The following is a 144,179-nucleotide window of genomic DNA, read 5'->3' as shown; positions in this document are numbered from 1 at the left end:
TTAAAGCCATCTCATCTGTGCAATCATAAGAGAGAAGCCGTCTTTCACCCCGAAGCTCTATAAATACCAAAGGCAACCTTCAGAAAAGGAATTCGGATACTTAGATAATTTTCTCCATAGTTAAAATAGCCTTGTTCTTAGATTTTCTTTTGTTTTAAAGTGGAAGCGAGAGAAGCAAGATTGTGCCGATAGATTGTTCCAGTTAACTTGGGAGAGTGCCGGAAGCATCAGGATCAGAGAGAGGGTTAACTCCTACGGAAGCAGGAATATCTTTTGAACAGAATAGATTTGATAGTGTAAAAGCCTTGGGAAGCAAGAGATTACTACCAGACTCTCTATCCTTATCTTCAATTGTCATTTTGTACTTAAACTCATCTATAGAAATGGAATTTACTTTTTTATATATGTTCACTCTCTATTTATTACGCATGAGTAGCTAAATCTGTCGAATGGGTTGGGAAGCACTTAGCTAGCATAACTGGGGATCTTCATTCTATGCGATTATCTTGTATTATGTATGCTTCATTCGTCCATTAGAGATACTCGGGAGGGTAGTCTAAGGACAGAATCTAGACTTGAAAAATTCAGGTTAGAATCTATGCTCGTGAGAGTCAACTTAAAACGCATAATCAAAAGATAGGAGCTTAGGAATAAGCACTGTTTGCTATTAACACAACACATGCATCTTAGAGATAGGATATGATTGTGTGCAGTCACCTTGTCTTTGTGTGCATCTTGCATCATCGTATACGAAAATAGTAGAGACTGAATAAGCTCTATGACATTGTTTTATTCAACATATGCATCCTAGAACAAGGAGCACCGCATTTGCATTGGAAAATAATCTGCTGTCGCATGAGTGTAGCATGATCGCATAGTTTGACGCATTCCCAGGAAACGCTAGTGAAAGACCTTCTCAACCCGTTCCTCTTCATACTCAATGTATCTACCGCATAATCGAACTTTTCTCAAATTCGCCGCATTCGTTTATTTTATTACCGCAAACAACAACCTAAAACAACTATTTGATTTCTTGGTTACCGCAAAGTCTTCTTAAAAATTACCACCGCATACCGTTTTCCCTCGTCCCTGAGTTCGACCCTGGACTTACCAGGAAACTCAGTGGGTTTATACTTGGATTCCCTGAGAAAACTTATTGCTCAACGTATTTCCATCACCGCATCTCATTCCATAATTTTATCACATAAAATAACGCATCAAGTTTTTGGCGTCATTGTCGGGGACTTCAGCAATTCAGTGTGCTAATGGTAATTTTTCTAATTTCTTTGCAGCTCTCAATCTCTGGCAAATTAAGACCCTGAGATTGAGAGGATGTTCAGATGGAGATTAAGAGACAACCGCTAACCAAAACAACTAGATAAAGAAGATATAGCAGAGCAGCCTGGAAATGGAGCACCAAACGAAAAAAATGTCATGGCAAATCCAATCCTACTGGCAAACGATCGTAATAGGCCCATTCGGGACTACGGATCACCAAACCTCTACGATTTCTCTTCAGGAATCATGAGGCCTTCCCTTGATGGATCTCGATTTGAAATGAAACCGGTGATGCTGCAGATGATCCAGACTGCAGGACAATTCGAAGGAAGGCATGGCGAGGACCCGCACACTCACCTCTAGAGCTTCATAGAAATCTGTAACACTTTTGTGTTCCTGAACATCTCTACCGAAGAAGTTTGACGAACTTTATTTCCATTTTCTCTGTGTGATCAGACACGAAAATAGGCGTATTCTCTCGAGCCGGGAGAGATCACTTCATGGGAATAGGTCGTAGAGAAGTTTATGAAGAAATATTTCCCACCTACTGAGAATGCTAGAAGAAGGAAACTAATAACCAATTTTGAACAAGACATGGACGAATCATTCAGCGATGCCTGGGCGAGGTTTAAGAGGCTGGTCAGGGACTATCCACACAATGGATTATCAGCTGCTTGCAAATGGAAATCTTTTATCATGGTTTAAATCCCGCTTCGCAGACCACTGCCAATGCGGCAGCCGCTGGTGGTCTGCTAGACAAAACGTATGATGAGGCTAAAAACATCCTGGATCGCATCTCTAAAAATCACGAGGACTGGAGAGAGAACGATTAGAGACTGAGAATAAAGATAACAACGCAAACAATGGTTCTATCACATCACTTCAGAGTCAGATGAATGCGATGATGAACCTAATTCAGGGAATCGCCATCAACAGCCGAACACCGTATAGTAGGCAAGTGAACATAATTAATTAGACTACCGCAAGGTGTGCAACTTGCAGTGAAGGACACACAATAGAAGAATGGCCGCAGAACCCACAGTCTATCTATTTTGTGAAAAATAATCCATTCTTTAACACTTATAACCCCGGGTGGAGAAACCACCCCAACTTTACGTGGAAAAATCAGCAGCAAAATTTACAATCTGTGGCGCAAAAAGAAGGGCCACCCGGATTCTTCCCGTGAAATAACGGTCAGACGAGCAGTCAAGCTAGTAGTTCGCAACCGTTCCAATCTTCCTCCTTGGAAAGCCTGTTGAAGTAGTATATCGAGAAGAATGAAACTGTGCTTCAAAACCAGGCAACGTCCATCCGTAACTTGGAATTACAAATGAGCCATATTGCGAGCGAGCTAAAGAACAGACCGGAAGGGGCCTACTAAGTTCAACAGAACTTCCACGCAACCCGGAGGATTAGGTAAAGAGTAATGTCAAGTCGTGACATTGCGGAGTGGAAAGACTGTGGTGGGGGAGAAGAAGGAGCCTAGCTGGACGGCTTCAATTGCGCTGGAATCTGAAATTGCGGTGACTCGAGAAGAAGAAGGAGAAAAAAAAGCGATAGAATCAGAAGTTGCGTCCACCTCAGAGCCAAAATAAAAAGGGACCATGAGAGTACAGTTGCCACCTTTCCCGCAAAGACTCAGAAAGAAGAAGAATGAAAAGGTACAGTACCAACACTTTATGACTATGTTAAAATAATTACATATTAATATTCCATTCAGTGAAGCGATTGAGGAGATGCCTGCATATGCAAAGTTTCTGAAGGATATGGTAACCAAGAAGAGAGGCATTGGTAAGTTTGCCATGGTGGCTTTGACGCAGAGCTCGAAATCAATAATCCCACCGAAGATGAGCGATCCTGGGAGCTTTACTATACCTTGTTCCATTGGAGGATTGTACATCGGACAAGAATTGTGTGACCTTGGAGCCAGTAGCAACTTGATGCCTCTGTCAATCTTTAAGCAGCTGAATATGGGGAAACTTGCACCCACGACGTGACTCTCCAACTAGCAGATAGATCTCTGGTGTATCCAGAAGGGAAGGTAAAGGACGTGCTGATTACCATTGAAAAATTTATATTACCTGTTGACTTCATCGTCTTAGATTACGAAGCTGACAAAGATGTGCCCATCATACTAGGGCGACAATTTTTATCAACAGGACATGCCTAGATTGATATGCACAAAGGAGAGATCACCTTGAGCTTGAATGGACAGAAGCTCAAGTTCAACATCATCCGTGCCATGAGATTTTATGACGACGAAGACCTGAATGAATCTGACGATGACCAGAATTTGAATGAAGAGGGAGAGCCTGACGATGAAAATGAAGATAAGGATGCAAGTGCATCCATTATTACATGTAATGCGATCATAGGAAAAATAAACAAGGAAGATGAGATGATCACAACCCAAGAAGAAGAGCCAAAAGAAAATGAAGAAAGAAAAACAATGCAACCGTCCTTGAAAGAACCACCAATAATAGAATTGAAGACCCTGCCGAATCACCTAAAGTATGCATTTTTGGGGAAGAATGAAAAAATGCCAGTCATTATTTCCTCGAAACTTAATGAAGACCAGAAGAATGCGTTGATAGGCATTATGGGAAAATATGTGCGAGCGATTGGCTGGATGCTCGCAGACATTCGAGGAATTAGCCCTGCATATTGTATACACCGAATTCGTCTCGAAGAAAACCACAAGGGATCGATCGAACATCAGTGCAGACTTAACCTTGCGATGAAAAAGGTCGTTAAGAAGGAAATAATCAAATGGTTAGATGCGGGCATCATTTATCCAATAGCAGACAGCATGTGGGTCAGCCCTGTGCAGTGCGTGCCAAAAAAAGGTGGGATGACGGTAGTCCCCAACGCAAATAATGAGCTGATACTGCAAAGGACCGTCACCAGGTGGCATATTTGCATGGACTACCACAAGCTGAATGTGACAACGAATAAATATCATTTCCCTTTACCGTTTATTGAACAAATGCTAGATCGTCTAGCCGAAAATGACTTTTACTACTTTCTGGATGGGTATGCCGGCTATAATCAGATTATGATAGCTTCTAAAGATCAGGAAAAGACCACATTCACCTGCCCATGTGGAAATTTTGCTTTTCGCCGCATGCCGTTCGGCCTCTGCAATGCGTCGAGCACGTTCCAAAGGTGCATGATGGCCATCTTTTTAGAATATCTTGAGAACACTGTTGAAATATTCATGGACGACTTCTCTGTCTGTGGGCACACATATGAAGTCTGTCTTGCCAACCTGGAGAAGATATTGAAAAGATGTGAGGAGACCAATCTCGTACTTAACTGGGAAAAATGCCATTTTATGGTGAAGGAGAGCATTATGCTGGGGCACAAGATATCTCGGGATGGGTTGGAGGTGAAAAAGGCAAAAATAGAAGCAATTAAAAAGCTCCCACCCCCAACAAGTGTAAAGGCTATAAGGAGTTCCTTGGGGCATGCCAGATTTTACAAACATTTTTCAAGGATTTCTCAAAAATAGCACGATCGTTGAGTGCGTTGTTGGAAGCGGATAGAAAATTTGACTTTTATGATAATTTCCGCAATGCATTCATGATTTTAAAGAACGCATTGACGACTGTGCCCATATTGATCGCGCCAGATTGGAAACTTCCTTTTGAAATAATGTGCGATGCGAGCGAGTATGCGATGGGAGCAGTACTAGCACAGAAGAGAAAAACAATATTGCATCCCATCGCATATGCAAGTAAGACTTTAAACCCTACTCATACTAACTACACCACCACAGAAAAAGAGCTGCTTGCGGTAATATTTGCATTAGAAAAGTTCAGAGCATATCTGCTGGAACAAAAGTACTCATCCATACTGACCACTCGGTGATAAAATATCTAATGACAAAGAAGGATGCGAAGCCGAGGCTGATTAGATGGGTTCTTCTCCTCCAACAATTTGATATGGAAATAATTGACTGCAAGGGGACGGAGAACCAAGAGACGGATCATTTATCCAGATTGGAAAATCCTGAGGTTGACCGCAATGAGTCAGAGGTGAGTGTAGTGTTTCTAGATGAGCAGCTATTCTAGATCGAAGAATTGCCATGGTACGTAGACATAGTCAACTATCTGGTTTGCGAGCAATTTCCAGAAGAGTATACCTACCACCAACGGAAGAAGCTCAAACATGAATGCAAATATTATTATTAGGATGAGCTGAATCTGTATAAGAGGAGGTCAGACCAGATTATGTGACTATGTGTATCGGAGGCTACTCATCAACGCATATTATCGCAATGTCATGATTCACCATATGGTGGACACTTTAGAGGGCAACGCACCGCAACAAAAGTCTTATAAAGTGGGTTCTATTGGCTAACATTATTTAAGGATGCCAGAGACTACGCAATGAAGTGTGACCGGTGCCAACGCATGGGTAACATTTCATGGAAACATGCGATGCCCATGAACATAATTCTAGAACTGGAGTTGTTCGACGTCTGGGGCATTGATTTCATGGGACCATTCCCACCTTCGAATGGTCACAAGTATATTCTGCTAGCCGTCGACTATGTGTCCAAGTGGGTAGAAGCAGTAGCATGTGCCGCAAGTGATGTGGCAATAGTCTCCAAATTCTTGAAGAAAAATATTTTCATGCATTTTGGCACTCCACGTGCCATAATAAGTGTTGAAGGCTCCCACTTTGTCAATTACTCTGTCAAAAATCTGTTATTGAAATATAATATCCTCCATAAAATGGCCACCTCCGCAGACGAATGGTCAGGCCGAAGTGTCCAACCAAGAGATCAAGTTAATACTGGAGAAGGTGGTAAAGCCTTCGCAAAAGGATTGGGCAACAAAGCTAGACGATGCATTGTGTGGGCATACTGGATTGCCTATAAGACACCCATAGGCATGTCTTCATATGTGTTGGTATTTGGTAAAGCATGTCATTTGCCGTTGAAGCTGGAACATAAAGCACTGTGGGCAGTGAAGAAGCTTAACTTTGATTTAAAAGTAGCAGGGGGAGCAAGAAAGCTACAACTGGTCGAGCTTGATGAGTGGAGAATGCAAGCTTATGAAAATGCCAAAATATACAAAGAACGAGCAAAACGGTGGCATGACAGCAGGCTATGTAGTAAAAATCTCCATGTTGGACAAAAGGTCTTACTCTTCAATTCATGGCTACTGCTCTTCCTAGCAAATTAAAGTTGTGCTGGTTCGGACCCTTTATCATTAAAGAAATATTCCAGCATGGTGCGATTGAGCTGATTACTGAGGACAGGACCCGTATGTTGGGATATTTTAGGAACGCGTTTTGTTTTATTTTAATTATTAAGGATGGACGGGTTTGAACATGAAATCATGCGTTAGACATAACTGATGCGTTTGCTCCCATGCGTTTGAGGTCTTGCGTCGGAATGATGATGCGTTAATCTTAGCATGCAATGACCACGCATTCCTATCACAAGTTTTCTTACGCTTGCGCCAAGTATAACACAAATGCAAGTTTCTCGGGTAATCCGAGGTCGAACACGGGGACTTGTCACTCAATAATATTTGTGAAGTGATGCGTTTGAGGCGAGGAATAAGAATAAAAATAAAGCAAAGAAAGTTTAAATGACACTACTCCTACTCTTAGCTAAACAGATTGAGCACTAGGAGGTTTACAATGAGAATAGGTAGAAACACAATAACCAGTAACGCATAGTAATGTTTACTATCTTAAATCGCCCGAGTAATCCTAGCTCGTTGCACTAACGCATCATACCTCTCGGTGGTCAACCGCATGACTATATCTCTATTGTGCATGGTTGCGTTGAGCATAAGATTGTGCCTATGTCTAGGAACAATGCGAACCTTGCTTAGTGTGTTCCATCTCTTACCTTCTCAGGCAGTTAGACGCAGCTATTTAACTTATAGACAAGTAATGCAACATCCCATAGACAAGCGTTGCTACAGCCTTTCTCCAAGCAAAGAGGATTAATTCAATACTCGCACAACGCACACCTCTCGGTGGGTTGCATCATACGTCCTATCTCTAGGCTACACGATTGAGCATGCGATTGACTTTGATAAATAAATGCTGAAAACAAAATATGACAGAGATGAAGATGATGAAGAAGACGGTAATGAAGGAATTAAGACTTGCATTGATCACAAAATATCTTAATATTTCAAGCTATAATATAATATAATACAGAGATTAGAAGGGAGATGAAGGAATCTACGTCAAGGTTGCCGGTGGTGCCATGGTTAAATGGTGGATATGTCTCTCTCAAGCTCTATCTCAAGTGAATGCTCCGATCGTTACTTGGTTTGGGTTGTGGAGATGAAGAATTGTCACTGGAAATCTCTTTCAGGCTCTCATCTATGATCACAAACTTTTGCTTTGAGGCAGAAGCTCAGATGTCTTAAAATGAAGGTCTCAAGGGCTATTTATAGAGTTTGGACGTCGACAGCTGTAATAATGAAGGTATGGCTCACTGTTGCTTTTGTTGCGGTATGGGCATTGTCACATCGCCTTATCTTGTTGATACTCCCAAGGTATGCATTCGAGCAGAATTCAGCTAAAGTTATCAACGCGTTCTACCCATCTTGCGATCTTCTATTATGGTTGTCAATCCGTGGCCACATTCTTTATTTGTTCACTTCTTTCTCCATGCATTAGACGCATATGTTTACCGCAACTTCCATGCGTTAGACGCATGTGATTTTCGTCTGCATCATCTTTGCGGTAGACTGGCTTCAACACATGCGTTTGTTTGTAATTGTTAGCTTCAAAACACATGCATGTGATTTTTGTGATAGCTACAAATATAGACACTTTGGCACGGAATAACACATAATATTGCGTTAGTGAGGATTTAGGTGCTAATCGACACAAAACTTAAATTTTCACAAATTCCAAGTATTATCACTGCGTTTTCTACCTGTTAGCTCTCATAATTCTAAATAAAAGACTTATAATAACTGGCATTTCTTCTAGTTATCACCATACATTTAAGGTTAATGGGTAACGAGTCAAGGCATATTGCAGGGGTGATTTTCAGCGAGAAAAGACCTCTGTAGACCTGAGAAACCCGGAATAAAGGAAAATGGAGTGGTCCCTGCGCTGGCATGCAATATCATTTGGGGCACAAGTCTTCTGGAGTATCCTTTTGCTTACTTATGATTCATGAACTCTCATCACTACAATGCTTCAGTTATCCGTTATCTATCTGCATTTTACTTCTTTTTTTAAAAAAAAAAAAGCGAGAAAAATTTTGTTAACTTCTTTTATCATTTGACCCTCTCAATGTTTTCTTTGCAAACGATCAAGGTACACGATTGCGGAGGCGTTGCACGAAGATGCAACTACTTTATTTCGTCACTGCAATCCAAAGGAAGTAGATCGCCACAAAGCAGGATGCGTCAACAAACAATGCGGTTTACAACGCAAATTTGGGGGTTGTATTTTTCCTTCACTTTATTCCAAATTCTGCACTATCACATCGCATTTTAATTTTGAAATGTTATCACTGCATCCTCTTTGATTACCGCAATCATTTAACATTGATAAATTTAGTAAGTCACCACATGCTTTCTCTTTGCCAATTATGATTTCAATGATGAACACATGCTTCTATTTTTTTCGTATATACTAGAGTCAACTTAATTTTAGGACAGTCACCTCATGAAATATTTCTAGAAGTTAGTGGTCTGATAGCTTTCTTTCAAACTGACTCTTTACGTAGCTTCCTAAGAACATCGCATGACTTTTTTTCACTCTATTGGCAATGAGGACATTGCCACATTTTAAATTTAGGGGTGAGGTATTTATTTTCGACCTTCCTATTTTTAGCTCTATAAAAAAAAAGGGGAAAATTTTGAGAATAACAACTCTAGTGTCAACGCAATAGGGAAACCCATGTTGATAAGAGTTAAGTTGTGAAGGGCACTTACCCGTAGTTGGATGTCCGCATGATACATGTGGGGGCAAGCCAAAACGAAAGTAAGTCGCCAAAATCAGCGCATAAATAAATGACTGCAACTCTGCTACCAAGTAGGTATGAGTCTAGTCTGAGAAAGAACGCCTAGCTCGTAGTTGAATGTTCGCATGACACACGTGGGGGAAAGCCAAAATGAACGCGAGGCACTTGGATCAACGTAAGGTCAGAAAAAAATAACACTGTAAAAAATATGCAAGGATAAAAATCAGTTAACACCGCAGGAAAAAAAAGTTTTTCTTTTTTGAAATAAATCATGTGATGTCCTGGAATCTAGTAAAGTTCTTTTGAAGGTAAAACTTGCGGTCCCTAGATATTAGAAATATTTTAAGAGGAGACTCGAATAAGAATTAAGGAAATTTTAGCGTATAGGATTTGAATGAAGTATCTCTGAGGAAAAGAGATTGTAGTCGACTCTCTAAAGAAAATCTTTAGCTTATGCTTGAGGACAAGCATTGTTTAAATTTGGGGGTGTGATAACGGGCAGAAATGCACGTTATTACAGTGCTAAGTTATTAAACAATGCAGGTTTGCGTTGATAAAATATATAAAATTGCGTCCAAAAAGCATTAAGTTTCTAACATTGCGGTCGCATACGTCCATCGCATAAAAACAGTTAACTTTTGTATTTTTATGCAGAATATGCGTTGACGCAAGGCAGAAAGCACGATCACAAGAAACCAACGGACGAGCGCAGTGTTACTGCAAGGCTTTGCGGTAATTTGTGCTCGTAAACATTTGCTCAAGAAGGATTGTTGCATAGAGCTAGCGCAACTTGGTGGGCGCATCTTCTTGAAAAGCATAATTAATCACGATAGGACAGAAAACTAATGATGGTCGAGTCTGAATTAAGTTGTCAAGCCGCTAACGGTCTACTGTAGCAAGTACACTCAGCTTTTCGATGACAAATATTCGGCGCATCAATCAGAGAATTAAAGCCATCTCATCTGTGCAACCATAAGAGAGAAGTCGCCTATCACCCCGAAGCTCTATAAATATCGAAGGCAACCTTCAGAAAAGGAGTTCAGATACTTGGATAATTTTCTCCATAGTTAGAATAGCCTTGTTCTTAGAGTTTCTTTTATTTTAAGATGGAAGCGAGAGAAGCAAGATTGTGCTGATAGATCATTCTGGTGAACTTGGGAGAGTGCCAGAAGCATCAGGATCAGAGAGAGGGCCAGCTTCTACGGAAGCAAGAATATCTTTTGAACAAAATAGAGTTGATAGTGTAAAAGCCTTGGGAAGCAAAGGATTGCTACCAGGCTCTCTATCCTTATCTTCCATTTTCATTTTGTACTTAAACTCATCTATAGAAATGGAATTTACTTCTTTATATCTGTTCACTCTCTGTTTATTATGCATGAGTAGCTAAATTTGTCGAATGGGTTGAGAAGCACTTAGCTAGCATAACTGGGGATCTTCATTCTATGCGATTATCTTGTATTATGTATGCTTTATTCATCCATTAGAGATACTCGAGAGGGTAGTCTAAGGACAGGATCTAGGCTTGGAAAAGTCAGGTTAGAATCTAGGCTCAGGAGAGTCAGATTAGAACGCATAATCAAGAGATAGTAGCTTAGGAATAAGCACTGTTTGCTATTAACGCATCGCATGCATCCTAGAGATAGGATATGATTGTGTACAGTCAAGGATATGATTGTGTACAGTCACCTTGTCTTTATGTGCATCTTTTATCATCGCATAGGAAAAGAGTAGAGACTTAGGAATAAGCTCTATGGACATTGTTGCATTCAACACATGCGTCCTAGAACTTAGAGCACTACATTTGCATTGGAAAATGATCTGTTGTCGCATGAGTGTAGCATGATCGCATAGTTTGATGCATTCCCAGGAAACGCTAGTGAAAGACCTTCTCAACCCGTTCCTCTGCATACTCAATGTATCTACCGTATAATTGAACTTTTCTCAAATCTGCCGCATTCGTTTATTTTATTGCCACAAACAACAACCCAAAATAACTATTTGATTTCTTGGTTGCCGCAAAGTCTTCTCTAAATTACCACCGCATACCATTTTTCCTAGTCCCTGAGTTCGACCTTGGACTTACCAGGAAACTCAGTGGGGTTTATACTTGGATTCTGCTGAGAAAACTTGTTGCTTAATTCATTTCCATCACCGCATCTCATTCCATAATTTCATCACATAAAATAATGCATCATGTATGCATGTCATCCAAGAATGAATAGAAATTCAACTATGAGAATGCATCTTGAACATTACTGTAAAAAAATCCTTATCAGATAAAAGATGGTAAGTTAGATATAACTCAAACGAAGTTGGTATTTAAGAATAAGGATAATGATGTACGCAGTAATACAAACATAGTGAACTATAAGATGTTTACTATTGAAAATGCTCGAAGACTAATTGCTGAGATGATCATAATTGATGAGTTGTCCTTTAAATTTATGAAGAACGAGGGATTTAGAGGTTTGTGGAAGGCACCTTGATATTAGTAGAACCATATTTTGTTATTCCTTCTCAAACTATAATTGCTAGAGATATTTTAGGAATATATGATAGCTTGAGAGAACAGTTGAGAGATATTTTTGTGGAGGAAGGATATAGAATCTCACTTACAACTGATATTTGGACATCGATTCAAAATATTAATTACATGATTTTGACTGTAGACTTTATTGATGGAAAATGAAAGCTACATAAGAGAATTATTAGTTTATCTTAGATTGAGAATCATAGAAGGGAGACAATAGGAAAAGAGGTGGAGAAATGTTTGAAACAGTGGGGTATTGACAAGGTTTTGACATTAACTGTTGATAATGCTTTATCAAATCATACAGTCGGTTCTTATCTAAAGAAGCGTTTTAAACATGGGTTTGTGTTGAATGAGGACTTCTTGCATGTTAGGTGTTGTGCACATATATTGAACTTGATTGTCTGTGATGGTCTGAAAGATGTGAATGATATATTGATTCAAATTTCAAATGTCGTGAGGTTTGTTAGATCTTCTCTTGCTAGACTTGCTAAATGTAAGAAGTGTATTGAAGAGGAGAACATATTTTCTAAGAGTATGTTGTGTCTTGATGTTCAAACTAGATGGAATTCTACATACTTGATGCTTGATGTAGATGAAAAGTTTGAAAAAGCATTTGATAGGTTAGAAGACTACGACACGGTTTACATGAATGAAGAGAGTAAACCAACCACCAAAGATTGGAAAATTGCTAGAATTTTTACTAAATTCTTGTTTGTATTCTATGAAGTAACTTTTAGGCTTTCAGGGTCTCTTTATGTTACTTCCAACACAGTCTTCCATAAGATTAGTATTATTCATAATTGCATAAATAAATATTCAAGAATAGTTGGTCCTGATAATTTACTTTTGTGTGACATGGCTTTGAAAAAACAAGAGAAGTATGATAAGTATTGGCAGAAAAGTGAGAAAAAAATTTCTTTTTGTATGTTGCTTTTGTTTTGGACCCAAGTTACAAGATGAAATCTCTTATGTATTGTCTGAATCAATTATTTGATATGGATACAACAAAAGAAGTGGGAAATAAGGTGCAGTCTAGTTTGAGAAAACTATTTGCTGAATATACTTTGTCATTGCTTACCCATGCTTCATCTTTATGTTCAATTTCATCATCTCAAGTGTTCAAGGATTGTGCAAGTATGAGTCAACCTTCAGTTTGTAGTGATAGTAGTAGTACTACATCTTCATCTAGAACTACTATTTCTACTGTTAGTACTGCTTCAGATATTTTTTTGTTTTGATTTTTGAAGATATGGAGGAAGAGGATACACTAAGTGTGGATACAAAAGTTGATATTTACTTATTGAAGCCTCGTATTAAATGTGAGGAGAAATTTGATATCTTAGATTGGTGGAAAGGAAATTCTTCTAGATATAAGGTTTTTAGCCAAATTGCATGAGATCTTTTAGCAATTCTAGTATCCACAGTTGCTTCTGAGTTTACATTTAGTACTAGTGGGAGAGAAATTGATCCTTTTCGATCCACGTTAGCTCCAACCACAGTTAAGGAACTTGTATGTGCATAAAATTGGTTACGTTCAAAAGCAATTAGCGTTGAACTTCAAAGATATTTAGAGAATATTGTAATTGTTGAAGAAGGTTCATGTCTTTAAAACATTCTTTCTATACGTCAAATATATTTATATAATTAGTATTTTAATAAGAATCATTTTTGTAGACTTCAAAATAGGAACGAGAAGGAAAAGAACTTGAAGGAGAAGAATGTAAAGGAGAAGGTGGCTTAAACAAGTTTGTAACTTTTGTGTTTGTTGGAGTTTGGAACTTTAATGTTTGTAGTAATTTTATTTATGTTTGATGAACTTTGGAACTTGTATTGTAGTACTTGTATTTATGTTTGATGGACTTTAGAACTTTTATATTTGTAGGACTTGTATTGAAGGAACTCTTATACAAGAGTACCTCTAAGTGGAAACGAATCGTTCCAAATACATTGTGATAGAATTTCCACATTTACATTTAAATAGAATAGATATGCAACATACTACAAATTATCGACATGCTTTCAAACTAAAAAACAAGAGAACAAGAAACACGTACGAGTTGAAGAACCTTTCTTCATCGAAATCTTGCTCTCTCCAGAGGGACTGCTCTCATCACTCTCGCTGGAACGTCCACACAATCGTTCACCAAAACTACCAATCGTCTACTCACGAACAGCATCCATACGAATAGAAAAATGGGGATGACACCACCACTTAGAACCCTCAATATTTTCGGTGTGAGAATCCAAAGTGTGGGCTCTGTTAGAATTTGGTAGAAGGAAGGAGGAAAGAATATCATATACAACGATGAAACAAGTGGGAGAAGGCGGAGTCTATCGTATAGACAATGCTTGATGGGTTAGAAGAAAGTACACGATCGCGTAGGAAATAGGCTGCGATCATATAGAGATCGTTTAGTAAATGCTCGAGCGCTAGACGATCGTTTAGAAAAAGGCATGCATGTATACGATCGTGTAGCAACGATGAGCTAATGTGTAGGCTCTTGGTTTGCTAAGCAATAGGCTTATACACTTTATTTGAGCGAATTGCCGATCTCTTTGCAAAATGCAAACGATTTTCGTTTTATTCTTCAGTTACGAAAACTGAATCTAACTCCCACTAACACACGGTGATGGAGAAAACGCCGGCTCAATTATCCCATAATTGTCCAATTAAAAATAGTAAATATAATCATATTATATTCATTAACCTATAGTTTAATATCACATCTAAACCATAATGTTTTCTCCTCCACTAGATATAAATCATATTTATATCCATTTTCCTCCAATTAATGTATCTCATACATAAAGTCAATCATATCATATATAATTAACCAATTCAATCATATCATATATAATCGAACTCCCTCTTGCCAATTTGAACATTTCAATTGACCCAAAAACTGATTCTCAACTTGAATCCATTGAGCTACCAAGGGGACCTTATGGACCTATGGTTTGAATCTCCAACGGTACGTGAATAGCTGACTAAACTCTTTAGCCACGAGATCCACCATCCCTTAACTGCCAGGCATTCCACTAAAGACCGATAGCTGAACTCTTCTTACCACAGATATATTTGTGTCCATCGGATATAACCAATCAACAGTACGATAACCATTCACAAATGCTCGTAAGTACAGTTGGGCCAATTTATCGTTTTGCCCCTATAGTTACATCTAACTCCTTAAGTACCACTGATCCCTCTAATGAACAATACAACATAGTCCTACTATGTGTGGACACCTCTCGAGCCATGAAAAGATGTGTGACGCCACATTGTTCAAGTCCCGAGATCAGCCCTTAAGGGAGCAATCTATCTACTTACCCCTGCTTCAGGGAAGTAGTGAATTCCATCTTGTGTAGCTGAGTTCCCAGCTCCCAAATCAGAAAAATCCCCAAAGTGATACATTTGAGTCGACGACCTAGCCACTCGCACCCAAGCAAATCAAAGGATCACCCTCAAAGACAGGAGTTCCCAAGTCACTTGGGATTAAGGTCATGTTACCTATGGTCATCCTAGTGAAGTGAAGTCTTTGTTATGAAGGGCGTTATATAATGAGACGTTAACACTTCGTGGTCCAGTCTTATACAAACTCCTTGTATAGGACGCCCCCGCTTGCATGTCCCCACATGAATGATCAGAATCAGACCATCTGTAGCAAGTCACAACACTTGTAACTATTCTACAAAGTGGGCCGCATTCGTAGTATTACCAGGATAAGCTTTCCCTCCTATATCCATATACTACAGACCATTTTGGTTATCACTTAAGACATGATCCACTTGTATGTCTCCACATACATGCTAAAGTTACATAATGACAACCAGATATTTTAGTTTATTGGTTTGTGGTAAAGCATATAAAACATCCAATGTTCAAAGATAATAAGTGAAGAAAATATCATATATATTATACATCACAAGCGTTTGTTCAAAACTGTGTTTACAAACTATAGGACACGAGAGTTTAGGGCATCATCCCCAATAGTATTTACTATTTATTGTGGTGGACTTTCAAACTTTTATATTTGTATGACTTGTATTTATATATAGTGATGTGCACTTTGGAACTTTTATGTCATTGTTTGTGGAACAAGAACTTTTTATGTTTGTAATACTTATACTTTTAGACTTTGAAATAATTTTTAAATTTATTGTTGAACTTGTAGTGTTATTAGTAATCTAGACTATAATACCAAACAATGACTTTATTTTTAAATTTGTTGTTGAACTTGTAGTGTTATTGTCAAACTATATTTTAAAATACATTGTGATCAAATTATAGAAATTTAAAAGACATGAAAAATCAGGAAAAACCTTAAAAAAAATTGTGAAACCGAACCGCGGTTTAAAAAAAAACAATTTCTAAAAATTGCGGTTCGGTTCGGTTCGGTTTGAGTGTTAACCGAACCAAATCGAATTGAACCGTGAACATTCCTAATACATATACATTAAATAAGTTTTAATTTGATGCTTTATATTGTAATATTTTTCATTTTAGTCCTCACCATTAAAAACAAGAGCCTAAAAATGAGTTGATATGAATAGTCACAAAATAATCCCTCGACAGACTTTATATTATATTTCCAAAATGTGACGTGAATATGAATGATTTTTCATTGCACTGTATAATACATTAGCCCCACGGCTACGCTATCTTAATTTTTCCAAACGTTTCTCGAAATTCTCCATCATATTTCAAGCAAAATCGTTGACTCTTTCAAAATGCCCCCCAAAAGTTCGTAATATTAATTATTCCTCCCACAATCATACAAAATTTACAAACTAGTCTCTGTCTCTTTCTCATTGTCTATTCTTGGCCCTTATATCACTTCAAACTTTTTCTTTTTCTTCTTTCATTTTCCTTTTTTTTTTTTTTTTTTTTTTTTTTTTGTAGGTAGAGTTGAATTATTCCTATTTTAAGGAAAAAATAACTTTTTTTCAAATAATAATAATAATAGAAGTTGAAAAACTAATTTTGGTTACTGAGTTTAGTTCTTAAACTTCGATAACAATCCAATCTCGTTATTTTTAATTTTGTGATAATTTAACCATTAAACTTTGACATGTAATAATATTCAATTTCTATATATACTTTAAAATTTATAACAATTTAGTTTTTAAACTTTTGAATTTGTTAAAAAGATAATTTTAACTATGAATAATTTTATCAAAATTAATTGTTAAAAATAATCTCGACCGTTGATTTATTTATCAATCTACGTGAATAGGAAGTTTCATTAAATGTTTTAATAGTACTTTTCATAGTTAGGGAATGAATTGCTACAAATTGTAAGTATAAGAACTAAATTGATACTTATTAAAATTTAGGAACTAAATCGTTATCAATTTAGAAGTAATATAGATTAAATTATGTTACGAAATTGAAATTAAGAAACTAAATTATTATTTCCATGAAAATTTAGAAACTAAAAAGGTCAATTTATAATAGGCTAAATCCAAAGGTTTAGTTCTAATATTTTGATTTTTGACCATTTAAAAATCCAATTATTTAAGATGTTTCAGTTTGGTTCCTATAAGTTATAATATTTTTCAATAAATTCTTTCCCGTCCTAGTCTCTGCCCTTAGCTCCATATTATTCCCTATCCCTATCCCGTTAGTCTCTTAATTTTGATTTTTTTTTGTATAATAATTGCAAAGTTGCAGATTGAACCTTCGATTTTTAAGGAGAAAGACTATGCAAGTTACATAAGTCAACTCACTTTGGCTCTTAATGACAAAGATAAAGAATATGTTTGAATTTAAAATTTAAATTTAGATTATATATATGAATAATTTTATTGATAATTATTTTCTTTTACTAGAAAATTTGAGTAATTTTCTTCGACTTCAAATTATTATACATGTGAGATTTTATATAAAAAATTAGTGAAAAATATAAATTTTATGTGATGAGCCTAATCCCCACAAATCCACATAGGAAATCCCACCCAATCCATACGAAATTAAATCTGGAAGTCATTCCAGTCGGGAAATTTGTACGAATGAGTAAAAAAATTGTCCCAAAATTTCAAATGACCCAAATTTTCAAAAAAAAAAAAAAAAAGTCATGAGCTCACGTCAAATTTAAATAAAATTTTACCAAAATAAAATCGCGCACGCGAAAAAGCTCATTTCGCTCTCGTTGACAATCCATTTACAAACATTCATGGAACAATGGATTATCTTCTTCCCCTCTCTCGCTCAGCTCTGTCGCGCAATGTTGGTCGGAGCTGTAGGGTCACAGAGAAACTCTCGCTCTCTTTTGTTCTGTCGCACATCATTGGTCAGAATTGGCTACGTGTCGTTTCTCAGAGATGTAAGGTGAGGAATCACTGGCCAAAGCTACATGGTCATAGAGAAGAAAAAAAATTGTGTCGGAGTTTTTCCAGAAGTTGGGTCTGTGAAGAAAGAAGGAAACTGTGTACTCGGAAGGAGAAAAAAAGAAAGGGCAAATATGTAACTTCACGTATCTATAATATGAGTTGAGGATCATTTCACATTTTTCTCAAAAGCTAAGTCATTGACTTTAAAATTATTAATTTTTTTTTGGGTGCAATTTTCCATCCCAGCCTCTGCCATGTCCCAACATCTCTATCGGCCAATTTTAAGATGTATTGAGAAATCGAGTGTAACGAAGTCAAAACAAAAGAACTAATTATCTCAAATACATTATTGGCTAAATTAAACATATATAAATTGGAAAAGAGAAACATTATTGTCTAAATAATATATATATTTGAAATTATTTATATATAGTTTCATTACCCTTCGTCTTCCTTATTCTCTCAAAACCAAAAGGAGATTTCAAATCATAGAGAGAGAAATTCCAGAAAAGAGAAAACACAAAAATGGGTGGCTGTATTTCCCGCCGATCGTCTTCCACGGTCGCCGCCGCCGCCGTCACCAACAGAATCCAAGTTGTCCACCTGAATGGCCATGTCCAACACTTCCACAGCCCCATCACCGCCCGTCAGGTTGCCGGAAAGCCGCCCCCGCCGGCGGAGTACTTCATCTGCACGGCAGCGCAGCTGGTCTCTCCCGCCGCCAGCCCAGCGCTGAACCCCGACGAGATCCTGCAGCCGGGTAAAGTATACTTTATTCTCCCCTTCTCCACTCTTCATCCCGACGTTTCTCTGGCCGACTTGGCCTCCATAGCCAGAAGGCTCACCGCCGCCGCCAAGTCCGCCGTGAAGGCCGGCGCTCTGCCGCCATGTGAGGCCGCCGATGGTGGTGATGATTGGAAGTGTCCGGCAGCGGCGAAGTCGAGGCAGTGGAGGCCGGTGTTGGACACAATAAAGGAAAAGCCGGCGAATAATTACCATATGATGGAATCAGATTTGGGAAGATGAGCATATAGTATAATCGTTTTTGTAATTAGACTTAAATTTTATGAGTAATTAATGAAATTTCCCATTATGTCGGCCTCTCTCATTTGATTCATGCACACAGTTTTGATTTCGTCAAATCGACATAGTTTAATTGTTTTACGAACTTCAAATATACTCTAAAAAGTAAGTTTGATTTATATTTTGTCATATTGAAAAACACTCCACTCCGTATTAATATAAATCACGTTATTAAATGAATTTTGAAAGGACTAAAATCTTGTTTATAGTACCATTATAACGATTTCAAAATCTCTTTAAAGTATTTTTTCTAAATAAAAAAAAAACTCATGCATCTTTGGTAATATTTATTTTTTGCATTTTATCAAATTCAATCATAATTAGTAATGTAAAATATTTTAACTTTTCTTTTTATGTGTATTGAGAATGTGATGCATCTAAATATTACTCTTTATGAAATAATTGGTTGACTTTCTAATTGTCTTTTTATTTTAAATGTAAAAGTACCGTTAGTTCTTGAACTTTGATGGAAATATTAATGGCTCTAAATTAATTTGAGTTTATGGCTATTTAGTTCTTATACTTTGAATTATGTTAGAATTTAATCTATGAACTATAGTAGGCAAAAAAATTAGTGTCTATAATTTAAATGTTGTAGCAAATTATGCCCAATTGATAACCATTTGATTTTTTATTTTTAAAAATTAAGTTTATAAACACTAACTTCTACTCATAAATGTTTTATGTTTTATTTTCTCTTTTTTTTTTTCTACAAACGTCCTCAACAACCAAATTTAAAAAACTAGAAAAATCATGTTTGAAAAAATAGCTTTTGTTTTCCGAATTTATTATAATGAAATTCAAGTCTTTCTTCAACTAATGTGAAAACTATAATCTAAAAATTGAGAGAACACACGTAACATAATTTATCGTCTTAATTGTTTCGTGCACTTTTCATTGGCATCTCTCATGATCTGTTTCTTATCGAGCTTTGATCTATTTGGGATGAGGCAACTTACCCTCTGATTGAACTTCCTCTTTTAGACTTTCTCACAAGGTCCGTAAATCACCCATAACAAAATTTACCGTCTTAAAACCTAGTGGAATTGTGGCAAGCAAACCATTGTCATTTCTTCTTTGAGACAAACTATTAGAGATTAAATGATCAATTTTTTGGAAATGGACAAACATACCTTGTTATTGCAACTTTATTAGCTGTGTTGTGTTTGTTTTAGTTTAATTGCATTTGGTGCAAGTTTTTGAACTATCACAATGAGACTATAACAATACGATTTATTACGATGATTTATGAAGTTAAATTTAAAGTTTCATAAGTTACGTGGTTGAACATTTTTTGAAAAGTGAAAGTACGAGGATTTAAATATTTATTCTAAAAAACGTAATACATGTCAATCACTACCACTATAACAATGTTCACAATTTACAAATGGTTTGAAAGAAAAAAAAAAAGAAAACAAATGGTGCTTGACGTGGCATGTCACATTACAATTTCATTTATGTGATCAAAATCAATAGACAAATAAAAGCACAATAAAGTCAACACAAGCAATACAATTTAGTGAAGTGACAACTTTGTTTTATTATTGAGTTTAATAATGGTAAAGTTCGAAATTGAAACCATCAACATTTAGAATAATAATAAACACAAATGACCATTGGTTAATTGACATCAATTTTAGGCTCTAGCAAGCAATAAAAGTTAATTTCGTTTAGTTGAATATCGTTAACATTTTTGGAGAGGTGTGTGACATGTTAGTCGAATTTTTTGTAAGTTTTCTAACTCTGAAAAACTGAAAAATTGTGAGAGAAAAAAAAAAAAGAAAGGAAGAAGTAAAAGAAAAAAGAGAGACAAAAGAGAACCAAACAAAGCAACTACGAGAAAAAGAAGAAAGGAAATTGAAAAAAGAAATTTGAGCTTCGACAACTTTTAAATGTCATGGAATCTCAATTTTCTTACCGTGATCAAAGAAAATAAAGAATGGAAGAAGAAAGAACAAAAGAGAATAAATAAACTAGATTCTTGGAAAGAATATGACCATGGTTGTCGTGAGGTTCAATTGACACAATAAATTTCAATAAACATGTCACTTTTTTTCTCTCTCTAAACTTTTGGTTAGTTAGTTTTGCTATCGATCGGATATAGGTCGTAGACTAATTAATTGAAGTTGTATCAATCAATTTTTTGGTCTATTAGCTCCATTTTTCCGTTTTATCGATCATGAGGACATCTTTAGACCAGTTATCATCGTGCCTAAATGACTCCTCAATGTATTTCGTTTGGTCATTCAAAAAAGAAAAAACAGCTTGTTGGTATCGATACAATTCTTTGTTATATCTGGATGCCGAGATAATTCCATCTTGATTGAATTATTTTGATCAGGTTTTAATAATAGATGTCTTATCTAATAAGTTATGCTTATATTTGGCAATGACTACACTTATGCATTCCGATAAAATCAATAGTTTAAATATGATCCTCACATTTGTTGCACTAAAAAATAGTAATAAAACATTGAAAAAAAAAATCTACTTAAAACTCTAAACTATTAATTGTATTAATCTCAAAACTTTCGAAGTAAATCAATTTAAACGTAAGACACTTAACTAAATTTGTTGGACTAGGATACTTGCATGTGAACCTCTTTGGACTTCTCTAGCTTTCAATCCTCTAGCCCAGACACATTGCTGGAGCTGACAAGTGCAAGAGTACTCACACCAATGTGGTACCAAGGCGAGTACATTTTTTATTCTTAAGTTAGTACAAAAAGTATTTAATCCAGTTAAGCATAGAGCTAATATTGTTTACCCTTTGAGGTTGTTGGTGTGATGCTATTTATAAGGTTGATCCTCTAATCTCGCTTGGGGATTAGATATGTGCAATATTGGTGGTATCAAAATAGGTGTGACCCTCGAAGTTGCAAGATGTCAGCAACGAACATGACTCGATCATTTTCCATTTGATGAAACTCCATGAGCTCGACTAACCGACCCCAAAATCGAGGGTTTGACTTTCTCTTTTTGGATTCACAAAATCCAATGCAGACTTCTGAGCTTATGCTCGTCCGTGGACTTGGGTCTTACCTTGAACAACCCTCAACAAAACTTAACTTAATTCATAATCGATTTTTTAAAAGTATTCAACTAAATGGATACACTTCTAAGAATTCATAAACACTGCATTTTAATCTCATAGTGCAATCTGGTGAAAATATGCAGTATAGTGAAAACTATTTGGAGCCCCTAAAAAAAGGGGAAAAAAAAGAGCTAAGGTTTAAATTTATATTTATTTATTTTTATATGTTGAAAATGCCTAATCCAAAATACTACTCTTATAATAATCCAAAATTTCTTGATGTAAGCAACATTATAATAATAAATATATCTCAACGTATGTCAATTAAACTGGAGCAAAAGTCTAGATATTTCTGGAAAATTATTGTCTCCAAAGTCTCCGATAAGAACGTGTCTTGAAAACTTCTATTGGGTATCGTTTTCAAAATTTATGGGAGGCAATTTAAATATTATTCAGATTAGATTTTGCTATGTCAACAAATTTTCTTTACTTTCTTTCTTATTTTTTTTTCTTTTTTCCTTTTTTAATATTAGTGTGAAGACTTAATATAATGATGGCAATATATATTCATGAATCAACACATATACACTTTTTTTTGCAAAAAAAAAAAAAAAAAAAAAAAAAAAACACCTCATTACACTTTTGAAGTGTTTGAGGTAAGGAGATGAGATGATTAGTTGAGATATGAACTCGTCTCATTGTTAGGAGGCTAACTTCATATGTCACCGATATTTTACACCATGTCCACCTATAGTGCACTCAACTCTCATCACCATAGATGTCTCGTTGTTCAACTCCAACGACCATCTCCAGCGACTATCTCCAATGGCCAACTCCGACAATTACTGCCTGTAGCTAACCTTGGCAACATCCAACTGCCAGCTTTGACGGCCCTCCGGCGACCTTCAGGAGCGGTCGCTCCACTAACTTTGACGACTATTAATTTAAATTATGTCTACAAAAAATTTGGGCTTTGTTGACACGTGAGTTTTTTGTTTTGTTGATGCTCGTGACATAAAACCATCAATCAAATCTAAATTTAAAGTTTAAACATAACTATTAATTTAAAAATATATATAAAACATTAATAAATGCTTATATTTAAGTTGGAGTACAAAATTGTCAATAAAAACACCTTCGTTGACACAAAAGTACATAAATTACGTCAAAATCTTGAATTCCCGATTTTTTTATTAGTTCATAGTATTTTATAGTACTTTTTTATTGTAATTTAACATTAATAAAACAACATTTTGTCAGGGTCAGTACCTTAAATCTCGTGGTTCTCGTACTTTGTAATCTATATACGAATTATTTATTTAATAAAATAATGAGTTATTTTATTCGACATTTAGATTGCATTAACTCAATCCAATAAACTAAGATCCGAGTTTATTTTATGTAACTTAAACATATATGTGGTTGACATACATGTGAATCATGTTTAAGTAATAACTTAAATGATCTGTAATATATGGATAAGGTTGGGTGTCTTATCCTGGTGACAATATAGATATAACCCACTTTATAATTGTTACAAGAGTTGTAAAGTATTACAAACAATTTGATCCTAATCGTTCATGTGAAGACATGCAAATGGGGGTATCCTATACAAAGAATTTGTATAAGATCGGACCGTGAAATGACTAATCTCTCTTTATAACATTATTAATTGAATAGATTAACATTTCATAATGTTGGGGTTGGTGCCCTAAATCTCGTGGTTCTAGTAGTTCGTAAATTTGTATACGAATTATTTAATTAATAAAATAAGGAGTTATTTTATTCAAAAATTAGTTTGCACTAACTCAATCTAATAAACTAAGATCGGAGGTTATTTTATGTAACTTAAATATATGTGTGTGTTTGACATACAAGTGGATCATGTTTAAGTAATAACCTAAAAAGTCTGTAGTATATGAATAAGGTTGGGTGTCTTATCCTAGTGACACTGTAGATACATCCCACTTTATAATTGTTACAATAGTTGTAAAGTGTTACAAACGATGTGATTCTAATCGTTCATATGGAGACATGTGAGTGAGAGTATTCTATACGAAGAGTTTGTAAAAATCAGACCACGAAATGATTAGTCTCCCTTTATAATATCGTTAATTATAGAGATTAACATTACAATAGGATGATCATAGGTGACTCGACCTTAATCCGGAGTGAGATGTGAACTCCTGTCTATAAGGGCAATTATTTGATGTGTATGGATGAGAGTGGTCAGGTTCATCAGCTTAATAAGTCTACTATTTTGGAAATTTGTCCGAGTAGGGAGCTGGGAACATAGCTATACAAGATGGAATTTCGCTCCTTCTCGTCTTTAGGGTAAGTAGATAAATTGCTCCCTTAAGGGCTCATTCAAGGTCTTAAGCCTCACTCTTTCACTGGCTCGAGACAAATTAGTTTATAGTTAGATTATAAACTGATTATTCATTAGACGGATCTGTTGGGGTTGATGTCTTAAATCTCATGGGTCTTGTAGTTGTAATTGTATTATACAAACAATTTATTTATCTAATAAAATAAAGAGGTATTTTATTTATCATTTAGTTTAATTTAATCACAAAAATCAATAAACTAATATCCAGAGTTATTTTCTGGAACTTAAAAATGTATGTTGAGACATACAGGCAAATCATGTTTAAGTGATAACTTAAACTGTTTGTAGTAGATGCATAGAGCTAGGTACCTTATCTTGGTGCACTATGAACATGACCTGCTTTGTAGTTGTTACAATTGTTGTAAAGTACTACAAATGATATGATCCTGATCATTATGTATAGATATGTGAGTAGGGATGTTCTATGCAAAGAGTTTGTATAAGACCAAACCACGAAATGTATAGTCTCTTTATATAACACTGTTGATAGATGAGACTTCCATTTCATCAGGATGACCATATGTGACTTGACCTGAATCCTGAGTGAATTGTGAACTTCTGCCTATGAAAGTGCTCCTTTAATTTGTATGGGTGAGAGTGGCCAATTTTCCCAACTCAATATGCCTACCATTTTGGGGATTCGTTCGAATAGGAAGCTAGGAACACAGCTATATAAGAAGAAGTTCACTTCTCCTATATAGTTAGAAACTATAGATAAATTGCTCCCTTAAGAGTTGATTCCTGGGCTTCAATAATGTGGCGCCACACCATCTCCTTGCCCGAAAGGGGTTTGGTCATAGTTGCACTATGAAATTGTTCATTAGAGGAATCAGTGATACTTAAAGAGTTAGATGTAACTACAGGGGCAAAACGATATTTTGGCCTAGCTATACATACGAGTAATTGATTACTTGTAGAAATACAAGTTATTGTAGCCTTTTTCTTAGAATAATGAAGGAAGGAAAGAAGATTATGCACCAATCATGCTTAGAATTCATGCTAAATATCAAACTTGCACTAAAGTATCTCAAAAGCACCCACTGACCACATATCATGAGCATATTGCGCCAAAAGTATTTATTTTATAGATGACCGTAGGGGACATCGCATGCCTTGATCTTCTAAAGAATAAACAGACGATCGTATGCCTTGAGATATTTGAAACTATACCTAAGGATTTTCTGTCAAGCTTTCAGAATGTTGACCATGATTGTAGTGTTGACATTTGCGCCTACCGCATCAGACGATGACGACTTATCAGAGTGGGAATCCCAACAAGGAACAACGTGTGGCTCTATAAATAGAATCTTGACGCCAAGAAGAGGGAATCAATAGATCATTAGACAATTTACGATCCAGAGATTTTGTGAATTACGAGAGAGAAATCCAACTCCATCATTCTCACCCTGATTCATCATTGGACACTCACTGGAGCAAGAGTCTAAGAGGGCCTTTTCCATCCCGCTCAACCATATCAACACCAGTAACCTAGACAATCACCTGTTGAGAGCAAGAAATTACTACCAACTACCTCTTCACCTTATTCTTTTATCATTTTGTTATAGTACTGCACTATACTTTAAGAAATTAATCATTTGTATTCAACAACTCTATCTCTATCTTAATATCATTATGTCTTCATTCATCACTTTCTCTACTTTTATTTTCATTCTAACCTTTGCCATGAGTCACTAATTCAACGGGGTAAGGGGAAAGCTTAATATCATGAGCTAAGTAGAATATGAGGAAGTTGTCCTATTTGCTTAATGCATAATCATTTAAATGTTGGTCTATGAACACTCATAGAGACAAGTAGCTATAACTAGCCTCCTGAGAAGGAAAACAATTGTTGAACTCGTTAAGCCAAGCAAGATGTATTTCTAGAGATAGAAACAACCTTGCGCTCATAGAAACTTCATTCACGCATCATATAGATATGATAAGTGTGGTTGGCCACCATAAGGTGTTCGATAATTGGAAGTTGTGAGCCAAGGTAAGTTCCTGAGATAATGCTTAGTGACGCGGTATTAATATTTTCACAGACCCAAACTTCTTCATACATTTTACCTTCATGTTAAGCTATTATTTTTATAATCTCTCACGAGCATTTCTGCCAATTTAGAACTGAGATGATCGCATGTTTTCAACCTCATTTTTATAAATTTGTAACTCTGCTGCATATTCACACTTATTTATCTCGATTGGTACAAACTCCCGTGTTCGACCTTAGGACACCCTGAGAAACTCGTAATTAGGTTACACTTGGCTTAAGAATGAGAAAACTTATGATCGACACATACTCACTACACTTAGATGCAGAATATTAATAATGCAAATACACCTTAATGTAGATCAAAATCAACAATTTATGAAGGGTCAATGCAGCGTCGATTAGTTATATTCAATGGACATAGAAATATATATGTAGTGCGAAGAGTGCATCAGTCTTTAGTGTTAGGACTGGTGTCCTAAATCTCTCTTGTATTCTTGTAATTTGTAAACTTGTATAAATAAATTGTTATTAATAAAATAATTGTTATTTTATGAACAGACACTCAATCCAACAAACAAAGATTCTAGATTATTTTATGTAATTTAATCATGTATGTAGAGACATACAGGTGGATCATGTTTAAATGATAACCTAAACGGTTTGTAGTAGATGGATAAAGTTGGGTACCTTATCCTGGTGACACTACGGATATGGCCTACTTTTAGATGTTACAAGTGTTGTAAAGTGCTACAAATTATCTGATTCTGATCATTCATGTGGAGACATGTGAGCGGGGATATCCTATACAAAGAGTTTGTATAAGATCAGACCACGAAATGACTAGTCTCATATATAATGCCGTTAATAGTAGAGACTTACATTTCACCAGGATGACCATAGGTGACATGATCTGAATCCTAAGTGAGTTGTGAACTCAGGTCTATAAAGACGGTCCTTTGATTTGCACGGGTAAGAGTGGTCAGGTCGACGACTCAATATGCCTATCATTTTAGGGATTTGTCTGATTGGGGAGTTGGGAACATAACTACACAAGATGAAATTCGCTCATTCCCTAATGTCAGGGTAAATAGATAAATTGTTCCTTTAAGGACTGCTTTCAAGGCTTGAACAATGTGGCCATACCCTCTCTTGGCTCGAGAGAGATTTGGTCATAGTTTGGATTATGACTTATTGTTCATTAGAGGGATCAGTGGTATTTAAGAAGTTAGATGTAACTATAGCGGCAAAAACAATAATTTTGGCACAACTATACTTACGAGCAATTTGTGAAGGATCGTTGCACTGTTGACTAGTTATATCCAATTGAAAAAGAAATATATTTGTAGTGAGAAGAGTGCAATTGTCGGTCTTTAGTGAAGTGACCGATAGTTAATGGATGTTGGGTAATTTAATTAAAGAGTTTAATTAATTATCCAAGTACCATTTTAGCTTCAATCAATAGGTCCATAAGGTCTTCTCTGTAGCTCAACAACGATTATTAAGAATTAATTTTAGATTAATTTGAATTGTTGGAATTAATTGAGAAAATTAGTTATTTTATTTTGAAAGGAATTAAATATTTGAATATGATTCAAATATTAATTATATGGATAAGATTCATATAATTAAATTTTAGTATAAATGTGATTTATACTAACACCATGCATTGTTGACAGAAATTAAAACTATAGATTATATTGTATTTGATACAATATAAAAACTATAGATTATGTATTATATTTGATATAACATATAATATATATACATACATACATATATATATATATATATATATATATATATATATATATATATATATATATGTAATAAAGTAGTTCTTACATAATTATATATATTTTAATAATTAAATTAATTGTTTCATTTAATAAATGAGGGAGTTATAACTCTTTCCCCTACTTTTTCTCTCTATATAGAACGTGAGAAGGGGGTTGTTCAGTTTTTTAAATTAATCTTCTTCTCGAAAAAGAATACATGATAGTTCTCCGTATTTGTTCTTTTCATCCTAAGAACAAAGAGAAGAAATCTTCTTCATCCTCTCAAATTATTCACTCTTCCAAAAAGATTTCAGAGCCCACACCTCCAAAAATTCTCAACCCTACAGAGAATACAAGAGGCTCTCTTTTGGCAATGTCCTCGTTGGAGATTATATGGTTTGTGATTGATCATGACTAGAGAGAATAAGAAATTCATGAAAACTGTGAATTCTTCAAGGGTAAGTCCTATTTTTCTCCTTCTTTCTTCTTGAATTAAGCATGCTGTAAATTTCTTTTAATGCATAATATGTTTCTTGTTCTGTAAAATTGGGATTCTGAGAAAAAAATTGAAAATTGGGAGGATCCCCTTCTGCTGCGAACTTTCACTAGTTCTTTCATTTAGTGAAGTGACTGATAGTTAATGAAAGTTGATTAATTTAATAAAATAATTTGATTAATTAATTCAGTACCATTGGAGCTTCAAACTATAGGTCCATAAAGTCCCCTCGTTAACTGAATTGGGATAAAATGAGAATCGAATTAATTTATATTAATTTGAATTGTTAAAATTAATAAAGGAAATTATTTATATAAAACTATATGAGATATAATTTAAGAGGGAAAAAAAGCAACCTTAATATGAATTTGATTCAATATTTAAGAGAATTTGTTATATATATATATATATATATCTTTGTACGTACGTAGGTATGTATAATATTAAATTTAAGTATATATATAAAGTAAATAAAAATTAGTCTTATTTAAGTACATGTAAGTTTTTTAATTACATAGAATAGGTTGTTGATTAAAGTACATATCAATTAAATGAAAATTAGTTTTATTTAATTATATATATTTTTAATTATATAAACATTTCATTTTCTTCAAATAATTTATAAACCTTTCATTTTCTTCAAAAAATTCTCTCATTATTATTTGGATGATGAAAAGAAAGGTTCCTTCATCTTCCACTTGTACTATTATAAATATCCAGAATGTGTTGGAGTTGTAAGGTGTCGAAGGTTTTGGAAAAAAGTTTTTTCTCAAAACAAAATCATTCCCTCTCCAAATTATTCAAATAAGCCCACAAACTCTCTACGATTCTCTATCCTGAGAATACCGAGGTCTCCACGTGGTGGTGTCTGTTGGTTTTGAACACTTGTTTCTGTGTTTTTTATTGTTCGTGTTCGAAGTTTTTGGAGAGAAAATCGCGAAGAGACTAGTTTTCAAGGGTACGTTTTACGAATATTTTTTTCTTCTTAATTTCTATGTATATATATGTATGCTTAATTGATCGTGTATTCTGTTCGTTACATATATTCTTTGCGCATTATGTAAAATTAAAATTAGGATGCGATCTTTTCTGTGATGGGTACTCGTGTATCCTTACAATTGGTATCAGAGCATGCGTTTCCGTCCTAATTTTAATTTTCAAATGTATACAGAATAATGGTGGGATTATTAATTTTACATAATTGTATATGGAATGAGGTTTTCTCATTTGGATGTTTTTGGGACTATTTTTAGATCTATACTATTCGTTGAAGATTGGATATGTAAAGGACCCGTTGTAATGGGCAATTTTTTTATAAGCTATCGAGTCCTTATTTGATGTCTGTGTCGATCGTTATCAAGTTTCGACTTTGATTTGGTGGAAAACCGAGTAAGGATGGAGTAGTGCGGATGAACGGGCATAGGAACTGTGCGGAGTGTCATGACACTACAAACATCATTGCAACATTACACTGTTTGACGGTTTGGCTTTTGATGGTTCAGATTCCAACTATTTTTCTTCATTATTAATTGTAATAATTTATTTTTATTTAATTAAATTAATATTTTTTGTATTAATTTAATTAGAAGTTTAGAAAATCAATCCCAATCCAAATTGAAACTTTTATTTTATGTATTTGATATATGATATTTTTTTTATATGTCATAATGTATGTCATATAGCATAATCCCACCATAGGATATCAATATGTTTATGCATATTTTTTAACGTAAATGTTATCATATAAAATTGCATGATAAATTAAGCATGTTCATGCAACATTTATATTATAATTGTTATATTATATAGATTAGATTGAATTTTAATGTGAATAAAGCATTTATTTACAAAAATATTGTTGAGATTCTGCAAAGTTAGAGAGTAATATTTACTTGCTAACACTATTACTCAAAACAAAAGACAAAAGGTTTCTCCTAAAGAAAATGTTCATCTTTGGTCACATTATTCTTAATAAGATTGAGAGATTGGTTAAGAACGGACTTCTAAGTGAGCTAGAAAACGATTCATTACAAGTATGTGAGTCATGCCTTGAAGGCAAAATGACTAAGAGATCTTTTACTGGAAAATTTCATAGAGCCAAAGAACCCTTAGAGCTTGTACATTTGGATCTCTATTGTTCTATGAATGTTAAAGCAAGAGGATGGATTGAATATTTCATCACCTATACATATGATTATTCAAGGTATGAATATGTTTACTTATTTCAAAATAAGTCTGGAACTTTTGAAAAGTTCAAAGAGTACAAGGTTGAACTTGAAAATGCACTAAGCAAAACAATAAAAACACATCGATATGATAGAAGTGGATAGTATATGGATTTAAAATTCCAAGACTATTTGATAGAATATAGAATTGCATTCCAACTCTCAGCACCTGGTACACCTCAGCAAAATGATGTAATAGAAAGGAGAAACCGAATCTGGCTGGACATGGTTTGGTGCATGATGAGTTACGCTTCCTTACCTGATTTGTTCTAGAGATATGCAGTATAGATTGCAGCTTATATTTTGAATTATGTTCCATCCAAGATTGTTTCTAAAACACCTTTAAAATTATAGAATGATCATAAAGGTAGTTTAAATCATTTGAGAATCTAGGGTTGCTTAGCATATATGCTTAAAGCTCATCCTAAGAAATTGGAACCTTGTTCAAAATTCTGTCGATTTTTAGGCTACTTCAAAGGAACGAGAGGTGATTACTTCTACAATCCAAATGATAATAAAGTGTTTGTGTCAACGAGTGCTACATTCTTAGAAGAGGACCATATAAGAGAGCACAAATCATGTAGTAAAATAGTATTGAATGAGCTTTCTAGCAAAACTACTAAACTTTCAACAAGAGTTGTTGAAGAGCAAGTATATCGACAAGAGTTGTTGATGTCGGTTCATCTAGAAAGTCACATCCACCTCAAACGTTGAGGGAACCTCGACATAGTGGGAGGGTTTCGAACCCGCCTGTTTGTTATATGGGTTTAATAGAAGCCCTAGCCATCAAAACTAATGGTGAAGTTGAGAATCCATTGTCATATAAGAAAACGATGGAATATGTTGACAAGGATCAATGGATCAGAGCTAAGAATCTCGAAATGAAGTTTATGTACTTCAATTCAGTTTGGGATCTTGTAGATCAACCTGATGAGGTAAAACCTATAAGTTGCAAATGAAAATCTTCAAGATTAGACTACTGGCAAAGGGCTATACCTAGGTTGAGGGAGTTGACTATAAGGAGACTTCTCACCTGTTACAATGTTAAAGTCTATCTGGATTCTCCTATCCGTTGCTACATATTATGACTATGAGATATGAAAAATTGACGTTAAGATTGTTTTTCTGAATGTCAATCTTGAGGAGACCATTTATATGTAGCAGCTAGAGGGATTCATAACCCAAGGTCAACAGCAAAAGGGTTACAAGTTTAATCGGTCCATTTATGGACTAAAACAAGCTTCTCGATCTTGGAACATAAGATTTGATTCTATGATCAAGTCTTATGGTTTTGATAAAAATGTTAATGCACCTTGTGTTTACAAGAAAATCATCAACAGTTCAATACCTTTCTTAGTGTTATATGTCAATGATATCCTACTCATTGGGAATGATGTAGGACTACTAACTGACATAAAACAGTGATTGGTGGCCCTCCAAATAAGAGATTTGGGAGAGGCATAATTTGTTATGAGCATTAAGATCTTTAGAGATCGTAAGACCAAATTGCTAACTTTGTCTCAAGTATCATTTATTGACAAAATACTTGTCAAGTATTCGATGAAAAACTCCAAGAGAGGCTTACTACCTTTCAGGCATAGAGTTGCTTTGTCTAAGGAATAGTGTCCTAAAACACCTCAAGAAGTTGGGGAAATGAGACGGATCCTATATGCATCGGTTGTTGGTAATCTGATGTTTGTGATATTATATACTAGACCTGACATTTGTTATGCAGTGGGGATAATCAATAGATATCAATCTAATCTAGAATTAGATCATTGGACTGTCGTTAAAGCCATGATCAAGTATTTTAGAGAACGAGGGACTACATACTTGTGTTGGGGTTTATATCCTAAATCTCGTAGGGTTCTATAGTTTGTAAAAACTTGTATGAATAAATGCTTGTGATATAATAATATGAGATATTTTCTTCATTATTGTCTATGAAATATGAGATATTTTACATGCATTAACCACAAATCAATACACTAAGATCCCTGGTTGCCGTTGTAACTTAAGCATGTATGTGGAGACATACAAGTGAATCATGCCTTAAGTGATAACCTAAATGGTCTGTAGTATATGGATAGAGGAGGGAAACCTTATCCTGGTGACACTACAGATACAACCCGCTTTGTAGATGTTACAAGTGTTGTAAATGGCTACAGATGGTCTGATCCTGATCATTCATGTAGATACACTATAATGGACAGAAATGCACGTAATTCCAGTGCTAAGTTATTAAACAATGTAGGTTTGAATTGATAAAAATATACAAGATTGCGTCTAAAAGCATTAAGTTCACAATATTACGGTCATATGCGTCAATCGCATTAAAATAGTTAACTTAGGTATTTTTGTGCAGAATATGCGTTGACGCAAGGTAGAAAATGCGATCTAAAGAAATCAACGGCCGAGCGCATCAAGAAATTGTGTTAACGCAAGGCTAAACGAGCGCATCAAGAGATTGCGTTAACGCAAGGCCGCATCAAAAGATTGCGTCACCGCAAGGTTATGTGGTGATTTGCGCTCGTAAATATCTGCTGAAGAAGGTTGTCGTATAGGGACGGCACAACTTGGTGGGCACATCTGGGTGTAAAGCGTAATAAATCACGATGGAGCAGAAAGCTGATGACGGTCGATTCTGAATTAAGTTGACAAGCCGTTAACGAATTACTGTAGCAAGTACACTCAACTTTTCGATGACAAATATTCAGCGCTTCAGACAAAGAATTAATGTCATCCCATCAATGCAATCATAAGAGAGAAGAAGCCTTTCACCCCAAACCTCTATAATTACCAGAGGCCACCTTCAGTAAAGAAGTTCAGCTAGTTAGACAGTTAAAGAGTTAGACAGTAGATAATTTTCTTAGCCTTGTTCACAGTTTTTATTTTACTTAGAAGGCAAAGCGAGAGAAGGGAAGAGACAACAAAAGATCGCTCTGGTTAGCTCGAGAGAGAACCCAGGAGGCATGGAAAAACAGAGAGAGGGTCAACTCTCGCGAGAGCGAGATTATCTTTTGAGCAGAGTAGAGAAAACAGTGTAAAAGCCTTTGGGAAGCAAGAGATTGCTATCAGGCTCTTTATTCTTATTCTGCATTGTTATTCTGTATTTCAATTCTATATCTATAAAATGGAACTTGCTTATCTACATCTATTCACTCTCTTAAGAACATGCATGTGTAGCTAAATTTATCGAATGGGTTGAGAAGAACTTAGCTAACATGACCTAGGATTTTCATTGCATGCGATCATCTTGTCTTATGTTGTGCCCAACACCCCTTTAGAGCTACTCGAGTGAGAATCTAAAGAAAGAACCTAAGACTTGAGAGAGCTAGGTTAGAATCTAGACTTGAGAGAGCAAGATTAGATCTACATAAGCAAGAGATAGGGACTTAGAGATAAGCTTTGTTTTCCAACATGCATCGCATGCACCCTAGAGATAGGTTATGGTATTATGCAGTCACCTTGTATGTGTGTGTGTCATTCGTCATCACATAGACAAGAATAGAGGTTTATGTGTAGGCTCTATAGACTTATCGCATATATCGCATGCGTTTTAAAACTAGAAGCCGTAGCATTTGCGTTGAGAGATGATTTGCTATTGTATGTATGTTGCATGATCACATAAAATGAATGCAATCCTAGGAAGTGTTAGCTGAACCCCTTCTCAACCCGTTCCCTGTATATTCATCGCATTTTCCATAGTATTAACTCTTTTCTTAACTCCACCGCATACATTTTCTTTACCGAAAATAACAACCCAACAACTCTTTGATTTATTGGTTACCGCAAAGTCATCTTAAAAATTATTACTGCATATTGTTTTCCTTAGTCCTTGAGTTCGACCCTGGATTTACCATGAAACTCAGCAGAATTTATACTTGGATTCTGCTGAGAAAATTTGTTGCACAACGCATTTCCCATCACTGCAATTCCTTTCATTTTCTATCACTGCAATTTCCTTTTACTTTATCACTGCATAAAATAACGCATCAATTTTTTGGCGCCGTTGCCGGGGACTTCGGCAATTCAATGTGCTAACGGTAATTTTTCTGATTTCTTTGTAGCTTTCGATCTCTGGTGAATTACGATCCAGAGATTGAGAGGATGTTTGGACGGAGACTGAGAGATAGCTGCCAACAACAACCACTAAATAAAGATAACATGGCGGAGCAGCCTAAAAATGGAGCACCAAATGAAAACAATGTCATGGCGAATCCAATCCTAATGGCAAACGATCGCAATAGGCTCATTCGGGACTATACATCGCCCAACCTCTATGATTTCTCCCCCAGGAATCACGAGGTCTGCTCTTGATGGATCTCAATTCGAAATGAAACCGATAATGTTGCAGATGATCCAAACCGCTAAACAGTTTGGAGGAAGGCGTGGCGAGGATCTGCACGCCCACCTATGGAGCTTCATAGAAATTTGCAACACCTTTTGGTTCCCAAATATTTCCAAGGAAGAAATTCGACTAATTTTGTTTCCATTTTCTTTGTGTGATCAGGCACGAAAATGGGCGTATTCTCTCGAAACGGAGGAGATTACTTCTTAGGAACAAGTGGTGGAGAAGTTTATGAAGAAATACTTCCCACCAATTGAGAATGCCAGGAGAAGGAAATTAATAACAAATTTTGAATAAGAAACTGATGAATCGCTCAGTGATACTTGGGCGAGGTTTAAGAGGTTGGTAAGAGACTGCCCACATAACGGCTTACAAGACTGTTTACAGATGGAGATCTTTTACCAAAGACTGAACCCTACTTCGTAGACTGCTACCAATGCGGGAGTAGCTAGAGGTCTGGTGGACAAAACGTACAAGGAGGCCAAGAATATCCTTGATCGCATTTCAAAATATCACAAAGACTGGAGAGAAAGCGATCAAAGATTAAGAATTGGAAACAATGACACAAACAACGGGGCCATCGCATCCCTTCAGAACCAAATGACTGTGATGATGAGTTTGATACAAGGCATCGCAATTAACAGCACGGGAGCGAACTAGGTCAACGCAATTGCTCAAACGAGCGCAAGTTATGTCATCTATGGAGACGCGTATCCAATGGAAGAATGCCCAGGATATCCGCAGTCAGTATGCTTCATAAAGAATAATCCTTATTCCGACATGTACAACCCCGGGTGGAGAAACCACCCTAATTTCTCATGAAAAAATCAACAACAAAGCTTTCAACCAGTGGCGTAAAAAAAGGGCCACCGGGATTTTTTCGCGAACCAACGGTCCAACGCACAACCAAGCCAGTAGTTCGCAGACACCGCAATCTTCATCCTTAGAAAGCTTGTTGAAGCAGTACATTGAGAAAAATGAATCAATGCTTCAGAATCAAGCAACATCCTTCCAAAATCTCGAAATTTAGCTCGGACAGATTGCGGGCGAACTTAAAAATAGACCGCAAGGAGCTTTGCCAAGCTCAACTGAGCTCCCTCGCAACGCTGTGGGTATGGGGAAGGAATAATGCTTAGCAGTCTCCTTGCTAAGCGAAAAAATGACTGCAGAAGTAGAGGAGGAACCCATCACAACCAACTTGAATGTGATAACAACCAAGGACCCATTGACTTATAATTCAGAAGAGCCCAAGCAAATGAAACCAGAAGTTGCATCCATCCTCAAGCCTCTAGATCATGAGATAGAAAAAAGTCCAACTACCACCATCTCCACAAAGATTGAAAAAGAAACATAATGATGAAGAAAAGATCGCGACAGTGGCAGTAACGCAAAATGCTATGATGCCACCAAAATGTGCGACCTAGGAATCTTCACGATACCATGCTCCATTGGAGGGTTCTATAGTGGCCAAGCACTATGCGATCTTGGGGCGAGTATAAACGTAATGCCGCTATCAATCTTCAAACGATTGAATATGGGAAACCTCACGTCCACTACGGAGACTCTCCTACTTGGGAACAGATCCCGAATACATCCTGAGGGAGAGTTGAAAGATGTCACAATCGCAATTGATAAGTTCATCTTGCCGGCAGACTTCATCATTTTGGATTATAAAGCAGACGAAGATGCGCCCGTCATATTAGGACGACCATTCCTCTCGACCCTGGACTTACCATGAAACTCAGTAGGATTTATACTTGGATTCTGCTGAGAAAACTTATTACACAATGTATTTTCCATCACCGCAATTCCTTTCATTTTAAATCACCGCAATTTCCTTTTACTTTATCACCGCATAAAACAACGCATCAATACATGTGAGCGAGGGTATCCTATACAAACGAATTTGTATAAGACCGGACCATGAATTGTTTAGTCTCGTTATATAACGCCGTTCATGACAGAGACATTCATTTTACTAGGATGACCATAGGTAACATGACCTTGATCCTGAGTGAGTTGGGAACTCCTGCCTATGAGGGCGGTCTTTTGATTTGCATGAGTGCGAGTGGCCAGATTGCCGACTCAAACCAACCACTTTGGGGATTTGTCTGATTGGGGAGCTGGGAACTCAACTACATAAGATGGAATTCACTCCTTCCCCAAAGTAGGGGTAAGTAGATAGATTGCTCCTTTAAGGGTTGATTCCGAGGCTTGAACGATGTGGCGCCACACACTTTCTCATGGCCCGAGAGGTGTTCACTCATAGTTGGACTATGATGTATTGTTCATTGAAAGAATCAGTGGTACTTAAGGAGTTAGATGTAACTACAGGGAAAAAATGGTAAATAGGCCCAGTTGTACTGACGATCGATTTATGAAGGGTTATCATACTGTTGATTGGTTATATCCAATGGACACAAAAATATATCTATACTGAGAAGAGTGAAGTTGTCTTTCTTTAGTGGAGTGTATGGTAGTTAACGAATGGTAGATCTCGTGATTAAAGAGTTTAGTCAGTTATTAACGTACCGTTGGAGCTTAAGCTACAGGTCCATAAGGTCCCCTTGGTAGCTCAATGGATTCAAGTTGAGAATAAGTTTTTGGGTTAGTTTGAAGTGTTCAAATTAACAAGAGGGAGTTTGATTATATATGATATGATTAAACTGGTTCAATTATATGTGATATAATTGATATGATGTATGAGATACATTAATTAGAGGCATTTGATACAAATATGATTTATATTGGATAAAGGAGAAAAGAAATATGGTTTAAATATTACATATGATGTGATATTAAAACTATAGTTTATAAATATAATATGCTAAGTTAGTTATTATATTTATTTATAATTAAAACAATTATGAGATAATTGTGGTTGGTTATTTTCTCCATTAACCGTGAAAGTGGGAGGTTATTTTCAGTTTTGAGTAACTGAAGGATAAAATAAAAAGTGTTTCTCGCTTCATTAAGAGCCTTTACTAATCATTTAGTTGACGAGAGACTACATGATAGCCTTCTAAGTGAGATCCCAAATGATCGTGTAAAACGCCTTTTACTAAACGATCGTGTAAAGTGATTTACTAAATGATCGCGTGCTAAGCAAGAGTTACTATACAACCATGTAAACGATCTAGAGTTTTTTTTACTAAACGATCATGTACTAACCAAGATTTACTAAGCGATCAAGCATCACAGTCTATGTGATAGACAGTGCCTTCTCCCACTTGCTTGTTCATATAGTTCGATCGTTACCTTCCTCCATCCCTCTACCAAATTCAAAACAGAGTCCACACCTCCTGGATTCTCACTCCAAGAATATCAAAGTTGTCGAGTGGTGGTATCAAAGGGTGCTTATTCGAGGAGAAGACTGTTCGTAATTATTGGGCGATTGGCTAGGCGGTTTGAACGAGAGGTTGTTCTCCAAGTCTTCACGAGAGCGAGAGATTCACAAAAGAAGAGTTCGTCTCTCATTCCTTTTGTTATTAATTTCTAAAGCATGCTGTAATTTGTTCTAAGATGCATAATTGTTCTGTATGTTTGTGAATGCCTTTAATTTTTCACAATAAGCTTGGAAAGATCTTGCTTCCACTTATAGGTTCACTTGAATAAGAGTTCCTTCAACTTGTGCATGGATCTAAGGATTTGATCCTTACAGGATACACTGACTCTGATTTTCAGATCGATAGAGATTCTAAGAGATCCATTTCAAGCTCAGTGTTTACTTTTAATTGAGAAGCTGTAGTCTGGCGAAGCACCAAGCAGGAGAGCATTGCTGACTCCACCATGGAGGCAAAATATGTAATGACTTATGAATCTACGAAGGAGGCTATTTGGCTTAGGAATTTCTTGACTTAATTGGTAGTAGTTCCAGGTATGTGAAGACTTATCACCCTTTACTGTGATAATAGTGGTGTTGTGGCTAATTCCAAAATGCCCATGAATCACAAGCGTGGTAAACATATTGAGTGCAAGTTTCACTTGATTCGAGATATTGTGCATTAAGGAGACGTGATCGTCATGCAAATAGCTTTGACATGTAATGTTGCTAATCTATTTACAAAACTCCCTATGGCTAAGTGTTTGAGGGTCACTTGGGGACTCTAGGTTTACGAAACATGCCTCATTTTTTCTAGGGCAACTAGAAGATAGGTGTGTATTGTATGCTCTGTTAGCTTATTGTATTTATACTTTTTTTTATTCTCTCATTGTAATCAACATTATATATATTTATCTACTGGAGTTTTAGTCTAAGTGGGAGTATTGTTGGGTTGTATGTCCTAAAATTTACAGTTTGTATAGTTAAACATATTCTATTATCAATAAAGATGTTATTCAATATTACTTCAATAAAGTTGTAATTGAATGTATAAATTGCACTTATAAAGTCTAAATCCAATAAACTAAGATCCATGGCTATTATATGAATATTAATTTTGGTAAAGATGGATGGATCAAGTTCGAGTAAATAACCAAAACGGTCTATAGTATACGAATAAAGTTCAGTACCTTATTCTGGTAACACTATTAGATGCGACACACTTTGTAATTAATAATTGTAAAGTTACTACAAATGAAGTGATCCTGATTCGTTCATTTATTGACATGAGAAGTGGGGGCGTCCTATGCAATGAGTTTGCATAAAATCGGACCAAGAAATAAGTCACTCTTACTTTATAATGCTGTTTATAGTCTAAGACTGACTATTTCACTTAGGTGACTTAGATAACTCGATCTTAATCTTGAGCTAACTATGAACTCTTGTTTATTCGAAATTATCTTTAGATTTTCATAGGTGAGGGTTGACTCAACAGCGCCAGCTCAATAAGCCTCCCATTTCAAGGGAAGGACCAGGTAGATAAATCTAGGTCTTGAACAAGGGGTCCCACTCTCTCATTGGCCCGAGAGGGATCTAGTTTAGTGATTGGATCACAAACTTGTTGTTCATTAGAGGATCAGTGGAACTTAAAGAGCAAGATGTAATATCGGGGGTAAAACAATATATTGACCCAACTGTTATTACGAACAATCTATGAAGGATCGACTTGTTGATTATGGTTAAATCAAGTGGATACAAATATATCTACAGTAAGGAGAGTACAATTATCGAGCTATAGTAGTGTGACTAATAGTTAACGAATACTAATTAATTTGGTCTAAAGGTTTTAGCTAATTAATCTTAAATCGTTAAAGCTCATGATCTGTAGGTCCATAAGGTCTCTCTATTAGCTCATAAAACATGTATTGTACTAGGCGTGTTATGTCCTAATTTATTATTTGTATTGAAGGAACTCTGGTGAGGAGAACCTTAAGTGGAAACGAATCGACCAAATTTCATTAATTATCGAATACTAAATTTACAGTAAATATACAAATAGATATGCATTTAAAATTAAATTACAACATGTTATTCAAGAAAAAAGGTTTCAAGAATTTCACCTTTGAAGACCTTTTTCCTCTCCTCCCTCGAACAGACACGAACCTTTTTTAAGACCTTCTTCAAAATAACCTCGAACAGAAACCTGAACACAACCACAGTGGAGTCCTCGATATTCTCAGGGTGAGAACCCAGGAGTGGTGGGCTCTGATTATTTTTGTTAAGAAGGAAAGTTTAGTGGAGGAAGAAGATTGAGAAGTATCACACAAGAACTCATTGAATTTTTCGGTAACTCTCTCAATCGTTTAACCCAGTTGCAAAAACGTGAAGGAAGAAGAAAAATATTTTTTCTTTTATTCCTTTTTGTGATAAAAAACATAACCACCCCACTAAAGTGGGTGGAGAGAAAAGATGGGAAAGGGAGTTGTAACTTCCTTCCTTATTATTCAAATAATAATAATAAAATAATATAAATAAATATGATAACTAATTATCAAATATAATATATAACCTATAGTTTTAATATTGTATCACATACAATATAAACTATAGTTCCTTTTCTCTTTTAAATGACATTTAATATAAATCTCATTTATATTAAATTTAACAACTATGAATCACATTCATAGAAAATCTATTTGAATCTCATTCAAATATTTATTTCCTTTCATTAAACTATAATGTATCAAATATATTATGACAACTATATCATATATAATTGAAACAATTTATATAATTAAATCTCTCTATTAATTTGAACAATTCAAATTAATCCAAAAATTGATTCTCAACTAAATCCTTTTGAACTATAGGGGTCCTCATGGACATATAGCTTCAAGCAACAATGGTACATGAGTAATTAATTAAACTTTTTAATTACATTATTCACCATTCGTTAACTGTTGGACACTCCATTAAAGACCGACAGCTGCACTCTTTGCACTACAAATATACTTCTGTGTCCATTGGATATAACCAATCAATAGTACGATGACCCTTCACAAATTGCTCGTAAGTACAATTGGGCCAAATTACTGTTTTGCCTCTATGGTTACATCGAACTCCTTAAGTACCACTGGTCCCTTTAATGAACAATAGATCATAGTCCTACTATGACTAAACCCCTCTCGAGCCAGGAGAGGGTGTGGGGTCACATTGTTCAAGAGCCGGAATCAGCCCTTAAGGGAGCAAGTTATCTACTTACCCTACCTTGGGGAAGGAGTAAATTTCATCTTGTGTAGTTATGTTTCCAGCTCCCTAATCAGACGAATAAGCTCAAAATGGTTGGCTTGTTGAGGCGATGATCTGGCCACTCTCACCCATACAATCAAAGGACCACCCTCATAGGCAGAAGTTCACAACTCACTCATGATTAAGGTCATGTTACCTATGGTCATCCTGGTGAAATGTAAGTCTCTATTATGAACGATGTTATATAATAAGACTAAACATTTCGTGGTCCGGTCTTATACAAACTCCTTTGTATGAATATCCTTGCTCGCATGTCTAATACATGAATGATAAGGATCAGATCATTTGAAGTACTTTACAACAATTGTAACACCTACAAAGCGGGTCATACTTGTAGTGTTACTAGGATAAGGTACTCAGCCTTATCCATCTACTACGAACCATTTAAGTTATCACTTAAACATGATCCACCCTTATGTCTCCACATACATGTTTAAGTTACAAAGATAACCTTGGATGTTAGTTTATTAGTTTGTGGTTAATGTAACTAAAATATCACATATTTTATAGACAAAGTGAATAAAATATCATATATTTTATTAATCACATAAAGAGTTTGTTCATACAATGTTTACAAACTATAGGACCCTACGAGATCTAGGCATCAACCCCAACAACATTAACACATTGAATTAATGAATTGAGTGAATTTGGAATGATATCAATTTGAATTGTATAAATTGTATTTCAATTTGGAAATGTTCAAATTGAAATTAAGATTTGAATTTGAATAAGTTCAAATTCAAAAATTAGGGTTTGCATAATTATATTCGATATAATTATTTAACGTTTAATTTATCGAAATTAAATGAAATTGGAGGGTCAATAATATTTAAATATTAATTACATGAATAGGATTCATGTTTAAAATTAGGCGTGTGATTAATTTAATATTTGATATTAAATTATTATTTAATTAATTAAATATGTTTAATTAATTAAAAATTAAATTAATTTTCAATTTCAATTCAATTTCATACATTGGTTTTTGAAAATTTTGGATCAAATTGTGAATTAATTAAATTAAGTTTTAATTAATTGTAGAATTAATTAAATTTAACTGAAATGGAAATTGATTTTTAGTGGGATCTTCCCATATTTAAAGAAGTTGCAGGTGTTCCTTCTCTATACACACATATTTCCCACTTAAATTATGCAATTGAAGCTGACATAATCTTGGTTCAGTGGTGCTTGCATGAAGAAAGTTCATAAAACTCTTCAATTTCAGAGTTTGATAGAAAATTGTTTTCTATTTGAAGAACATTATCTTCCCCAAAAATCCTTTGATTTCCTTCACTAGATTCACTTCAATTTCGAGTTCTACCACTCAAATTCAAGGTTGAGAATAGTAAAGAAGATCTCTTGGTGGTTCACTGAAGAATTGGAGTTGAAAGCGTGTGAAGAGCAGCTAAGAAATTGGGATAATTCATCAAAGGTATGTTATTGAGAAACCCTCTTCTTAAATTTCTATTTAAATGTAATGTAATTATAGTTCTTATTGATTCTATTTGATTCCATTGCATGTCAGTTTATCCTATCAATTGGTATCGGAGCGTGATTTAAGCACTCAATTAGCGTTAATTTGAATTTTGGTGGGTGTTTTTCATAAGTTGTATGAAAATGATGAACTGATATGATTTTTCTAAGTTTTGGCATTGTTTTCTCTTCAATTATGTTGTAATTGTTGTAATTGACTCTGGTTTGATGGACCTTAATGTGTGTAGACAGTAAATTTTTACTATATTTACAAATATTTTGGTTCATTTTTCTATATTTTAAAACCTTTAATATATACAATCTAATTTGTAATTTATGATTGATTTATCTCTTTATTTCATAATCCTCATTTAAAAAAAAAATAAAAATAAAGGCTTTCCAACGACGAATTCTAGAAATATTTGGGAGTCCGATTTCTAGAATCTTGAGATTAGGAGTTGAATTTTTTGGAGTCCGAGATTGATTCTATCATGTAAATATTATTATTTGTTCATTTATTGCTTAAATGCATTATTAAATTGTATGCTTTTTTCACGTAAATTTACGTATTAAATTGATGTTAATTTTTTATTACTATTTCTCTAATAGTTTCAAATTAAGGTAATTTTCAAATCTTTAAAATTAATTCCATTTAAGTTTTGTATAAATAAGTTTTAAAAATTAAAATTTGTTTTTAGATGATGATTTTAAAATTTTCTACTATGGAATATAGAAGTATTTGAGAGTTCGAACTTCTATATTCTTGATGTAAAGGTTCATGATCTTTGGGAGTCCAAGAATTTGATAAATGAATTTAATTAAAATATTTTTTAAAAAACTTTTATTAGAAGGTTATCCTATGATCGATTTGAGGAATTATTATATTTTCTCACTTTCTTGAGGTAAAGAATTGTTCCCGAATTTTAATATAGCCAAATTGATGAATTTTTTCCACTTATTTTATGGGATCATTACTTCAAATATTGGAATAATAAGGGATAAAATAAGACATTGTTTAAAAATAATTTAAGAATATTTTCAACTCAAGATTTAAATTTGATTACCGTTTTCTAAACGGGTGTTATGAGGTGTTAATATCTTCTTTGCACACAAATAACTCCCAAACATAACTCTAGTTTTCATAGCCCATTTTTTAATTAAACTTGTTTACCATATTTTGGTGTCAAATCACATCGTAAAAAATGTTGGTGACGACTCCTTTTTATTTTCTTTTTAAAATTTAACCTTTTTTAACAATGTTAGCCACTCCATGTCATCTTGGGTACGTGGCGACAAGTTGGTGACTCCACTAGGGACATGAGATTCTACTTCAAGAGTTTGGTCATTTTTTCCCTTTATGTTCTTAATTTATTGTGTGTATTTCTTGTATATTTTATTATTTCACACCCAATCACATGCACGCTACCCAAGCTTTACCTAATAAGATAGAATTGAGGAAGAAGTATTGTTCACCTTCGAAGAGCTTATGCTCCCGTGCAGACACATGAAAAATCCTCACTCAATTTGATCATTCTGTCAATTATGACTTTGATCAATTACATGGCCTTGTTAAATATAGGACCTTAGACCAAACCTCACTTTGATTAGAGTCTTTATGTTGATTTTATCGTTTTATTACTTTGCTTCACACACTAACGCAAGCCTTAGAATTAACCTCACTTGTCTATAGCTTTCATATCAGTTATCTTATTACTATGTTTATTTTGCTATGCTTTTACGACTTTGTTTTTACATTTTTATTTTATTTTATTTTTATTTGTGCCATTCCTCCATATCCTTTCATTTTGCATGTAATTAGTTTATCATTGAATATTCATTTCACACACATTCATTCGAATTAACGTATCATATGAATAAGAGTGACACATTTTTACTTGTTAATAGTGTAAAATATATATATTTTTTACTTGTTAATAGTATAAAATACATTTTTTCCTCTCTTCTTGATCATACATTAATTTTTTTTAAAAAAGATAAGGGTAATTCACTTAGATTTATTTTCCTTTACCGACAAGTTGATGATTCAAATCATGTTTTAAAAAAATTGGTGAAGTCTTTGTCTGTGAAAAGATTGAATAAAAAGCAAGAAAAGGTAATAAAAAAAAGAAAAAGAAAAAATCAATGCAAAAAATAAAAAATAAGAAAAAAATAAGTGAATGTTATCATTTGAAAATTTGAACACTCTCATATGTGTGTTTCGTATCAAGCTTTCTTTGCCACATTTTATTACATATTCTACCATCCTATCCATTATCCAACATTTTCAATCTACCTTTACTCCTAAAATGTGACCCCACATTTTTCTTGACAATCAGAATTGATCTTTATGCTAAATAAGAACCTACGTCCTACACCATAATATTATAGTGGGGCAGTTGACCAACCTGTGACACTACTATAGTGGGACAATTTTTATTTCTATCTATTGATCTACACCATAAGTCTACTAAGTTGCGACTATTTATCCTTACCCATACATTTGTCTACCTTACAAAGCCATGACCCATATACTAGGAGGTGGCTTTTAAAGTGATAAGTGACACTCATCTTTTATTGACACTAATTTGTTAATCTCAAGTTTCTTAATGACAAGCGTAGTTTTTTACACTTTCGTTGTGCCTTCAAAATTCACATTTTTTTCACCTTTCTTGACCAAATATCTATATTATTCTAATTTTATTTACATCCTCTCTCAAATTATGTGAATCATTTTCTAAAGATAATGATTCAAGAATTAAATGTACTAGCAATCTCAAGATGGATCTCATTAAGGAACCAATTTCGAAAGGTCAAAATAAAAAAGTATGCAGTCGAAGAACTTCATTTTTATTTTTAGATCCAAACCGTAGCTTGTTCATGTAAAGTACTAAAGCGTTAGAGTTTTGTGATTAAAAAAAAAAAAAAAAAAAAAAAAAAAAAGTGCCCAAAAGAAGAAAACAAAAGAAATGCAAAAAAAAAAAAAATGCAAAGAAAAAGAGAATTAAATTGAAAGAAAATCAAAGACTAGTGAGTACAAAATGACATTTTTGGAATTTGTTCACTAGATTTTCTTTTAATATTAAAGCAAAGGAACTACCCAAGAGGGCATGCATATAGCTAGGGCATTTATATTATTTGAGAAAAACTTGTAAGTCTAGCTAATCATCTTTGAATAAAGTTGAAAAATATCTACTGGGGCAACTTTCAACAAATAGCATAACAATTACAAGATGCATGACGAATTAAGAGGAGATAAAATTGTCATATTGTGCTCGAGAAGAAGTTGTTTACTTGCTAGCACACACGGTCAATCCATGACGTCATATGAGAAAAATCTTGGGAAACTATGCCATCAAGTCTAGAGGAGTTGTCTAAAGGAATGATTTCACTCTCACTCTTTTTAATTCTCATCACTTAATCTCCAACATCTTTTCTTCAAGCGTATATTCTTGTTATTCCTCCATTCCTATCTACATTCTTGTCCTCAATTGTTACATTTTGTTTGTGTCACACTTCTTTTGTTCAAATATTCTTTCGAGAAATGACAATTTTGTTGGGTTATATGTCTTAAAATTCGTAGTTTGTAAATAGTAAACATATATGAAATTTATTCAGACAAGTGTTGTTGATTGTTTAATAACTCTAAATCCAATAAACTGCGAACCATTGGCTATTGTTATGAATACATGTGGAGACATAAACTTAATCAAGTTCGAGTAAAATAGCCTAAAAAATCTATAGTACTTGGATTAGGTTAGGTACCTATTTATAGAGATACTATTGAATACGGCCCACTTTATGATTGTTACAAATGTTGTAAAGTGTCATAAATGATGTGATCAGTTCGTTCATGTATAGACATGTAAGCAGGGATGTTCTACACGATGAGATTGTGTAAGACAGGCCACGAAATAATCACTGTAACATATTAACACCGTTTACTGTTAACACTGATTAATTTCACTTATTGATGACCTAGATAATTTGATCTGAATCCTGAGCTGTCTATGAATTCCTGTTTATTCGTTATTGTCCCTTGATCTGCATAGGTAAGGGTAAGCTCAACATCGCTTCTCAAAATGCCTCCCATTTCAGGGATAAGACTGAGTAGATGGCTGGGGACATAGAATTTGCAACATAGAATTCACTCCTACCCATTTTAAGGATAGTAGAAAGGTTGTTCCTGTTGGGATTGGTGTCCTAATTCTCCTAGTATTCTCGTAGTTTGTAAACACTTTGTACACATTATTATTAATAAAATAAGTGTTATTTTATATACATTTACTCAAATCCAATAAACTAAGATCCTTGGTTATTTCATGTAACTTAAGCATATATGTGAGACATACAAGTGGATCATGAAAGATGCTTGAACAAGAGTACCTATAAGCAGAAGCGGATCTTTCCAATTCATTGTGACAAAATTTTCACATATTTCACACAAACAAATATGCATTCAAACTACTAAATTACCGACATGCTTAAAAAATAAATGACAAGAGAATGAGTAAACATACCAGTTGAAGACTTTCTTCTTGGCAAGACTCACTCTCTTTGCGAACGAACTCGTCTTGCTTTTGCTAGACCAGCAAGCAATCGTTCAACACCTTCAATCGTCTACCACAAACGATTTCGCATGAACACTAGGAAACGGAGACGACACCACCACTCAGAGCCCTCAGTATTCTCGATGTGAGAATCCAAAAGGTGGGCTTTGTTCAAATTCAATAGAGGTGAGGAGGAAAGGCTATCGTGTACAAAAGATCGAGCAAGTGGGAGAAGTGAAGGACTATCATATAGTCGGATTCTCGATCGTTTAGGTGAGATACACGATCGTGTAAGAAAAGCTAAGCGATCGTCTATACGATCGTTTAGTTAAGTTCAAGCGCTACGTGATCGTCTAGAAAAAGGTAAGCGATCGTTTAAAGAAAGGACACGCGGGTGAATGCGGTCGTTTAGTAAGCTGGCTCTATCGTATAATCTCTGCAAATACTAAGCTATGGAAAACTAATCACGCCATGACCAAATTATGCGTTTCACTTTCAAAATGAACAGTTACAAAACTGAGTTGAACTTCCCCTTTTCACATGATTTCGGAGAAAATGCCGGGCAATTATCTCATAATTGTCCAATTAATAAAATAATAAATATAATCATATTATATTCATAACCTATAGTTTGATATCATATATCAACCATAGTTCTTTCTCCTCTACTTGATATAAATCATATTTACATCCAATTTCCTCCAAATTAATATATCTCATACATTTAGTCAATCATATCATATATAATTAACCAGTTCAATTATATCATATATAATCGAACTCCCTCTCGTCAATTTGAACATTTCAAAACTGACCTAAAAACTAATTCTCAACTTATATCCAAGCTACCAAGGGGACCTTATGAACCTATGACTTGAAGCTCCAACGGTACGTGAATAACTGACTAAACTCTTTAGCCAGGAGATCCACCATCCGTTAATTGCCAGACATTCCACTAAAAACTGACAACTGAACTCTTCTTACCATAGATATATTTTTGTGTCCATCGGATATAACCAATCATGAGTACGATAACCCTTCACAGATGCTCGTAAGTACAACTGGGCCAATTTACCACTTTACCCCTGTAGTTACATTTCACTCCTTAAGTACCACTAATCCCTCTAATGAACAATACAACATAGTCCAACTATGTGTGAACACCTCTCGAGCCATGAGAAAGTGTGTGGCGCCACATCGTTCAAGCCCCGGGATCAACCCTTAAGGGAGCTATCTATCTACTTATACCTACTTTGGGAAGGAGTGAATTCCATCTTATATAACTGAGTTTCCATCTCTCAAATCAGACGAATCCCCAAAGTGGTAGGTTTGAGTCAGCGGTCTGGCTGCTCGCACCCATGCAAATCAAAGGACCGCCTTCAATGGCAAGAGTTCCCAACTCACTCAGGATTCAGGTCATGTTACCTATGGTCATCCTAGTCTAATGAAGTCTCTGTCATGAACGATGTTATATAATGAGACGTTAACACTTTGTGAGGTCATATACAAACTCTTTGTATAGGACGCCCCCATTCGCATGTCCCCTACACAAATGGTCAGGATCAGACCATCTGTGACAGATCACAACACTTGTAACTATTCCACAATGCGGGCCGCATCTGTACCATTACCAGAATAAGGTTTCCCTCCTATATTCATATACTACAGACCATTTTGGTTATCACTTAAGACATGATCCACTTGTATGTCACCACATGCATGCTTGAGTTACATAAAGACAATCAGGGATTTGAGTTTATTGGTTTGTGGTAAAGCAAATAAAACATCCAAATATGCAAAGTCAATAAGTGAAGTAAATATCATATATTATACATCATAAGCGTTCACACAAACTGTTTACAAACTACAGAACACGAGACATTAGGGCATCATCCCCAATAGATCATGCCTTAAGTAATAACCTAACTGGTCTGTAGTATAAGGATAAAAGAGGGATACCCTGTCCTGGTGACCCTACGGATGTGACTCGCTTTGTAGATGTTACAAGTGTTGTAAAGTGCTACAAATTGTTTGATCCTGGCCATTCATGTGGAGACATGCAAGCGAGGATGTCCTATAAAAAGAGTTTGTATAAGACCGGACCACGATATGATTAGTCTTTTTATATAACGTCATTGATAATTGAGACTTACATTTCACCAAAATGACCATAGGTGACATGTAATCTTGAGTGAGTTGGGAACTTTTGCCTATGAGGGCGGTCCTTTGATTAGTATGGTAGCTATATTACCAATTAAACAAGTCTACTTTTTTGGGGATTCGTCTGATTGAGGAGCTGGGAACTCAAATACACAAGAAGGAATTCACTCCTTCCCCGAAGTAAGAGTAAGTAGATAAATTACTCCCTTAAAGGCTGATTACAAGCCTAGAACATAGTGGTCATACTCTCTCTTTAGAAGAGAGGACTCAGTCATAGTAGAACTATGACTTATTGTTCATTAGAGGAATTAGTGTTACTTTTAGATGTAACTACAGGGAAAAAATGATAAATTGGCCTAGCTGTACTTACGAGCGATTTATGAAGGGTCGTCTCAATATTGATTGGTTATATAGATACAGAAATATATCCATAGTGCAAAAAGTTCAGCTATCGGTCTTTAATGAAGTGACCAACAGTTAACGGATGGTTGATCTCGTGACTAAAGAATTTAGTCAGTTATTTACATATCGTTGGAGCTTCAAGCTACAGGTCCATGAGGTCGCCTTGGTAGCTCAATGGGTTTAAGTTGAGAATCAGATTTTGGGTTGATTTGAAGTATTCAAATTAACAACAGGAAATTCAATTATATGTGATATAATTGAGATGATGTATTAGATACATTAATTAGAAGAATTAATATAAATATGATTTATACTAAATACCATAAAATAGAAAAAGAACTACGGTTTTTATGTTTTATATGATGAAATATTAAAACTATATGTTATAAATATAATATGATAAGTTGGTTATCATATTTATTTATAATATATTAATTATATGATAATTAATTATTTTTATCTAATAACCGATTTGAGTGGGAGGTTATTGGAACTTTTATGGTAACTGTGAGATAAAAAAAAAATTGTTTTCCAAAATTAGTAGTTGACTCATTCGAGAAAATCTCACGAAAAAGGCAATCAAGTAAAAAGTTTTTTTACAAAGCGATAGCGTTGAGAGCATACATGATTGAGCTAAGAGTTGACTATACGATAGTTGCTCGTTTGATCGTTGCTACACGATCAAGTAGCAAAAGTCTATACGATAGGCTTCATCTCCTAAACGATCAAGTACATCGTCTAGATGATAGACAAACTTCATTATCTCCCACTTACTCGATCGTATACCTCTTGTCTTCATCAATCCAAGAACATACAGAGCCCACAACTCCTAGATTATCACACCGAGAATACTAAGGTAACACTTGTGGTAATGTTCTAAATCCGTTCGTGAATCGAGTTGGACTCGATTGGGTTCGAGGTGCATCCAATTTTTCATGTTGTTGGCTGTTCCGTTCGTTGCTTTTGAGTGCATCGTTAGATGCATTGGAAATAAATCGAGGGATACTTAAAGAAGAGTTCTTCAAAGGTACGCATATTTATCCTTTATATCTTCTTGTAGCATGCTGTAATTTCTGTTCATGCATAATCTATTCATTTTCGTTTAAGACTGTAATTGTTGTGTTCATTCTGAATGGGATTTGGAATGATCCACTTCCGCTGCTCATGGAGAACTCTATATTGATTTCATTCAGTTCCCTTAAGGGTTAATCCCAAGTCTTGAATAAGGGGCCCCATCCTCTCGTTGGCCTGAGAGGGAATTGATTTAGTGATTATGATCCTAAATCAAACGTTTATTAGCGAGACAGTGGTACTTAAGGAGAAAAGATGTAACTCAAGGGTATTTCGGTATTTTACCTAGCTAAGGTTACGAACAACCTATGAAGGATCAACTTATTGATGATGGTTATATCAAATGGACACATAATATATCTACAGTGAGGGGAGTGCAACTATAGGCTATAATGAACAGTCTTGTTAACAAATATTGATTAACTAAGTTAAAGAGTTTGACCTGTTAGTCTTTGATCGTTGGAGCCCATGATCTGTAGGTCCATTGGGTCTCCTTGCTAGCTCACTATAGAAAAAATTAAAGAACTAGATGAAGTAAGAATTTGAAATTTTCAAATTCGGGCTCTAGGGAAAATTATATTTTATATGAGATATAATTTACAATTATATAATTAATTTATTAATTATTTATTTTTCAAAGTATACTTGATCATTAGCATGAAAGTGTTTTTTAAACTTGATTAATGTGACTAATCAAAGCTAGGTGTCAAAGACAATTTAATATGTGATATTAAATTAGACTATTTTATTTAATTGAAATTGTTTTGATTAAATAATTTCTAAAATTTGAAAGTTGTATTTCACGTTTTTTTTTAAAAAATTAGTTAATGGAAAAATCCAATTGTTGGATTTTTCCACTAACTAAGTGGACTTTGAAGTGACACTTCCAAAGCATGACACCTAAGTTTACATGCTAGTGGAGTTTGAGATGGAAGATATGCAAGATAGGATTTTGCATGTATTTTTTCTACAAATAGTTTGGTTTTTGAATTTTTAAAAATCTAATGCTTCTTTGACCTTTGACCTAAACTCTTTCACCAAAATCTCTTTACTCTCCTTTTACTAAAGTGATTTTCCCTTGTCTTCACTAACAAAATGGTTTCACAACAATGTTCTTCAACTGGAGAATAGCGAGGATTTGCCATTGGTGGTGTCGATCAAGCTCGGGAGAGGAAGATTATGATGGATTCTACAAATGTTGTAATTTCTAACCCTTATGCTTGCTTATTCTTGTTTTTATGTAATTAGAACGTTATCGATCCTTACTTCCATTGTGCATGTGTTCTTTATATTCTAACATATTGGTATCAGAGCATGCTTATAACGTTCTATTGCATATTGGTGGGTTTTTTTTTCATTTATTGAATTTTTAGTTGACTAAAGTTAATGCATTGCAGTTTTGGCATTAGTTTTCATTTAATTTCTTGTTGAAATTTGTAATTGCTCACATTTATATGAGCTCTAATGTGTGGCAAAGTGTTTGTAATTTTGCTAGAGTCATTAGAGTCTTTATTAGGTTGTAATTGCTCGGTTCTGGGAAAGAGGACAACTTTAATTTGGAGAAATTAAGCTTGCAGACCTAAGAGAGCCTCCCGAACCCAGTCCAGACCCGAAAACCCGACAGCCCGACCTATCTGGATGGTCCGACCCATCTGCGTGCCGACCTCGACCTGGTTTGGTGGAGTCCCTCATGCGTGCCAGCTGTCACCAGCATCCGACACATCAGAAACCCCGAACCACGTCCGATCTGGTTCGTCCTCGTTCCTCGCTTGTCATTTCCTCATTCCTCGTGCACGCTTACTTCCTTGTCCAACCCGGCTCGACTCGCGCACCCGCCTCCGACCTGCACGCCTCCTCTAGTGACTAGCTCCAACGCATTGACTCAGCCGATCCAAACTAACGTCTAAGTCAATAACCTTAGTTTTATGAGCATGCATGAATGGTGTAAAGTAATAAAATTGGTTTATCACCTAGACATCGTAGGTTAATCTCGATATAAGAGTTATACTAGGAAAATTCACCTAAACCTTAGGTTGTTTAATATTAGCCAGTTAATAACCAAGTAATTACCCAATCTTTTATAAAATAGAACACTTCAGTGGGAGACTAATAGTATATGAGATATATTATTTCTAGCTCTTACATCCCTAAGAGTTCACACCGTGAGATCCATGCTCGGCTTCGATTTGCTATTAGCGGTAACCTCCCTTCGAAAAGTGTTTGCATGGGTCAATAACAAGATGAATAGGGGAAGTAGTTCAAAGTAAGTGGATGAAGGGTGTGTGTCAACACGTCCTACGGTCTCTTCCATTAGGTCACACTGTGAGATTCCTATGTTGTATCTGCTAGTTGGCTTTATGCGACCCTTTACTAGTCGTTTAGCAACGACTATCCCTTCGGAGGGTTGTAACATAAGATTTGAACACTCTAAACTCCAGAAATGGATAGGGTTACTTAGGTCCGTTTTCAAACAATTGTTTCTCCTTCAGGGGCTTGTTTGATTCCAATCTCTGTAATTCAAAAGTGGCGGGCATACACTTACAAGACGTACGAAGTGTTAGTAAAAATCTTAACCAAATAAACGGTAACTAAGTACTATAAGAATAAGAGTTATTTTGGTATTAGTATTTAGTCAAGAATGTCTTGATTCAGTAAAGGAGCAGTCGACTGCCCTTTGGTGGGGGCTATTCTGACTCACTAAAGTATCGTAGTAAAAGAATAATGAGAATGGGTACATTATTTTTGCTAAATAAGTTGGATTAAAAAGAGTTACATCTTTTGTCTAATAATTTGTTTACTTTTTCAACAATTTCAACATTCATTATACAACTGCTAGCTTCTTAAAAACTTAACAGCGATAATTACGAAACTTGGAAATCGAATATAAACACGATAGTAATAAATGATCTTCGATTCGTTTTAATGGAGTGTCCTCCATCACCTGGTCTCGATGCAAATCGAACAGTTCGAGATGTGTATGAAAAATGGGTCAAAGCTAATAAGAAGGCTTGGGTTGATATTTTAGCCAGTATATCTGATGTATATTTTAACAAGAGGTGAGCTACAGCAAGAGAGATCATGGACTCTTTGCAGGGCCTGTTTGGATAACTGTCTACATCTACCATGCATGATGCAATTAAATTCGTTTACAACTGCAGAATGAAGGAAAGGAACCTGTGTAAGGGATCATGTTTTGAACATGATGGTTCACTTCAATATTGTAGAAGTGAACAGAGTCGTCATGAATGAGAAAAGTTAAGTTGGATTCATCATGCAGTCTCTTCCAAAGAGCTTTTTTCAATTCGAAATGAATGCCATGATGAGTAAGATAGCGTATAACTTGGCGACTCTTCTCAATGAACTCCAGATTTACAATGAGCTAGGTAAATGAGCATAGCTCATCATAGAAAGAACCATGTTCAACAAGGTTCTATGTCTCCTTTTTTATACATCATTCTATTGAAGTGTACCAAGTCCCAAGAGTTGGGATGTGATTCCATGTTCTATCATATAGTTGGTGATGGGAAATTAGAAGTCACATTATTCAACAACTAAAATCCCTTGGACGCGGTATGCGATGCATATTCCTAAGATATGCGTTAATAGTCATGTGTCGATGGTCATGCGTTAGAATGATAATGCGTTAACGGATGTATGAGATGACCATCCGTCCTGTCATAAGTTTTCTTATGTTCATGCCAAGTATAACGCGAACGCAAGTTTCTCAAGTGATCCGACGTCGAACTCAGGGACTTGTAGCAAAATGAATGTGGTGACTGTGCATGCGGCGGTTTAAATAAAAGAATGTTGGAGGGGTTGCTAAACTAATCCTACTCCTACTCCTATCTAACAGACAACGCAATGAGAATATATATGAGAGATTGAGACACGAAAACTTTTGACATGAAACAAATGAATGGGGAAATAGATAAAATGCGGAGATGATTTCATTGCAACCCTTAAGAGTGACCGCAAGGGCAACCTTAGTCAACGCAAGTCATGCGATCATGCTACACACACTAAAAGCCTAAATCTAGGATGTATGCGGTAGGTATGCATAAGTGTCGATATGACTGCATACAACCACCATATCCTACTTCCTGTATACATGCAATATCCCATCAGTAGGGTGCATATGCTGTGTGAAAGCAAACAGAGCTTATCTCTAAGATCCCCATTCTTCCCTATGCGTTCAAATCTGCTCTCCCGAGTCTTAGATTTGAGTTTTAGACTACTCTCCCAAGTAAGCCTAAATGATGAATAAAGCGCACATAAGACAAGGTAACCGCATGAACTTTGCTGATCTAAGATTGTTCCTATCCCTAGTGAACAATGACTTACATTGTTTAATGTGACCAACCACTTACCCTCCCAAGCAGTTGGTTGTTGCTGACTTTACTCATAGACAAGTAATGCGTTAGCTTATAGACAGGCATTGCCGCAGCTACAGACTAAGCAAATGAGGTTTCCTCACATACTCGCACAACGCACACCTTTCGGTGGTTTGCTACAAGCTTCATATCCCTAATCCACATGACTAAGTATGCGATACTCAAGCAATCTCACTAAGTGATGCAATGAATTTAAAGATGCTAAGTAAAGAAGATGGAGATGGAATCGAAGGAATCATAGAAATGTATTAAACACAAAATGTATTAATTCCTTAATCACAAAATGTATACAATACAATATAAGAAAAGAAAGGAAAATGAAATGACCAGTTGGAAGCAAAGACTTGTTTCCAGCGGATGTGCATCAAGGCTGCCGGTGGTGCCATGGATGGGCGGTAAAGCTGACTCTCCCGAGATCTAGCTCCAGTCGAAGGCTTCGGTCGTCACTCGGAATGGATAAAGGAAGTGAAGAACTCTCAAGCGTCTTCTCACGCATTTTGTCTGGATCACAAGGATCTGCACTAGGCGAACCTCGGGTGAAAACTTTGGATGATTTGAATTTCTGCTCATTGGCTTCTATTATAGAGCTTGGATCGCCGACATCATTAATGGACTGAGTCTGACATTCGGCGCGTTAGTCGTTTTCTGAACCTCTGCCACTAACGGTGTGGTAGGTGGAATGTCAGCATTAACTTATGATTTTCTTGAGGTAGATGCGTTGATGCATTCATTCCACCAACCTTGCGTTGGTCCCATTAGTATGTGTTATCGCGTAGCCGCTATCATTCCATGACCACATTCGCTTAATACTACAACTCTACACAATCGCTTGATGAGTGCAACTCCCCTACGATGGACACATACGGCTGATTACCACAATATCCATGCATTGATCGACGCATTTGCTTTTTCGATGGAGAGTTTCTCCGTATGCGGTCGTCTATGCGATGGTCCAATTTCCGCGTTTGCGTCCACTTTCTGTATTAGCTACAAAAATAGAACATTGAACGCATAATAACGCATAATAACGGGTTAGTCGAGATTTATCATGTTGATCGACACAAACACATTTTCTTGTGAATTCCTAGCACAATTGCCGCATACTCTGCTTAACAACCTTCATAATTCTAAGTAAAAGGCCTAAGTGGACATGCATTTCTGCATGTCATCAAGAGTCCTGGAATCTCAAGTTCATATACTCTCCACCACAATCAGATCAAAGTGTTTTAATAGTTTTACCTAACAAGTTTTCCACTTTAGTCTTATATTCTTTGAACTTTTCAAGCTTCAGACTTATGTTGAATTAGGAAAAGATACTCAAATCTTGAATAATCATCTATGGAATAGATGAAATATTCATATGCTTCTCTTGCCTTAACATTCAGAAGACCACATAGGCCTAAATGTACAAGTTCCAAGGGCTCTTTGGCTCTATGACCTTTTCCAATAAAAGTTTTTTAGCCATTTTGCCTTCAAAGCATGACTTACATACTTGTAAATAGTTTTCTTCTAACTCATTTAGAAGTCCATTCTTAATCAATTTCTCAATTCTATTGAGATTTATGTGACTTAATCTTAAATGCCAAAGATGGGCATTTTCTTTAGGAGAAATATTTTGTCTTTTGTTTTTAGTCGTTGTTATTTTGAACAATTCAGTATTAAGGTGCATTTTAGATGCTAAAGTCTCAAATATATAGATTACTTTCTAAAGTTGTTGAAATATCAATTCCATTATTGAAAATAAACGATTTATTCACTAAGAAAGTAATTGCATAACATTGTTCTAATAAGCAAGCAACTGAAATTAAGTTCCTTTTAACATTAGAAACTATAGAAACATTGTCCAACAATAAAACAGATTTCCTAAAAAGTAATCTAATGCTCCTAATTGCAATGGCTGAGATGACTTCACCATTTCTGACCTTCATGGTCATCTTGTCCTCGTCCAGCTGCATCCAAGAACTAGTTCCCTGTAAAGAAGAACAACGTGGTCAGTGGCTCGTGAATCAACTATCTAGGCCGAATCATCATTCTCCATTAAATAGGTTTTTAAGATAAGTGAATTAGATTTACCTTCTTTGACTTTCTTCTTCTCAGTCAAGTACTTGGGGTAATTCCTCTTCCAGTGCCCGTCTTAGTTGCAATGGAAACAAGTTCCCTTTGTAGCCTTAGCCTTTTTCCCTTTCTTCTGGGAGGCAACAGAGGCAGCTTTATTCCCCTTACCACTCTTCTTATTCGTGAAATTCTTAGAACTAAAAGAAGAAAATCCATTCTTACTCCCAGAGGTTGGACCCTTTTGGAAGTTTCTTGAGGCAACGTTTGCCTTTCCTACCTGTCCTTTATTTTACATTAAGGACCGATAAGTTTGCAGTTCAATGAGAAGAGTTGTAAGGTTGTAGTTTATCTTGTTCATCACACCGTTACTACAAAAATGTAGGAAACTCTTTGGAAGAGATTCCAAAATAAATCTAACCGAACTAGACTCATCAATGAAAGCCCTATTCATCTCAGCAACGTTAAGTTGAACCATCATATTGATAACGGGCAGAAATGTAGGTTATTTTAAGTCTTTTATTTAGAATTATGAGGGCTGTTACGTAGAATATGCGGTGATTATACTAAGGATTCATGAGAAAATGAGCTTACGTCGATCGGCATTAAGAATCTCGGCTAACCCACTTTTATGCATTATTATGCATTCAACTGTTTATTTTTGTAGCAAACGTAGAAATCAATCACATGCGTGGAAGCAAGGCTATCGCGAAGACGATCGCATGTGGTGATCGCATGCGTCTGTCATATGGACATTGCGGCGACCAAGCGAATGCGGTCATTGCAGGGAGATTGCGGCTACAGAGTAATAACCATAATAGAGGGATGAACGCAAGGGTGGTGGAATGCGTTAACACTTTGGAAACCAAGCATGAACGCATACCTCGGGAGTTTCAAAATGTGATGTTGATATTTCACCTACCACGCCGTTAGTAGCAAAGATTTAGAAAACGACCATCGCACTGCGAGTGTCAGATTCAGAGCAGGTTCATAAATGTTGTCGGCAATCAAGCTCTATAAATAGAAGCCTTAGAGCACAATTTCAAATCATCCAAGGTTTTCTGCCTGAAGGCATCCGGGGTTTTCTGCCTGAGGACAAATCCTTGTGATCCAGCCAAAGCATGAGAAGATAGTCTTAAGAGTTCTTCATTCCCTCAACCATTCTGAGTGAGGATTGGAGCCTTCACTGGATTAGAGCTCAAAAGAGTCTACTCCACCGCCCATCCATGGCACCACTGGCAGCCTTGACACACATCTGATAGAAGCAAGACATTGCTTCCATCTGGCCCTCCATTTCTCTTCTATCCTTGTATTGTATTACATTGTGACTTAAGAGATTAATATATTTTGTGACCAATGCATTTCTATATTTTCCTTCGATTCCATCTCCCTCTTCATTTACTTAGTATCCTTCACTTTCATTGCATTACTAAGTAAGACTGCTAGAGTATCGCATACTTAATCATGCGGCATAGACATATGAAGCATGTAACAAACCATCGAGAGGTCTGCATTGCGTGAGTATTGTGAGAAAATCCTATTTTCTTAGTGTGAAGTTGTAGCAACACTTGTCTATAAGCAGACACAATGCTTTCTATGAGTAGAGTCAGCAGCAACCAGCTACCCGGGAGGGTAAGTAGTTGATCGTATTAAGCAATGTAAGCAAGTGTTCGCTAGAGATAAGAATAATCTTACGTCAACCATGTTTTATGTGATTACCTTGTCTTATGATCGCATCATTCATCATTTAGGCATACTTGGGAGAGTAGTCTAAAATCCAAATCTAGACTCGGGAGAGCAGATTGGATCGCATAAGCAAGAATGGGGACTTAGGAATAAGCTCTGTTTGCTACTCCACAGCGTATGCACCCTTTAAGTAGGATATGGTGGTATGCGATCATCTTGCCTATGTGTGAGAGCACATGAGCGGGAATAGAGATTTAAAAATAAGGCATCTAAACACTATCGCATATACATCGCATGCGTCTACATCAAGTGTGTATAGCATGATCGCATAGCATGCATTGGTTGGGGTTACCCTTGCAGTCAAGCTTACTATTGCGATGAAGACATCATCACTATTTTATCTATTTTTCCACGCATTTTACTACGCGTTAATAGTTGTTATGTCTCTATCTCTCACAGTCATACTTCCACTGCTTAATCTGTTAGTTTGGAGTAGGAGTAGCGCATAGATCCTCAACATTCTTTTATTATTCTCCGCAAACACATTACTTCATGACATTTAGCTACAAGTCCTTGAGTTCGACCTCGGATCTCCCGAGAAACTTGTGATCTCGTTATACTTGGCGAGAGCGCAAGAAAACTTGTGATAGGAATGCATGGTCATTGCATACGAGATTAACGCGTACTTTTCATTCAAACGCATGACCACCGACACATAGCTTAAGACATGCATCATATATGCGCTTCCAAAATTTTTATCACCACATATCAAGAACATGTCCCGAACTGTGGTTCCTTCTTTCATACATGCGTTGAAGATTTTTTTTAAAGCTTCATGCTTGAGTTGAGTTGATTTTAGTCCAAACATCTCTCGCAGTGAACCCATGATCTCATAAGTAGAGACCGCTGTATTTCTTGGCCAAGACTTCAGAAAAGCTTCCTAAAATGTATACTTTAGCCTTATCATTGGCCTTAATCGATCTATCATAGGAATTACGAACGTTTCGTGATGCATGAGGACATTTCTCAATAAGGACAAAACATAAGTCGCCAATAACCAGTATAATATTGATTATGTTTTTCGAAGTAGCATAGCTTTCATAGGTTAATTTCTCAACAGAGAGTATCATCATAACAGCACTAGACATATTTAATTGTTGAAATAAATAAATTTTAAATTAATTAAAAATTTTCATAACTCTTTGAAAATACCCAATCAAATTTAGAAAAGGAAATAATGAAACCCTTACATTCATTAATATTTGCAATGATACTTCAGTGATTTAGAATTAAAAGTATCAAAGGGTAGTCAATTATTCCTTCACTAAATTGAGACGTTCTCAACCAAAAGTCTTTATTTTGTAAGTATAACCCTTTATTTTGTTGGGGTTCATGCCCTAAAGTCTCGTGTCCTGTAGTTTGTAAACAGTTTGTACGAACACTTGTGTTGTATAATATATGATATTTACTTCACATTTTGATTTTACTCAGTTGGATGTTTTATTTGCTTTACCACAAACCAATAAACATAAAATCCCTAGTTATCTGTATGTAACTCAAGCATGTATGTGGTGACATACAAGTGGATCATGTCTTGAGTGATAATCAAAATGGACTGTAGTGTATGGATATAGGAGGGAAACCTTATCCTAGTAATGCTACGAATGTGGCCCGCCTTGTGGAATGGTCACAAGTGTTGTGACTTGTCACAAATGGTCTGATCCTGATCATTCGTGTAGGGGACATGCGAGCGGGGACGTTCTATACAAAAAGCTTGTATAGGACCTGACCACGAAGTGTTAACGTCTCGTTATATAACACCATTCATGACAGAGACTTCACTTCACTAGGATGACCATAAGTAACATGACCTCAATTCTGAGTGAGTTGGGAACTCCTACCATTGAGGATGGTTCTTTGATTTGTATGGGTGCGAGTGGCAAGGTCACCGATTCAAACCTACCATTTTAGGGATTCGTCTGATTTAGGAGCTAGGAACTTAGCTACACAAAATGGAATTCACTCCTCCCCCAAAGCAAGGGCAAGTAGGTAGATAGCTCCCTTAAGAGCTGATTCCAAAGCTTGAACGATGTGATGCCACACACCTTCTCTTGGCCCGAGAGAAGTTCACACATAGTTGGACTATGTTGTATTGTTCATTAGAGGAATTAGTGGTACTTAAGGAGTGAGATGTAACTACAAGGGCAAAACGATAAATTGGCCTAGTTGTACTTACGAGTATCTGTAAAGGGTCATCGTACTCATGATTGGTTATATCCAATGAACACAAAATATATCTGTGGTAGGAAGAGTTCAGTTGTTGGTCTTTAGTGGAATGCCTGATAGTTAACGGATGGTGGATCTCGTGGCTAAAGAGTTTAGTCAGCTATTCACGTACCATTGGAGCTTCGAGCCACAGGTCCATTAGGTCCCCTGGGTATCTTGGATAAAGTAGAGAATTTGTGTTTGGGTCAGTTTGAAATGTTCAAATTGACAAGAGAGAGTTCAATTATATATGATATTATTGGACTGGTTAATTATATATGATATAATTGGCTAAATGTATGAGATACATTATTTTGGAGGAAATTAGATATAAATATGATTTATATCAAGTGGAGGAGAAATTACTATAGTAGATATGTGATATCAAACTATAGGGTAAGAATGTAATATGATTATATTCATTAATTATTAAATTAGTTAATTATATGATAATTGGTTGAAAACTTCTCTTGGTTATGCGTTAGTGGGAGAATCCGAAGTTGGTTATTGTAACTGAAGAATAAAATGAAAATTTGTTTCATTTTTCAATAGTTTGAAAAAATTTGCAATCGGTGTGAAAACGTTATGATCGTATAGTTTGAGAGCATATACGATAGTCTCTCATCGTCAAAACGATCGCACACCTCACACCTAAACGATCGCACACTCATCCCTAAACGATCCCTTAGGTTTCCTAAACGATTGCATAGTGTGCCACATATTCTAAACGATCGTCTTCCATTTACTAAACGATCGCTTAGTAAAACCTACACAATCATGTAGCTTCTTCTAAACGATAATCACATAGCTATACGATAGCTCCTTTTCTCTCCCATTTGCTTATCTTTACACGATTTGTTCTTTCTCCAACCTCTACCAAATTCACCAAAGACCATGCTTTGGATTCTCACTCCGAGAATACTAAAGGCTCCAACTGGTGTTTGTTGTCCCCATTGTTTACTCTCACTCCGAGAATACCAAGGGCATTAAACATAGTATTGAAATATGGACCAAAAATTGCATTGTCATAAGTGATCGCAATCCACATTTCCACAGGCGATCAGACTTGCCTACTCAATGTCTTAAGGACATTGCTCCTTTCCTGTAGATCCCGGGGCTTCTGAATTGCTGAGCAATGTTCTTGGTGTTCCACTTCTTAGCTCAAAGGCCAGCTGGCCCACCTGGATCTCCAAATTCCTTATTGAAGACGTTTGTGCTTGTATCACAGCATCGTTTTTATCCATATATTGCTTCAGCGGCGTCTCTAACGAGCTTCCCGAGGTGTTAGATGATGATGGTTGCTAGTTGTGCGGTCTTGATTGCCCTTGATTGTGATGAAAAGGCAGATTCCCTCTACTACCCCTTTGATGGTTAACTGGCCCCCCTAGGTTGGGATTGCCTCCTCAACCGAAGTTAGGATGGCTCCTCCAGCCCGGATTATAGGTGTTGTTGAAGGGGTTGTTCTGGATAGCATATACTTGCTGAAGGTTCAATGGGCACATGTCAACTCCGTGAGCCCCTCCACAATTGACGCAACTGATTAAGGCCACTTGAGCCGATGCAGTGGGTTGCACTGATTGTGGAGCAATGGCTCCTTGGTTGATTTCCAATGACTAGAGGAACGAGGTCACTGTGGCCATTTGCACGGCCAACGTGGTCATTGTCTCCGCAGGGACAATGGTTATTTCACTTTTCTTCTCTCGGCGCCTCGGCCTCCATATCCATCGCCAATCCAGTCATCCATATTCCACGAGATGCAGTCGAGGATGACTTTAGCCTCTGTGTATGTCTTATCCATAAAACCTCCTGCCGCAGAGGCATCAGCGACAGCCTCCGTTGCTTTATTCAGGCCATTATAAAACGTTTCCAGCTTTTCACCAGTCTCTTAAATCGCACCCAGGTGGTGCTTAGGGTCTCATTCTCCATCTATTCGAAGTTTAATACATCCTTTTGTCGCCTTGCGTTGACGGCAGGTGGGAAGAACTTCTTCATGAATCGCTCTACCAGTTGATCCCATGAAGTGATTTCATTTGGCTCAAGTGAGTAAGCCCACCTCTTAGCCTCGTCCCTCAAGGTGTAAGGGAACAGATACAGTCTTATATTCTCCGGGGTCACGCTAGGTAAGGAAAAATTGATGCACATCTCGCAAAGCTGGTCAGATGGGTATGTGAGTCTTCACCTTGCAGACCCCCAAACTGTCCGCCGTTTTGAATCATCTGTAGCATGACTGGCTTAATCTCAAAACATGCATTCTCTTCCATAGTCGGCCTCGAGATTCCAGGCAAAAAATCATACAAATTGGGTGTCGCATAATTATGCATTAGGATGTTGCGATCAGCCGCCAGGAAGACAGGATCCTGAGCCGGTCCAACATCCCTTTGGTTTGCAATCGGTACCGCATTATCATTGTTGTCCGCCATGCTGGCTGCCTTCTTTCACCTAATTCGGTTCTGACGTGCCCTTGCACGGAAAGTATGCTCGATCTCAGGGACAGCTTCGAATTCCGGTTCAGCACTAGGACTCATAAACGGTCAGACTTCTCTCCACGTTGAACAACCAATACAATGAGATCTATCCTGCAACATACCAAAAACACACTCAAACAATAAATCGTTAACCAGTCCCTGACAACAGCGCCATAAACTTGTTGAAGAATCGCTGATAGGTATGATTGATGATCTTCTATGCTAGAAATGATGCGATACGCTTGCTAGATATGCGTTAATTATGGATGTTCATGTAGTATGCTATGCATTGTCATAAGTTTCCTTACGATGGAACCAAGTGTAATTCCACTGCAAGTTTCTCGGTGTGATCCGAGGTAGAACTCAGGGACTGTTTTAGGTTATTGTGATATGTACATGATATATGCGACCAGGTTTTCAATCTTTAAAATGTGTTTGTACAGGTATATAAATTGCGATAAAATTAAGTAAAGCAGTAAAGTTACGATAATAAAATAAAATACAATAAACCTAAGTTAGATGATACAAGATACAGGCTTCATGTTACAAGATGCTGGGGTCAAGGTTGGTTGTGAAAATGCAAAGACGTGGAATGTGGCGACAAGTCTTATAAACAGAATAGAAAGAGAAAGATAAATAATATAAACAGCGCAAGTTCTCAATTACATTGAAGCTACAAATATTGTTCCGCTCTTCTCTTGCCGTACACCTTTTAGTGATCGGCCACGCTTCCACATGTCTATGGTGAAACAGAGACTAACGTAATGAATGTAAGTTTACTTCCATGTCTGGAAGTTCCACTCGCTTTAGTTAACGCATTCTTTTAACCCTCTCTTGATAGATCAGAATGACATCTTCACTTCTGCTCTCACAGGTGAAGATGTCGTCTAGTGGTCCCCACTGATTGTTATGGTAATTCCGAAGATGGAGGGATATTATTCCTTCTGTTATGCAATCAGATCATCAATTCTGCATAACCGTTAGTTTTACACGTGTCTCAATCCTACGCTTTTGCGTTGCTTAACTGCATCTTTCGATCGTGAGTTCGCATACGGTATTGTTTTTATTTCCGCGTGCAGTTGAAAGTCAGCTTTAGATCGACTGTCGCATTGCGCCGTCATTGCGGTAATCATTTCTTCATTGTTGATTGATGGGCGCAATGTGACAGAGATGCGTTGATCAGTTTCTCGTGAGCCTTGAGCACAAGCGATGACTTGGTTTCCTGCAAAACAGAGTAAAACTCGACTTATCTTCCATCTTTGTGGCGTTAGTGGGTGTAATTGCGATCATTTATAATTATTGTAATTCTAAGTTAATCTTCATACAATCGGCACCGCAATATCTAGATAAGGTGGAATAAATAACTTGTATTTTTACAAGTTATCATCATGAACAGGTCCAGATTCCACAGGTGGGACAGACGGCTGATCAAGGTCAACAAAGATAGGCACAGACTGTTCAAACTCAGAACTATCAGAAGATGCAGAAGAAGGAAAAAGATCAAACGAAACGTTAGAATCATAGAGAAGAGGACTCGAGAGAGAATTATGAAAGGTTGAGAGACTATAGACATAGTGTGCTCCCAAAAAGTGACATGGCAAGAGATGCACAATCTATTAGAGAGAGGGTCCCAACAATGGAAACCTTTATGTTTAGTTCCATAGCCAAGAAAACAACAGAGACAGGTATGTGGTTCTAATTTGTTATGTTCATGAAGAACTACAAAACATGCACAACCAAAGACCTTGAGTTTAGATTAATCAAGAGAAGTACCATATAAGCATTCAAACGGAGAAGCATTTTGAAGAACAGATGAAGGAAGATGATTGATTGTGTAAATAGAGGTGAGAGTGATGGAACATGAGACATACGCAGCAGAATTAGGACCTAATTACACTCTAATTGCTTTTAATTTAAAGGAAAAAAATGCATGCAATTGAAGGAACAACAGTAATTAAAAATTACCTTTGACGCTCCTGAAACCCACTTTTCCTTGCTGAATCTCGACCCAACACTTCCGAACCACCACTAGAGTTGACCTACTATCCTCTGGACTCAAAACCGGGTTGTGGGACCCGATGGATGAAGAAAATCGAGAGAGAGAAAGAGATGGAAAAAGAAATGGATTTTCCTTTTTGGTTTTTGGGTTTTCCTTTTTTCAGCCCAAATTTTAGAAAACAATTTTGTAAAATGTCAAAAGTTTCTTCATTCAAAATGAAAGCCCAATTTATAGAAAAATGTCATGCAACAATTGCATGAAATCAATTCATAAAAACCCAACACCTAGAATCCACTATCTAAGTGGGCTTAATGTCTCCACTATAAGCCAACACCTAGCCCACTATTTCGTTAGTGGAATTATCCAACAAAAGTTTGGATTTTCCCACTAACTTTAGTCAAAGGGCAAAATAGTCATTTGGTCAAAGTCGAACTTTGACCAAAAAGTCAACATTTTGACTTTTTATGATTTTTCCCGTGTTGACTAATTTTGACCTCCCGAGCATGAATCCGCATTCATTTTCTCGAAATTCAAATCACATTTGAATATAAGGTCGGTCAAAGTTTGATTTTTCAAAGTCGAAAGTCAACTCTTTGACTTTTTACATCTTTGACTATTTCCATTATTTTCAAGCTTCCGAATATGAACGTATTCATATTCTTGATATTTAAACCACATTTAAATATTAGAGTTGTATCTCTAAGCTGAAAACCCCACCACTATATCATATCTACTTGTCGGTTTCTCTCTCTTCACCTATTTCGAACAATTTGAATCATTCTATCATACTATTCTAAGTTTATTCCATATGAGCTAGTAGGGGAACCTAATGGACCTATAGATCATGGGCTCCAACGATCCGAGATTAGGTGGCTAACTCTTTAGACGAAGCTAATCAACATTCGTTAACTAACGGGTCATTCCACTATAGTCCCGTAGTTGCACTCCCCTCATTATAGATATATTTGTGTCCATTTGATATAACCATGATTAGTAAGTTAATCCTTCACTGGTTGTTCGTAATCTCGGTTGGGTCATAAAAACCGTTTTACCCCCAAGACTACATCTTATTCCTTAAGTTCCACTGATCCTCTAATGAACAATTGGTTTAAGGTACAACCTATAAACCAAATCCCTCTCGGGGAAAGGAGAGGGTGGGGCCCCTTGTTCAAGACCTGGATTTAGTACTAAAGGGAACAACCTATCTACTATCCCTATAATGGGTAGGAGTGAATTTCGTCTTGCACCCTATGTTCCCAGCTAGCCACCTGATCTTACCCCTGAAATGGGAGGTTTATTGGGCCAGCGATATTGAGTCGCCCTCACCTATGCAGATCTAAGGATAATTCTGAGTGAATAAGAGTTCATAGTTAGCTCAGGATTAAGATTAAGTTACCTAGGTCATCAATTAACGAAATAGTCAGTTTTATACATAAAATGGCATTTAAAACGTAAAAAGTGACTATTTCATGGTTCAGTCTTATGCAAAATTATTGCACAGGATGCCCCACTCACATATCTCTATATGAACGATTTAGGATCACATCGTTTGTACTAACTACAAAGTGGGTTGCATCCATAATGTCCCCAGAATAAGGCGTCCAACCTTATTCATATACTATACACCATTTTGGCTATATATTTGAACTTGATCCACATTTATGTCACTACATAAAGTTCAAGCTACATTAAATAGCCTCAAGACCTTAGTTTATTAGATTCAAGATTACAATTTCAATAACAATTTTATCGAAAAACAAAACAGAATATGTTTATTAATTTACAAACTACGAGTTTTAGGACATAAAATCCAACAGAGAGTGGCTTCACCTCAAAACTTTGCAGGACAGAAGGCAGACAGAAGTTGGGCCCAAACAAAGTCTATGATGTGACAATGTTTCTGCTTCGCTCGCCCATTCTGTTGAGAGGTATGAGGACAAAAGCATTGTACAAGAAATCCTTACTGGGTGAGAAAGGAAAGGAGCCTGGAGTCCTTATATTCCAAAGCGTTATCTATATTCAAAACTTTGATTGGGCGAGAAAATTGAGTGTGAACCATGTTAGCAAAATCAATATATATTTGAGACAGGGAAGAGCAGTGTTTAAGGAAATATATCTAGGTAAACTGAGAGTAATCATCAATGAATAAAATAAAGTAACGATACCTATTGATAGTGGAAATAGGAGCGGGTCCCCAAATATCAGAGTGAATTAAGTCAAAAGGACAATCGCTTATAGAACAAGACTGAGAAAAACACAATGCAGGTTGCTTTGCAAGTTTGCAATTCAAACAGCCAAAAGATACAAATTTGGAGACATTATTCAAATTAAGACTAGAGATTAAATGATAAAGTTTTTCGAAAGAAGCATGACTGAGACGGTGGTGCCACTAATAGATAGCAGAGTCGGTGACAGGGGCAGAAAGAAAACAAACAGGAAGCCGAAGAGATGTGAGCTCAAACAATCTTCCCACTTTGCGGTCGGTACCAATCGTCTGTCTCGATCGCAGATCTTGAACCTAACACCCAGTAGAAGAAAAGGACACAGTTAAACCAAGGTCACACAATTGCCCGATGGAGACAAGATTAAAGGAATGATTTGGAACACAATAAGTATTAGAAAGCTATAACAAGGAAGTGTTAATGGAGCCAACATGGGATATGGTCAATTACCATCAGCAGCATAAATGGGAGGAAGAGATTTGGCAGGAGTAAGAGAAAAATAAAATGTCATATGGTTGCAACAAGCAGAATCAAGAAGCCATCTATTACATAGGGAAACTGCAAACGAGAGGGAATTGGATGAAATCACTTGTTTAAGCAAGTCTTGTAAGTTACTCATTTGAAAAGTAGACAGGGGAGGTTTAGAGGCAGTATAAGAGGCAGCCGTAGCAGCAGAGGCAGAGCTAAGATTAGGTGTAAAAGATCGAGACTTGGAAGTATGTCCCGATGGTCACGGTGGTCTTATAGGATAGTTGTTCAGAATATGACCTCTTTTATGATAGTATTTTCACTCAACTTTTGAACAGTCAGCAAACTTATTCTCAGTGAGCTTACAGTTTTTACAAAAGAGAGCTCCATAAGTACTAGGCATATGAGTGCTGGCGAGTACAACCTCCGATTGTCGGGAAGAAGTGATACCAAGACACTTTTCTTCAAACAGGATTTCCTGAATTGTTGCATCTAGAGACACAAATGGGCTACGATGGAGCAAAGTAGCACGGATTGACTCATATTATGGACAAATCCTATCAAAATCTTAATAAGGTGAATGTGATCAGGACTAATTTTAGCTTGATCCAATTGTGTCCAGACTGGCTGAAGTGTAGCCAAGTAGTCATTAACAGATTGCCCCGTCTCCTGAGTAAGATTAATTAGAGTGTTGTGAAGATTAATTAGAGTGTTGTGCAGTTGATAGAAGTAAGCTAAGCCAATGAACTGAAACCAGGTAGACGGGAAATCCCATAAACTCTTGGCATCATCATGTTAGGATTAGTGTTCTAATTCTCCCGGAGTCTCATTGTTTTGTAAAGATACACATTGTTTGATGAATAAAATAAGTGTTATTTAATTCTGACATTTACTCATATCCAATAAACAAAGCTTCATGGTTATCTTATGTGAACTTAAGCATGTATAGTGATATACAAGTGGATCATGCCTTAAGTGATAACCTAATCCTGGTGACACTATGGATACGGCCCGCTTTGTAGAGGTTTGCAAGTGTTGTAAACTACTACAGATGGTAGATCCTGACCATTCATGTGGAGAAGTGCGAGCAGGGGTGTCCAATACGAAGAGTTTGTATAAGACATGGACCACGAGATGACTAGACTCTATATATAACGTCGTTAATACTAGAGACTTACATCTCACCTAAACGACCATAGGTAACACGACCTCAATCTTAAGTGTTTTGGAAACTTCTGCCTTTGAGGGCGGTTTTTTGATTAGTATGGGTGAGAGTGGCTAGATTACCAACTCAATATGCCTACCTTTTTAGGGACTTGTCTGATCTGGGAGCTGGAAACTCAATCCACAAGATGGAATTTACTTTTTTCCCGAAGCAGGGATAAGTAGAGAGATTGCACCCTTAAGGACTAATTTTGGGGCTTGAACATAGTGGCCACAACTTCTCTTTGGAAGAGAGGACTCAGTCATAGCAGGACTATGACTTATGTTCATTAGAGGGATTAGTGGTACTTAAGGAGTTAGATGTAACTATAGGGGCATAACGGTCATTGGCCCAATTGTACTTACGAGCGATCTATAAAGGGTTGTCGCACTTCTGATTGGTTAAGATGGACACATAATATATCTGTGGTAAGGAGAGTTCAGTTGTCGATCTCTAGTGGAGTGCCTCGCAGTTAACGGATGGTGGATCCCATGACTAAAGAGTTTAGTTAATTATTCACGTACCTTTGGAGCTTCAAGCTACAGGTCCATAAGGTCCCCTTGGTAGCTCAATGGATTTAGTTGAGGATCAGTTCTTGGTGTTGATTTGAAATGTTCAAATTGACAAGAGGTATTTTGATTATATTTAATATGATCGATATGATGTATGAGATACATCTAGTGGAGGATTAATGTAAATGAGATTTACATTAAGTACCATGGAATAGAAAAAGAACTATGGTTTATATGTTTCATGAGATGAAATATTAAAACTATAGGTTATAAATATAGCATGATAAGTTGGTTATCATTTATATTTATAATAATATTAATTATTGGATAATTAAATCTTTTTATCTAATAACCAATTGAGTGGGAGGTTATTGGTGGTTCATGGTAACCGTAAGACAAAAGAAAAATGGTTTTCCTAATTTTAGTTAGTTTTTGAAAAATTTGTTTTGAGATTTCTCTCTCAGAAAAACATCTCGCGGAGCTTGTCAAGTAAATATAGATTTACTAAGCGACAGCTTGATTTAGTAAACGATCGTATAGTATTTTGTAAACAACAGACATTGAGCTAAACGATCACTTCGCTTTTGCTAGACAATTGTATAGCTTTTGCTAAACGATTGGGCATCGACCTATATGGTAGGTTCAGTCATCTCCCACTTGCCCAATCGTGTACATGATTGTTGAATCCTCCTTCGTCTGCCTCATTCCAAGTCCACACAGAGCCCACCCTCTGGATTCTCACACCAAGAATACCAAGGTAACCTTCTTGGTGGTGTCTTACTCAACTCGACACCGTCAAAGATTTGTGGAGGCCGTTCGTGTTATTGTTGGAGTGTTCGTGATCGAGGCGATCGTGGAGTTCCAGTGCACGGTGTCGTGCTGTGTTGCGGTCGTGTAGATCGAGCATTCGAGGTTGTTGTGTTCAAGCGTTCGTGAGCAAGGAGCGTCGAGACGAGTCGACAAATGTTTGTAGCATTCTCCTTGTTTCTTGTTGTATCATGCTGTAATTTCTATATTGATTGCATAACTGTATGTTGTGTTGATGACTGTAATTGTAATGTTCATACATGATTGTAATTTGGAATTATCTATTTTTCGCTGCTCATGGAAATCCTTGTGTACGATTTCCTTCACATCAAACACATCAAACTGAACATGAATGGTTGGTATAGATGTATTTTCGATCCAAGTGATGATTTGATTGTTTTTGTTGTCTCAGTCCTCTAATTGTACAATAAATCTAGCATCTTTCTCAGTGGATATCTTGACTGGCTGAGAAGTATCACAAGTGATGATTCGCCATAATTTACGCTCGATTAGGAAATCTTCATTCGATGGGCCCAAGTAATGTAATTTATCCCATCAAGAATAGTACTAATGGGACTAAATACATGATCCTTTTCCATGTGGCTTAGCGGCTTGAAAGGAGAAGAAAACTAGGGACAACAAGGGAGGCTTGACGGCTTAGTAGGTTGGTGGCTTGGCTGAAGGGATCAAGGGTCGAGTTCTAGGGAGTCGGGGATCGAGTTCAATTGGCTTGGCTAAAGAGATTAAGGATCGAGTTCTAGGAAATTAGGGATTGAGTTCGATCGAGGATCGAGTTCTAGACCAGGAGTTGGGGATCGAGTTTGATTGAGGATCGAGTTCTAGATCGGGGATCGGGGGTCAAGTTCTGGACCGAGAATCGAGAATCGAGTTCGATCGAGGATTGAGTTTTGGACCGGATCGAGTTCTAGACCGAGAATCAGGGATCGAGTTCGATCGAGTTTTGGACTAGGGATCAAGGATCGAGTTCGATCGAGTTTTTGACCAAGGATCAGGGGGTCGAGTTCTACACAGTGGGGGTTGAGGATCGAGTATTTCACAGAGGCTACAGGATCGAGGATCAAGTTTTTCATAGTAGGGATTAAGGATCGAGTTTTCACAGTGACTTTGGATAGAGGATCTTAGTGGTTCTTCTTCACGTCGGAGAGGGGTTCTGGGTGGTCGGTCGATGACCGGACGACAGTGATGACAAAGAACAAGAGGAAGAAACCAGCTAGCAAGGCTCAGATACCATGTGAAAGATGTATTTATCAAGTGTGTATTTACAAGGAACTGTACAGGGGTATAAATACTGTATTAACACCCTAAGAATAGAGCCTAACTAAATTAACTAAAGCCTAAAGACACTCTAAAGGAGACTTAGTATTCACATGGCTTAGTATTCTCATGACTTAGTATACATTCATATCAAGTGGTTTGTTATTCCCTTTCTAGATCTTTTCACTTCTGTTACCCGAGAAATTATTCAATATGAGTGTAGGGCAAGAGTTTTTCATTCTAGGGTTTTCTATATATGGCTGGTCTTTTTTCATCCTAAAATATATAATAAAAGCATAGGATTTCTCTTACAATCATTTCTCTCTTCTCTTCTTTTCTCTTTAAATAATGGTAGCTTATAAACTTTTAGCCAAATGATTAAGAATACCATCATCAAATTTAGGATGTGAAAATTAATGACTATGCAAATAAAAATAACTAGAAACTTTAGGAGAGAGAACCAAGGAAATTGACTTCACAAATTGAACTACAGTATTAATACCTCAAGAATTAATTTAATGTTCATGCATAACCATGAATTTAAGAATTTAAACGTAACGACAACTAACTTTCCCAACCCAGTTGAATCTCATGCAAAATTATATGTAAACACAAAAATTCTGTCTAGATTTTAATAACATTAGACTTATAAAAGTCTCTTAATACCTCTAAAGGAGCCTTTTTTATGTTCGTACAAATTTCTTAGTCGCCAACGGATCTGTATATCAATTATGCTATGTTTGTTTTGGCCTAATTATTTTCATGTTAAGACGAGACCTTTAGTTATGCAATTTATATTTCTAGTCTAAATCATGTTTTATCAAACTATAATCTAAACCAATAAAACAAGTAAACTATGGCCAAAAGATTACAAGCATTGGGAGCAAAACAAAGGTTAGGAACCCAAGTCCAAAGATGATAGCTAGCTTCATACTATTTAAAGAGAATAAACAAACAAAGGTTTTCAACATTTTACAATTGGGATTTACTACATTGTCAACCATAGCATTTCTTAAACTTTTATTTTTTTTCCACCATGTGGAAGTTATAGGATAGATAGATATGAACTTTATAGTAAAGCAAAGATATTAATCAATTGGGACAACAATGGGGGCTGGTGGGACAGTGGGTTGAATAGGAGAGCAATCCCAACCATTTTCTTTGGAGTAAGAGAGCTTGAAATGCTTAGGAACCCAAGTCTCTTTTCTTGACTCCCTCTCTTTTGCAAGCTCCCTTTGCCTTTCTTCCACTGCCATCTTTGCTTTCTTTGCTTTTTTCCAATCTTTGCTCAATATCCCTTGGCTCACTTCCCCCCACACCTTGGCTGATTCTGTTGCTTTAACACCCTGATAATGCATGATCATGTATTAAATTTTTTATTTGGGCCTTTTTTTTAGACAATTGATTAATATCTTAACTTCATAATCATGATTCATATGAAATAAATAGGTAAAGGATTTGATACTTTCAATTTCATCATCTTAAATGTAGAGAAAAAATAAACTACAAGTTTAGTCCCTAAACTTTGAGATTTTTGTCTATTTAGTACCTTGATAAATTTAACCGCACACTTACTAGATGATCTCTAAACTTGCAATTTCGTATCTAACATATCACTAAACGTTTAATTTTGTATTTAATAGGTCTGTAAAATTTTAGAGGTTATTTTAAAATTTTTTGATCTATTAGATATAATAATTAAATTGAATTTTACAATTTTATGTCTAGTAGTTCTATGGATTTCAAAATTATCAAAGTTCAAGGTCTAAATTTGTAATTTTGAAAGTTTGGAGACTAAATAGAAACAAACCTCATAATTCAAAGACAAAATTTGCAATTTAACCTAAAAAGAATAGGATGAAATGACGAAAGTAAATCCCAAAATTGTTAAGTATGGGAGATCGAACTATCGACTTGTGAGATGGTGTCTTATCCACTAAACTATATTTGAATTAGAAAACAGATATATACCTAGTATTTTATATATTAATGTGAAAAAGAAATGGCCACTAATAATTCATAAAGAAAATGAAACTAATTCAAGAAAGAAAAATTATGGAAGTTATGAAGTGAAAGAAATTTGTTCACCTTAGGGTCAAGAACAACAGGAGTTTTTAAGTTGGAAATCACTTCAATTGCATTGTATATAACTTTGGCACTCCCACTGTGGTACTTCAGTGTAACAGTTCTGCATTTTGAAGGAGAAAATAAAAGGTTAAAACAACGACTAAACAACACATTGATTGAACTAACAAGTGACGAAGAAATAAGTTGATTATCGAATTGAAAAAAAAATAAATAAATAATTAGAATACTATTTAAGCTCGGTCCAAATTTAGTCTATATACTTTTCATAAATCCTAGTCATTTGAAGTACATTTTGGTAAATGTATCCACTTATATTCCTCCACTATATTCCACTTGGATAACTAAATATCGTGTGAGACTTATAATTTTATCAACAGAACCTCTAAATTTTCATAAACAAATCAATTTGGATTCTCACAATAAAGTTTCTTTTGAAAATTGTCTCAACATCAATTCTAATTGTTCATTTTCTTGTTCTTCCATTTAAAGAAGTCTACACACATGTAAGAATTGATACATTTACAATTTTCAAGAACGATCTTAATAAATGATCTAAACTAGTTCGCTTATGATAATTTAGGAGTTTAATTGAAACAACAATAAGTCTCATACAATATTTTTTGGACGAAATCTAAAAAAGGGCAAAAGTTTATGAGTAAAAATTGATACTTTCGCAAAAAAAAATCGAAATTGGTGAAATGATACTAATAATAATAATTTTCATATAAGAAAAGATATGAATGTGTTTTCAAAGATTACGAAGACAACTTAAGACTAATAGAGACTATATATATGGGAAAGCTAACCTACTACTTTTTAAGATGTATTAAACATACGGGAACTAAATTTTAATCACTTAAACGTACGTATATAGATTAGAAAAATCAGGTTCTAAAATATAGCGGGAATCAAAATGATATTTTAACCGAAAGAAAGATTAGATAATTGGTAGTTGAAAGATTACCTATCCCATTGGCCATCAATATCACATAGGGTTTTGATAGAGAAAGATTGAGCAAAAATCTTGCCATTGATGGATCTGCTATTTGATTTGCGACCTAAAAAGCTAAGGCCTTTATAAGAGATTTCAGCAGTGAGGGCAGTCTCTTGGCATTGGATCTTCACTTTCCCACTCCATTCAAAGGCCTTTGTTGGAATGAATTTGAATACCAAACTTGGGCAATTCATTACATAAGTTTCCCCATGATTCAAAAGCTTTAGTTGCCTCTTTCCATGCATTTCTGTTTCCACACTTGTACCTATATTTATAAATGTAATGCTTTTCGTTACTTGGTAACGTGTTCGTTTTCTGCTTCTTGTTTTTTAGTTGTTTATACAAATAGTTGTATTTTGTTGTCTTAGATTTTAAATTAAGAAGGCAAAAAATTTACATGAAAGTAAGTTTGCTTGTATATTTAGTTTAATTTGGATATTTATTATGCATTCTAGAAGTGAGAAGTGAGGAAATGATATTTTTTTAATTAGGTTTTGAAAAATAATTGAAACATAACAAGAAACAAGAAATGTCAAATGTAATTTTGTTATTGTTTTCAAAATTCTACGCAAAATCTTAGAAACATTTTTTAAAAAATGGGGAACAGAAATCATGAATACTTACCGACTCTAGAAAAGATAGAAGAGTAATATAAACTAGAAATAGAAACCTTATAAAAGGATAATATCAACTACAAAAACTAAGACTAAATAAACTTGCCTAAATCATATAAATTTTGTATAAAATTATTTGTATACTTTTATTTTTAAGAAAATAATAAAATATAACATTTAAAAAAAAAAAAAAAAAAAAGAAAGAAAGAAAAAGAAAAGAAAAGAAAAGAAAGTTAAAGAAAAATCATGTGAGTCGGGCCAAGAAGCTACCTTGAGCCCTAAGGTCTCAACATTGCCCCACTAATAATATCAATGAGTGGGTATCATAAATATGTCAAACTCAGCATAGTTCAACATTAGTTGACTTGTATTTCTGCTCTAAAAGTTGGAGGTTCAAATCTCCATATACTCACTTTTTTAACTCAAAAAATGGGAAAAAAAGAAGTAATACCATAAAATATAATTATTCAATATCGTATTTTTAAGGTATGTTACTAATCAATATCTAAGTCATCAATTGGAGATAATAATAATAGTATATATAGTTATATTGTGATTATTGATAAATAATTGTTTCAAATAAAATAACGATTATTTGATTTATAGCGACATATTTAAAGAAACGGAGGTTGAATGTATCCGTACCACGATATTTAGGAGAAAAGTGATGACACCATATCATTTCTATGTTATGTTTCTCATCAGTGGCATGAAGTGCAGCTACTGGTGGATGATGTGAAACCTGCATCACGAAACTAGATGATTTTTGTAGTACAGAGACTAAATAGATAGAAAACGGAAACGAGAGAAAGGTACGTACTTGTTCGAGTAGGACATTAAGGGTGCCCCTAGAAACATGATGGGTCTCCCCAAGAATAGGGTTATAAGGGAAAGCCCCAAAAATGAGAGGACGAGTAGTGGAAATGCTCCAACCAACAACAGCAGCTAATCTCTCCAAAGCACTTCCCCCGGCATTGCACTTTCCTAACATATCCTCACCCGAACAATACACCGATTCTCCAAAACATTGGAGATGTGATTTTGGAATGTTGAAGTTTGGTGGAGCCTACATTTTAGGTTAACACATGTCTAATTTTATGATCAAACTTTTAATTTCGTCGAATTACATCTTATACCTTTGGCAAATATATGTTGCAATTTTTATCCTTTTACTACACTTTTTTAATTGAATAGAACATTAATGAAAACGTATGGAGTTAGTAAAGTTTCAAGTAAAAACGACAGCATTACTTTGTGAATGTTAATTATCCCCAATAAATTTGAAGAATGAATTTATAGAAATAGAAAGATATATATGATATGAAATTATAAAAAAAAAATACCTTGTATTTGAGTGTAATGAGATCCAATCCTGGCCGTAGATCTTTGATGATAGTCATAGCCTGTCGAAGGAGATTTGAGGCTCTGTCCGCATCTGATTCCTCCTCTAAAGACATTGGCTTTGCAATTACAATTGGATTGCACCTTGTTCCAATGCTCCCTTCCGGATCCTACAATTTCTCACCCCCTTAGAATATTATAGGTTAAAAAATATTTATTTTTTTATCTCAACTTTCGTAAAATTAACAATTCAATCTCTACGTTTTAAATTCTAGGTTTTGATATAACTTTAGTCCTTAAACTTTTAGTTTCATTTTGATCCTTACACGTTTAACTTTAATTCATTTTAGTCTTGAACTTTTAAAAAGTGACTATTTTGATATCTTAAAAGTGAAGTAAAAATGAAATGAATGGATCAAAATTGTTACTATTTGAAAGTATAAGACCAAAATAAACATTTTGCAAATACACTAAGATGAACCAAAGTTGAAAGTATAGAGATCAAAATGAATCAAAATGAAAAGTAAAGGGACTAAAGTAGTATTTGAACCTAATTTCTAATAATTCTAGCCTTTCAATTTTAATAATGAAACAATTCGATCCCTAAACTTTTTACCTTTGTAATTTGTTAATCTTTAATATATTAAATTTGTTTTAGTGTAAATCAATACATCAAAATTAAGCGTTAATTTCTACTGGACAATGAGTTAGCCTTTATAGTTTATCAGTACACTTGGTTCTTAACTAGTTTTGACAAAAATAATTGTGACGTGAAAATTTAAATCTAACTATAACAGTAATAGAGAATAGTGAAATTTAATTAATTATAATTTTTTAGTTTCTTTAAATTAATTAATGGACATTAACACTAAACATAAAAAGTGAGTATTTAGTGAAAAAATCAAAGTTAAAATTACAAATCTTAAAATATATGGATCAAATTGAAACAAAACTCAAATCTCAAGCGCAAAATTGTAACAGTTTTAAATAGGAACTAAAACGAACCAAATTAAAAAAAAAAAAAAAAAAGTATAACATTTTGAAACCTACGAACAAAATGAGAGCTAAACTCAAAACCTAGAGACAAAAAGGTTATTTTTCTTATTAGTTTATCAATCTACAGTAGATAAGAAATTCTATTAAATTTCAACAATATTTTTCATTATAGGCATTAAATTGTTACATATTAAGATTCAAGAACTTAATTGTTATAAATTTAAAAGTATATTAACCAAATCATTAAAAAATAAAATTAAGTGATTAAATTATCCCTTTGACGAAAGTTTAGAGACCACTAGTATGTTATATAACCAATATTATAAAATGGAGTACCCAATTAATTTGAAAGGAAAAAAACTCTATATACTTTAATCTTTTCCTTTTTAATTGAGTTTAGAGCATTCAAAAAGTTTCAATTTAGTCCTTTCTTTCATGTTTGGACGTTATAAATGCTTAGGGAGGGAGTTAGAAACATTTTGAAGTATTATGTAATGTAAGTTTATTATCAGCTTGACCAATTTTAATTTTATTACCAAGTATTAATTAATCTTTCAACTTTTATTTTTCCTATGTTTTAGTCCTTTTACTCAAAAATAATAAAAATAAAATAAAAAAGTATTTAGTTTCTTTAGTCTTTTTTTAACAAAAAAAAAAAAAACAATTAGTTTCATAAATTGTTTATCAAAAATCAAATATTTACGTATCTTTCCTTCATTGACAAGACGTATTTGATGCATTCTTTCTCTCTCTCTTGGTTATCTAGAAGATGGGAGACAATCTCATGATCAAACAAGAAAATTCTCTTAAAATACAACATGAGAGATTATTCAATATAACTGACACAATGTAATCTAGCAATTTTATACCGTTAGATTCATGAGAAATAACAATTAAAAAAAAAATTAAACGAACAACTATATTTAGCATTTGATTGAGTTTCAATATGGAGAATAGAATTAAACCAGCAAACAATCACAAACTATAGAGAGAGAGAGCTAGAGGGGATCACCATTTTTTGAAGATAAAGGTTGCAATGAATCAGTTGGAAGAAAAATGAATGAAATGAAAAGAATTTAAAGGCCAAAGGTTAAGAATTCATAGAGAGAATTTTGCAGTCAATGGTCAAAATGCATTGAAGAGTCCCACTAGATGTCTCTTGTCATCATCTCTTCAATATTAATTCTTGGTTACATCCAAATTAAACTAAAGAGAATGTAGACACACATTAAGATATGAATGCAATATATGATCTAAACAAAGCTTGTCTTTTTTGTTTCATCCCTTTCTTTCTTCTCTCTCTTATTTCATCTCTCACCTAACACCCACCTAGAGATTTATATACTATGATTTTTTTATACTACTCATATGATCTAGGTTTGTTCAATTCCAACATGATTCCATAGATAAAATATACCAATTATCCTTTTAAAGATCGATGATTTGATCTCTATAGTTTGTAAAGTAAAAAAAAATGATTTTTTATTTTGGAGATACATTGAAACCCTAATAAGATGAGGATGAGCTACATTCTTGTATAAGTATAGTGCATACTATGATGGTATGGTGGGATGTGAGGATGATATAAAGCCAAAAGTTCCATTTAATGACCCAAATTTTTAGTTGGTCAAATATTTATTTTATTTTGTCATCGTTGCTTGATGTAGATAAAACATTATTAAAAGATATAAAGCTCGTATACATCGAATCACTAGAACAAATATTTGACTTTTGGTAGCCATTATAAACTATCATCCTATAGACACGATAACACATCAATAAATGTCACGATCTATCCAAATGTCATCTTAAATTATAATGATGATTGTAAACATTGTGATATTACAAGAAATTACACTTTCGACTTAGTGGCTGAATGCAAAAATTATTGTATTGTGATTTGTTGGCGCTCGAATCTTGCATGCGTTTGTTGTTGTTGCGGGTCCCCATGGACTTCATGATCTCCAGCCTACTGTCGAGACTCTCTTTTGGATATTACTTACTCTCCCTTTAGATTCGTCGAATAGGGCTATTTAATAATATCCTTCCTCTGATAGTCATCTGCGATTACGTGTAAATCTAGCGATGCCAAAGTAGTTTTATGGCGCTCGAGGTTGCAAGGGGTCAGATTGAGCGTACCTTGATTATTTTTCAATTGGTACATATTTATCGGCTCACCTAGTCGGCTCGGAATCCAAGGTTCCGACTGTTCCCTTTTAGGACGTGTGTTTTGTTATATTGCCTCCCACTTTCCCTTGAATTTGGACTCGCCCATAGACTTTGGGCCTTACTCAGGGCAACCATCAACATGACCGATGGTCACTATTATTTCTCAATTAGCTAAGTGTGATGATGATATGAGAGTTTGAGATTGACTGGTATACCAGTATGAGTTTACTCAAAGCTTGTCACAGGTGCTCCTTTTTCTTGAAATGGGGGGTTCATAAATCTCAATCTCCTCGAAGAGTTTGAGGCTTAAAAATCGATCCAAATTCAATTCAGATTCAATTCAATCTCATCTGAAAGTCAAAGCTGAGTTGGATCGGGTCATCTATCTAAACTCAGTCCAAACTTTGATTTAATGAGCCAAGCCTAAGACTTAGTTCATGGACAACTATTGAACGTTGAACTAGCTCGACCCAAATCCAAATAATATTTTAGGCCTACTTGCAGGTGCTTTGAGTCTAGGTTGAATTTAAGTCTACACTTTTTATAGTCGAATAGACCTTATGATGAAGATGATACAAAATATACGTACTCTACATTTATTCTACTAAAACAAATTATCTTATACACTAAGTCTACTTAATGCAATATAATGAAATTTAGATAGGGATGATTTGAAGTCTCTAATCTATTGTCTGATTAAGAATCAAATAAATATATTTAATTTGACTTAAGAGTTAAGATATAAGGGCAATTGCACAATCAGCTAAATATGTTAGCAAAATGAGGCTCGTGTGATCACTTTATTTGTTTTGTAAAAATCACAAAATAAGCTCAAAATGGTAAAGGTAAAAAATATCCTTCAATTCTCCGTACAACAAAAAGGAAAATCTATGCACACTTTTGGTAGTAACTTTAAATATTAGTTAGTACAATAATACTATATTAAGTACTATATTAAGTAATACACCATCTAGACAAAAAATAAAAACAAAAACAAAAAGAGTAAAATAGTGTAGCAATTAACCATGTGTTACAAAAACTAAAATAAGTGATAATTAAATTTAGTGATTGAATGTTCATTGTCAGATATATTGCTAATACACTTGGAATGTTGATTAATGATGGATATACATGTTAATACACTTATGTTTTACTTAATGTATTTATTGCATGATGTGTAATAGATTGATATCTTTTATCTCATATTCTACTAATATATGTATTAGCAGAATATGTTTTTATTAACCTTCGATAAAAAGTACATATTTTTCAAAGGTTTTTTAAGATCCTTTGATAAAGAATGGTATCTATTCCAAAGGTTTATAATGTCCTTTGATAAACGTATATCATTCTCAAAAGTGTTTAAATAACCTTCGACAAAAAGTAAATATTTATCAAAGGTTTTTTTTTCCACACCTCCCATAAATATATATGTTTTTCAAAGGTTTTTATTAACTTTCGATAAAAAGTACATATTTTTCAAATATTTTTATTTACTTTCGATAAAAAGTACATATTTTTCAAAGGTTTTTTGAAAACCCTCTAATAAATGTATATCTTCTTCAAAGGGTTTTTTATAACCTCCGATAAAAGATGGTCAAAATAGGTCAATTTTCTTGTAGTGACACTTGGATAATATGTTTATAAAATGAAATATATGGTTTATTTCAAATAGTAAAATACTAATTGAACTTTGATTGTTGTTAGATATATTGCTGATACACACTTGGAATGGTATTTGCTATAAGATATACTATTAATACACTCATGTCTTACTTCAAGTATTTATTGATTGGCGTTGTCACTACATATTTGTAACGTGGAGCGACCGAACTCATTCCCAAGAGGAGGAGAAATGGAGTCACCACCAGTCTTAGTTTATAGGGTGTTACATGGCACCCAAGACTGACTAAAATAGTTTGCAAACAAAGATAAAAGGTTAGCTTGGGGGTTTTTGTATGGAGAATGTATTAGCACTCCACAACACACGTTTAAAAACAAAGTTTATTTTTCTCGTGTTAATTTAAAGAAAATGGCCTCGAAGAGAAAGATGATTTTTATGTTGATTTTTAAATGTTTCATATGTTATTGGTCACTATTAAAATAAATAATGAACAATGATTATGAGTGGCCAAAGACCATTAAAAATTTTATTTGAATTTAATTTTACCTTTAAAAGTACATTCATCACTTCAAAAATATTAGGGAATCAACCTCTAAAAACCCTAATTTCCATTGTAGAAAAGTTTTATGTTTGGGAAAAATCTTTTGTGTAAACCTTTTTTTTAAAATTTTTAAGGAAAATATTACTTTTGAAATCAGATTTTATTTGATTTATTCTAAAGAAAACATGAAAGGAAAATTTTATTATTGTTATTATTATTTTGTAAGACAAAGAAATCTTATGAAATCAATTTTATGAATGAATTTTATGTTTAAGTTGTTTTATTGAAATAAATATTAAGAGACTAATATTAGAGAAATTCAAAGTTTATTTTTAAAGAAAAATGTCTTTTATGAAAAGATTTTTTTAAAGTGCATATTTTTTAATAAATAAATTTTTATTATTAAAGAAATAAAAGAATATGTACGTAAATGGATAAAAATTTATTTTTCAAAAATATTATTTACAAGAGAAAATATATTGAAATCAAACCTTGGTCACCCAAGAATTTGAATTTATATCTCAAGAATCTTAAATAACAGCCTTCCGAGAGTTTGAGTTCCATCATCGAAGAAAAAAACTTTTTTTCAAAATAAATTTTAATATTAATAAAAAAAAAAAAGAATGATTATTATCAATAAAGTGATAAAACAAAGTTGCATAAACCCTTCACAAAAATGCATTCGCAAATATTATTTAGCAAATTTATTATACAAGTATTTAATATATGAAATGACTATAATACCTATCACTAATGCGAAACTAAATAAATATGTCTTACAAAAGAATAAGGATTTGGATAATGAACAACATCGATTAATGAATGTAAACAAACATCAACATAGATTAAAAACAAACATATTTTATGATAGTAATAGGAGGCTTATCGCATAAACTCTTAGAGTAAAACTATGTTGTCATTAAAATATGGAGAGGAGAAAAAAGTATGGAGAAGAAAAAATATATGAGAGTTATAAAAACCAAGATAAAAAGTTGGTAGAGATTTTTGTTAAAAATAATAATAATAATAAATAGAGAGAACTTATGGAAATTGTGAAATTTTTGGAGGAAAAAATGGGAGAGAAATGAGAGAAAACAAAAGGAAAAGTTTAAAAGAAAGATAAGCAAAATTTTTCTAGGTTCTTTTTTAGTGTGGTGTTGTGCTGCTCAAATGATTCATAGTCACCCAATTTATAGAAAATTCAAGGTCTTTTCAAATTAGGAAAACACAATGACCAATCCTGAAAGACCATTCTTAATCAATCAAATTAAATTAAAATAAAATAATAAAATTGATAAAAGATTGTGTGATTTATTTAAAAAATTATGAAGAGTGGTGCCCCTGGGAGATTGTAGGGTGCCTTGGACGCACTCTCCCTAAGGGAGGTAATCGTAGTGCCTTGGGCGCACTCTCCGTAAGGAAGGTATTCACCTTGATATTAATCTATGAATACCTTATCCTTAGGGAGAGTGCACCCAAGGCACCATGAGACCAAGCATGAATCTTACTCTGTGAGCTTTTAGGGAGAGCGTGGGTGGAAAAACGATATATCATATACATATTTTTCCTTCCACTAAGTGTTCTACTTTTTGGTTTATTAACTTAGTAAAATCCGGCTAATCACTTTTCAGCTAACTTCTTTGTTAATTTGCTCAATATAACGCTTATATTGAATATTTAATAATATGCGATCTCATTCATTAAACTCTTTAACAAAATTGATCACTTATTGCATGCTTATAAAATATTTGTCCAATTCACCTTGCAAGTTGGTTCCCAAGTAGAGGTATTCTGTTTCCGTCAACTTAAAAACCTCAATCTAGCAAGAATCTTCCTTAGACAAAGGTCCCTTATGGACAATTATTTTATAAACTTAATCTTTTAATGGAGTTCATTTTAATCATATTAAAACGAAATAAAAGATTATCCTATTTCTAGTCTCATTAGAAACCCGTTTAAAATAAGTCTAAGTGTGAATTAATTTTAAACCATTTAAAGTTAATTATGACCTATGTTTGCATGCAACTCTTGATTATCAATTTTAATTCTAATTCATTGAAACTTATAACCTTTATAATACAATGAATTTGGCGAAAACCTTTTCGTTTGCATTAGGACAACTTTGATTAAATATAACATTTATATTAATGTAAGGAATGTCATGTTCAATGCAAAGTTCATTTTTCATCTAATTATAACACTTATAATTATCATTCATGAAAAACAAACATGCATATTCATCATACATTATACCATTTATGATGCATGAATATGCTTACTTAAAATATGCATTCAAATAATATAACAATTATATTATAATGCATGAGCATACTTATATTAATCATGCATCTATAAATATAACATATATATTTAGACATAATGCATGAACATGTTTATCTTGAGGTGGGATTTTAAATCTATATGGCATACAATATGCAACATATAAATCATATAATTTAAACATACATCTCATGAACATTCAATTATATAAAAGATATTAAAGTCCGGTATTTGACACCCTAATAAAATAACTAAATTAATATAATCAAATTATACTAGTTTAATTACAAACAAATAGAATCTAAAACATTAGATTTTCGAAAATTTTAAGAGAAAACGGACAATAATTTTTAAAAAAAAATGCTTCTGTTCAGCGATAATGGAGGAAGCATCAAAATAAAAAATAACAATCCAACCGTTCAAAATAAGACAATGAGTTTCCTAAACATATTGACCGAATTTCAGCTCGATCCAACAGTTAGAACTCTCGAAATATACAAATTAGTGAATTTGTCCCTAAAAAACCGAACTGCACTGTTTCTCTCCCATTTTTTCTTGTTTCACCTTTGTTTTTCCGGGTTCTTTTCACAACAACTTTTTGCCACAAACGACATAGACTTACAGACTCGATTTACGATAAAATGCTAAAAAACAATAGGCTCTTACATGATCATATCAAGTAAAGCAAGTATATGTGTAAAATACCGAAAACATTTATTAAGCTAAACCTCATACATTTTCAAGCAAAATACAGAAAAATAATCCACCTCATTAACTGAATTTTGTTTCAAAAAATCAAAAATCAAAAAATGCAAGAAAACATTGTCTCTGATACCAATTGAAGGGATCGAACCTCAAACGGATGCGTGTAAACGCCTTGCATTTAGAAATCTGATTTTTAAAGAAACAAAAACAATAAAATAAAACATGTAATTTTAGGATAAACATTAAAGAAAACATAAGCATGCTTGAAAAAGGAAGAATTGGAGAAATCACAACTTGTTCCTCTAGTTTTCTTCTTCCACCATTGTTAATAATCTCGAACTTCTCCAACGTAGAAGGTCACCACCAATGAGGTTACCTTACTATTCTCTAGGATTCAAGGAACTTGGAAGTATAGTCTCCCAGAATTTTGTGGAGGAAAAGGATAGATAATTTTAGAGAGAAGTTAGAGAGAAAGTGGACCCTAGGTTTTTTTTGTGTGTTATCAAAACCTTACTTAAAATGGCTATAAGGATGTATTTATATGAAGAAAGGTTAACCCTTTTTCAAGAATTTCCTTTTATGCCCTTAGTACTAATTAACCCTTATTTAATTAATTGATACATTAATTAAATAAACATATATTAAATCCTATTTAATATACATTTAATTAATCATCATAAATATCATATATTTATGCTAACCTCCAATCTCTATTATTTCTTAATCAATTAATCAACTTTTAATTAATTAAGTAAGTAACTATATTAAATCATATTTAATATTGAAGGAATTTGTGAAGATTGGAAAACGTGGAGATCAGTCCCAATACATAAACAAAATTTCACAAAAGAAAATATGCATACAAAAAATAATTTACAGCATGCAATAAAAATAAAAAGAAGAGGAAAAATTAGGTTTAGGAAATCCTTACCTTTGAAGAACGATTTCTTCTTCATGAACCTTCTTTTCTGAAATTGATCACATTCTACAACGAACTCGAAACCCTAACGGCCACCACCAATTAGAGCCTTCTATATTCTTTGGGATGAGAATCACAGGAGTTTGTGGGCTCTGTGATTTTTGCAGAGGGAAAGAGATTGAGAATTTTGAGAGGGAGAATTTTTGTGGGAATTTTTCAGAGAATACCTACAGATCTCTATTCTGTAATCTCTTCTATGAAGAAGAAGAAGCAAAATCGTTTCCCACTCCAACTGCCCCACTAACTCGTTCTCTTAGAGAGAATTTAGGGGAGGGAAGCAATTTTCCTCCCTTTAATTTAAAATAAGATTAAATTAAATATATATATACACACACAATAACTAACTTATTATATATATATATATATAACTATTATGTTATATCATATATAACACATAAACTTAATTTTATACTATATCAAATACAATATACCCTATAGTTTTAATTCTCTCATAAATGCATAATATTTATAGTATAAATCTCATTTATACTAAATTTAATTATATGAATCCAATTCACATAATTAATATTCAAATCATATTCAACATTTTTTTCTATCAAATAAACTTTATATTATAATGTATCGTACACATTATACTAATTATATCATATATAATTATGTAAAATTAATTATATCACATATAATTGATTCCCTCAATTAATTTGAACAATTCAAATGAATCCAAAATTGATTCTCATTTAATCCATGTTGAGCTACATAGGGGACCTCATGGACCTATAGCTTGAAGCTCCAATGGTACTTGAATAATTAATTAAACTCATTTAAGTAAATTATTCAACATCCATTAACTGTTGGGCACTCCATTAAAGACCGACAACTGTACACTTCGCACTATAGATATATTTCTATTTCCATTGGATATAACCAGTCAACAATGTGATGACCCTTCACAAATTGCTCGTAAGTACAGTTGGGTGAAAATTACCGTTTTTCCTCTGTAGTTACATCTAACTCCTAAAGTATCACTGATCCCTCTAATGAACAATAAGTCATAATCCAACTATGACCAAACCCCTCTTAGGTCAAGAGAGGGTGTGGCGCCACATTGTTCAAGCCCTGGAATCAGCCCTTAAGGGAGCAATTTATCTACTTACTCCGACGTCGAGGAATGAGTGAATTCCTTCTTGTGTAGCTATGTTCCCAACTCCCCAATCAGACGAATCCCATAGTAGGCTTATTAAGTCAGCGATCTTGCCACTCTCACCCATAAAAATCAAATGACTACCTTTATAGGTAAGAGTTCACAACTCACTTAGAAATCAGGTCATGTCACATATGGTCATTTTGGTAAAATGTAAGTCTCAATTATGAACATTGTTATATAATAAGACTAGTCCTTTCATAGTCCGATCTTTTACAAACTCCTTTGTATAGAATACCCCCGCTCACATGTCTCCATATGAATGATCAAGATCAAATCCTTTGTAGCACTTTATAACAATTATAATATCTACAAAGTGGGTCGTACTTGTAGTGTCAACAGGATAAGATATCCAGTCTTATCCATCTACTATAGACCATATAGGTTATCACATAAACATGATCCACCTGTATGTCTCTACATAGATGTTTAAGCTATAGATAATAACCTTGGATATTAGTTTATTTGTTTGTGGTTTTATTGCTACTAAATGTCAAATAAAACATCTCATATTTTATTAACTAAATAAAATATTTGTACAATATAATTACAAGCTACAGAACCCTATGAGATTTAGAGCATCAATCCCAACAAATATGTAGTTAATTAATATATAAATATCACATACTTATATGTATATATCTCTTTATGAATTTAATTCATATGTATCTAATATTTGAATCTTATTCAAAATATATCTCTCTTACATAATTTGAATTATAGACCTATAATTAACCATTATATATTAATCTCATTAATATAAAATTCTCTCATTTGATTTGAACAATTCAAGTCACTCCTCGTTAATATCCTTTCGTGAGCTACCAAGAGAAACTGGACCTATAGATTGGAAGCTCCAATGATATGAGATTAATTCATTAAACTCCTTTAATCCAATTAATCAATATTCATTAATATCGATCACTTCACTAAAGATCGATAGCTGCACTCTTCGTACTATAGATATATTTCTATGCCTATGGATATAACCAATCAATAAAGCGATGACCCTTCACAAATGCTCATAACTATAGTTAGGTCAAATATCGTTTTACCCCTACAGTTACATCTAACTTCTTAAGTACCACTAATTCTTTTAGTAAACAAATAGTTTATAATTCAAATATAAACTAACACCTCTCAGGCCAGTGAGAGGTTGAGGCCTCATTATTCAAGATCCAGAACCAACTACTGAGGAAGTAGTTTACCTACTTTCTCAAGGAATAGGAAGAAATGAATTTCATCTTGTGTAGTTGTGTTCCCAACTCCCTAATCAGACAAATCTCCAAAATTGTAGGCTTGTTAAGTCGGCTATCATGGCCATTCTCACCCATACAGATCAAAGGACTGTCGTCATAAACAGGAGTTCACAACTCACTCAGAATTAAGGTCAAGTCTCTTATGATCATCCTAGTGAAATATTAGTTTCTTCAAGTAATGGTTTTATAAAGAGAAACAATTATTTCGTGGTCCGATCTCTGTATAAACTCCTTTATACAGGATACCCACACTCACATGTCTCTACATGAATAATATGGTTCATATTGTTTGTAACACTTACATCTTATGTAACAATTACAAACTGGGTCATATCCACAATGTTACCAAGATAATGCACCCAATCTTCATCCATTTATTACAGACCTTTTAGATTATTACTTGAACGTGAATCACATGTATGTCAACCATATACTATTCAATTGACATTATTTAATCTTGGATCTTAGTTTATTGGATTGAATTAATGTTGTCTAAATGTCAAATAAAATACCTCTAATTTTATTAGATAAATAATTTGTGGTAACAAAAACTAAAAACCACAAGATACAATAGATTTAGGACATCAATTCCAACACAAAAAATGTCAAAGTTCAGGGGTAAATAATCGACCAAATGTATAAGTGGCAAAATATTTCAGTAAGTGAAGTCTAAGTGCAAGCATACACTATTGAAGAAGTAATGACTTTGGAGTATTCCAAGTTTCGAACCGACGGAACTAGCTTCTAATTTAAAGTGCTTGAGACTGTAAACATTTGTATTGTGAATGGCAAGAATTTTATATTAAAAATAATAAATAGTGATAATCGAACAAGGACTAACAATGCCTCAATCTTTCGAGTTCTATGTCATAAATGATGCGGTCGTATTACACCAAGACAGTGAAATATGCATGAATAGAATAATACTACTCCTATTCGGTCTTGTGTCTCCTTTAGGAGATCTAAGCAATTAATGTTTAATGTTTCCATGGTTAATTAAATCTTAGATTAGTTAAGTTCAGATTCTTTATCCTAAGATGTCCCTTATTTCTAAGGCGACTAACCCACCTATTTCTAGGCTTCTAATCCTGTATCCTTTTGTGACATCCGCTTATACCCTAACCTTCTCAATATTAGAACTTCGCTAAATTCTTAAATTAAGCTGCCAATTTAATTTATCAATACTATCTTTAAATTCAACAAAGAGAATGCATAAATCAAGTTGGTATGAGGTGCAACATTACTCAAGCAATAAGACCCTAGGACATCCGCATTGTCGAACCCCTAGAGATTAGCTCATGACTTTTGATGAAATAATAAATTTTATGAAATCAAGAACCATAACTACAAATGTAGTCTGATTGGTAGAAAGAGGAAAAGAAAAGAAATACATGAATTGAATAGATGAAAATGCTGGAGAATTATAACTCAAAAGAACTTGGAATAAATCCTCAAGTTCTAAGTCTTTCCTGAAGATGATTCCTCCTTTTTCAAGGAGAAATCGTGAAACACTCTGAATTTTTTTATTATTAATTTAATTTCGATAATTTTTTTTTATTAATTGAGGGTATTTTTGAAATTTTGGACTTTAAGTGTAATTGCAGGAATTTAATTATTGACGTTGGAAATTATTTATGTTGGAAATGAATGACATGAGTTAATTCTTTTTTAAAGGAAGGGAGTTTAAAGAATTTATGTCGATTAAGAAAATAATATATTTTATTTTCTTCCTTTTCTTTTCTATTTCTTTTTCTTTTTCTCCCTCCCTTCCCCTCTTCTTCCTCACGTAGACCCCCCATTTTACCCTTGCTGTTCACGTGCCCTAGCAGCTGCCTCAACTCCCACCGCCAGCCACGAACCCCACCGCACTCCATCTCTCGCATCTCTCTCTCTCGGCAACCCTCGTCCCTTCGCTCGCGTTGGATCTCACCAACCAGTCAAGTCGCACCGTCTCCCGATCGACGTCTCAGACCCAGCCGAGCGTCCATCCGAAGTAGCGTGCCACTCGTCCTTGTGCATCATCGCGTCTCCCCAAGGTGGTCCATGTCGAATATGAGGATTCGACCACACCGTTAGTAGCCGCCCGACGCCGCAAGCACCGCTTCAAGCTGCAGTGCCACTTTAGCCCCGCATCCACCACCCCAGCCGTTTCGCTACCAATTTTCGTCGCCCTACCGCGTCGGGTTCATCTTGTTCTTCGTCAGATCATTGGGGTAAGGTTGTGTCGGTTCATTTCATTCTCTTGGCCATTAATACTGTGTTTCAGTGTTATGACTCGCCTTTGCTGGATTTTGTTTCAAGCTTAAGTCATCAAGGAGTTTGGAAGTCAAAGGAGGCACCGTCGTGGAAGGTGGAAGTGATTTTCATTCTTTGAGTAAGTTCTTGATAGTATGGATTTGAACCTGAAGTCTTACAATTGTGGCTTCAATTAAAATTGGAGAGTTGTTTTGTTGTTAGGGCCGCTACTCTGGATTGTCGTTATTGTTTGGTGGTCTAATTTTTATCTATGGAGTATCGACTCAAGGTAAATAATCTTACTACTGGAACTGCCCATGGGCCAGTTACTGGATGTATGCTAGCATGATGGATGAATGTTATGGTAGAATGATAGCATGATGAACTGATAGTTTAGTATATGTTATGGTAGAATGACAGCATGATGAACTAATAGTTTAGTATAACCGTTGTACGCTTTTGCTTGAGGATATGAAAGATGTATTTGTGCACATGGATACTTGAATGCTAGCATGAGATGATATTTAATTCCATGAGGTTGTATGTGATCTGTAAATATTGAGGTGTGTGTGTTTGTTGTAGAGTCATGGTGTTGAAACATATATGTATGTCATAGAGTTATTGTGATAATTATGGTGTCGAGCCTATGATAGTAATTTTACTGATTAGTTAGAATGCCCACTAGGTTTGTGGTTCTTTCGGGATTCACCAGTTATTGTGTCTCCTTCGGGATTCACCAGTTTATGTTTCCTACAGGATTCACCAGTTTATGTTTCCTTCGGTATTCACCAGTTTGTGTTTCCTTCGGGATTCACCAGTTATTGTGTTTCCTTCAGGATTCACCAATTTGTGTTTCCTTCAGAATTCACCAGTGATTGTGTTTTCTTCGGGATTCACCAGATTGTGTTTCCTTTGGGATTCACCAGATATTGTGTCTCCTTCGGGATTCACCAGTTTGTGTTTCCTTCGGGATTCACCAGTTATTGTGTTTCCTTCGGGATTTACCAGAGGTAGTGGGCATATTTAGCTACATTAGGATAGAAATTAGTTTCCTTTTCATGTATGTATATGTTTCATGAGGACTAGAACAGTTTATATGTTCCACTAGAGGTAGGCGTCTAGAGGACATAGATGTCTAACCTGATCCCAGTAGTGGGGCTACTTACTGAGTATTTATACTCATTCTTTCTCATGTTATTATTTCAGGTAAAGGTAGAGATACACCAGCGATGGACAAGCAAAATTCGTGATCGAGCCACTAGGACTAGTTTTATGCTTCCGCTCATGAGATTTAGATTTCTTTTCATATTTTTTTTTCTTCTTAACTTTCAGTTTTGATATTTGAAACTTACTATTAAGAATCGTTTTCAGACTTATTTATTATCATTTATTATTTATGGGTACCCTATTGTTGTTTTCAATATTTGAATTTAATGAAAGTCTTTTGAACTTATCTTATTTATTTAGCATTTATTTCACCATAAAATATTGTCATTTTAAGTTCCATGCGTGCATGTATTTAGTAACGGCCTAACTTGAGTTCTAGAGGGTCGGGTCGTTACAAATCATTCCTCAACGCACACTTTCGTGGGAAGAGATATCCTAGGGCCGCTATGCCTCATAGGAACTTTTATTCTTGAGACTGCTTACTTGAAATGCTGAGAAAAGACTCAAGGAGTTGCTATAAAGTGATAGAAACTGTAGAAGATGGTGATGAAATTGACAATGAGGAGTTGTGTTTGAAATGGCGGGCTTCCATCCCTTTTATAGGCACTAAAGTAGTTTGTATAGGCCGGAATTTTCTCTCTGAACAATTCCCAAGTGAAATCGAAGCTACACAACTGAATAAAACATGAAAATTGCAACTTTCTTTGACTGGTTTGAATTTTGAAATTTTAGGGCTCACTGATGGGGGAGTATCACTGCACTGCTGCGGCCGCATCAAATAGAAAAACAGCCTAAAACCTGCCAAAATTCACCAGATCAATGCCAAGCTCATGCACAAATCCATTTTTGAAAGTAAAATATCACAAATAGATGTTAAAAAAACATGCATTTCATGATATGAATCACACCCCCAACTTAAGCCTTTTTTGTCCTCAAGAAAATAACATGAATAACTCCCATTTAACATGCATGCTAAGTTTGATAAATGCAAAGACAACAACTTTCAGAAGGGGTCTCAAATCAAATACTTTGCATATCTACAAACTCCTTAGGAATCCTCACAAGAATTTTATTTGCCCAGCGATTCAACATTTCCACTAACCTCCCAAACATGTCAAACTAGCATAGCTACCGATCATTGATCCTAGGGAGGTCCAAAACACGCTATAAACTTACCTAACACCAAACTAACATGGATCACAAAAAGTTTTTTCCCTTCTTCCCCAAACTTAAACTTTTGTTAGGCCTTTAAGGCTTTCATTTTACAAATCTTACTTTCCTTTTCCTTTTTTCTTTTTTTTTTCTTTTTTTTTTCTTTTTTTTTTCTTTTTTTGTTCTTTTTCTTTGTTCTCTTACTTAGGAACACTCCTCAGTGTCACTCTCACCTTCATTCCAGCTTTCTCCCACGAGTTATTTGTGAGCATCTGACTACAAGCAAGAGGCACACTTGAGGTAAACATCACTTTCCAAGCTAATCATTTCACGTAAAGAAAGCACAAGTATATCATGCTTCAATTTTAGCTACTTTTTGTGACCAATTCAAAAAGAATGAGGGTCATCTTAGCTTCTTCTTTTTTTTTCCTTTTATTTTTTACTAGCCTAGCACAAACACATATTCTCCCATTCCCCTTCCCCCTTCCCCTCCAAACTTAAAATAAATGATATATTCATTGCTTGAGAAAGAGAAACGAAAAAATAGGGAAAAAAAACAAGAGAATAGTGTTTTAGCTTGGTTGCAAAATGTATGGCTAGGGCCTCTTAGTACATAAAACTAGTAGGCATGCAAAAGACTAGTCTAGAAAGGCTTTACACAAATAGATAAACATGAAACTTTTGATTTTGCATCCTTTTGGGGTTGAAAGCAAGGTACACAAAAGGAGATATTCCCTATGTATCATCATAAAGAATTACTCTGCACAAGAAACAAAACAACAAGCATCCATCAATTACACAAATTAAGCCAAACAAAAATAAACTCTAGCAAAACCAAAACAGCTAATCTAACAACTAACCTAACTGCACATAAAAGAAACTAAAATAAATTCTAAGAGGAAGAGAACAAGAAAAGGAATATGATACTCCACCAATGAGATGGAACATCATCAACAGCTTCTGAATCTTGTTCACTGTCAATCAGGTTGTGAAGGATATGATCTAGGAAGGGAAGGACAACAAGGTAGTAAGACAAGTTTGGCAAAGGAATGTCCTGAAAGTTGAATCCCTTTATTTTGCATACTTTCAAAAGGCACGAGATTGCCTCATAAATTGCTCCAATTGATCTCCCCAATAGCCCACCACAGCAACAGAATAGACTGATAAAGCATTGGCACTATACGATTGCTAGGAAGGTGTTGCTAGCGCATAACCTATTGTAGTGGCAGCAGTAGAAACAGGAGTAAAAACTAAAGGGGCATTCCTTCGACTGGTTGGAGGATGGAATCAAAGATGGAGTCTTCTATATTAAAAGAGTTTGAAAGTCTATATCCAAAGGATCATCATAAGAATGAGGTAGCATAGAACTCCCAAATGGATATGTCTTGGCGAAAGGAGAGGAAACTGTGGATGGAGTCTTTGTAGTCTTGCCCTTGTGAGCTGCCCTATTCCTTTGCAACCTCTTAATCAAAGTCATATCAATGGCAGGTTTAACTTTGCAAATGTTCTGGGCTGCATCAATCACCACTCCAATCCACTCACAGAGCTGAGGGAAAGAACAAATTTCCCCTCATTCTAAGGTCGCACTTCACCATCTCCTGATAGATAGTACCTCTTAAGTTGATAGTTACATACGGATACTATATAGGAGCATCACACATTCCATAGATACGGTGGTGTCATGGGTAGTGGGCATGACTCGGTGTTTGAAGAAGTAGAGCCAAATGGACAAGTCCTCTGTAATGTCTCCCAGCCGCAAGGTGTGACACCTAGTTAATGACAACACCCACTCGGCCCAAGGCACTCCCACCTTGCATAGTGCATCTTTTATTTTCTCCGCAGATGGAGTATACATTTGCATGAAACTTTTCTTTTCATGATCATTCGACATTGAGTATACAACACCCTTCTAAGCATGGAGATACATTTCTTGAACTGTATGCCTCTATAAAATTCGCATACCATTCTTGGACTACATGCCACTTTTTTCCTGCTTACATAAGGCCTCCGATTTGTAATAGGTGATCACCTGAGTGATAAACTAAGGGAGCTCTCATCCATTCGCTGAGAATCCATTTTCTTTGAAAATCTCTCTCTCTTTGAGTTCATCCATATTCTTTATTCACTAAACATCTTCATCTTCATCACTAGACGATAAAATCACAACCCGCACAACAAATTTCTTCATTTGCCTGTTCACTGTCTTTTGCCCTCCTTCCTTAAGTTGTTTCTTACTCATAGATCTTGTGACCCATTTTGGAGTCACTTGACTCGGAGCAGTCTTTGTGGATCCCACTACTTCTTCGATCTCCCTTTTATTTCCCTCTTTAGTTTGGTTCACCTCAGAGTTTGTTCTCTAACTTCGTAGGTGAAGAGGCCATCAAAATCCTCTTCTTCTTAAACATTACCCTTACCTTCTCGTTGTTGAAAAAAGGTAGTGGCCACATCAAATTTTTCGAGTTGCTCAAGATCCACAACCTTGATTTCTTATTAGGGCTGGGCTGATGCAGCCGCATCAGAGTCCTACTACTGGCACATCTCTTTTTTCTTCCCACTGTGTTTGTTTTCATCTTTTTTTTTACTCTCTTTTTTTCTCCACTCGCACTTCTTCTTCCTTCTTTCGTCTCTTTTCCTTATCTTCAACAAGGTTACGTTGAAGCTTTCTATCAGCCTCTTCATATCTCAAATTCTCCCAATACTGGCTCTTCAATTATTTTGCAATTGGGGCCATCTGCTTCCGCATTCTCCTCCAAGCTTCCTCAGATAAAGAATTGCTGAAGGAAGAGCTTCTTCCCCTTTTCACATCAGACGAATAAGAGTGATGAGGAACTGTACCTTGTTTTGTCAGAACAAAGACTTCCAACCATGTTTCTTCCATCTTCTTAGTTTCTTCTGCAAGAACTTGTCTCTGTTGGGCCCCCATCTCCCGTATTTCCTTTCACCAAGCCTGCAAACAAACTCGAGGTTCTTGAGGGCCATGGGTTTCTCCTTTTCCTTCCCATTTTCAGTCAATCGAGCACTCTGGTGCTCCTTTTGCTTCTTAGGATGCTGAGATAAAGATTTGAATATTCAAAAGTTTATCCTCCCTCCAAAACAAATGTTTTTTTTATTTTAATTAACAAAAAAGAAAAAGAAAAAGAAAATTATTTCAATATTAGTTACTTAGAAATTTATTTATTTATTTATTTTATCTTAAAGGTTAGCAAATTCTAAATTATGTCGATGACACGAAAATTTAAAAATGAAAATCAGGATGATGAAAAATAACGAACAAATGTAGGGGTTTACAAACGTCTAATACACTCATGCCTTATATTTGATATATTGTCGATACACTTGAAATATCATGCTTATAAAATGAAATATGCATGCTTCACTTCACAATACATTACTAATTGAATGTTGATTGTTGTTAGATTTATTGTAGATACACTTGACATGTTGATTATTGTTAGATATATTACTGATATACCAAATTTAACATAAATAAGAAGATCAAAAACTTTGTTTAAAATGATAAATCCTCTATATTATTTTTCTTGGTGTATCTTACAAAGACGAGGTACATATACACAAAGAGATGTAAAAAGAAGGAAAGTATAAATTAGCCTAAGTATAGGGATCCTAAATTACTAATTTTCAGCACAACAGGATATATGGTAATACCCTCCCTCAAACTCAAGGTGGTAAAGTAGTAAACAACTTGAGTTTTTGAAGCAACTGAAGAAAGCGACTAGGTGACAAAGCTTTTTGTGAAGAATCTATTGGTTGTAAATGAAGATGGGTCGCAAGAGAAGAGTGTTACCCAGAAAATGATGATGAACAAAGTGACAGTCATTTTCAATGTGCTTAGTACGTTCACGAAATACATCAGTATGAGCAATCTGAATGGAACTGCGATTGTCACAATGGAGTATAGTAGCAGACTATTGAGGTGTTAGGGTTGATGCCCTAAATCTCGTAGGGTCCTATAGTTTGTAAACCTTGTATAAACAAAAATATATGTCATTAATAATATTTGATATTTTATTCACTTTGTCTATAAAATATATGATATTTTAATTTCATTAACCACAAACTAATAAACTAACATCCAAGGTTATCGTTGTAACTTAAACATGTGTGTGGAGACATACAGGTGGATCATGTTTAAGTGATAACCTAAATGGTCTGTAATATATGGATAAGGTTGGGTACCTTATCCTTGTGACACTACAAGTATGGCCCGCTTTGTAGGTGTTACAAATGTTGCAAAGTGTTACAAATGATCTGATCCTGATCATTCATGTATTAGACATGCGAGCGGGGATATTCTATACAAAGGATTTTGTATAAGACCGAACCACGAAATGTTTAGTTTCATTATATAACGTCGTTCATAATAGAGACTTTTATTTCACTAGGATGACCATAGGTAACATGACCTTAATCCTGAGTGAGTTGTGAACTTTTGTCTATGAAGGCAGTCCTTTGATTTGTATGGGTGAGAGTGGCCAGATCTCCGACTCAACAAACCTACAATTTTGGGGATTTGTCTAATTGAGGAGTTGGGAACTCAACTACACAAGATGTAATTCACTCCTTCCCCGAAGCAGGGGTAAATAGATAAATTGCTCCCTTAAGGGCTGATTCCGGGTCTTGAATAATGTGGCGTCACACCCTCTCCTGGCCAAATAGGGGTTTAGTCATAGAGGAACTATGATCTATTGTTCATTAGAGGGATCAATGGTACTTAAGGAGTTAGATGTAACTACATGGGCAAAATGGTAATTTGGCCCAGATGTACTTACGAGCAATTTGTGAAGGGTCATCGTACTATTGATTGGTTATATCCAATGGACATAAAAATATATCTGTAGTATGAAGAGTGCAACTGTCGGTCTTTAATGGAGTGTCTGACAGTTAATGGATGGCGGATAATGTGATTAAAGAGTTTAATTAGTTATTCACGTACCGTTGGAGCTTCAAGCTACAGGTCCATAAAATCCTCTTGGTAGCTCAAAATGATTTAGTTGTGAATCAGTTCTTTGGGTTAACTGGAAATGTTCAAATTAATAAGAGGGAATTTAATTATATAATTAATTCAATTGTATATGATATAATTGACAGAATGTATTTGATACATTATAGTTGAATTGGAGGAATATTTATTTGAATAAGATTTAAATAGTTGTTAAATTTAATATAAATATAATTTATATTAAATGCCATAAAATAGAAAAAAAGAACTATAGTTTATATTGTATATGATGCAATATTAAAACTATAGATTATAAATATAATATGATAAGTTTGTTATCATATTTATTTATAATTATTAATTATCTGATAATTAATTTCTTTTTTCTCTCTAACCACCTTAGTGGGAAGATAATCAGTTTTTGTGATATGTTGGGATAAATAAAAAAAGATTTTGTTTTTTCCTAACTAATCACTACGACAAACACATAAAGACTACACGATTAACTCGAAGTCTATGCGATAGACTTTGCTATATAAACGATTGAGAGTTTTTCTATGTGATAGCTTGTTCTTCCTTCAATCGTCTTCCTCCTCCAAACTCATAAACTTCCTCTTAACCAAAATAATCAAAGCCCACCTCTCCTAGGTTCTCACCCGGAGAATACCAGGTCACCAAGTGGTAGTGTTCTTCTTTCTTGGTTCGAGTTTTGGTTGTTGTTTGAGGAGTTATGTTGTTGTTCGAAGTGTTCGTGAAAGTTTGAAGGATTAACGCGAAGAAGAGTTCTTCAAAGGTATAATCTCTTGAACATTGCTTCTTATTCAAAAGCATGTTGTAATTTATGTTATTATGCATAATTTGTATGTTTTACTATAAATGTTTATGTTCAATCCAAATGGGATTTGGACGATCCGCTTTCGCTCATAGGTTCTCTGTAAAACGAGTTCCTTCATAAGGAAAACCCATATCAACAAGAAGCTAGTAAAGTCATAGTAACTCAAAAGTAGCATCTGTAAGAGCACAATATTCAAATTCTATATTAAAACAAGAGACAATAGTTTGTTTCTTACTTCGCCAACAGATGGGAGAATCACTTAAGTAAAAGCAGTAACCCGTGGTGGAACGGCGACCAATGGGATCTTCAGCCCAATCAGCATCAGAGTATCCAGATAACACTAAGGATGACTGGAAAAAGAACTAAAGTCCATGACCAAAAGTGCCTTTGACATATCATAGAATGCCAAGAACAATAGTAAAATGTATAGACCGAAGAGCGACCATGAATTGACTAACAATATGAACGGAAAATGCAATATCTGGACAGGTTATAGTAAGGTAAATGAGACTGCCAACTAGTTGTCGATAAAGAGTGGCATCTTTGAGAGGAACACCATCAAATGGATTCAAACAAACATTCGGACTCAGTGGTATTGGTGATGTGGCTGAGTCAGTAATGCCAGATCGAGCTAGAAGATCAGAAGCGTAGTTAGCTTGAGACAAGTAGTAACCATTAAAGCACGATAAGACCTCAAGGTCAAGGAAGTAACTGAGTGGTTCCAATCTTTCATTTAAAAGTGTTTCCCCAGGTAGCTTTGCGAATCAGATATAGTCTGATGATCATCACCTGTAATTATCATCAACATAAAGAAGGAGAAGAACAACATCGTGAGAAGTTCAATGTGTAAACAAAGATGTATGGTGGGGGGACTAGAAGTAAACCCAAGTTGGACGATAGTGGAACTGAATGTGGCAAATCATGCTCGTGCGACGTGTTTTAGACCATATAAAACTCGTCGAAGAAGACATACTTTCTAAGGTGGAGGAGTCATGCCAACCAAAGGTTTCGTATACACCTCCTTAGATAGAGTACCATTGAGAAATGAATTTTTGACATCCATCTGCAAAAAGGACCATTATTTGTCGACTGCAACAGCTAAAAGACTACGAACAGATATCATTTTAGCGGAGCAAATGTCTCTTCATAGTCAATGTCATATTCTTAAGAATAGCCTTTGTCAACGAGTTGGGCCTTATAACGTTCAATAGAGCCATCTGAATTTGTTTTGATTTTATATATCCACTTACAGCTAATAAGTTTTTTGCCCAGGGGAAGATCAATGTAATCCCAAGTATGAGTCTTTTCTAACACCTGAAATTCCCCGTCCATTACTTGCTGCCAAAGAGGGTTGGTGTTGGCCTCATGATAAGATGACAGTTGGACTAAAGATTGAATAGTGGAAAAGCAATGAAAATCTTGAAGATAATTAGGACGTTGACTAACCCAGGTGGAGCGACGAACAGAAATGACTAATGCAAGTTCAAATTCAGCAACGAAGATTGAGCAAGCTAAGAGGTGTTGTGGGGTTAGATGAAAAAATGTCATGGGAATCCAATGTTGGGTTAGGGAGAGGAAAGATAGGGGTTGTGGGTCAAGTTTAGGAAAAGGGGCATTTGAAGGATTGGTAAAGAAAAGTTGTGAACAAGATAGAGAGTTATGGAAGGAAAGTATAAATTAGCCTAAGTATAGTGATCCTAAATTGCTAATTTCCAGCACAACAATATATATGGTAACACTGCTAATGGAAATTGCATATCTATTTCCCATATCGGTACCGTTGTCAACCCAACCTTAAATCTTCCAAATAATTATCATGTCCCCAATCTTAATTTTAATCTTGCCTTAGTTGGTCAATTATGTGATCCCGATTAACTGTTTGTTTTTCTCCTAATGGTTGTCAGGTTCAAGATCCGCAAACGGGACAAATAGTTGGTATGAGATGCAAGGTAGGATGATTGTTTGAGCTCACCTCTCTTCAGCTTCCTATTTCTTAATCTATCTCTACGTTTGTCAATGACTCTACTATATATCAATTGCACATTCGTCTTGGTCATGTTTCCTCTAAAAAACTTTGCAAGTATGTTTCTATTAGCAATTTAAATAATGTTTCAAAAAGTTTGCTCCCTTTGATTGTTTAAATTGTAAACTTGCGAAACAGCTTGCTTTATCTTTTCCACATTCATCATCTTCTTATGATTACCTTTTGACTTAATTCATTTTGATATTTGGGGTCCTGCTCCCACTCCCACTGTCAATGGCTATCGATACTTTGTATTCATTGATGATTATTCTCAATTTACTTGGATATAGTTTCTAAAATGTCATTCTGCCTTTTCTCAAATCTACATTAACTTTGTCAATATAGTTCAAACACAATTCTCACGAACCATCAAAGTCCTTCGTACAGATAATGCAATGGAGTACAAGAACTCAATTCTCCTCTCTTTTCTCAACCAATAGAGCACTCTTATTTAATGCTCTTACCCTCACACTTCTCAACAAAATGGTCAAGCAAAATGTAAACATCGCAATATTTTGGATTATGTTCATGCCCAACTTCTCTTTACTTCTTGTCCTAAGAAGTTTTTGGGTGAAGCTGCACTCACTTCTATTTATGTCATTAATCATCTTACTTCCTCTATACTTCAAAACATCTCCCTTTTGAACGTCTCTATAGTACTTCTCCTTCTTACTCTCACCTTAAAGTTTTTTGTTGTCTCTGTTTTGTTCTTTTAACAATCAGCATAAATGGTAGGCAAAGATGGAGCAGGAGTGGGGGAAGACATCAGAGAAATATCAGAGGTCATATGATTACAACAAGCAGAGTTAAGAAGCCAAGAATTACCTGATTTGGCTACAATGGCCAAGAAATTCGAAAAAAAATACCTTTTCTAATAAGCCTAGAACATTATTGATTGGAAATCTAAGAAAAGAAATAACAGTAGATGAGGATGCAGCAACAATAGATGATGAACTAGCGTTAAATAAGTTCCTTGGTTTTGTGGATTTATCCGAGGATCAAGGTGGTCAAGTGGAGCAATTTTCCAAAATATGACCACATTTGTGACAATACCTACACTCAATTGTAGGACAGTGAATAAATTTATGACCATGTGATGCGTAGCAAGGAGCGACTCATAATATTTCACCATTATAAAAGATGAAATAAGGGGAAATTACTCTTTTGGTCCTCAAGTTTTGTAGGATATGTGTGTTTGGTTCTTGAGTTTTTAAAATGTAACTTTTTAGTCTCTAAGTTTATAAGAAAAGACTCATTTGGTCACTGAGTTTTCAAAATATACCTTTTTAGTTCTTAAATTTTTAAAAATAGGTTTCAAAAGTCTCTAAAATAACTTCATACTATTATTTTAAATAATTATATTACATTTTAAATTAGAAGAATAATTTTTAAAAATCACATCATGTCTAAAACTATTTTTTTTTTCAATTTTAAATATCAATAATTATTTTTTAAAAAATCAAATAAAAAATACTTCAAGGACCTTTTAAACCTATTTTTATAAACTTTAGGACTAAAAATGTATATTTTGAAAACTTGGGGACTAAATAGACCTATTTTTATAAACTTGAGGATTAAAAAGATACATTTTTAAAACTTAAGAAAAATCAAATATTCTTCCAAACTTGGAGACTAAAAAGGTAATTTTTCCAAGAAATAATCAACCAAAGTGGGTGAACCAATGCAGTCAAACCAAACCACTGAACCAAAGTAAGCCAGGCCGAAGTGAATCGAATGACTAAACCGGACCGGGCTGAATGAACTCAAACAACTAAACCGGACCGGTCCAAACCTGCTGTAGAAAATGTTTAGGTCACTTCACAACGAGCCACGAGGAGGCAGTTCTTAGATCTGTCGTGAACAAGGGGCAGATCTGAGAGGATGAACGAGAACTGATCGGATCTGAGAGGATGAGATCTGAACGAGATAGTAATAAAACTTTCAGATTTGGCGAGATTCGAGCGATAATACAGTTGGATTTCAAGGAGATATGTTCTGAGCTGTTGAGATATGAACGAAATTAGTCGGATCTGAGCGGCAGTGAGATCGAAGTGGCAGTGAGATCTGAACGGATCGAACTTGTGCGCGAGGTTTGTGCGAAGTTGTGGAACGAGGGACTGCTGCGAGATCAGATATGACCGTACGGAGCTTGGTGACCTGTGCGAATGGAGCAGGAGTGACAGAGCTGCGAAAGCAAACCTGTGCGTGAGGTCGACGGCGGTGCAGATCTGCGCACGGCGTCGACGGAGATTAAAAATCAGTGCGAGGGTCTGTGCAAGGGCAGATATGTGAACGGCGGAGGAGCTGGTCGACGGCGACGTGGTTGACGGCGGTACTGATTTGGACCAGCTAAAACCTAATTGGCTCTGATACCCATGATAAATCTTGTATATTATTTTTTTTTCTTGATAAGAAAGAAAGTATAAATTAGCCTAAGTATAGGGATCCTAAATTGCTAATTTTTATATAGAAAAGAAATTGATACTATAATCGAGCAAAAAAAAATCAAACAAAAATAAAACACTATGCACGTGTGAAGATGAAAAAATTGACATGCAAATAAAATTGAAAAAAAATACACACGTGATGAGTGTTTCAAGATCATGTTTCAATTTTAAAAAAGTATGTGATACGCTCTCTTTTTATCATTCTCATTTTGCCACCCATCATAATTTTCCTAAGATATATTAAGAGCAATATTGAAAAACTTAAAATTACTACCACCAAAATAAATTTCCGATCATTCAAAATTAATTTTAGTTATATAAAATTAACTTTAAAAATGTAAAAATAAATTAGGATAAAACGAACACAATTTTCAAAAATCAAATAATTATCCATCGAAAAACAAAAAACATGAGCCTCCCCACTTGTTCTAAAGTTGATCTTTACAGCCACACATATATTTCAGACAAATTACATCTAACATCCTATTTAGTTTGTTCCAACAGATACAAAAAATATATATATATATATTACAACCACAAACTTTTACCCTTTTTTTGTTCTAATTAACCAAAAATCATCTCATCATTGGTATACCATGGCTACTGCAGGTATTCTAATATTGTGCCCCCTACCGGCCTTCAATAGAAACTCACTGAAACTATATGCTCCTGTCACTGATCGCGCTGTGGAAGTAACTGAAAATGTGCTCTTGACGAAACCGAATTGTAAAGTCATTGTTGGAGGATTCACTTCTATGGCAACAGCAGGGTTCATCCTTGCAGTGATTGTATAGGTTTCTTCCTCAGCAACATTTGTTACTGAGCGAGAAACAGTCATGGCGACGGTTAAGTTGCAAGGTTAGTTTGTAGGGTTGTGTAACTTGTAAACGTTGATGCCCGCCCTCGTGCACAAAAACCCCAAGTAATCTTCAGAACCTGAGAATTAGCACAAATTCAATATGACCTGAGCCATCACACACAAATTCGAAAAACTACTCTGAGATTTAGATTTCCAGGTTTTGGATGTATATGGCTGATGCCTGGTCAATAGCTGCAACCATATCAGCGACAAATCCTCCAAAATTCCTGTAGAGAGCTTTATTTACAGTAATTCAATGCATAGAAATTCAAGTAAAACGTTTACAAGGAAAATGATACAGCTGCTTTAAATTGAGCCATTTCTATCTCCCTCACCTAGCACAGGGAGCGCAATTGCGGCTGAATTCCCAAACAACCTGACTCGTTGACAGTGCCTTCTGGTGCAATAGGATTCGAGCACAATGGGACTCTCTCACCCTCTTCAATGCCCCTTCTAAGGCACTTGTGCCCAGTCCCCTCTGCTAAGGACGCTTCTCCATACTACAATTCGGACGCGGAGGGCACTTGATTCTCAAGATTGGCCCTTCCCGGTTCACTTGCCGTCGCTAGGGGAATCCATGTAAGTTTCTTTTCCCCGGCTTATTTCTTTACCAAACTCACCACCAGGTATTCTCATGGGGATTCCATCATTTCTAGCTACAATCGCTGCTGTATGGCTGGTACAGTAGAATGTAAAGTGAATAAAAATATATATCATTCAACTCCATAATAAAATGAACAAAGCGTATTTCAACTCATTTCTCGTGTAAGAGGAGCATCTTTGAAACAGCGAGAAACAGAAGCAGAAAATGATTAAAAAACACTCATTTTGAATAAAGCTTTTACCCCAGTTCCAAAGATTTCTACTAGAATATTCAGTGCAGTAACATTAATTCCAAAGATTTCTAGACGAGTTTCGACCAGCGAAGTATGGTTAACATCCACCAGCTTTTCCTTAGATGCATGGACATAAACAGAGAATTTCACTTCATGACCCTGAAAAGAGATGGGAACAGGAGACCAAATCCTAGCGTCCCTACTCCCTGGAAAAACACGCTGGTTTTGCAGAAAGGAAAAAACAACCATCACATAAATCACCTGTCAGAAAGAGGATATTGAAGAAGAGGGATCAGAAGGAGAAGACAAAATAGAATCCACTGAACGATGCTTCTTCTGAGAAAGATGATATAAATGAGGAAACAACTCACGCAAGAGTTTATCACCTAACGAACAAACCTCGCAAAGTAAACTTTCATGCCTTCCCAAACAGAGCATCTAACAAACTGAGAGAAGAAAGGGAAACCATATGCAATAGCATTCCAGAGGATTTTACAAAGTCCTTCAGAACCACAACTTGCCACCCAGTTGGAAGGGTGCGGACCATTTCTATTCACAATAACTTTGGGGAGTTTGGACCAAAATGCATCAGGCTCCTAAATAAGCGTCACAACCACTTAACCAACAAGGTCTCGTTACATAATCTCAGGCTCCCAATCCCTAAGCCTCCTAATTCTACTTCTTGCACCATGAACTTCCACTTAACCAAATGTAACCCTCCCCTCACCGACCCCTTCCCACAAAAAAATTTGTATAAATCTCTCAAGGGATTTACTCATAGACATCGTAATTTTGAACAGAGACAAGAAGTAACTGAGGATTCCACTCAACACCGAGTAAATTCGGGTGAGTCTTCCTCCTTTAGAGAAAAATGCATATTTCCAATTAAATAGTCCTTTCTAAATTTGGTGTAAGATAAGATTCCAGAAAATCTAACTCCACAAATTACCCCCAAAGGAAGCCCAATATAAGAGGACAGAATTGACACACCTCATGTAACGCCCCAGGCCCAGGATTCGGACCAGGATTCAGAATCCGGATTCGGCACCTGATGGCTCCAGCATTCCTCTGTGTCCCCTGCGACCTGGCTACGCCATCCTCACTTGCCTTGAATGCTTCTAGAAGTGAAAGTTGTCCCCACAAACCAACACGGGTCCTTTCAACATGCTTTGTCCTCATTCACATGCATCCTAGGAAAATTCCCAGGAGATCACCCAATATAGGATTGCTCCAAGCTAAGCACGCTTAACTTTGGAGTTCTTATGATTGAGCCACCGAAAAGAAAGGTGCACCTTGTAGCTGGTCAAACAGGTCATCGATTCTAGGAAGCGGGTACTTATTTTTAATGGTCACCTTATTCAACTCCCTATAGTCTATGCATAAACTTAACGACCCATCCTTTTTCTTCACAAACAACATTGGTGCACCCCACGAAGAAACACTGGGTCGTATGAACCCTTTATCAAGCAGTTCCTGCAATTGAACCTTCAATTCTTTCAATTCTGCCGGAGCCATTCTGTACGGTGCTTTGGATGTAGGAATAGTGCCTAGCTCTAGTTCGATCGAAAAGTCAATCTCCCTTGGTGGAGGCAATCCTGGAAGTTCTTCCGGAAATACATCGGGATAATCTCTCACACTGGTTCAGAGGTTAGTGCAACCTCGGTTTCTCTTGTGTCAACTACGCTAGCCAAGATACTCTAGACACCTTGGTTAATCAATCTCTTGGCCTTAACCGTTGAAATCACCTTGGGCAAAACTACTATCCCGACCCCTTTGAACTTAAAGCTGGCTTCTCTAGGGGGTTAAAATTCACCTCCTTACGCGAACAATCTATACTAGCATGGTTGGCAGCCAACCAATTCATGCCTAGAATTACATCGAAATCACGCATGTCTAATACTATCAGAGTCACATCAAGGGTGCGGTTTGCTATTTCTAACTAACATGCTTTTATCTTTTCATTTGCTATCATAATTTCTCCTGACGGTGTAGACACTGACAAAACATAGCCCAAAGGTTCCAAAACTAACATGGCATGCTTTACGAACAACGAAGAAATGAAATAATGGGACGAGCCAGAGTCAAACAATGTCAAGGCATAGTGGTCCAAGATTGGGAGCTTACCTGTCACCACTATTCCCGAGTACTCAGCTTCCCGAGACTGGTGGCATAGACCCGACCCTGCTGCTGCTGTCGGTTTGAACTACCCTGATGCGAACTCGAGGGCTGACCCCCCGCACTTCCGGAACCACTACTAGGGCATTGGTCTGCCATATGCCCTATCTGCTTGCATCTAAAACAAGTCCCTGTGCCAATCAGACAGCGTCCCCAATTACGCTTTCCACATGACTTGCACATTGGCCTTTCCCTCCAAACTCCTCCTGAAATAGTAACCTGTCGTTGGGCATGCCCTACTGACCTGCTTGTACTCTGGACCTTCTGCAGAGGTCCCGGAGCTTTCTGCTAAACTTTCCTCTTCTAGCCAGGGGTCGGTTCCTCCGTCAGGGACTTCAGGAATTCTATCCCTGAAGGACAACTCGCGTGCTGCCGCTCGAAAGGTTGCGACGTAGGTGGGCGGCTCCAGAGCTTGCACAATGCCTCGCACCCCGTCTCGGAGTCCTTGCACAAACCTTTCGACCCTCCTTGCTTCGGTAGACACCAGGTCAGGGGCGAAACAAGACAATTTGTCAAACTCCTCTTCATACTCTTCTACTGTCATGGTTCCCTGCTTCAAGTTCATGAACTCAGCCTGCTTGTTGTACCTCACATGAGCAGAGAAGTACTTCTCGTAAAACAGCTCCTTGAACTGATCCCACGTGGCTTGGCCTCCACCGGCTTCTATCATTCTCTCAGTCGAGCGCCACCAACGTTTGGCATTGTCGATGAGAACGAAAGCGGCACACTGCAGCTTCTACTCTTCTGGACACCTCATGTACTGGAAGATCCCCTCAACAGTGGACAACCACAATTCTGCATTTGTGGGGTCTTTCAGGGATCCGTTAAATATCGGGGGATCATACTTCTTGAAATCTCGCATGTATCCAGCTTCCAAAGAAGGGCCTGCCACGGTCCGACTCGTGGCCCTATCCTGATTCTGATCTGGTGGTAACGGGACTGACGAGGATGGCGCCTGCTGTGACTGTACGTGCTGGGCTATCTGCTCAGCCACCATGCCCCTTAGCTGTCCCATCACAGCTTGCGTGACGACGTTCCCAATAGCTGCAGCCATAACCATATATACTACTAGAATTTCTAAGGACGACGGTCCTGGCAGGGGCACAGTTGAAGCTCGAGGCCTGCTTCTTGGTCTAACCCTCTGCCAAGTTGACCTAGAGGGGTCACCAGGTGGCGGGTCCCGCACCTCTTGGCTCTGCACCTCGGGTTCTTGCAAGTCGGGGTCCCACTCCCCAACTACTTTCCTGCCTCGACTGCCCCTTCCTCTAGTTCGTGGTGCCATACTTGGTGACCACACGTAGCACTTTAATACACATTAGCAGGGTAAACCATTAAACGATTGCACCACAAGTAGGATTTCATATATATATATATTTCCCTAAAGGTTTTTTTTTTTTTTTTTTTAAACAACATACCCGACGATGACGAAAGATCCATTTGTGGCCATAAGGAATAGATTAGACTCACGATGTAAGTCAGTCTACAGAACCTAAAACTTAGGCTCTGATACCAACTGTAACGACCCTAGTTTCCTACTTAATTCTAGGACGCTACTTCATGCATGCATAGGCTTAACCATACATTTTCTTTTAAACCATCAAATAAAAGCCGAATTTTATTTAATAATGCTCGAATGAGCAAAGATAAGAAAACATAATTAAATGATAATAAATAAACTAAAACAAAAATAAAATAAAATAAAAATTTACCGTTCGGGGTACCCCTAAACCCTACTTTAAAATGAAGGAAATTAAATAGTCAAATAATAAAATGATGTATTTTGCATGAAAGTGTAAGACACCTAACTCCTAAACCAGATTTCAAAACCAGCAGTAAATCACTTACCTGTCCCAAACGAAACCTTACTTTGCTCAAAAACTCCCTTCACCGCCACACGTTCCCCGAACAAAAGAATCAGGCGGAACCAACCACGAATCGGCAACAACCGGCACTGTTCTGGTGTGCGATCGAACAAGGTGAGTGATCTGACGCGCGCTGGGCTTTGGCTATCAACAGAAAAACTGATGCGCGGCGGATGAATAGAGGCAGAAGAAGAGCTCGACGCGGCTGGAACGCTTGCGGTCGAGTGACTGGGGTCAGTCGAAGCTAACGACCGGAACCAAAGGTCGAGCAGCGGACGGGGAAGAAAAACGATCGGCGATCGCGGCTGGATGTCGAAGGTTGGCCGGTAAAGAAGGAGGCGGCGACGACTGCACAGTGGGGGGGGGGAGGGGAAGAAGAAAAAAGAAAAAAAGAAATCATTTTTTTTTTTCTTCGCACGTAGCCTGAGGTCCCCAACCTTTATAACCCTAATTCCCTCTTCCTTTCCCAAATTAACCAACGATTTTCTTTTTCTTCCCTCTTTTTTTTTTTTTAAAGTACAAATCTTTGGGGCGTCACACTCTTCCCCCCTTTAATAAACTTTCGTCCTCAAAAGTTCTAATCCTGGAAGAGCTCTGGATGCAGTGCCCTCATCTCGTCCTCTCGCTCCCAAGTTGCTTCCTCAAACTAATGGCTCTACCACAGCACCTTCACCAGTGGCACCTCTTTGCTGCGCAAAACTTTCACCTCCCTGGCCACAATTTGTGCAGGCTTCTCCTCGTAACTCAAGTTTTCATTCAGCTGCAAGGGCTCAAAGTCCACCACATGAGACGGGTCCGTTAAATACTTCCTCACCTCCCTGGCCACATTATGGACCGCGGAGAGAGACGGTGGCAAGGCCAAACGGTAAGCCACAGAGCCGACCCGTTCCAAAATCTCGAATGGCCCTACAAAACGTGGACTTAGCTTACCCTTCTTCCCGAATCTCAGGGCACCCTTCATCGGCGCCACTTTCAGGAACACCTTGTCACCTGCTTCGAACTCCAGATCTTTACGCCTAACATCCGCGTAACTTTTCTGTCTACTTTGGGCTGCTAGCATTCTAGCCTAATCTTCTGCATGGCTTCATTCGTCAACTCCATTAACTCAGTTCCCACCAGTTTCCTCTCCCCAATCTCACCCCCAGCAAACAGGAGACCTGCAACCTCTGCCATAAAGAGCTTCAAACGGCGACATGCCAATGGTAGTCTGATAGCTATTATTATAAGAAAACTCTGCCAAATGTAAGTGGGAGTCCCAACCCCCTGAGAAATCCAACGCACAAGCACGTAACATGTCCTCCAACGTCTGATTTAAACGTTCTGTTTGCCCATCAGCTTGGGGGTGAAACGTTGTACTGAAGTTCAACCGCGACCCTAAAGCTGTCTGGAGGCTCTTCCAAAAACTGGAGGTGAAACGAGGGTCCGTGTCGGACACAATTGACACTGGCACACCATGCAACCTTACTATCTCCTTCATATATAACTGAGCCCACTTACTCACCGCGTACGTGAGCTGTCCTGGAATAAAATGTGCCACCTTGGTGAGTCTGTCTATCACAACCCAAATCACCGAGAAACCCTTTGTTGTCCTAGGCAACCCCGTAATAAAATCCATAGCCACGCTCTCCCATTTCCACTCTGGCACATCCAATGGTTGTAGCAAGCCTGCTATCCTCTACCTCGGGGCCTTCACCTGTTGACAGACTAAACATCTACTAACATAGTCAGCTATCTCCCTTTTCATATTAGGCCACCAGTAATACCGCTTCACATCATGGTACATTTTGGTACTACCTGGGTGCATCAAGAATGGAGAGTTATGAGCTTCTGTCAACAGTTCTCCTTTCAAGCCATCATCTGCTGGGACGCACAACCGTCCCTGAAACAAAAGACCCTTGTCCACTGACACAGAAAATTCACTTGCATGACCCGACCCTACCTGACAACACTTCTGAACCAGGTCGGGATCACCCTGCTGTGCAACAATAATCTGTTGCCTCAAGGTTGGTTGCACTATCAACTTGGCAGAGGGTTAGACCAAGAAGTGGGCCTCGAGCTTCAACTGTGCCCCTACTAGGACCGTCGTCCTTAGAAATTCCAGTAGAATATACGACTATGGCTGCAGCTGTTGGGAACGTCGTCAAGCAAGCCATGGTGGGATAGCTAAGGGGCATGGTGGCCGAGCAAATAGCCCAGCACGTACAGTCACAGCAGGCGCCATCCTCGTCAGTCCCGTTACCACCAATTCAGAATCAGGATAGGCACGATTCGGACCGTGGCAGGACCTTCTTTGGAAGCTGGATACCTGCGAGATTTCAAAAAGTATGATCCCCCGACGTTTAACGGGTCCCTGAAAGACCCCACAAATGCAGAATTGTGGTTGTCCACTGTTGAAAGGATCTTCCAGTACATGAGGTGTCCAGAGGAGTAGAAGCTGCAGTGTGCCACTTTCGTTCTCATCGACAATGCCAAGCGTTGGTGGCGCTCGGCTGAGAGAATGATAGAAGCCGGTGGAGGCCAAGCCACATGGGATCAGTTCAAGGAGCGATTTTACGAGAAGTACTTCTCTACTCATGTGAGGTACAACAAGCAGGCTGAGTTCATGAACTTGAAGCAGGGAACCATGACAGTAAAAGAGTATGAAGAGGAGTTTGACAAATTGTCTTGTTTCGCCCCTGACCTGGTGTCTACCGAAGCAAGGAGGGTCGAAAGGTTTGCACAAGGACTTCGAGACGGGGTGCGAGGCATTATGCAAGCTCTGGATCCATCCACCTACGCCGCAGCCTTTCGAGCGGCAGCACGTGTGGGTTGTCCTTCAGGGATAGAATTCCTCAAGTCCCTGACGGAGGAACCGGCCCCCGGCCAGAAGAGGAAAGTTGAGCAGAAAGCTTCGGGACCTCCGCAGAAGGTCCAGAGTACAAGCAGGTCAGTAGAGCATGCCCAACGACAGGCTACTACTTCAGGAGGAGTTTGGAGGGAAAGGTCAGTGTGCAAGTAATGTGGGAAGCGTCATTAGGAACGTTGTCTGATTGGCACAGGGACTTGTTTCAAATGTAAGCAGATAGAGCATATGGCAGACCAATGCCCTAGTAGTGATTCCAAAAGTGCGGGGGGTCAGCCCCCGAGTAAGCATCGGGGTAGTTCAAACCGACAGCAGCAGCAGGGTCGGGTCTATGCCACCAATCGTCGGGAAGCTGAGCACTCGGAAACAGTGGTGACAGGTACATTCCCAATCTTGGGGCACTATGCCTTGACATTGTTTGACTCTGGCTCGTCCCACTCTTTCATTTCTTCGTTGTTCATAAAGCATGCCATATTAGTTTTGGAACCTTTAGGCTATGTTTTGTCAATGTCTACACCGTCAGGAGAAATTATGATAGCAAGTGAAAAAATAAAAGCATGTCAGTTAGAAATAGCAAACCGCACCCTTGATGTGACTCTGATAGTATTAGACATGCGTGATTTCGATGTAATTCTAGGCATGAATTGGTTGGCTGCCAACCATGCTAGTATAGATTGTTCTCGTAAGGAGGTGAATTTTAACCCCCTAGAGAAGCCAGCTTTAAGTTCAAAGGGGTCGGGATAGTAGTTTTTCCCAAGGTGATTTCAGCAGTTAAGGCCAAGAGATTGATTAACCAAGGTGTCTAGAGTATCTTGGCTAGCGTAGTTGACACAAGAGAAACCGAGGTTGCACTAACCTCTGAACCAGTGTGAGAGATTATCCCGATGTATTTCCGGAAGAACTTCCAGGATTGCCTCCACCAAGGGAGATTGACTTTTCGATCGAAATTCCTACATCCAAAGCACCGTACAGAATGGCTCCGGCATAATTGAAAGAATTGAAGGTTCAATTGCAGGAACTGCTTGATAAAGGGTTCATACGACCCAGTGTTTCTCCGTGGGGTGCACCAGTGCTGTTTGTGAAGAAAAAGGATGGGTCGTTACGTTTATGCATAGACTACAGGGAGTTGAATAAGGTGACCATTAAGAATAAGTACCCGCTTCCTAGAATCGATGACCTGTTTGACCAGCTACAAGGTGCACCTTTCTTTTCGGTGGCTCAATCATAAGAACTCCAAAGTTAAGCGTGCTTAGCTTGGAGCAATCCTATGTTGGGTGACCCTCCTGGGAATTTTCTTAAGATGCATGTGAGTAAGGACAAAGCATGTTGAAAGGACCTGTGTTGGTTTGTGGGGACAACTTTCACTTCTAGAAGCATTCAAGGCAAGTGAGGATGACATAGCCAGGTCGCAGGGGACGCAGGGGAATGTCGGGGCCATCAGGTGTCGAATCCGGATTCTAAATCCTGGTCCGAATCCTGGGCCTGGGTCGTTACAGATGGTATCAGAGAGGAACCTCTCCCAGTAAGATGTGGTTTGGGGACGAACCAAGCGGAAGCTGGTGGGTATGTAACGACCCGAGTTCAGGAGGGGTACATGAATGAACCGATATCGCATCTGAATGAGAGGGATCCTAAGGACATGAAAGTATGGTTAAGAAAGGGTTAAAAGAATTGAAAGTTACTACCTATACCAACAAGGTGCACCTTCCTTTTCGGTGGCTCAATCATAAGAACTCCAAAGTTAAGCGTGCTTAGCTTGGAGCAATCCTATGTTGGGTGACTTCCTGGGAGTTTTCTTAAAAAGCATTCAAGGCAAGGGGGATAACATAGCCAGGACGCAGGAGAATGCCGGGGCCATCAGGGGCTGAATCCGGATTCCGAATCCTGGGCCTGGGGCATTACACCTCACTCCCAACCAAAGATGCCCAAGAACTTAATTTGGCAGGAAAACAGTCAAGACCTATGATGGAACTTTCACCCTTGTTCATTTTAAACTCAAATAGAACACATTCCGAGCACACTGGCAACAAAATTAACACAATCAACAAGATTAAACTCAAATAGAACACATTCAGAGCACACCGTTATAAATGAACAAAGGCAACAAATGCATAATGTTTTTAGCAGAAACTAAGATACTTTTTAATCCAATGGAATTCCATAAATCTAAAAGAAGATTAAGCACTTATAGCAGAATTAACACGATCAACTAAAAAGCTTCCAAGCGTACTTTCCAAGATAAATATACATTAGGTTTTCATTTACATGTAAAATATATATTTACTCAACAATTCATATTTCAAGCAGACAATCAGACAGAATGCATAAGATTACAGCAACGTATCTTGCATATTAATAACAAATCATGTGTACCTGTCCGGAGTAATGCTACTCTTTTCACATTCGTGGAGAGGGAACCCCTTGAAGTGAAATAATCAAGACCATTTCTGTTACGCAATCAACCTCCATCCAGGTCAGAGAGAATTTCCTTTGCCCATGGTGGACAGAAATTCTTTTTCTTTTCCCCCGCATCGAAGAAGCCGAAGTACTTTCTGCTTTCCTATTCCGTACAATTAGCCTCTGTCCAAACTGGAAATTACTTTCTTCACTAATTGAGTAGCCTTTTGAACATTTCCTTCAGAACAAAAGGAAGAAAGTAGAGGATAGTATAAGTTAAAGTCCTCAAAATGAGGCCTCTTTTCCAGATTCTCATACTCCACGTTTTCAACTGTATGAACATTTGAGGATCCAAAACTTGGAAGTGTAGGGACGCATGAGTAGGCTTTGGGTCCAAAATGAACAACATCTACAGATCTCTTGTCATTTATATGCAACTTATGAGGTTGATTGTATATAGTAGAATGCCTCTGAGCAGAGAAATATATAGAGCCAACTTCATTAAGAATGGTGTAGGCTTCTAAGATACGTCCTTCCTTGCATAAATGGGTGAGGGCGCTTCCTATAGACTCAGTTTTGATCTCAGTATCAACCTTGCTAATCAACTCCATTACCGATTGGGACTGTATCATCTCGTAGAGTATATCCCTTGCTTCTTCCATTCTTCCCTTGGCACAAAGACCTCTTATCAAATATAAGAAGCCCAAAAAATCAGGTAAAATGCCTTTATTCTTGAACTCAAAAAAGAATGAAAGAGCACCTTCCAAATCACCCTTTCGGCAATAAGCCTTAATTGCAGAGCTCACAGAGAATTCATCAGGATTAAAAACTCCTGTCCCCAATTCATGCAAAAGCTGAAAGGCTTCTTCAATTTGACCAATCCTGATGTAACCATCAATCAGTGAATTGTAAATATGAGTATTTGGTCTAAGACCTTTCGGGATCATCCTCTCAAACAACTGCCTTGCATCTTCCAGGTATCCTTCTCTGCATAAGGAGTCAATTAGAGTCCCATATGTGATTTCAGTAGGTATCAAGCCAATTCTTTCCAGTGAATCAAAGAGCCGGAATGCTTCGATAAGACGACTTTGGAGGCACAGTCCCTTTATGATTATATTATAACAGATAATATTCAACTTCATTCCATTTGTCTTGGCAAAAACACAAATATCCAATGCTTCGCTCATTTGTCCACCTTTACAAAGACCATGAGCCAGAGTAGAATAATCAAATATGTCACCAAGCAACAGATTACTTCCACGCTTCACTACAAGGTTATAAGCATCAAAAAATCTTCCTTCTCTTACTAGCACTTTAAACATGGTATCAGGTACCATAAATGTTGAAAATTTCTCTTCCATTTTCTTTAAATTTGGAAGAGTGAACCTCGTGCATTGAAAATCTACAATAATCTGCTTAACAATGGGCTCAGATAGGCCATATTCTTTCAAAAAGTTACTGAAAATAGGCCAACTTATCCATGTCTTTCCTTCACTATTCAACGCTTTTATGAGCAAATAAAATGTTTTCTTTTCAAGAAGCAAACGGGTTCTCATCATCCTTGAATAAAATTCACTCGCCATCTCTGAGAAACCTCTCTTGCATAGAAACCGAATAGCATCATTGCATGTAACATTGTATACATCTTGTTCCACCTTTTCCATCCCATACAGTGCTTCGCAAAGCCCAGCTGCACCTTTTTCTTCAAAAACGGTTCTGACAAGCAACTTACACACACTTACATCCAAAGTCAGAACTTTGAGGTTCAGTTCAATAAAGACCTCAAAGGCCTTTTCTCCTCGACCTTCTCTGCATAGTGCTTTTATAATACTATTGTAAACAGCCACTGAAGCACATGACGCTAACTTGAACTCATTGAATATCTCAACTGCTTCATCTATCCTACTAATATTACAATATCCATTAATCATTGTATGGTAAGTAATAGAATTTGCAGCCAGACCAATTTCTGGCATTCTCTTGTAGAGTATATAAGCATCTTCAAATGCGCCAACCATAAACAGTGCTTTGATCAGAACATTACACATGATAACATCCAGAGAAATCCCAGCATCTTCCAGTCTTGTCTTTGTTTCAAAAATTCCAGTGATGTTTCGTTCTTGAATGTATCCATGTAATAGTGTACTATATGTAATAACGTCACCATGTAAGCCCTTTGATAGTCTATCTGCCTCAGACGTTCTCCCCCATTTGCAAAGTCCATTAATTACAGTATTGTATGTAACAAGACTCAATTTCATCCCTCTTGTTTCCATTTCATCAAGAAGACCAAAAACACGATCAAAATCTCCCTTTCTGCAACATCCATCAATCAGAGTTGCATACATAAATTCATCAACCTCCATCTCCAAACCCTTAACCATTTCAAAAAGAGAGAAAGCTTCCTCCAGTTTCCCTTTGTTGCAAAACCCTAGCATAATCACCGTATACGTAACCGAACTAGGTTCTAATCCCAACTTCTTCATCCTCTCTAAAATCCCAAATGCCTTCTCCACATTTCCCAACTTGGAAAGAGCATGTATCAAAATAGTATAACTTATCATATCAGGTCTTATTCCCTTCTCAACCATTTCCCTGTTCCTTTTGAAAACATCCAATAACAACCCTTCAGCAATATACCCACAAATCCAACAACTATAGAAAACAACATCAAATGCTAAATTTTCCTTCTCCATTTTACAAACCAAATCCGAAACTTCATTAACTCTATGCAACTTACAGAGTGCGCTAATCAGCGCAGTATAAGTCACCAAATTAGGTTTCAAGTTCCCCAATGTTTTAGCGTTTTCGAAAAACTTCAAAGCCAATTCCGGTTTTCCAATATTACAGAACCCAGAAATTACAGAACTACAGGCAAAATTATCAAAAGGGTAGTTCACATTCTCATCAGACATTAGCTCTAGAATTTCAACTGTCTTGTCCATCATTCCAAGAGAACAAAATTTATGAATCAACTCACAGAAAGTGAAAGAAGAAGGCAAAATACCATGATTTCTCAAGCAATCCTGCAATACCCACAATGCCTTTTCTGGGTCTTCTTTGTTGACACAAAGTCCTCGTATCAACAAGTTCCAAAGGCGATTTCGATGAAAATTTGAAGAAACCGGCATCTGGGTCTTCAATATTTGCTCTGCATCGTCATATTTGTGGGATTTGAGGAGTGCCCATATGAGAATCAAGTGAGTTTTGGAGTTTCCCTTGACTTGGTTGGCATTTATTTGGTAAAAAAAATGGATGACATAGTCGAATCTGCGATTGTGGTAGAGAAAACGGAAGAAGAGATTGATGGATTTCAGAGTAGGAGCGAAGCCGGTTTTTAATAAGGTTTGAAGACATGGAGTATTAGAGGAACCGTTGGAAGAGGAAGTAAAAGAACGAACAAGTTTGGGACTGAAAATGTTGAAAAGAAGAAGAAGCATGGTTCCAAAGGATTAGAGTTTGGAAACCACCTCCATGAATCCTCTCTCGCAGCCGTCGACGATCCCACTGAGAACGGCCACGGCTTTTTGGATTTTTTTTTTTTTTTCTTTTTTTCTTTTTTTCGCTAGATTATAAATGATCTTTGTTAAAATGCCATAAAAAAATACCATCAACTTTCAAAATGGTAAGATTACCTCTCAACTTTAATAAAGGTTTCAAATATATATTGAAGTAGAAATACTTTAGAATTTAGGATAAAAATTGAGATTTAAAATAGTGTGACAATAATTTAGAACGAAAATTTGGATCACAAGGTCATTTTAGGTTATCGCTACATAATTTTAAGTCTCTATTTCTGTTCATTTTTATTCCAATAATACTTTTGAAAGTACATGGGGTTTTTTAAACAAATGATAAAATGTAAGGGTATTTGTTATAATTTTGTCGTGTCCATCAATTTTGTTTTTTAAATATTCATGATCTTTTAAGTATGTTTGGGGTATGGCTTGGGTTGAGTTAAAACTAACTCAATATTTAGCCTACCAACTTTACAAGTCGATGGTAAATAATTCAACTCCACCAACTTTAACGTATTCACTCCCGAAGTTTGCACATTTATCAACGAAGTCCACCTTCCACTCGTTCTCTCTCCCTCTCTCCAATATCTCCAATGACTCAACCTACGGGTTACTGGCGACGACCAACTCTGATGACATGCTCCGACGACTACTTTTGGTAACCACCTCTGATGCCAAGCTCCCGTAACAACCATATACCCCTGACTTAATAACTCAACTCTGCACCCTACTTTAGATTAAACAACTTTTCACTCCAAACACGAACTTCTTAACTCCACATACATATTAACTCCAGACTTCGTAACTCAACTCAACGTCTCAAATAGCTCCTTAAGGATAATATCACTCCATAATTTCCTAAATTTTAAAATTATCTTTTGAGTAGAGATCTATTTGACCATTGGGCTAAAAACTAACATGGTGGTGATGTGGAGTGACATTTTCCTAGATTAAGTATGAAAGCACTATATTCAGACATGTCAACTTTGCGTCCAGCGTTCTAATAATTGTTTTACTCCAAAGGAAGTTTTGAAATACTTATAAAAGATCATTAAAGGATCTTGCATCTATTGAAAGAATATAAGTCCTTTTTAAATAAATAACAAAATTGTGGGGTATTTTTTTTATAAGTTGAATTATATATATATATATAATAGATCAAACTCCACGACCCTAACACTTTGTTGTGTCCAATTTTGTTCAAATTAATGTACGCACCAACATATACAAATATACACTGATAAACTTCTATCAATGTTTATCAGTGATAGTTAGTTTGTTGTAACTCAATTAAGTTTTCTTATTGAATGAACTTCTACAACTTAGATGTGGAATTTCTATCAGAGTATATACTGAATAAATAATGAGAAAAAGGTAAATATCACTACTAGAGAGTCTAGCATTAAAACTTCATACAAATTGAATTTCTTCAAAATTCCATACTTTATCACTAGTAGTTTGTTATACACTAACAAAAGTTCATCATTGTCTATCAATAATAAACATTGATAGACCATTTTCACTGTCTATCACTAATAATTCTTCTTCTTTGTATACAACCCAATAAGAAAATAAATCATGGTCTATTAGTGTGTATGAGTGAAGTATGGAATTTTTCTTATGTATATCACATGATCCCAAGTTGAGCTTCACTATGAATTGTTTATCATCATCCATTACTTGGTATTCAATGCTGCTGATGGAACCAACCTAATAAATAAAAATGGAAAAAGAAATCAGTATTTACAAATGTACCAAAGATAGATACTAATAGTAGTCTATCACTATCTATCAAAGATGGATAGTATAGAAGTCTATCACTGCCTATCACATATACGTTGGGATTGGTGTCCTAATTCTCTCGAAGTCTCGTAGTTTGTAAACGGTTCGTAAACACATTGTTATTAATAAAATAAGTGTTATCTTATTTGCATTTACTCATATCTAATAAACCAAGTCGTGGTTATTTCATGTAAACTTAAGCATGTATGTGAGACATACAAGTGGATCATGCTTTAAGTAATAACCTAAATGGTCTGTAGTATAAGGATAAATGAGGGATACCTTATCCTGGTAATACAAGTGTTGTAACGTGCGATAAATGGTCTGATCTGACCATTCATGTGGAGACATGCGAGCGGGGGTGTCCTATACAAAGAGTTTGTATAAGACCGGATCACGAGATGATTAATCTCTTTATATAACGTCGTTAATAATTGAGACTTACATCTCACTAAAACGACCATAGGTGACATGACCTTAATCCTGAGTGTTTTGGGAATTCTTGCCTATGAGGGCAGTCCTTTGATTAGTATGGGTGAGAGTGGCCAGATTGTCAACTCAACATGCCTACCTTTTTGGGGATTTGTCTGATTGAGGAGCTGGGAACTCAGTTAAACAAGACAGAATTCACTTCTTCCCCGAAGTAGGGATAAGTAGATAAATTGCTCCCTTAAGGGCTGATTCTGGGTTTTGAACATAGTGGACATACCCTCTCTTTGGAAGAGATGACTCAGTCATAGTAGGACTATGACTTATTGTTCATTAGAGGAATCAGTGATACTTAAAGAGTTAGATGTAACTACAGGGGAAAAACGGTAAATTGGCCCAACTGTACTTATGAACGATTTGTGAAGGGTTATCGCATTGTTGATTGGTTAATATGGACACAGAAATATATCTATAGTGAGAAGAATGCAGTTGTAGGTCTTTAGTGAAGTGCCTGACAGTTAACGGATGGTGGATCTTGTGACTAAAGAGTTTAGTCAGTTATTCACGTACCGTTGGAGCTTCAAGCTACAGGTCCATAAGGTCCCATTGGTAGCTCAATGGGTTCAAGTTGAGAATCAAATTTTGGGGTTAGTTTGAAGTGTTCAAATTAACAAGAAGAAATTCAATTATATGTGATATAATTTGTGTGATGTATGAGATACATTAATTTGAGAATTTAAATAAATATGATTTATATTAAGTACCATAAAATAGAAAAAGAACTATGATTTATATGTTTCATGAGATGAAATATTAAAATTATAGGTTATAAATATAATATGATAAGTTGGTTATCATATTTATTTATAATATATTAATTATTTGATAATTAATTCTTTTTCTCTAATAACTGATTAAATGGGAGGTTATTGGAAGTTTTATGGTAACCGTGAGATAAAAGAAAAATTGTTTTCCTAAATTTAAAAGTTGCCTCATTCTAAAAGTACTCACGGGAAAAAGCTATCAAGTAAATTTTTTTTACTAAGCTATAGCGTTGACAGAGACTAAACAATCCTGAAGAGTTGACTATCGTTGCTACACGATCGAGTAGCAAAGTCTATGCGATAGACTGCCTTTTACTAAACAATCGAGTACATTGTCTATGCGATAGACAGCTTCATTTCTCCCACTTACTTGATCGTCTACTAGATTGCATACCTCCTGATTCCTCAAGCCAATATCATACATAGCCCACAACTCCTAGATTCTCACACCGAGATATCAAGATAACGCTTGTGGTGGTGTCCTTACTTTGTTCGTGAATCGAGTTGGATTCGATTGGGTTCGAAGAGCATCAAGTTGTTCGTGCTATTGGTAGCAGTTTGTTCGTTGCGTTCGTATGTGTTTTTGGATGTATTGGACTTCGATCGAGGGATTCTTGAAGAATGGTCCTTCAAAGGTACATACTCTATCCCTTGATTCTCTTATAGCATGCTGTAATTTTTGTATATGCATGACCTATTAGCTTCCGTTTTAGACTGTAATTGTTTGTGTTCAATTTGAATGGAATTTGGAACGATCCATTCTGCTGCTCATGAAAATCCCCGTTTTTTATTTCTTTCAATATAGATATTGATAGAAGTTTTGTTATTGTCTATCAGAGATAGACAATGATAGAAGGCTATCGGTGTTCATCTTTGATAAACAATGATAAACTACTATGATAGACACTGATAGAAGTCTTACACTGTATATCACAAATAGACAATTATAGAAGTCTATCTGTGATAGACAGTGATTGACTACTATTAACTATCTTTCAATAGATAATCATCTTGTTGTTGCAAGTTGTTGGTAGTTTTTTTTTTTTTTTTTTTTTTTTTTTTTTTTTTTTTTTTTTTTTTGCTTGTAGATAATTTATGATACATACACCAGATATTGTTACTGAAAATTTTGTTACTTTTAGATAGTTGTAATAGACATTGTTATTAGTGTCTATCATAGATAGACATTGATAAAAGTCTATCAATGTCTATTAGTGATAGAAACTGATACAAGTCCATCGTTGATAGACGTTGATAGAAGTCTATCAGTGTCTATTAGTATTAGATATTGATAGAAGTCTACGTTGATAAAGGCTGATAGAAGTCTATCAGTGATAGAAACTGATAGAAATTTATGATTGATATTATCAATGATTGAAACTGATACAAGTCTATCATTTATAAGATTGATAGAGGTTTATCAATATCTATCGGTGATAGAAACTGATAAAGTCTATCGTCGATAGAGGCCGATAAAAGTCCATGAGTGTCTACCAGTGATAGAAACTGATACAAGTTATCATTGATAGAAGATGATAAAAGTCTATCAGTGTCTATCAGTAATAAAAACTGATAGAAATCTATCCAACCAACTACTACCCACCCCCCGCTACCTCAATCATCGACTTCCAACCACTACCACCAGAAAAATTATGGGTCTGGCTAGCCACCCATTTAGCCAACTAAAACCACATAGACAAAATACAAAAAAAGTCGTTGAATTAATGAAAACACTTCCTAAGGATGACCCACGTAGCTTAACACAACAAGTGAATGTTCACTATATATCATTGATAGAAATATGCATTAAAATTGATAAGCTCTAATAGACGCATATCATTGATTATCAGTGATAGACTTATATCACTGATAGTCAATGATAAACTACTATCACTATCTATCAGTGATAGTGTTGTATCACTAACTATCCCTAATAGACAGGGATATACTGCTAGCATTATCTATCACTGATAATGTTAAATCACTATCTATCAATGATAGTGAAACATTTTTCTACTTTATTATAATATGACTAAGGTTTCTATCAATGATAGTAGGCTATAGTCTTCTATCACTCTTTCAATGGCTTGTAAAGCTTCAATTTAGCATTTCCTAAAGAATAGAAGAAAAGTCGGGGGGTCTGAATTTCATTTCTTTGAACCAAAATTTACAATTTCTTGATTAAAGTTAGAAAGTAATGATATTAGTGTGATAGACACTAATAAAACACTGTCAAGTAGATAGAACATTATCAAATGGTACTAATGGAACACTATCAGATAGACAGCGATAGTACAATGATAAACTACTATCACTGTCTATCAGTTGGTTTATCTTCCATCAAATTACCCTTTAGGTTGATGAGAGTGTGTAATTTGGTGATTGCACTGTCTATCAGTTGGTTTATCTTCCATCAAATTACCCTTTAGGTTGATGAGAGTGTGTAATTTGGTGATTGTTTTTTCTTGAAATATAGTTAATTTTGTTTCATAGTTCATTGAGGAGGAGGAGGAGGATGGAGGAGGACAAATCAATTGATGAAGGATAGAGTCGATGGAGAAGACGATCAAGAAGATTCTGATTTTGTGCCGTCTAAAATTCTATAAATATTCTGTGGAGGAGGAGGAGGAGGAGGATGGAGTCGATGGAGAAGACGATCAAGAAGATTCTGATTTTTTGCAGAAAGAAGTTAATGAAGAAGAAGAAAATCAGCGATCAATATATGCACAATTTCAAGTGTGAAAAGGGGCAACTTGGGAATTTTAAAAAAATGTAAACATGCCTACGACAATTTTTTTTTTTTTTTGCTATACTGCATAAATACTTTTGTATTTTTTCTATTCATGACAATTCCCCTTATTTTTACCTTCTTTAAATGTTCCATGCATGATTTAATTTTGAATTTCTCAACATTATTGGAAAAGAACAAACCAAAGGAGCAACTCTGGATATGGAGGGTGCCATTAATTTGTACTTCTTTTAATTCAACCTCCAACTCCTAGGTAACATCCAATTGAAAATGTTCATGATGAACCAAGATGTTGTGTCATAACTTAACTAGCATAAAAGTGTGTACTTTCCACTAAAAGTACTCCATATTGAACTCATTTTAAAAAGTTCAACCAACCACTAATATACAATTGTATAGCATAGAGAGAAGAAAAAAATAACATAATTGTTGTGGGTGAATTTGGACAAGCTAAAAATCAAGGAACGATAAAATGAGATTAGATTTTATCGTAACTTGTTCGAGATCAGGGAAAACTCATATCTTAATCCTAGTAGGATTAAAATTAAACCCTAGATCGGATCCCCTATAAATATATCATTATGGCTCCACATGAGATAACTTGAACTTCTTACTTCTTGTCCATTATAAGGTTTTCATTTTGACTTTGGCATTAGAGTGTTTTTTTCTTTATTTTGTAGGCATTCTCTTCCACAAATAAAAAATTTATCGTTTTTGTCATCTGAAGGTCGGTGCATTTTTCCCTATTCAAAAGTTGAAACCAAAACAATTAAAAAATGCATTATTCACTATCCTTAAAAAAGCAAACTTTTATTGAGTAGTTTCCCTCCACACTCCCTCTATCTTCACTCTCATCAAACAATGATTACTTTGTTTTCGTCATAAGAATAAAGAGCCGTGTATATGACTAATGGCATGTTTAAAAGTGATTTTGAGATGGTTAAAATCAATTTTGTCATATTCAAAATCATTCCAAAACACATTTTTAATTACTCAAAATTAATTTAATATTTAATTTTACACTTAAATATAATTCTTATATCATCAAAATTAGTTTTGAATGATTAAAAACATACTTAAGAGTTGATTTTTGAAAATAAAAAAAGTGACTTTAACTATTCTAAAATAATTCCCAAACATATCCTAAAGTAAAAATCTGAGGTATTTGCACAATGTGTAAATGCTAATGTTTATCACTTTACATATAATTTCCTATATGCTTCTTAGGTTTTTTGTACAGATGGCCCCTTTTTGGGAGGTCAAATGAGAAATTTATACCTTATTAAATGAAAAGTGGTCTTCTGCTTGCATCAATATCATGTGAATTTACTCATTAGACCTTGAAAACCATCCACATGCTGTGATTTATAAGTTTTCTTGATACTTGATACTTGATACTCAATACTCGATTCTCTATTCTCGATCCTCGATACTTAATGCTTGATACTCTACACTTTATGCTATATATTAGCTACATGCTACTCGATCCTCGATCCTTGATACTTGATACTTGATACTTGATGCTCGATGCTTTATGTTTTATGCTCTACGAAAAAAGAAAAAAATGTAGCAAAATAAAGAAAATAAAAGACGAATGCATTTAAGGTTAAAGTGGTATTTTCACACAATGATAATATAAAATAGAAGGCCAAAATTCATTGGTTTTAAAAAAAGTATCCATTTTTTATTTGTGGGATGTATGCCATTTTTTCCATGCTTCCTCGGTCAAACATATTTACATTTTGGGAGACGTCTATTCCCCTCTAGTTTTAGGCAGATGTCAATATTCTTAGTAAATTACTTTGATCTGCAATTTTAAGAATCTAGAGGGGTTTTTTTTCTTTTTTAAACAATGTTAATTTTAAAGTTTAGATTTAAAAGTTCAGATCTAATTTAAAGTCATTACATTTTGTTGTTAAATTCGGTGTCTCTTCTCCTTGAGATTCTCTCTCTTTTTGGGCTTTGATTTAGTTGGTTAGAAATTTTGTTGTTAATTATTTCATATATATATATATAAATCTTAAAAGTGAGGAAGTAGGAGAATTTTTACTTCTCCAATTTGCCTTCCATTTTTTTATCAAAGGACTATAATACCCCCTAGATTTGGTCGTTAGTTATTAAAGATTCTATTATTAGTTTTTACTGTTTCCTAGCTTTCATATGATTCTTACTTGACGATTTGATTCAATATAATATCTATAACTCCTTCAACTTTATTGTGACTCTTCACCATCACGAAGAACTAAATTCTTATAATGTAAAAGAATGCTTTTCAAACTCATACATTTGAGACTTGAAGTGTAAAATTAGTTCATGTCCATGGATTCGCTTTGTAATCAACTCTCAATTTAATTAGAATAAGTAATCTCCATTTTAAAAGAAAACTTTCTACTTTTCTTTTTCTTTTTTAAATAATCATTCCTTTTTTTTCCTTTTTTAGTAGATTACATAATCTTAGCGAATTTCATCAACAATTCTAAATATTGCAATGCATTTAGAATTTGTTTGGATTGGAGATTTTTGTAGATTTGATGCCCGAAAAGTATTTGACGAAGTTCGCATCAAAAGTGTAGTTAGTTGGAACACTATGGTTCTTGGTTATGCTTAAAATTATGATGTTAGTCGATTTGCTTGTTATGGTGTTATCTATTTGTGTTTGTGTTACTTGGAAAAGCAATGTTTGCTATTTTTTCATTCATTTTCTTTTCCATTGATTATGTAATCTTCATAGATTTGATCAACTAATCTAATCTAAATATAGGAAATTTTTTTGGATTTGATTTTTTATTTTTAGATTAAATTTTGATATTCATAAGTGGTTATGTTATAAAATCTCTAGATTTTCTCTTTATACCTTTTATTTCTTTTTATTTTTTCATTATAATAATTTTAAGGTTTCTACTTTGTATCTTCATTGTAGATGTATGTTAGTCCTCATGTTTATGTCATTCCAAAATTCTCGCTCTAACGCCTCAAAAGGTCAATTGAAACTAACACATTCAGTTAATTGAGTAACATATTGTTTTCCATGTATCGAACTAGTGTGAAGAGAGACCAGAGATTTAAAAGACAATTAATTAATATTTGAGAAGATAAATGAACAAAGAGATATATATAGTTAAGAAAATTAGGGAGATAATTGGTACAAATAGATTTAATCTTCTTAATTATAATTTCATTCTTAATTTTAAAAGCATACTAAATATTCATATTCCACGTTTTTTAGAATTTCATTCTTAGAACTATTATGCACATGAATGAATTCTTTTTTAATTTTCTTTAAACTTACAAAATAGATAATATGACCTCGTTGTTTTATTAGCTTGTGTGTTATATTAATGAGATTTATAACTTATATTAAAAAAATTGTTATTGTCCTCTCAAGTCATATAAAATATAAATACTTTGAGGGAAGTTTTATGAGAAATTTGACAGTAGCAAAGAAACATTTTTTTTAAATAAGATAAGAAAGAATCTTCATCATTTAAAAATTTTAAAAATGTTTTTTTTTTTTGGATAACAAATATTTTACATAAATGTCAAAATTGGAATTTTGTAAATGAAAAATAAATGATTTGATATTTTACTTTACAAAAGATATAGGTTATGGGAATTACAATAAAACTATATAATATTTATTTGTCACATGTTAAAACCTACCATTTTTTACGTTTAATTAAAATTACAAGATTCACATGCATTGTACGTTCTTCTGGACTAGTATATATATATAGTACGTATTTATGTATATTTTAGATTATAATTGTATATTATTTAATTTATTTTATATTTTTATTACTTTTCTTAGAAAAAATTATTGATATTATAAAAAGTTTTTAATATACAAAATATAATATATGAAAACCTATATATCGAGTCCCTTCTATAAGTTACACACAAGTACAAACACTAAGCCAACTGAGTTATGCTCATTTCGGCCTTTATGTTTTATTTTATATACAAGTTCTTCTATGAGTTAATTTTATTTGACACTAATCGTGCTAGTAAAAAGGTTACCATTATTGCTCCAAATGCCTACAGAAATTGCTAGATTAAAATGGATCGAGAAGTAGTTGGCATAATAAGATGGTTTTCTAACAATGCATAATTACTTGCTCATTATTTATCACTAACGAGTGAGTTATTATAATCCACTCCATGTTTGCAACATCAAATATAATAATAATGTGTACTAACTATTTATAACTTACAATTAAGTATAGTAAATAATATTTCAAAACTCTTTTTGCTACAATATTTACCATTTTTCACTCATTAACTTTTTTCTTCTTTATTGCAATGTTTATTATTTCCTACTCAAACAAAATTAGTTTGCACTCCAAACACAAACTATTATAACTCAGACTAAAATAATCTCCATCTCAAATACTACTTATCATAACCTACTGACTATTATAACCCACTGATTATAATAACCATTGACTATAATAACCAACTCAACGCTTCAAACGCCCTTTAAGATCATATATAATACGAATTTGAGTTGATACGACAAGAAAAACTCGTTTCATACTTAGATGAGTACATGTACATATCAGTACAGGTGCAAAAGCACCAGTGATTGCATTCAAGGATCCATTTCAAAAGCCACGATAACATTTTTACATCCCTAATGCTCCTTCAAATGCAATCTTTGCAACAAGGCCAAGAGAGAATGAAGAATCTGAAAAGGGATTAAAAAAAAAAACCTCATTATGCAAAAATCTAACTCTATTACTAAACAAATTAGTAATCAAAACTTAAGCGGAAGAAACCAGCAGCCTCCCCCCTTGTTCTGAGTTGATCTTTACAGCCACATACATATTTCAGACAAATTACATCTGAGATCCTATTTAGCTTATTCCAACACATACAAAGAATATTACAACCACATAATAAACTTTTACCTTTTCTTTTTCTGAATTTAACCAAAACCAAACTCATCGTTGGTATCCCATGGCTACTACAGGTATTCTAACTTTGTGTCCTCTACTGCCCTTCAATAGAACCTGGCCGAAACTATATGTTCCTGTCAGTGATCGAGCTGTGAGAGTTACTGAAAATTTTCTCGATGAACCGGACAGTAAGGTCATTGCTGGAGGATTCACTTCTATAGCAACAGCAGGGTCCATTCTTGCAGTAATTGTATAGGTTTCTTCTTCAGCAACATTTGTTACTGTGCGAGTAACAGTTTGACTTCCCACAAGATGGGCGATGGTGATTGATGGGCTGTTGAGATTCCAGGGATGGCCCATGGTGAAGTTGCAAGGTGAGTTTGTATAGTTGTGTATCTCGTGAACGTTGATGCCCGCCGTTGTGCACAAAAATCCCAAGTAATCTTCATAACCTGAGAATTACCGAGATTCAACATCAGTGGAGCCATTGCATACTCATTCGAAATACTACTCTAATGTCAAAATCGACAAGGCATGGAAAACGACTTCTAAGTGCCATCAACATCCTAGAAAAAATCAGAGGAAAAAGGCAACTTTTACTCTCATACGGACTTTTTCATGCTCATCATACTCATTGTTCTTTTGCCTCATTTAGATGTCAATATCTCAAGTCAAAGTATTCTTCTTCTTCCCTTTTTTTTCCTTTTTTTTTTTTTTTGAAAAGGAAACATCTCAAGTCAAAGTATGTGTTCATCAGAGGGAAAAACACAAAAAAGAAAGGAAAGAAAAGTGAGCTTAACCCATGAACCATTAATTAGATTATCCCAAGAGAAGATAGATTACGATGAGTCTCTGTATAGGGTTCTTATTTTCCTAATGAAACATCTTCTTTTAGTGGCCTTGATGAGACCCGTGCTCAAATTTAACCAACTTGATTGATAAGATCATCAGCAAATGTATGATTCGGACATCAAATTTAGATGGGGGAAGAAAAACGAACCTGCATCAAAGATGAGTCCTGGATCCAGAGCTGCTCTTGGGTTTACATGACCACTCCCATAATCAAAAGGTGTTGCAGATACCAATTTCATGGCTTCTGTTTCAGAAAACTGTTGTGCTTTAAGAGGTCTTCCTCCCCTGTCCATTGTCGTTGATGTTGTCATCAAAGCCGATTTGATGGCTGCAGGACTCCAGTTAGGATGCTTCTGTTTTACAAGAGCTGCTATACCAGCTATATGTGGTGCTGCCATGCTAGTTCCAGAAATCATAGCAAATCCCTCTCCTGGATGATGTAAACAGTTATTATGGAGTATTTCATTTCAAAAATAAAACAAGTGGAGGTGTAATAGAGTACAGTTAGCATGTTCACAATAGTGTTCTGTGTTATACAACTCCTCTCCTGAAGGTGTTGCATTAAAGGGGTGAAACACAAAGACTTTAGCAAATGGTCAACGTATTGTTACTTTCCTCTCCGCAAAACTGGGGTTCAGCACTCCTAAAATACTGAGAATATAAGAAAAAATTGAAACAGTTTTTCCCTTCTCTAGGATCCTTTGTTTCTTTGGTGCAAAAATTACATCATATATTCTGTTAACCATTTAAGCTTTGTTACTTTTTTTTTACTTAGTTTCTATTCATTTATTTGTGAAGAGGTGCTATTCACGTAGTTGAACTTTGATATAAGCATGGTGGTTGCAATAAAAGAAACATTAATAGAGAGATAAATGGATCTGAAAATGCTAACCAACATAGTTCGGCTCATCCGTTCCGTTTGGAGACCATGCAGCCCAAATCAAAGAACCAGGGGCTAAAATATCTGGTTTGAGAAGGTCTGCATCCTGAAAGCTAAAATCTCTAATATTGGGCCCACGAGCAGAAAACAATGCTACCTCAGGAGCTGATTTGTATAATAAAGGCATCAAACCATCCCCAATGCTACCCACAGCATCAAAGCTCTTGACCCGACCTGTCCAGTCTCTGGGAGTAGAGGTGTTGTAGTAGTCTATAAGATCCTAAAAGTAAATTCCAGAGTGCAAAATCACCAAATAGTAAGTCAGAAGATGGTAGAGAAGAAACAAGCAAGCATAAAGAACATATGCAGAGGGAAAGGGAAAGCAAAATATAGCGAAAGGTAAAATCTAACTATCAAGAGCAGCTCAAGTCTTGTATACTATGGATGTTTCGATGTGCAGACCAAATCTAAGATGATGAGATTTTTGTTGGGAAGGGATAACAATATATGAGGGTATAAGATAATTAACCTTATTACATTACAAAATGACACCAAATATCTAATTAGTCATAATATCCAACTTCGTATGCAAGGAATAGTAATTGGACTAAAAAATTACCATCGACTTGCTAACATCAGTTATAAGAATTCCAGGAATGCCAACAGGAACAGGGTCAAACTTTGCTCCCGGAGAAATGTTTTCAACAGCAAGAACAAAGCCAGCTGCCCCAAGGGCTTTTGCTGTTTGAGAGACCTTCTTGATTGAAGCGGTTCCAACAACAAAACTGAATGAATAACCACAAAGAAGTACTTTTCCTTCAACCAAGCGTTTGTTTAGAACTTCAGGCTTTTGGCAGTCTGAAGGGCTGTACTTCATTACCGAAGAATCTAACAGAACATCGTTAGCTGCGACCAATGTGTATGTTCGATTTAAATGTGTAGCAGCTGCACGAAACAACCAATTTACATCATTTCTATCTTCTTATTTGAATCATTTACAATATAAGCTAAAGCTTAAATTTTTGGGTTTTAATGAGATAGTATCTTCACTGATCAGAATTTCAATAAGGGCACAATTTAATGTCAAAGCCTTGAGCTCCCATTTAATCTTGACAAATACGATTTTTTTTAAAGCAGAAATACCGTACAAGTAGGTCAATTTGATGAAACTTACGTGATAACCCAAGTCCAGCCAAAATTTTTCCATTACCAAGTGTCAGATGGTTTTTGTATCTTCTATCATCAATTGCAGCTGCCACAGTTGCTATCCATGGACTATATGACACCAAAGTTTTAGGAAATGGACCTCCATTTCCAGCAGCCTGTGCGACAAATACACCAGCCTTCACAGCTGAAAGAAGGGTTGCATCGAAAGGGTTTAAATATGTGATCTTGGTAGTTGCTGGAGGACTATTTGGCCCCACTGAAAGACTGAGAATATCGACCCCATCATGTACAGCCTGTTCACATGAGTTCATTGTTTTAAATCATTTGAACAGAATTTTACCATTAGAGGAAATGATAAAAAATGACATTAATAGGAAAAGAAGAATTCCTTTCATTTATAAAGACAGCTGGGGAGGGGGTTTGAACCTAGGATTCTTTACACGAACAGCTTTTTCTAATCAGTTAGGCTATCCTATGAATCAAACAAAGAATGAAGAAATATAATTAGAGAAAAAAAATGTTCACGTATCCTAGCAGTAATGATGTGAATAGTACAAATATTCATGCACCAAGCTGTTCATTTCCCGAGAAAGGAGCATGGATGATAAAATATACTGCATCAGCATAAGGAATTTCCCGCTGAAGTTGTAAACCAAGCCTATATGAACTTATGGGAATTCCTTCTAGAACACAGTTTTAATATTTCTATTTTAGATTTAAAAAAGAAACAAAATTTCATAAAGAATTATGTTAGTACAGGAGAGGCAAAGCATACTGGGCCGCTGAGGAAAAAGCAGACAAGACAGAAAATTAAAAAAGCTACCCCAACATAGACTTTACCGATGAAACAGATTTTCTACATTAAAAAAAATAAACAAGAAAGAGATAGGTATTGAAAATTTTACTCCAGGGTCACGGGGAAGAACTCTCTAAGGCTTACAGGGGAAATAAAAAACAATTCTTTAATAAGCAACAAGTTGAATCAAGGAAATGTCAGAATAAGAAAGTTGCAATTAAAGGTGTAATCTCTTAATTTTATACTATATCTAAATTTCCAGAAGTCCTTGGATGTACACACCTGATCGATGGCTGCAACTACATCAGCAACAAATCCTCCAAATATTCTGTAGAGAGCTTTATATACAGCAATTCTATGCATAGAAAATTCAAGTGAAACGTTTAGGAGGAGAATGATAGAGCTACTTTAAATAGAGCCATTCCTATCTCCCTCACCTAGCACGGGGAGCCATCCCACTTGCTTTACCAAATTCATAGCCATGCATTCTCACAGGAATTCCATTATTACCAGCTGCAATTGCTGCTGTATGGCTGGTACAGTATAACATCAAGTGAATAAAAATATATATCATTCAACTCCATAATAATAAACAAAGCATATTTCAACTAATTTCTTTAGTAAGAGGAGCATCTTTGAAACAGAGAGAGAAGGGGAAAATGATTAAAAACAAAAAAAATTAAGTAAAGGTTCAACGCCAATTCCCAAGATTTTTAGAAGAGTATTTAGTGCGAGTGAGGCTTTAGAATATCACTACTTCAAAGCACATGGTTCATGTTCATTTCAAAGTATTCTCGAATCTAAGTATCAAAATATCTCTTTTAGGATGAAATGCAGTTTAAGATATAATCAAGATAAAATGAAAACATATAAGAAAATAAATTCACAACGAAAAGAATTTATTCAAAATAAAATTTAAACTTAAAAAATTTAAAAAAAAAAAAAAATTAAAAGAAAAGGGCCAACCTTCCATGTCCGTCACCATCCAAAGGAGATGCAAAATGAATAGCTGGATTAAATGCCCCAGCTGCTTTAGCAGCTTCTGCAAAATGTTGAGCTCCAACAATCTTCCCATTACAGAAATCCTTCTTAGTGTCAGGGTCAACTTCGCATTTCCCTTTATACTTCAAGCACGGCCCAAAAGGTTCGGTATTATATGTTGCGAAACTTGGATGGTGTGGAGAAATCCCAGAGTCCACAAATCCAATCACAATGTCTTCTCCAGCCCTGTCAAAGCCACCACCGGTTGGCCATACGCCAGTTGGAAGGCCCAAAAACTCTGGTGTGTGTGTTGTTAGTCTTCTAACCTTCCAGTCCCTCTCAACAGATTTTACAATTGGTGTATGTCTTAGAATCTCTGCCTACAAATAAATGTAAGGGGTAATTACACGAAAGAGAAATACTAATATTTTATGGGAAAAGACCAATTATTGCAACAAATGTGAACGCAAGAAGATTTCTTAAATCTAACCTGTTCATGTGTGATGTCAACAGCAAATCCATTGATAAGATGCTTATAACTATAAAGCTTCTTGAAGGATCCTCTCTCAAACAACATTCCAAGAAGCATGTCATGTTTATTTTCGAGGTGACGGGCATAGGATGTCACAATTTCACTGCAAAGAACTTCCATGTGTGAAACTCATAGCATTCAATGACATAAAGCTTATAAACTCTTTCAGAAGAACAAAATTCCTTCAAAACTAAAAGGACACTGTTTACAACTATCTAGCTATTCAAAAGAAATATTTCCATTAGACATACAATGAAATCTTATTCCAAGAGCTGCACTCATATAGAATGAACATTAAATAATTTGTAGAACTAAAACGAACATATACATGATAGGAAATATTTTTCTTCACCAATTTGCTACAGATATAATATTGCCTTGCCCCACCAGACCACCTCCATGATTCAAATAATCAAGAGAAGTGTTTACATTTTCTCCAGTAATAATTTTGAAAATAAGCTGACCAAACTATCGCCCTTAATTATAATTTAGAAGTGAAGATGAAATCCTGAGGTATTCAATAATGGGATTTGAATAATTAAGTGGTCCGTATGTATTTTGTTATTGACTAAAAGAAATATATACAATTATTAAACATGAAGAGTGGAGAATATTTTAATGCATGATAAAGTCCAATTAGAAAAATACAAAACTAATTGAGTCAAATTCTTAAACCAAATATCCTAATTTTATTTAAATAATTACGAGTAATACATCCATAGACCTAATAGCTTTCTTTAACTTTCAATAGGATCACGAAGACCAGACAAGCCAAAACAGGGGGGGGGCCAAAGCTTGACAGCTCCCAAAATAATAAACTGAAATCCCTGTTGGAAAATGACATTTCACAATCCAAAAACCCACATGCAAAAGTCACAACAAGGACGGAAAAAGCTCGAAAATTACGTCAATTATTTATTGGTGATAAATGATACAAAGGCATTAGAGGATAATTTTCAACCATGATTATGAACCCCAGTGATGAACATGACAAAGACAAAACACATACAACCACCAACAAATACAGAATTGAATTGTTGAAACCTGGTAGGGTCGATCTTTTCATCAGATTCCATTGCTGTAGCTTCAAACCCATCGAGATCACCTTTGTAACTTACAATAGGTTCTCCTTCAATGGTGACAATGTAAATTTCTGCCTTCCCAACAACAAGAATCGCCAAGAACACAAGAACACTGCACTGGAAATTCACCACCATTGTCTACAGTGTCAAGAAGGTAGCTTCAGAAATCCACAAGATCTGGACAAAATCCATCAAAATCAATAGACTAAACAAGAACTTCACTATGAATAAAAGCTCAAAACCATTATAAAAATAAAGAGTAAAAAAAATCGTGGAAAATTACAAATCAACTGAAAGAAAATAGAAGTTTACATTTCACGAAAACCAAGTACAAGAGATTTCAAAAAGAACCGCTCAGCATCAAAATGTAAATCAGAGAATCAACTTTATCTCAGCACCCTACTAGTCACACTAAAAAGTAGAAGGATGCTGAAGAAGAATGAAAAAGGAAAAGAATTAGAAAAATAAAAAAAGAACTCAACCATGAAAAAACCAGAAACAGAGCTTACAGCAAGATTTCAAACATCAATGGTAACCCATTACCAAAACCAATATTAAAAAAACAGAGTTAAGTAAGAAAGAGGAACTTTATCAAACCCCTATACCCAGAAAAGGAAAGTCCAAAAAGAGATTAAAACCAAGCAAGAAATTAGAGAAAATTCAATTCTGAGCTAACTCTGACAGTAAAAGCAGATTCGAAAATAACCCAAACCTAAAATCAGAAATTCCAAATCATGATTGACTTCATGAAAGCAAACCCAATCTTCAAACACACTTACAAGAACAAATTTTCCCAAAAAAAGAAACACAGCAATAAATAAACCAAAAAGGAACCCAACCCACCAAGCACTTTTGCAAGCAATCCAAGCAAAGTATATACAAATCGCCGAAAGCCCATTAAACAACAAAAAGCAAAAACAGATAAAATAGAAAAGTCTAAGCTTACATTTGAATGAGGATGGAAAAAAACGAATCAGAGAAGCAGAGGGAGATTCACATCACATAGAGGGAAATTGTGGGATCAGATCAACAATGAGGCATTGGAAATGGGGACTTGATTCAGAGATCAAAATAGAAAAAGGGGAAATGGGGTGAAGGTAGAGAGAGCTAGGGTTTTGGAGAGTGATTAGTGAAGCAGGTGGCTTGACAGAGAGGAAGAAGAAGAAGAAGAAGAAGAGAGAGGAAGGATCATGAAGAGAGTCACAGATCAGAAAAACTTTGGACCGATTGGTCAATTAATGCTTCAAGAAGGAAAAAAAATTAATTTTTTTTCTTTTATTTTTAAATTTTTTTATCTTTTTTGGTTTGAAACTGTGGAAAATTTTGGAAGAAACTGAGAGAGGGAGAGAGAAAAAGGAGACGTGTAGAGAGAGATTGGCGCGAAAAGTGTCGGGCAGTTTTGGTGAAATGACGGAATTACCCTTAGAAATTGATGTGGGTTTTGGGATTAATTGCTTTGGGTTTGAAGGGTATTATTGGGTATTGGATTTTGCTTTTCTAGGCATGTGCTTGTGTCCTACTTGTGACAAAGCTAAATACTCTTTTTTTTCTTTTTTTCTTTTTTTTTTTAATTTTGTTTATTATCTTATTTTCCTTTGTACTATTATGAAGGTAAAAGAAGATGAAATAATACTCATTATCATTAGGTTGAATTATAAATTTGATCCACCAAATTTTTTAGATTATTTATGACATATCTTTAAATTTAAAATTTTTAATTTTGTATCGAGTAGATTTTTAAAATTTTAAAAATGTTGAATAAGTCACTTAACTCTAAATTTTATATTTAACAAGTCGTCTTGATATGTTTAAAATTTTGAAAATTTTATGGATTTATTAAACAGAAAAAAATTAAAAAGTCATGGTCTTATAAGAAAATTTTTTTAAAAAAAATGATTCCGTGAAATTTAAAAATTGAGGAGGATAACATGAACTTATTAAAAACAAAATTGAAAGTATAAGAACCTAGACACTTTTACACTTTAAGAACCTATCAAATAAAAAAGTTTGAAAATTTAAGAGCTATTAAGATATTGTTTCATATTAGTTAAAATATCATTTTGATCTTTATTTTGTGAATGATTCTATTTTAGTTCTTTGTACTATTGAATGTTTTGGTTCCATCGTTATTCTTATAATAAATCTTAAAGGTAGTACAAATGGTTAGTTCATAGTTAGCTTTTTTTTAATTAAAGAAAAAAATATTTTTGTTAGTCTTCTATCTATAAATTATGAAAACATATTCACGTTCTATTTTTTCTTGAATAGAAATTGTTATTGTTATATTTTATCAAGTTGGATAAAAATTAACTACAATTAACAATAATGAATAATTTTAAGATGAATTGAAAATGCATTGAATTTGAATATTTAAGAATACGAAGACTAAATTGAAATTAACATAATACAGACAAAAAAAATGATATTTTAACATTTTAAATTTAAGGAATTTATTAGATGTACCCAACTCGAAAAGTAAATCTCTTATAGGATTTCATTTTTGGTTTCTTGTTTTTTAAATTTATGATTGGTTTGTCACTATTTATATAGTATGATTTTTTACTTCTCTTTTATGAAACATTCAAAATTGTTAGTCAAAATTTAAAAACTACTTCGGTTAGTTTTCAAATCATAGCTCAAATTTTGAAGATAAATTGAAAGTAGATAAAAAAAATTAATTAATTAATTAAAAAACTTTTGGATAGAAATAATATTTATAAGCTTAATTTTTTAAAAAAAAAAAACATGAACAAAATGGTTATCAAAATCTACAAATTTCTAAGTTGAATCTATTTTTTTTCTATACTTTTTAAGATTACTAATAAATCTATGCACTTGAAATAGTTGTATCTATTTCGTTTTTGCTTCTCTCTTTTTAAAAATTATGATTAATTAGGCAATATCTTTAGTATGATGTTTTTCATCTAGAAGAGATATTTGGATTTCTAACCAAAATTTAAAAGCTATTTTTTTAGTTTTAAAATACGACTTAGATTTTGAAAATAAATTTAAAAAGTAGATAACAAAACAAGTAAATTGATGCATTTAAATTGTATTTATAAGATTTTTTTTTTTTTAAAAAAAAGTGTATTTACAGTAGATGACAAAACTGGATAAACTATTTAGAAATATAATAAAAATTACAAAAAAAAAAAAAAAAAAAAGGTGTTGTAGAGGTAGCAAATTGGTTTTCTTTTATATTTAAATTTTTCATAATTCCAATTTGACCCTTATCATAGTCTATTAGTAATAGATTGATATTCACATGTGATATCAGTCTACTAGTGATAGGCAACTTTAATATTTCCCTAAGATCCATCACTGATAGATCACAGATATCACATGTAAAGATCGGTCTACCATTGATAGAAGTTTGTCATCGATAGAAGACTATCACTGATAAACTATGATATTTTCTTGTCATTTTATATAGGAATATCATTCTATCAATGATAGACTTTTCTCCCATAATAATTGACATTTCAGGTAGATATTCGTCATGTAAATTTACCAATGATAGATTTTTATCCCTACTCCTAGTTGACTTGTCATATCAGTGAGACTCCAAATCTTTTACTAATAGGATCATATTCCCTTCAAATATCATATATGGATATCATTCTAACAATGATAGAATACAATATAGGGATAATTGTAAATATAGACATTGGACCCAAAGATGGTCAATTACAAATATGGTTAATTAGATAAACCATATCACTGGTAAGAGTCTATCAACGATAGAAGTCTACTTGTCTATATTTGCAATTTTTTTAAAATGATGTTATACACTTGGTTATCATTCCTAAAAATGATACCAATTGCAATTACCCTACAATATATGAATAAAGTCTATACTTGATAGACGGATATCACAAACTAACATTAGTCTATTATTGATTGACTATATTTTAACACTTAATTTTATTAGTTATAGTATGTTATCAATATAATTAACTCACATGTTTTTTCCTTTTATTTTATTTTATTTGTATTTGTATTTATTTATTATTATTATTTTTTTTTTCAGTAATTTGAAATCATGGTTAAACATCCTATAGGTGTTTTCATGGTGGATAATAGGTTTATGATCATTGTTATGAAAAATTGGCATGTTGCACTTTGGCCTTTTTCCATCTCACCAATTGAAGCGCAGAAAAATATAAAGTTTGTTCATATACTCTATCAACATAGGTTTTTATCATTGATAAACTGCATGTATTATGATTGAATTCTATCAGTGATAGATGAATATTGTCGATATATTTCAATTAAAAAACATGTAATCTATCAATGATAGAAGCGTTGATGGTAGACGTCTATCACCAAATAAAGTCAATAGGCCACAAATATAGGTAGCCAATTAAGTTTATTTGTGATAGAATCCTATCAACAATATATTTCAATCACACTGTTAGATGGTGATAAATTCCTAATTTTGATACAAAATTTGTGATAGACTTCAATTAACAATAGATTTCTATCACTAATAAACTTCAATCAGTAATAAGAGTTTGACAAACTCCTATTGAATATTATATCATTAACATGAGATAAATAAAAGTCAAAAACTTAATCCAAAAATAGAAACTCAATCTCTTAACCAGATGCATGCTAAAAAAAAAAAAAGAACTATGAAGCACATAAGTTAGACTAATTTGTGAGCTTATCAAGATCTTAGTTGATTTAAAAAAAAAAAACTCAATTGATTAAAAAATAAATTTAGTTGATAAAAATGGCGAAAAAAAGAGAGAGAGAGAGAGAGAAACTATGAAAAATCACTATCATATTAGTGAACTTATTAAAAAAAATCAATGGATAAAAAAATCCAATCAAATAAAACATGCATGAAGAAAAATGACTTTACCAGAAAAATGAAACTAATAAAAAAAACAGTTGAATTTAATTAAATGAGCCAAAAAATGGAACTAAAATGACAAAAACTACCCAAAAAAACTAAAAATAAAAATGTAAATAGTTGAAAAGAAATCCATTTAGGCTAAATTTGTGTATTATTAATTTGGATTGAAATTGTGTATCAGTGATGTCAGAGGGGTTTTCCAGCCTTCTCTCTCAGATTTTGCTATATTTACAAATTATTTTAAGTTTTACTATTTTTATTATTAATTATCTCATTTTATCATGTATGCAATCGTTTCAAATAAGTAACTAAACAATTATCAAGCAAGATCTAAGTTATAAATTTAGTGTTGAAGTTTCTAAGTAGTTGTATCTACTATGTTCGTACATTTTTAAAGGTTTTTAAAAACCTACAAACTTTAAATAATTGTATCTATTTTGTGTGTATTTTGAGTTTAATAACATGTCATTTATCAATTTATTATTTTAAGAATTATGTGGTGGGTTGATTTATTACCTGTTTAGGAGTTGGTGGCACAAAATTTAATAAGTAAAGTTAAGGATACCAATATGTTGGTGTTAAATTACCAATTGACTCAGGAGCTTAAGTTTTTGGATCTCTATTATGACACCATGTTAAATTATCTATTGACCTAAAAATTTTAAGCGATTATGATAAATTTAATGATATCAGTCACTCATTGTTACATATCCTAACTTCCCTCTCGTCTTACTTATATAGAGTATAAGTACACTCCAAACCTATTATTGAATTGTCATATATGAGTCTATTAGGTACGAAAACATATTCCTCCATTGAGATGATCAAACCAAAACTCTTTTAAGACAGACGTGCAATAGCCTTTGCAATGATTTTGTAAATCGGATTATTGAAGAGAAAAACTAAGGGTCTATGGTTATCATAGATTTATGTTTGAAATCAATGGCACGTGTGTTTGATTCAGCTCTTGATTCTAATAAGATGGTGTTGGAATTTTTTGGGTAAAAGTTTAGAAGGACAAGAGAATCTTACATATGAAAAGAGCATAGAAGTTATGACTTCTTATTTCTTCTTAGAAATGGAAATCGTGATAGCTCTCGAGATGTACTATCTCAGTATTTCTAATCTCGCTCATTTATGAAGTTTAATGTATTTATATAATTATATTTGTAGGATCTTGAATAATTCATGCATTATGGAGCGTTATGAGCTGTTCAAAGTTAATTTGGAGAAATTAAAAACTAAAAAGAGCAATCGGACTTCAAAGAAAAAATAGTGACGAAAATGCACCCAAGGGCAGGACGCCAAGCACTGCAAGGCAGTAGCTATCCAAGCGAGAGCATCGCGGCGCTTCGAAACTTCAAGGACGCGTGCACGCTTGCGCAGTGTCATATTCACACTTTCTAAAGCTTCACATAGCATTGTGCGACACTTGTTCCCACTCACGAACAAGTCAGCCAATTCGAGTACGGAACGTCGATGGCACACCAGGTGCCTCTCGCAACCTCCACCCCCGTTTAAGATAAAATGGTTTTAGAAAACAGGTTTGGAGAAAAAGTTTTCGCAAACAGTTTGATTGTAAGAATAGAGAAGAGAAAGATTGTAGTAGGCTAGAAAGCAATAAACAACAACAACAGCTTTATAACATACTACTCCGGGTATGGGGAAGTGATGGTCAGTCTTATCCCCATATAGTGCATTCTGAACAAAAACACATATGCTACCCTTGCATATAGAAATGGGCGAGCAGTCACTCACTAAGAAAAGTACATATAAACCTAACTACCTAGCAAAAGGAAATATATAAGATGAAAGCATAGTAAAAAGAGGTGGAGGCGGTCATGCGGCCATGGGCAACACGTCCTGGACAAGCATGATCGTGACACGCAGCGCCGCTGCACCATGAGGGGCATAGCACTGCGCTTCGACATCAAGGCCCCTTTAGCGCCCAGCGTTACGGTGCTGTTGTGATTGTATTTAAGGATTTCGTCATTTTTAGGTTAGATTTGAATCTTCCAATCGGCCTCCAGCCGATTTTCTTCCCCTCTTCTCTCTTCCACTTGTATTGTCTTTCTTCCTCCCATGTAATCTAATGGAACTGAAGCGATTAAATTTCGCAGCGGAAGCGTGTGAATGCGTGTGCTTTTAATATATGTTTTGAACTAATAGAACAAACAAAGAAGTCTTAAACATATTTTTAACTAAGCTATTGTAAACATAAGAAATTCTAGGAGAAAAAAGTTACCATCGAAGACAATTCTTCAATCTTCTCCAATTCCACACTATGATCACAATCTCAGCAACTCTTTAAAGATCTCACGAACAAGACATCACCACTACGTCTTTTTCACTATTTTTCGATAAGGAAAGGCTCGTAAGAACCTTTTTGGAAGATAAAGGGAGTAAGAAGTTTATGGAGAGAAACCTTTTCTCTGTAATTTTTAAGTGACGAGAGATTTTTAGTGTTGAGAGAGAATTTTTTTAGCAAGAACTTTTCTTCTTCTATGTATTCATCAATGCAGAAACATTCTACATTTGCAATGAGGAGGGATATAAGTCCCCTCCCTCACAATAACCCACGTTAACTCCCTGTAATGATAGGAAAATTAATTTTAAATTAAATTAAATTAAATTAAATTAATATTAATTAATCTAATTAATTAATATTAATTAATCAAATATCATATATTTAATTAATGTATTTTCCTCTCATATAATATAGTTTTAATATGAATCCTATTCATATTAAATTTAACTTATAGTTTTAATATGAATCTCATTTATATTAAATTTATATATAGTTATAATATAAATCTCATTCATATTAAATTTCACATATAGTTATAATATAAATTTCATTCATATTAAATTTAACCTATAGTCATAATATGAATCTCTTTTATATTATTTAATATTTGAATCTTTATATTCAAAAACATTATTTTCTCATATTATATAGTTTAATTTTGAATCTCATTCAAAACTAACTTTATAATATAATGTATCTATATATATTATACTAATTGTATCATATATAATTAACTTAAGTTCTCTTATAATTTGAACAATTCAAATTATTCCAAAACTAAATATTCCTTACCCTTACTGAGCTAGCAGGAAGACCTAATGGACCTACATGTTAGAAGCTTCAATGATTCGAGATTAATTAATTAAACTCTTTAATTACTTTAATCAACATTCATTAACGGTGG

General features: G+C 35.3%; 5 protein-coding genes, 1 long non-coding RNA gene and 1 other non-coding gene across 16 annotated transcripts; 2 read left to right on the top strand and 5 right to left on the bottom strand.

Moving 5' to 3' along the window:
* Positions 1-17,893: 17,893 nt before the first annotated feature.
* Positions 17,894-19,199, top strand: LOC150035637 (uncharacterized). The gene has a single exon (XM_090314284.1). The coding sequence runs from the start codon at positions 18,624-18,626 to the stop codon at positions 19,122-19,124; it is 501 nt and encodes a 166-aa protein (XP_090170410.1). The 5' UTR covers positions 17,894-18,623; the 3' UTR covers positions 19,125-19,199.
* Positions 19,200-35,708: 16,509 nt separating this feature from the next.
* On the bottom strand, positions 35,709-35,815 carry LOC120080673 (small nucleolar RNA R71). Its single transcript, XR_005482623.1, has one exon. It is a non-coding gene; the product is annotated as a small nucleolar RNA R71 (small nucleolar RNA).
* A 38,194-nt stretch (positions 35,816-74,009) lies between these two features.
* Positions 74,010-78,279, bottom strand: LOC120080367 (oxysterol-binding protein-related protein 4B-like). The gene is made up of 6 exons (XM_039035010.2): positions 78,117-78,279; positions 77,594-77,839; positions 77,419-77,515; positions 76,130-76,424; positions 75,166-75,265; positions 74,010-74,423 (listed from the first exon to the last, which is right to left on the bottom strand). Exons 1-6 carry the CDS (start codon positions 78,228-78,230, stop codon positions 74,166-74,168), a joined length of 1,110 nt encoding a protein of 369 aa, XP_038890938.2. The 5' UTR covers positions 78,231-78,279; the 3' UTR covers positions 74,010-74,165.
* A 25,754-nt stretch (positions 78,280-104,033) lies between these two features.
* Positions 104,034-106,241, top strand: LOC120079039 (uncharacterized). The gene is made up of 2 exons (XR_005482204.2): positions 104,034-104,533; positions 105,258-106,241. It is a non-coding gene; the product is annotated as an uncharacterized LOC120079039 (long non-coding RNA).
* On the bottom strand, positions 105,017-119,201 carry LOC120079038 (Pentatricopeptide repeat (PPR) superfamily protein). 5 transcript variants are annotated; one of them, XM_039033220.2, is made up of 3 exons: positions 115,596-119,201; positions 105,843-106,183; positions 105,017-105,744 (listed from the first exon to the last, which is right to left on the bottom strand). In XM_039033220.2, exon 1 carries the CDS (start codon positions 119,057-119,059, stop codon positions 115,796-115,798), a length of 3,264 nt encoding a protein of 1,087 aa, XP_038889148.1. In that variant the 5' UTR covers positions 119,060-119,201; the 3' UTR covers positions 105,017-105,744; positions 105,843-106,183; positions 115,596-115,795. The 5 variants fall into 5 exon arrangements, with proteins under 5 accessions (XP_038889148.1, XP_090171090.1, XP_090171089.1 ...); XM_090314964.1 differs by having other exon boundaries at positions 105,017-105,734; positions 115,596-119,187; XM_090314963.1 differs by having other exon boundaries at positions 105,017-105,584; positions 115,596-119,187.
* LOC150035636 (uncharacterized) lies at positions 111,036-111,440 on the bottom strand. Its single transcript, XM_090314381.1, has one exon. It carries the CDS (start codon positions 111,438-111,440, stop codon positions 111,036-111,038), a length of 405 nt encoding a protein of 134 aa, XP_090170507.1.
* Positions 119,202-129,425: 10,224 nt separating the features above from the next.
* Positions 129,426-137,441, bottom strand: LOC120079804 (subtilisin-like protease SBT2.5). Of its 6 annotated transcripts, none has more exons than XM_039034209.2 (12): positions 137,053-137,441; positions 136,069-136,283; positions 134,983-135,127; positions 134,478-134,872; positions 133,949-134,044; positions 133,794-133,866; positions 132,723-133,008; positions 132,168-132,493; positions 131,561-131,828; positions 130,817-131,098; positions 129,829-130,268; positions 129,426-129,605 (listed from the first exon to the last, which is right to left on the bottom strand). In XM_039034209.2, exons 2-11 carry the CDS (start codon positions 136,239-136,241, stop codon positions 129,862-129,864), a joined length of 2,451 nt encoding a protein of 816 aa, XP_038890137.1. In that variant the 5' UTR covers positions 136,242-136,283; positions 137,053-137,441; the 3' UTR covers positions 129,426-129,605; positions 129,829-129,861. The 6 variants fall into 6 exon arrangements, with proteins under 6 accessions (XP_038890137.1, XP_090170925.1, XP_038890136.1 ...); XM_090314799.1 differs by having other exon boundaries at positions 136,069-136,244; positions 137,053-137,326; XM_039034208.2 differs by lacking the exon at positions 129,426-129,605 and having other exon boundaries at positions 129,635-130,268.
* Positions 137,442-144,179: the final 6,738 nt, after the last annotated feature.

This window comes from Benincasa hispida, chromosome 6 (assembly GCF_027475165.1).
Source record: "Benincasa hispida cultivar pf3 chromosome 6, pf3_genome.v1.1, whole genome shotgun sequence".
NCBI lineage: Eukaryota > Viridiplantae > Streptophyta > Magnoliopsida > Cucurbitales > Cucurbitaceae > Benincasa > Benincasa hispida.
This window is presented reverse-complemented; position numbering and strand designations above follow the sequence as displayed.

Bases quoted from the DNA above. Each gene is read 5' to 3' on its own strand.
- LOC150035637 (XM_090314284.1), top strand. From the start codon at position 18,624: ATGGGTGGCTGTATTTCCCGCCGATCGTCTTCCACGGTCGCCGCCGCC.
- LOC120080367 (XM_039035010.2), bottom strand. From the start codon at position 78,230: ATGTCTTTAGAGGAGGAATCAGATGCGGACAGAGCCTCAAATCTCCTT. The intron at 77,840-78,116 runs GTATTTTTTTTT...CCTAAAATGTAG, and splicing joins TCATTACACTCAAATACAAG to GCTCCACCAAACTTCAACAT. The intron at 75,266-76,129 runs GTAATCTTTCAA...TTCAAAATGCAG, and splicing joins ATTGATGGCCAATGGGATAG to AACTGTTACACTGAAGTACC.
- LOC150035636 (XM_090314381.1), bottom strand. From the start codon at position 111,440: ATGCTAGCAGCCCAAAGTAGACAGAAAAGTTACGCGGATGTTAGGCGT.
- LOC120079038 (XM_039033220.2), bottom strand. From the start codon at position 119,059: ATGCTTCTTCTTCTTTTCAACATTTTCAGTCCCAAACTTGTTCGTTCT.
- LOC120079804 (XM_039034209.2), bottom strand. From the start codon at position 136,241: ATGGTGGTGAATTTCCAGTGCAGTGTTCTTGTGTTCTTGGCGATTCTT. The intron at 134,045-134,477 runs GTTGGCCCTTTT...ATACTGTACCAG, and splicing joins GATGGTGACGGACATGGAAG to CCATACAGCAGCAATTGCAG. The intron at 131,099-131,560 runs GTTAGCATTTTC...TACATCATCCAG, and splicing joins GGATGAGCCGAACTATGTTG to GAGAGGGATTTGCTATGATT.